General features: G+C 37.4%; 1 protein-coding gene and 1 long non-coding RNA gene across 8 annotated transcripts; both read left to right on the top strand.

Annotated features, from left to right (window-relative positions):
* Positions 1–42,795: 42,795 nt before the first annotated feature.
* On the top strand, positions 42,796–81,397 carry IL33 (interleukin 33). 7 transcript variants are annotated; one of them, XM_058695423.1, is made up of 9 exons: positions 63,520–63,988; positions 66,254–66,306; positions 66,512–66,586; positions 73,490–73,612; positions 74,160–74,291; positions 75,888–75,995; positions 76,772–76,822; positions 77,762–77,859; positions 79,244–81,397. In XM_058695423.1, exons 3-9 carry the CDS (start codon positions 66,523–66,525, stop codon positions 79,439–79,441), a joined length of 774 nt encoding a protein of 257 aa, XP_058551406.1. In that variant the 5' UTR covers positions 63,520–63,988; positions 66,254–66,306; positions 66,512–66,522; the 3' UTR covers positions 79,442–81,397. The 7 variants fall into 7 exon arrangements, with proteins under 7 accessions (XP_058551408.1, XP_058551403.1, XP_058551405.1 ...); XM_058695419.1 differs by having other exon boundaries at positions 63,526–63,988; positions 66,512–66,619; XM_058695425.1 differs by lacking the exons at positions 63,520–63,988; positions 66,254–66,306 and adding an exon at positions 42,796–42,852.
* A 9,831-nt stretch (positions 81,398–91,228) lies between these two features.
* Positions 91,229–102,119, top strand: LOC131491908 (uncharacterized). The gene is made up of 2 exons (XR_009251721.1): positions 91,229–97,798; positions 98,649–102,119. It is a non-coding gene; the product is annotated as an uncharacterized LOC131491908 (long non-coding RNA).
* The last annotated feature ends 42,060 nt before the right edge of the window (positions 102,120–144,179 follow it).

Genomic DNA, 144,179 nt, shown 5'->3' with positions numbered 1-144,179 from the left:
GGGAAGCAAAGACCAAAAATGACAAAGACTAGAAAGGAACAGAGAAAATTTCCAAGAACAATGACAAAATAAGTAATAAAATGGCACTAATTATATATCTATCAATAATTACTCTGATGTAAACAGACTAAACATTCCAGTCGAAAGACATAGGATGTCAGAATGGATTAAAAACAAAACAAAACAAACAAACAAACAAACAAACTACATCCATATGCTGCCAACAAGAAACTCATTTTAGACCTACAAGGATTGAAAGTAAGGGGATGGAGAAAAATTTATGATGCAAATGGAAGTCAGAGTAGCAACACTTATATCAGACAAACTAGATTTAAACCACTGAATATAAAAAGATGAAGAAGGGCATATGTCATAACAAAGGACACTATTCAACAAGAAGATCTAACAATTATAAATATTTATGCCCTCAACTTGAACACCCAAATATGTAAAACAATTAATAACAAACATAAAGGAACTCATTGATAATAATGCAATAATAGTAAGGGGACTTTAACACCAAACTTAATCAGTGGACAGATCATCTAAGAAGAAAATCAACAAGGAAACAATGGCTTTGAATGACACACTGGACCAGATGGACTTAACAGATATATTTAGAACATCCCATACTAAAACATCAGGATACATATTCTTTTCAAATGCACACGGGACATTCTCCAGAATAGATCACATGCCAGCTTACAAATCAAGCCTAAACAGGTACAAAAAGACTGAGATCATACCAAACCAAAAACTATGAAACTGAAGTCAACCACAAGAAAATAATTGGAAAGGCCACAAATACATGGAGGTTAAACAACATGCTACTAAAGAATGAATGGGCCACCAAAGAAATCAAAGAATAAATTAAAAAAATACATGGAAACAAATGAAAATGAAAACATGACAGTCCAAAACCTTTGGGATGCAGCAAACATAGTCATAAGACAGAAGTGTATAGCAATACAGGCATACCTCAAGAAACAAGTAAAATTTCAAATAAGCAACCTAACCTTACACCTAAAGAAGCTAGAAAAAGAACAACAAATGAAGTCTAAAGCCATCAGAAGAAAGAAAATGATAAGTATTAGGGGACAAATAAATGATACAGAAACTAAAAACAAAAAATATAAAAACAAAAACAAAAACAAAAACCCAAGCAACCCTCCCCCCCACCCCCAAATAGTAGAACAAATCAATGAAACTAGGAGCTGGTTCTTTGGAAAAATTAATAAAATTGGCACGCCTCTGGCCAGAATTATAAAAAAGAAAAGAGAAAGGACCCAAATAAATAAAATCACAAATAAGAGAGGAAAAAAATCACAACCAACACCACAGAAATGCAATTGTAAGAGAATATTATGAAAAATTATATGCCAACAAATTGGGCATTTTGGAAGAAATGGACAACAAATTCGTAGAAACTAATAAACTATCAAAACTGAAAAAGGAAGAAATAGAACTCTTGAACAGACCAATAACCAGCAAAGAAATTGAATCAGTAATCACAAATTTCCCAACAAACAAAATTCCAGAGCCAGATGGTTTCACAGGGGAATTCTACCAGGCAATTAAAGAAAAGTTAATACCTATTTTTCTCAAACTGTTCCAAAAAATAGACATGGAAGTAAAACTTCCAAATTCATTCTAGGAGACCAGAATTACCCTGATTCCAAAACTAGGCAAGACTCCACTAAAAAAAAAGAACCACAAGGCCATATCCCTGATGAACATGGATGCAAAAATCCTCAAAAAAATATTGACAAACTGAAATCAACAATACATTAAAAAAATTATTCACCACAATCAAGTGGGATTTATTCCCAGGTTACAAGCGTGGTTCAATATTTGCAAATCAATCAACATGACACATCACATCAATAAGAGAAAGGATAAAAACCATATGATCATTTAAATAGTTGCAGAAAAAGCATTTGACAAAGCACAACTTTCATTCATGATAAAAACTCTCAACAAAGTAGGGTTAAGAGAACATACCTTAAAGCTCTTATGTGAAGTAAAGCCCTTATATGAATAAAGCCCTTAAGTGAAAAATCCACAGTGAGCATCACACTCAATGGGGAAAAACTGAGGGTTTTCCCTTTAAGGTCAGGAACAAGACAAGGATGTCCACTCCCACCACTTCCATTCAACACAGTACTGGAAGTCCTAACCATAGAAATTAGACAACCAAAAGAAAAAAAAAAAAAAAAAGGAATCCAAATTGCTAAGAAAGACGTAACACATTTACTATTTACAGATAACATGATACTATATATAGAAAACCCTAAAGACTCCACCAAAAAACTACTAGAACTAATAAATTCAGTAATAATGATGCAAAGTAATGGAAAGACATTCCATGCTTATGGGTTGGAAAATCAAATCAAATTGTTGCAGGATTCTTTTACCACAATACCCAGGATTCATTGTCTCGCTGCTCTGAATAATGAAGATGTGGACACAAAATGAGGAGCAGGCAAAAATTTAATAGAATATTATTATTAGAAAAGAAGAATAGTAGGAAAGCTCTTTTTATAGAGAGGAGACATTCAAAAGTGAATGCCTGAGGACTATAGGCAAGGGTCCTTGTTTTGTAAGGTTCTAGTCAGCCCTCTCCCTTCCCTTCCCCCTTGTTCCTTCTCAGGTTCTACCCTTATCAGCTTGATAGCTTTAGGTGCTGGGTTGTCCATTCCTTGGCTCCTTTTCATTGAATGAGAGGTGGTCTATGGTCATATGTAGGTCTTTTGTCAAATTCCTGAGGGAAACCTGAGGGGGAATAGGTAGGGTCTGTTACATTTTTTTTTTAATTGTTATGTTTATTTATTTTGAGAGAAAGACAGAGAGAGAGAGAGAGAACCAGGGAGGGGCAGAGAGAGAGAGGGAGACACAGAATCTGAAGCAGGCTTCAGGCTCTGAGCTGTCAGCACAATAGCCCGACATGGGACCTGAACTCATAAGCTGTGAGATCATGACCTGAGCTGAAGTTGGACGCTCAACCCACTGAGCCACTCAGGTGCCCTGGGTCTGTTACTTTCTTAAGAGGAACTTTAGCCTGAGGAGTTTTGCTGTGGTCAGACACTCCCAGCATCATTCCAAAATATGTGTTTTCCCCACCCAGGGACCTCAGGCCCTAATCTTTCCCTCTCTGTCTATTGAATTCTGTCTTCTCCTATCATAATATGTTGTTAAAATGTCTATCCTACTGAGAGCAATCGACAGATTTAATGTAATTCCTATCAAAATACCAATAACATTTTTCACAGGAGTGGAACAAATAATCCTAAAATTTGTATGGAACCACAAAATATTCTGAATAGACAAAGCAACCTTGAAAGTGAAGAACAAAACTGGAAATATCACAATTCCAGGTTTCAAGTTATACTATAAAGCTATAGTGATCAAAACAGTATCAGGGCCCCTGGGTGGCTCAGTCGGTTAAGAATCTGACTTCGGCTCAGGTCATGATCTTGAGGTTCCTGAGTCAAGCCCTGTATCAGGCTCTGTGCTGACAGCTCAGAGCCTGGAGCCTGCTTTGGATCCTGTGTCTCCCTCTCTCTCTGCCCCTCCTCCACTCATGCTCTGTCTGTCTCTCTCAAAAATGAATGAAAATATATTTTTTAAAAAAACAGTATGGTACTGGCACAAAAATAGACTCATAGATCAATGGAACATAATAAAATACCTAGAAATAGGCCCACAATTATACGGTCAGCTAATCCTTGATGAAGCAGAAATGAATATCCAATGGGAAAAGGACAGTTTCTTCAACAAATGGTGCTGGCAAAACTGGTCAGCTACATGCAAAACAGTGAAACTGGACCACTTTCTTACACCATACACAAAAATAAATTCAAAATGGAAGAAATACCTAAATGTGAGATCTCATACCATAAAAATCCTAAAAGAGAACATAGTAATATTTCTGACATAAGCCTTAGCAACATTTTTCTAGATACATCTCCTGAGGCAAGGGAAACAAAAGCAAAAATAAACATTGGAACTACATCAAAATTAAGTTTCTGCACAGAGAGGGAAACAATCAGCAAAACTAAAAGGCAACCTTTTCGAGAAGATACTTGCAAATGAGATATCTGATAAAGGGTTGGTATGGAAAATATACTAAGAAATGATACAACTCAAAACCCCAAAAACAAATAATCCAATTTTGAAAATTTAATCCAATTAATAATCCAATTAAAAAAACAATTAAAAATTTAAAATAATCCAATTAAAAATAAAAACGTGCTGCTGAAATTAAAAATCCAATTAAAAAAAGAATTGAACAGATATATTTCCAAAGAAGACATCCAGACACATAAAAAGATGTTCAACATCACCCTGATGATCACATCAGGGAAATGCAAGTAAAAACCACAATGAGCTATCACTTCACATCAATCATAATGGCTAAAATCAACAACACAAGAAACAACAGCCATTTGTGAGGATGTGGAAAAAAAGGGAACTCTCTTGCAGCATTGGTGCAAACTGGTGCACCCACTCTGGGAAAACAGTATGGAGTTTCCTCAAAAAGCTAAAAATAGAACAACCCTACCACTCAGCCATTGCACTACTAGGTATTTACCCAAAGGATACAAAAACACTAATTAAAAGGGCTATCCACATCTTAATATTTATACCAGCATTATTTATAATAGCCAAATTATGGAAACAGCCCAAGTGTTCATCAACTGATGAAAGGATAAAGAAGAAATGATTTTATATCAATTCAGTCACAAAAAACAATGAAATATTGCCATTTGCAATGACATGGATGGAGCTAGAAAGTATTATGCTAAGTGAAATAAGTCAATCAGGAAAAGACCGATACCATATGATTTCACTCATATGTGGAATTTAAGAATAAATTCCACTCATATGTGGAATAAAGAAAAAGAGAAAGGCAAACCAAGAAGCAGACATTTAACTCTAGAAAACAGACTGATGGCTACCAGAAGGGAGGTGGGTGGAGGAATGGGTGAAATAGGTGATGAGAATTGAAGAGTACACTCACCATGATGAGCACTGAATAAGGTACAGAATTGTTGAATCACCATATTGTACACCTGAAACTAATATAACACTATATGTTAACTCTACTGGAATTAAAATAAAAATATTAAATAAAAAAAGAGATGTGAGACTTTGGGAGAGTTACTAAATTTCTTCAAGCCTAGTTTGCTCATATTCGATGGGGAATAATAGGACCTAATTCATTGGGTCATTATGACAATTAAATGGAATAAAAATATAGATATAGAAAGTTGGGATTTTTGCAATATTAATTAATGTAGGATTTTCCTCCCTATTTCTTCCTCTTCTTCATTTTCTAGGGAGGTCCTTTGTGTATCCCTTTTTTGGGAGTAATTTATAAGGAAGGAAGCAACTCTTTGAAGACAAAGGTTTTCCCTCTGTGAAATTTTAAACACATCAAGATTGTTTAGATCTGTGAGGGATGGGGACAAAGGGAGGTGGGTATCCTTACAGAGAAAGAAATAGGAACAGAGAGGAAGTGGATATTACTCTCAAGTTTATGGAAATGATGAGGGATGTTCCATGAGAATGGGGAACTATGTTTCTTCAATAGGCTGGATCCCCACAGGTATATGGTGTACAGGTGAAGTAAGACTGGATGCTAATACTGAGGCTCCCAGCCCTAGTAAATATTACTATTACCAAAAGGAAGTGGGAATACTCCATAAGTGCATACCACCATACTACCATAACTGCATATTGGCCTTGGGTAATGAATATCTCAAGCGGTGGCCCAATGTGCGGACCAAAGGCTGGTCCATTTGGTCATAAGGCTGGTCTTACTCTTTGTAAGACCCAAAGGACTTTGTGTGAATTTAATCGGATGGGAGTGTGTCTTCACCTGTATTTCCTTGAAATCACAGCTTGAGATAGGGCTTCGGTGTAGGTAATTTATTTGGAAAGTAATCCTACGGAGCAAGTGTATAGGATAGAGAATGAGGGAAAGTCAGTGCAATGTCGCATTATTGAGCTGGTTACTGGCATGAACTCAAGTCAAATTGCCTACTGAAGGGACTAGGGACAAAAGGGAGACTCATTAGTCTGCTCCTACCTCCCATTGTTTGAGACATTAATCTTTTTGGTCTGCACATGTGTGAGTACTAAAGCAGGCACGTATGGGCACTCACAGAAAGGAACCAGAGGAGCTCTGAGGCAGGAAGTGAGAGAAACAAGTCTTGAGGTGAGGTGCTATCAGTGCCAAGAGGAAGGAGGCCTGCAGGGATCTGTTTGCCACAGCCATGGCAGGAATCAGAGCTGAGGCACACAGGATGTGAAGGTGTCTATACCAGAAGGAGAGACTCAGTAATGACTGAGCAATATCGGGTGGAGAGACTTTTAGAAATTTATTTTCCTCCTGATTAAAATAATAGATATATTTTTTGAGTAGAAACTAATTTAATTTGGTTAAATACAAATATAATCTTTTTAGTATCTCCTTATTTACAGTATAAGGTTTAACCCTGGTACAGTAGCACAAAAAAGGTTACTTTCCTTCCTCTAATCACATATCAATACATATAAGCACACACACATAATATATATATATATATATACATACATATGTATATATACATATACATATATATACATATACATATGTATATATACATATACATATATATATACACATATACATATGTATATGTGTATATATATATACACACACATCCTTGTCTTAAAATAAAAGGAAGAATTTTTAGGAAGCATTTTGATTCCATTGTGAGTTTATACCTGTGTGATGCTAGCATTTGGTTCGAAAATCCAAGAAACTGACCTAGGATCTCCCTGCCTTCCCAAAAGAGCTGGCTTGGGGTCTGATGTGTACATCCACTTATTATTTTGTAAAGAATCCCTATAAAGAATAATGCTTCATTTATAGTACAGCTCCTCAAACTTTAACCTGCATACAAATAATTCAAATAGACAACTCATCTACCGTCTCTGTTTTGTGTTTCTTCTCAGCACTTATCATTTTCTAACATATTACATATATAACTTATTTATCACATTTATTGTTTGTATCACACCCTACAATGTAAGCTTCATGAAGGCAGGGATTTTTGTCTGCTTATATCTGTAATGTCTGTCTCAGAATGAGCACTCAATAAATATTTGTTAAATGAGCGAAGAAATATTTAATTCATCTATCTAAATTGCATTTTAAAGAATATTGAACACTTGCTAGGTACCAAGCATTGTGAGAGGTGTTTTGTGGAATACTAAGATAAAATACCACCAGGCAAGAAGAAAAAACAACACTGGGCCCTCCCTTCATGAACTGACAGGCTAGTGGGTAAGTAAGACATGTATAAATAAATGTAATAAAGGCAGGAGAGACCCAAGGAATCAAGGATCTATTCTGACATGAGGCAGCATGGGGAAACTAAGTGGAGGAGGTAGCACTTGAAGGATGGTAGAATTTTTACCTATGGGGAAGAGGAAGAAATTTCAGATAAAGGGAAAAAGTGAAGGAGAGGCTTGGAGACAGAAAAATATTCTTTGTTGCTTTTTTTCAAGGAATAATAATTTCTCTACTGCAACTGAAACATGGGGAGAGGGTTATGTGGGCAATAAGTTAGAAAAGGTTAAGCGGGACCTGATAGTATGGACACATGACGTCATGGTCGTTCATAATGGTCCTTAGTTGTAGCCAAATACAAAAAATACACTTGACCACGCCCCTACTGACCTATGCATATGTATTTGCAAGGCTCTACCAGTGTTCTTGATGCCTGCCTAGAGCTAAAATCCACTAAGTGGAAAGATGATTTGGGAGGCAGAATGAGAAGTGAGATGACTAGGAGGAGTCAGAGAATTGAGGCAAGGAATCCAGGTAGAAGTCTTGCAAAACCTGGGGAGGTTTTATGGGAAAAAGAAGAGGAATCCTGTTCAAATCAGTGAGGAGAGGTTAGTAGAACTCTTATCTACTAAATGTTGAGGATGACTTGGGATCTGTCTTCTAGAAAGTAGCTTCAGCACTCCTTCCTCTTGGCTTCCTGGTTCCATACATTTCTTATTTCTCTATTGAAACCACACAATGCAGGCTCTAACAGGTCTTTGGAGGTAGGATAATATAGTAATTAAAGAGACACAATACAGAGTCAAAGGACTTACCCTGCTTCATGACATTGGCAAGTCCTTAAATGCTTTAAGGCTCAGTTTCTTCATCTGAAGAATGAGGAAAAGTGAGTAAATCAATTGAAAGCCTTGCATATGAAAATACTTAAAGCACTTAGTTGAATATCTGGCTGTGATAGTTGAGATAGATTGTGTTGTGCTACAGCAATAAATAATTCCCAAATATCTGTGGTTTAAAATTTCTCAATCATGCTACATGTCTATTGTGAATCAGCAGGAGAACTTGTCCCATTATAGTTACTCAGGGAGGGAACCAGGCAGAGTAGCTACCATCTGGAAAACTTCCCTTCCCAGTGTCAAAGGGAAAGAGAATTCTGGAAGGTCTCTTGCTGACAATTAAATGCGTGACCCAGAAGAGATACATGTCACTCTCACAGACAATTCATTGACAGGTGCCAATCACATGGCCTCACTTACTACTTACAAGGGGTCCAGAAAGTGCAATCCTCCCATGTGCTCAGGAGATATGAGAGCCTGAAGTATTTGGTAAATTTTTATTATTGCTATTATAACCTAAGATTCGTGATGTTAATAGTCCTCCTTTCTGTGCCCCTAGCCTCTTCCTTGAGCCTCCGTTTCAGGGGTATGCAGTACAATAACCACCCCTCACTTCAGTGACAACAGAATCCTCACAGTGCCTGCTAGTGATATCTAAAGCTACTTCACTAGTCCTTGGTGGGAACTTAATTCTGCACCTTCCAGAGTGGAATTTACCTAGCAGAGCTAATAATAGTATTAATGGTAATAGCATTAATTTTCCAGCTTGCTCCCTGTTTGTGGGCCCAATAAAAGCATTCAGGATACAAAACCCAACATTTTTTCACTGTTCAGACTGTTTTTATTACATAGATACTCCCCTTCTGGCTCCAGTACCCTCTCCCTTATAATACTTGTATTTAAATATTCATAGAGATTAAACCAAAACCATTGTATAATTCCTTAAGACCTATCTTCAAAATATGATCCTTAATTACAAATAATAGGAGCTGCTTCTGAGGGAACTATAATTTCATGTTCCTAATATCCTATTGTGGCTTCTTAATAGAAGTTTATGGACACTTGGCTACAACAGCATTTCATGTAATTCGTTTTCTTTGTAATTTTATGTATTGTGTTTTATGCATTTAAAAAAGTTAGTCTGAGAAGGCCTTCAAAATTTCACCAGACTGCTTACTTTACTTGGCCTGTTAAGAACAGCTCTAAAAAGTTCTAGGACTAGTGTGAGGAAACATTTTAATCTTACCACTAGGTGGTGCTATTGCTTTAAGTAAGGAAGAGTAAGGCAAACTCCTGGCAGGTAATGCAGATTACCTCAGAGGAACAAGGGGGTCATGTGGTCACAGTTATAGTAGTCTTAGTCTTAAGAGGAAGTTTCAAGTCCTTAGCAGATAAAACACAAACCCATTAAACTAACACTTCATGATCTAATATATAAAATGTGATTGGTAATGGGTTTTACTAAAGAAGTATAAAACACAAAAATGCTAGGTTTGGGGAACCTGTTAACCTGTACCTTAAAGATTTCTTCTGCACAATATAGATTTTCTCCAATACACAGATGGCTCATTGTGGTATTATTTTTCTTGCCAATGTTGTCTGGATTTTATTTCTCCCACTGGCTCCATTCTAAGTTTTTGTAGGTAGATATCATACTTAAAATGCAATGAATTCCAGCTAGATTCAATCCATTTATTAGATCCACATGGCAAGTTCAAAGTAGAAGATACAACTCCTGAATAGAAAGTGAAAATAGAAAGTTATATAATTGAAATTGCAGGAAGAACCAAAGGAAGAAACATAAAACTGAGATGGTTATGATGACAAAAGCAACATATACTTGAAATATTTGCTTTAAAAACAATGAAACAATTTGCTTCAAAAGAATCTGAGGGAAAAGGTGCTTGTGGGAAGTGGCTGGTGGTATAGATGGAAAAAGATGACCGTGTGATAATTATTAAAACAAGGTGATAGGTAAATGGGAGTCCCTATACAATACCTTTATTTTTGTATAGTTTGATTTTTTCATAAAAATTAATATACATATAACAAAATGCTAAAAAGATGCATACATGAATTTTTGGTGATAAGAGTTAGGTATGTGAAAATACATACCAAGTCACAGAATAAATGGGAAGGAAGGATGAATACTGATGTAAAAAATGTTGTGAGGTACGGGAAATGAATAAACTGGAGGGAAGTGTTTTACTGAGTTTCTATTACTCAATTCTCATTTAATTCTTTTGGCAAGAAAAAGATTTTACAACATTTTTCTATCAGATCTAAAAATCAATTTTTATGAGACTTTAATTCTCCTGGCCTTTTGTTTGGGGGTAAGAGGATTGGTGAGAGGGTCAGCAAAGAACTAAGTGTTAGGAAACACAAAAGACTCTTTTCAGCATTTTTAGGCAAAGGGGGCTGAAAGAAAGTTGATTTTTCCAATTAGCTTTGTAAATTCTTCATGGCTTTAAGAAGAGAATACTTAGTTTATTTTTATTATCTATGGTCCACTCAAAGATATTTGTTTTAAGAAATCAATTTCATCTCCACTGACAAAAGGGGATCTTCCCAGGTTGTTACAAATGTATGTCTATGGGATTTAATATTTTTGAAAAGTTAAATGAAAATGGTTTTTAATCCATGAACACCTCAATTTCTGATCTAACCACAAGAGGAAAAAATGCCTTTAGTGTAATTTTTCTTAGCAGTCAGAAACCCCCTCAATTTTTGCTTTTTGCAGGATAACATAAAGAAGCCATTTATATTCTTAGTTTTATAAGGAGAAGTAGGAGTCAGAACTTACTTTCTGTCAATACAAGAGTAGTACTTTATCCTCCTGAATAACAGAACCAATTTATTAACAATAATGTATTATGTTTTTATTTAAAACAAAATAATTTATAATCCAATTACAACTGCAATCAGTTCAAATGTTGAGGGAGACAATATTTTGGATTACTTCCAATTTAAGTAATCTCATCGGTAAACTAACTTTTTTGCTCCCATACCCTGTCCACCATAGCCGTGAATTTGGAGTCTGGAAGGAGTATCTGACTTACAGGAAGTATCAAGTCCGAATGTTGTTCCTTTTGGCCTGTTTTGGTCAGTGTTCTTCAAAGAAACAGAACAAACAGGATAGATAGATAGATGATAGGTAAGTAGATAGATGATAGATGGATAGGTAGATAGATGATAGATACATACATACATACATACATACATACATAAGACTTATTATAACAAGTGGCTCACATGATTACAGAGGCTGAGAAGTTCCATAATCTGTCATCTGCAAATTACAGGCCAGGAAAGTCAGTAGTATAATTCAGTTCTCAGCTTGAGAACCAGAGAAGCCAATGATATAAACTCCAGTCCAATTCCAAAGCCCCAAGAACTATGAGCACCCATTCTGACGTCAAAGGGCAGAAGAAGATGGATGTCACAGGCTCAAAGATAGCAAATTTACTGTTCTTCCCTCTACTTTTTTTTTTCTATTTAGAATAGTAGTGAATTGGATGAGGCCTTCCTTCATCAGTGAGGATGATCTTCTTTACTCAGTTTACCAATTCAAATGTTAATCTCTTTCCGAAAAACCCTCACTGACATACCCAGAAACAATGTTTTACCAGCTATCGGGGTAGGCGTCCTTTACCCCAATAAAGTTGACACATAAAATAATTAACTATCACATAGCCCCTGGGAATTATGATGTAGAAGAAGGGAGACAGATTGAGGAGAGATAAGGGGTAAGGGTCAGATGGCCTAGTCTCTCCTCTCTGAGCTTTGGCCAGAATGGGATCATCCCTGGCACAGGGCTTTGCCTCATTACACATTTGGGTCTCCAGAGGAGGCCCATACACTAGCCTGGGACAGCAACAGCAAAGATCTCTGTGGCACTGATTGCAGAGGGTGGGTTTGAGTTTAGTTTCCTGAGCTGCCTGTGGTTTCCAGGCAGCAAAGGTGGAAATCTCCTACATATCCAAAAAGGGCACACAGAAGGTGGGCCTGCCATGAGGTCTGCTGTAGCAAATGGCACAGCCTAGGTGGGCATCACAGGTCAGGGCTGAAAAGGGAAAAGGAGCGGTCTTAGAGGGATCTTTAGCATTAGTTGAGAGCAAAGGCCAGGCTGAACTATTTAGCAAGCACCACCAAGTTCTGACCAAACAGAGATATCACCATGAGCTATCTCATTGCAGACTTCAGAAGCAGCAGCCAGGAGAATCCATAGGCATGGGACCAGTCACTCTTCAGCGCACCAGGGAGCACCCCAAAACAATCACTCATTGATAGAGACAAGCAGTGATACAGAAATCATCACTAGGATTTGAGAACTTTACCTCATCTCTGCTGTCACGAGTATACCTGGGCTACTGTCCTTGCTTTACTGTCTGACAAGTGGGGCATATGAAGGGAATCAGATTAATTACATGCTTTTCTACACATTTGAGTGTAGTGTGAATTCTTTTGAACCTTATTTATACAACTACAAATAAGTATGGACATTTTCTTTACAGAGGAGAAAAACTTTTAAAAAAATGAAGACTGTATATGATGAAAAAATTAGTGAATAGTTCCTTTCGTACTCCATTCATAGTTTATTGTTTATACTGCCTCTACTACACAAAAGGAGTTGAAATAGTTTGTAGTAAAATAATGATAGCTAATATTTATTGAATGATTCTTCTTTCTATTTTAAATGTTCTAAATTATGTTATTGAATCTATAAGGTAAATTCTTTGGATTATATCTATTTAACAGATGAGAGAGAGAGAGAATGCTCAGAGTGGGAGAGCAATAAGCCTAAGTTACCCCAGCTAAGAAGTGGAAGAGCTAGGCTTCAAACTACTTAGCCTCCCTGTGTTTGTAACCATTATGCTATTAGAATAAAAGCTTAAATACCTCAGGGAAAGAGCAATTATATCCAAAGATAGCTAATATAGTCTTTATAATGAAATTAAACTTAGCTTGCTGTACCATAAGGTCAATTAAAATAGATCCTTTTTTTTATCAGGTGGCCAGGAACTGAACTAAGAAGAATTTATGGAAAGTAACAGTGGACATTATGCTCATTAATGTTTACAAGAATTTTTCATAAGAGCCCAAATAATTAAAATTGCTGCTACATAGGATAAAAGAAGCTTGAGCTTTTTGCAATGTGTCAGATATCATGTCAAATGTTCCACATGAATTATCTTCTCTAATGTTCCTAATAAATGCTCTGAAGGTGGGACTTTATTATCCTTATTTTATAGATAAAGAAACTGAGGAAAAGTTTCTAGAGGTGCCAGAATTAGTAAAAAGCAGAGTAGAGATTCAATCCTGCATGCTTGCCTGTCACATGATACTCCTTCCTGCAACTAACAAGCACCACAATGTTCATCTGGTCACTACCAGGACAACTACAAAGGTTACCTATGATTGGCATCCATTCTGACTGGTCAGTGCCCATGCTGTTACTTATTGTTATACATTGTCATCTTCTGGTAAAAAGAGCAGTGCATAATGATATCCTTTATTATGGAGTCAAGATACATTTTCAACCAGTGGGAGAAACTACTGTTTTGAAACTTCATTTACACAAATAGAAAATAAAAATAAATAAATTCTAAAAATAAAAACCCATTATTCCAAATAATTTTAAGTGGCTAAAGTAGATGTATATTTGCTAATGAATACACAGTTTGGTTAAAGGTCACACCATTTTCTTGAATCAATGATTCTGCCCACCATACAAGGATCAGAAAAGAGCAAATTATAACTTATGTTGCTGTAGGTCATGTTTTGTTACTGATGTGTCATATCATGGTCTGTTGATGGTGAGTTTAAGTACTTGGTATAATTCTGGGGTCAGAAGTGAATGGTGGGTAAGTGTAGGAAGCAGGAATTTGGCCCAGAATGAATGAATGGATACTGAAAAGAGCCATCCTAGTAAGCATGAGTCCAAAGAAGAGGTCTGTAGTCAAAGCATGTTCAAACATGACATGATTATCGCAGGGCCAAGAAAACTAAAACCATGGCAGACATAGTAAATGCCTGAAGTTTTAACAGGAACATTAGTTTTATTCCTTGAATCCCCCAACTCACAGGATGGTATTTAAGAGGGTACAAGTGTGTTTTTTGTTTCCTCTTTGTCCCTTCCTCCATCTTGTTTAGCACATATGCACTGCCATCTTGGACCATGATGTCAAATCTATTCAGAGCAGAGCAAGAAGATATAGAGAATATTGTCTCTGCACCATTCCATGATGCACCATATCACATTTAGATCTCCGATACAGTCTTGGACTTGGGAGGAATAAGTGTAGATACTATTTAAGCCATTATTATTGTTGGTTGTTGATAGCCTGAAGCTGAACCTAATGCTAACTAATAAAGAGACCATTTATCATAGGTGGGGTTCCTCAGAAAGCAGACTGAAATGGAAATTGGCATGTAGGAAGGGTAGTATATGGGAGTGTCCTTGGAAACTACAGTTGTGGAAGAAAGGGAGTAGAATTGCATAGAGGGAGAAAATGAGCTGTAATGTAGTTACTGCAAAGGCTTCAGCTGACCCCATGAAAAGCTCTGACACTAGCATGGTCATTGAGAGTTGTCCTCTGTTGGGGATAGGTGGCCTAGCCCTTATGTTTTCATGTTGACCAGGCACTGGTATAGCCAGCCCATACTGGGCTGCTCCCAAGGAAGGGAGTGATCAAACTTGATTGAGGCAGACAGATCTCTATAGTGAAGGTGCTGCCCAGTTATGACAGAGGAGATCTGTTAGCCAACACTTACAGCATATTGGTGATTATATCCTCTAGTCCTGAAAGTGGATCTGGAGAGCATAGCTCAGCATTGATTTTACCACTCAACTCTTTATTTTGAGATGATGTAATTTTAACTGAGTTATTGATGGTTTAAGAGTGCTACTCTATCAACTCTATCAATAATTATCAATAATTATATCAATTATATATAGAGAGAATTATCAATAATTATATCAATTATAATGCTTTCAGTTGTAAGTAACAGAATATCCAACTTAAAGGAAAGGGGTGTGCTTCTAGGAAAGAATCTCAGAGTCATCCACATTTGGGTGTAAATGGCAAATAGCCACAAAATACCCTTTTTGGAAATAATTTTATTTTATCATGAGGCCAAAGCTTAAGCCAAAGACATGAGTCTCAATCTATGGAGTAGTAATTTTATAGAGACAAAAGAATTAATTTCATAGAAACTAATGCCTTCTCAAAGACAGGCTGCAACTGTGGACCCTTGTAACATCTGTGAGTCCTGAGGAGTGGTCAGCTCTTTTGACAAGGAGACAGAGATTCAGGAGACTTACTGAGACCAACTAGAATCCTTCACCATCACATCTTCCAGACCTCTAGCACCCTATGTTGCAGACCTGATAAGTTATTGGTTTATCTTCACCTGCTGATTCCTGATGTGGAACATTGGTTATTTTTTCTTCTCCTTGATATTCTTTCTTCCTGTAGTGAATATTCTGTATTAGTGGCCACACAATGATACCAAATATTCTCTTTCATTTTAGTAATTTTCCACATTATGAGTACAACCATCTCAGAAAGTGTTCATGGTCAGATTCCCTTAAAGTTAGGCTGCAAACATGTAACCTAATTTCTATTAATCATTTAAGTCCACATGGGTCAGAGGTCTCCAAGTGCAATGTAAAGAAATAGTGCACATACCAGGACTGATCTGGCACAGGTGGCAACAGAAGTGTTAGGCTCTGTTAGGAACAGGACTCTGGCACTCTCTCCTGAGCAGTACAGGTACTAAATGGCAGAGGTAGTGATGTACTAAGAAAAGCCTCCCCCCACAATGTGTGTCTGGACACTGTATTTGACTACATGGCCTCAGAGTCTGGCCTCGGATCCTCCAAGTGAGTCTGTGAACTATTATCATATAATGAATTCCTTCTTTTCTTTCCTTCCTTCCCTCCTCTCTCTCTCTTCTCTTTCTTTCTTTCTTTCTTTCTTTCTTTCTTTCTTTCTTTCTTTCTTCTTTCTTTCTTCTTTCTGGGTCTTTCTTCCTGTCTTTTCTTTCTTTCTTCCTTAAACTATCTAGAGACAATTCCATTGTTGATTGCTAAGACCACTATACCTATGAAAGGCAAATGTAGTCAGCAAAAACCCATATCACCTTACAGATACTAATACTACTCTGGAATTTTCACTTGTTAATATCCTGACTTTTACTTTAAATTTCCATCTCATGTCTTACATTCACTTTCCATTTTCCATAGACATTGTTTAATGGCTTACATCATAGTGAAAATGATATCTCAAGATGTGATATCTGAAGCTGTGATGCCTCAGCTTCACAATACTATGAAAAGGCATATTTCAAAGTCAAAACTTCAGCCATGGTCATACCATATTAAAATTTGACAAATAGAAACGTCATGTATGATAAAAACCAGATTTCAGTACTTGAATACCCATCACCCTAGGTGAGTTTTTCCCTGAAATGTTTTTTTTTTTTTTTTAATTTTTTTTTTTTTCAACTTTTTTTTATTTGTTTTTGGGACAGAGAGAGACATAGCATGAACGGGGGAGGGGCAGAGAGAGAGGGAGACACAGAACCGGAAACAGGCTCCAGGCTCCGAGCCATCAGCCCAGAGCCTGACGCGGGGCTCGAACTCACGGACCGCGAGATCGTGACCTGGCTGAAGTCGGACGCTTAACCGACTGCGCCACCCAGGCACCCCTCCCTGAAATGTTTTTAACTTTAATAGCAACAACAACTTCTAGCCTGACTGCCCAGTGTTCAGGGGGACCTCACTCTCCAACTTTCCATGATTTAATTGATACTGGTTTTGATATTGGGCAATGTTGTTAGGATTTGCCTTTTGAGAATATTTTCCGAAGTTTTTTTTTCATTTTTAGATAGAACTTCTCTAGAAGTGATATTGTGAACATTCTCCAATGACATATATTTTTGCTGCTGTGATTACATAACTACTCAAAATTTTGGAGCCCAGGTTAATACATGTTTTGTAAATTTAGGGCAAAAAGTTCCATATCTCCTTAATCTTTAGGTGATAATTCATTACAATATTTTCAAAGAAGAATTCTAATAAGGGTATTCACATTTATGATCTTTAGTAGATTGAATTAGTGATTTAAATTCTTGATTTTTTTCTGTATCCATGCCTTTGCCACTTAACTTTGCAATTCTTCCCTCTAAAACAGGATTTCTCAACTAAAACACTATTGATATTTTGGGATGAGTAATTCTTTGCTGTGGGGTGATCTTGTGCATTGGAAGATGTTTAGCAGCATCCCTGGCCTCTACCTACAAGATGCCAGTATCACTTCCCACTCCCTGCCATTGTGAAAAACAAATATGCCTCCAGACACTGTCAATATCCTCCCCTAGAGGCAAAATTTCCCCAGTTGAAAGGCATCCCTCTAAAGGTGAATAGCTCTCCCACTGACTTTGGGAGTCAATGTGATTTTATTTGGTTAAGGAGGAGATTGAAATATATAGGAAGTTTGATCTTTTGTTCATTTTCCATTGCCACAAGAAAAATGCCTCCAGGTTAACTGCTCACTCTCTAACCTAGGCTCTAGAATGAGACACACAAAGAACAACCACCTCAGCTGATCTGAAGAAGTATGAGAGATGCCCCATCTACCACAGACTCATCCAGCTTCAGCTATTTGGGAAATAAATGCCATGCATATTATATGTCACTGAGATTTTGTGGTTGTCAAACAGCAAAAGATGACTGATACAGACTCGTTGGCTGAAGTAAAGTGTGTCCAACTCAGTTATAATGACCTAGATTTTCCAGTTGCTTACTATGTCTTGAGATGATCCCTCACTCCTTGTTTCCTTTCCTTTTTTTTTTTAATGTTTATTTATTTTTAGGAGAGAGAGAGAGACAGAGTGTGAACAGGGGAGGGGCAGAGAGAGAGGGACACACAGAATCTGAAGCAGACTCCAGGTTCTGAGCTGTCAGCACAGAGCCTGATGCGGGGCTTGAACTCATGAACTGTGAGATGATGACCTGAGTTGAAGTCAGATGCTCAACCAACTGAGCCACTCAGGCGCCCCATCCTTTCCTTGATTGTACATCTTCTAGGGAAATAATGTTTGTGCTTCATACCAAACAAATCCATTCAGCTCTCTTGTAAGAGCTACCTGTAACCACCTGGCCACCTATTTAAAATGAACTTAAGCGATGAAGCTGTTTTGTCTTTTTCATGTTAAATTTTATGAGGGGTTCTTTATAAATTTAGGATACAAACCCTTTTTCAGACATATGAATTGCAAATATTTTCTCCAAATTTATGGTTTGTTTTTCATTTTCTTAACAGCGTCTCTTGATGAGCAAAAAATTTTAATTTTGTAAAATAAACCCCTTATTTTGTTCTCTGTATTTGAGTCTTTTATGGTTTGCCCCCCTATCTGTTTTTATGTTATTTTTACTTCTCTTCCCCTATGTTCATCTGTTTGATTTTTTAAATTCCACATGTGAGTGAAATAATATGATATTTATCTTTTTCTGACTGACTTATTTCACTTAGCATAATACACTCTAGTTCTATCCACGTTGTTGCAAATGGTAAGATTTCATTCTTTTTGATCACTGAGTAATATTCCAGTGTGTGTGTGTGTGTGTGTGTGTGTGTGTGTGTGTGTGTATGAAGTGATATATATATATCCATTCATCAATCGATGCACATGTGGGCTCTTTCCATACTTTGCCTATTGTCGATAGTGTTACTATAAACACTGGCGTGCATGTGCCCCTTTGAATCAGCATTTTTGTATCCTTTGGATAAATAGCTAGCAGTGCAATTGCTGGGTGAAGGGTAGTTCTAGTTTTAATTTTTTGAGGAACCTCCATAGATTTTTCCAGAGTGGCTGCACCAGTTTGCATTCCCACCAGTCGTGCAGAAGGGTTCCTTTTTCTCTGCATCCTTGCCAACATCTGTTGTTGCTTGAGTCGTTAATTTTAGCCATTCTGACAGGTGTGAGGTGGTATCTCATGTGGTTTTGATTTGTATTTCCCTGATGATGAGTGATGTTGAGCATCTTTGCATGTGTCTGTTAGCCATCTGGATGTCTTCTTTGGAAAAGTGTCTATTCATGTCTTTTGCCCATTTCTTCACTGGATCATTTATTTTTGGGGTTTGATAAGTTCTTTGCAGATTTTGGATACTAACCTTTTACCCAATAAGTCATTTGCAAATATCTTCTCCCATTCCATCGGTTGTCTTTTAGTTTTGCTGATTGTTTTCTTTGCTGTGCAGAAGCTTTTTATCTTGATGAGGTCCCAATACTTTATTTTTGTTTCTGTTTCCCTTGCCTCCAGAGAAATGTCAAGTAAGAAATTTCTATGGCTGAGGTTGAAGATTGTTGCCCATTTTCTCCTCTAGGATTTTGATGGCTTCACATCTTATGTTTAGGTCTTTCTCTTTGATTTTATTTTTGTGTATGTGTAAGAAAGTGATCTAGGTTCCTTCTCCTGCATGTTGCTGTCCAGTTTTCCCAGCACTACTTGCTGAAGAGAATGTATTTTTTTCCATTGGGTATTCTTTCATGCTTTATCAAAGATTAGTTGGCCATACATTTGTGAGTCTATTTCTGGATCCTCTATTTTGTTTCATAGATCTATGTGTCTGTTTTTGTGGCAGTGCCATACTGTCTTGATGATTACAGCTTTGTCATACAGCTTGACATCCAGAAATGTGATGCCTCCAGCTTTGGTTTTCTTTTTCAAGATTACTTTGGGTTTCGGGGGTCTTTTCTAGTTCCATACAAATTTTAGAATTGTTGGTTCTAGCTCTGTAAAGAATGTTGGTACTGTTTTGATAGGGATTGCTTTAAATACATAGATTGCTTTGGGTAGTATCAACATTTTAACAATATTTGTTCTTCCTATTGATGAGCGTGGAATGTTTTTCCATTTCTTTGTGTCTTCTTCAGTTTCTTTTATAAGCTTTCTATAGTTTTCAGTGATAGATTTTTCACCTCTTTAGTTAGTTTTTTCCTAGGTATTTTATGGTTTTTGGTGCAATTATAAATGGTATCGATTCCTTGATTTCTCTTTTTGCTGATTCATTATTGGTGTATAGAAATGCAACCAATTTCTGTACATTGATTTTATATCCTACAACTTTGCTGAATTAATGGATCAGTTCTAACAGTTTTTTGGTGGAGTTTTTTGGGTTTTCCACATAGAGAATCATGTCTGTAAAGAGTGAAAGTTTGACTTCCTCCTTACCAATTTGGAAACATTTTATTTCTTTTTGTTATCTGATTGCTGAGGCTAGGACTTCCAACACTATGTTGAGTAACAGTGGTAATAATGGACATATGACTTAAGGGTAAAACTCTCAGCTTTTCCCTATTGAGGATGATATTAGCTGTGGGTCTTTTGTATATGACCTTTATGATCTTGAGGTATGTTCCTTCTATCCCTACTTTCTTGAGGGTTTTTATCAAGAAACAATGCTGTATTTTGTCAAATGCTTTCTCTGCATCTATTGAGAAGATCACGTGGTTCTTATCCTTTCTTTTATTAATGTGATATATCACATTGATTGATTTGCAGATATTGAACCAACCTTGCTTCCAAGGAATAAATCCCATGTGATCATGATGAATAATACTTTTAATATATTTTTGGACCTGGTTGGCTAGTATCTTATTGAGAACTTTTGCATCTATGTTCATCAGGAAAATTGGTCTGTGGTTCTCCTTTTTAGTGGGGTCTTTTTTTTTGGTATGGAATCAAGGTAATACTGACCTCATAGAGTGAGTTTGGAAGTTTTCCTTCCCTTTCTATTTTTTGGAACAATTTCAAAAGGATAGGCATTAACTCTTCTTTAAATGTTTGGTAGAATTCCCCTGGAAAGCCACCCAGCCCTGGAATCTTGTTTGTTGGGAGATGTTTTTTTATGATTCAGTTTCTTTACTGGTTATGGGTCTGTTCAAATTTTCTATTTCTTCCTGTTTTAGTCTTGGTAGTTTTTACATTTCTAAGAATTTGTCAATTACTTCCAGATTGCCCAATTTATTGGCATATAATTGTTCATAGTATTCTCTTATTGTCTCATAATATTTCTGCAGTGATGGTTGTGATCTCTTCCCTTTCATTTGTAATTTTATTTATTTGGGTCCATTCTTTTTTCTTTTGAATCAGTCTTGAATCAGTCTGGTTAAGGGTTTATCAATTTTGTTAATTCTTTGAAAGAAACAACTCTTGGGTTTCATTGGTCTGTTCTACTGTTTGTTTTGTTTGTTCTGTTTTTTGTATCACTGATTTCTGCTCTTATCTTTATTATAGCTCTTCAGCTTGTTCTGGGCTTTATTTGCTGTTCTTTTCCCAGCTATTTTAGCTTTAGGTTAGGTTGTGTGTTTGAGACCTTTCTTCCTTCTTTAGGATTGCTATTTATTTCCCTCTTATGACCGCCTTTGCTGCATCTCAGAGGTTTTGGACTGTCGTGTTTCATTTTCATTGGCTTCCACGTACTTTTTAATTTCCTCTTTAATGTTTTGATTAACCCATTCATTCTTGAGTAGGATGTTTTTTAATCTTCAAGTGTTCATGGTCTCTTGAAAAAAAATTTTTTTATGGTTGATTTTGAGTTTCATAGCCTTGTGATCTGAAACGTGCAAGGTACGATCTTGATCTTTTTGCACTTGAGGAATGTTTTGTGTCCCAGTGTGTAGTCTATTCTAGAGAATGTTCCATGTGCACTTGAGAAGAATGTGTATTCTGCTGCTTTAGGATGAAATGTTCTGAATGTATCTGTTAAGTCTATCTAGTCCAGTGTGTCATTCAAAGCCACTGTTTCCTTGTTGATTTTCTGCTTACACAATCACATTGCTGTAAGTGGGGTGTTGAAGTACCCTACTATTACAGTATTTTTGTCAATGATTTTCTTTATGTTTGTGATTAATTGATTTATATATTTGGGTGTTCTACTTTGGGGGCATAAATATTTACAATTGTTTGATCTTCTTGGTGGAAAGACCCCTGAATTATGATATAATGTCCTTCTTCATCTCTTCTTATAGTCTTTATTTTGAAATCTAGTTTGTCTGATATAAGAATGGCTGCACCAGCTTTCTTTTGACGACCATTAGTATGATATATGGTTCTCCAACTCCTTACTTTCAATCTGCTGGTGTCATTAGGTCTAAAATGAATCTCTTCCAAACAGCATATAGATTGGTTGTGTTTTCGTATCCATTCTGATACCCTATGTCTTTTGACTGGAGCATTTAGCCCATTTACATTTAGAGTGAATACTGAATGATATGAATTTATTGCAATTATGTTGCCTGCAGAGTTGGTGTTTCTGGTGATGTCCTCTGGTCCTTTTTAGTCTTTATTGATTTGGGTCTTTTTTGTTTGCTTTTGTCTTTCCTCCACTCAAAGAGTCTCCCTTAAAATTTTTTGCCAGATGGTTTAGTGGTCATGAACTCCTTTAGTTTTTGTTTTTCTGGGAAACTCTTTATCTCTCCTTCTATCCTGAATGACAGCTTTGCTGGATAAAGGATTCATGGCTACAGATTTTTCTGATTTAGCATATTGAATATATCCTGCCACTCCTTCCTGGCCTGCCAAGTTTCTGTGATTAGGTATACTGTGAACCTGATATGTCTTCCCTTATAGGTTAAGGACTTTCATAATTCTTTCCTTGTCTGCGTATTTTTTGAATTTGACTATGATATGCCTTGGTGATGGTTGGGTTTTTTTAATCTCATGGGAGGTCTCTGTGCTTCTTGGATATTGATGTGTATTTCCTTCCCCAGTTCAGGAAAGTTTTTCACTATAATCTGCTCACATAAGCCTTCTGCCCCCTTTTCTCTCTCTTCATCTTCTAGGACTCTCATGATTCAGATGTTATTCCTTTTTAATAAGTCACTGAGTTCTCTAAATCTTGTATCATGATCTTTTGCCTTTGTTTCCCTCTTTTTTTCTGCTTCATTATTTTCCATAATTTTATCTTCTATATCACTGATTCCCTGCTCTGTTTCATCCATCCTTGCTGTCATGGCATCCATTCGAAATTGCAACTCAGTTATAGCATTTTTAATTTCAGCCTGCCTAGATTTTCTTTTATCTCTGCAAAAAGAGGATTCTCTGGTGTCTTTTATGCTTTTTTCAACCCCAACTAGTATTCTTATTATCATGATTTTAAATTTTAGGTCAGACATCTTACTTATTTCTATGTTAAGTCCTTGGCTGTTATTTCTTCCTATTTTTTCTTTTGGGATGAATTCCTTCATTTTGCCATTTTGGAAGAAGATAAAAATTAATAGAGTAAAAACTGGAAAACAAAACAAAAAATCAAATAAAGGAAGCTAGATCTTAGATGTGTTTCCATTTTTTTGTTGAAAGAAGCTTTATAGAATAGAGGGGGGAAAAAGGAAGAAAAAGGGGGAAAAAGTAAAAATTTTAAAAATTAAAAAATTATATAATAAAATAGAATAAAATAAAGAAAATGAAATCGAATAAAAATAAAAATATAACTAAAGTAAAAAAAAATAAAATTAACTTCCTTCTTTCTTTATCCAAGAAATAGAAAGAAAAGAAAGAAAAACAAAAACAATTTAAGCAAAAGCAGAAGGTAAGAAAATTAACAAATGAATGATCCAGTAAAAAGAATGAAACACAAATGAAATTACATCCAGTTTCCCCTAGAACTCAAACTATGAAGCACTTAGTCCGTACACTAAGCAGGTGGAGTGACTTTTGATGGTCTTCTGGGGTATGTTCTTGGAGGTCGCAGTTGGGTGGGGCTTATTATAATGACTTGTTCTCCATCAGGTGGTGCTGCTTAGCTCACTGGGGTGGATCAGTAGGTGCACTTGCCTGTGCCTACATGCTATTGTGTAGGAGAGGTGGAAATGACTTCACCCAGCTCCCTAGTGTTGGCACAGGAACTTCAGGCTTTCACTGACCTGTGATCTAACACCCCTCCCTTGTCTCGGTCCTCCATCCATTCCCTATCTCTACTCTGTGTCCAAGCTGTCTGCCTACCAAGCAACACTCCCCCCAGAGTTTTATCTAAATGGGGTTGTGTTTCAAAACCCCACACTTCAGAAACCCCCATGGCTTGGATCTGTGCTGACTCTCTGGGAGAGGGTCTCACTGAGCAATGGCTGGGTGCCAGCTTGCCCCAGAAAACATTCATGCAATTGCATAGTGGCAGAGGCTCAGAGGTTATGGTAAATCACAACACACAGCCAGCACCAGGTTTCACTGCACTCTGGCATCTTTGTCCCAATACCATCAAACATGGCTGTTCTCCAAGGTCCACTGGGACCTTTGCCTGTGAGGAAGCCATATGACCTCTACCAAATTTACTACAAGCAGGAGATCCACTTCTCTCCATGTGGTACTCGAACCCTTCAGACCACACTGCCTGCTCCTGGGGATTTAACCTACTTCATCACCAGAGCACCGCCAGGTACTGAGCTCCAGAACTTCAGATTCTGTGCTCTACTCTTTATAGAATCCTTTTCTATGCTATTGAAACCCTTTCCTTTCTCATCATCAATGGTTTTGGGGAACAGATTTCTTGTTCAGTCCCCTACGAGTATTTTCTCTCTTTCTCTCCAACTATTTTTGGGGGGAATGCTTTTCCTTCACAATCCCCATGTGCTGCACTCTCCCCATTTCTCTTTCTCTCTCTGTCCTCACTCAGTGAAGATGGCTCCCTACCCTCTGAAGTTTTTCTCTCCCCCAGTTCACCTTTATGCACCATTCTGTGCTCAGTTTGTGGCTCAAGTTATGCAGATTGTTTCGTTAATTCTCAGATCAATTTCCTGGGTGTTCAAAATGGTTTGGTGCTGATCTAGCTGTGTTTCAGGGATGAGACAAGCTCAGGGGCTCCATGCTGCTCCACAATCTTGACACCTCTAGGATAGAAAGTGAATATATTTCTGTCTTATAATTTTTGTAACTGTGGTTGCTCTTAGAAATGTCTGACACATGATAGGTTTTTACTAAATATTTATTGAATGAATGAGAGGTATTTTACCCAAGGTTACAACTCAACATTTTTTTGGCCAAATGCTTGGTTAGTATTGCCAAATGCTTGGTTTTGAATCATGCAGGTTTATAATTTTCTTTCTTTTATTCCTATTTGTGTTTATTTTCTCTTTCCCCTTGCTAGAATGTAAAATCCATGATGGCAGGGATCTTCACCTGTTTTAATCACTGATGATATAAAACTTACAGAAAAGAACCAGACATAGGAGGCACTCAATAAATATTTGTTGAATGAATAAACTCCTTTCTCTAGAAATAATATGCAGTAATGTTTTCTTCTCGACTTTATTGAGGTGTTTTACATACAGTGAAACGTATCTATTCTAAGTACAGTTCCATGAGTTTTGACAAATCATTATTCCCCATGTAACTACCACTATAACCAAAATATAGAACAATTTCATCATTCCAAAAGGTTCCCTGTACTCTTTCTCAGTGAAACCCAAGCCCAGGAAACCACTAATGTACTATTAGTATAGATTAGATTTGCCTTTTCTAAAGTTTCATATAAATGAGATCGTACAATATGTACTTAATTTTGAGTCTGAGTTTTTTTGTTTGTTTTTGCTCTGCTAATGTTTTAGAGATAATGATTTATAGTAAGTTTCTTGTTTTATGTAAGTTTTTTTGTCTTTATGTCATGGTGTGACTTGTGAGCATTCTCCCCACACTTTAGGCCTGTATTGGGTGTTCCTATGCTCAGTGTTCTGGTTCACAATATTCCTGTAGTGTTATTGTAGGAACTGAATGGTGGCACCAGCCCACTGCACAGAACCCACTTCAGAATTCTGAGTTCACATCTCACCATCTTAGGTGGTGTATTGCTGATAGAGGGGCTGAATATGTTTTTTTCACTAAATGGTTAATTGTGGCAGTGTTGTTCCTTGGCAAGTTTTCTTTATTCTTATAACTTTTTCTTTAAGAAAAGGCATTTGATAACTTTAGATTTAGTACCACACTTTTGAGAAATAAAATGTATGGGTCCTGGAACTAAACTTAAGAATTCAAATTCTGCTATATCACTAACTGTGTGACCCTGGGCAACTTAATTAGTCTATACAATAGAGATGCTTTCTAGGGTCACCATGAGGATCAGATGTGTTAAGTTGTGTTATGTACTTAGAAAAGTCCCCAGCATATGGTGACCTCTCAGTAAGTTTTTATTGATGTTGTTATGTTGTTGAAGGTATATTTTGCAATATATAAATACAAATATATTTATTCCCCCAAACCTGACTATGTACACTGAAGTCCTCAAAACTTTCTCACAGAATCATTTCCTTTTGAAACTTCACTTTGATATGTTCTGAGTGCTTTGATTTGTCTATTTTTGAGAAACCTCCATATTTTTATTATGCAATTCAAATCCTGCTCACGTCCCTCTGGGAAAAAAATATCTCTTCCAAACCTTATGATGAAGGAACAACCCCTTAGACATTATATTTACTTTCCTTGAGGAAACATTTCCTAATAAGTGAATATATGTTCTCAATAAATGAAGGTTTAATTTCCACATGGAAAGATGATAACTGACAAACTGAATTCTTATATCAGTCAGAAGTAACTTTTAAAAAGTATAATTACAAAATATAACAAAATTATAAATTATTTATTTAAAAGAAAAGGTATTTCTGGAAAACAAAAGTGGAAAACCCTAACATTTAAGATAATTGTGTGGATTATTAAGCTAATATCACTTAGCATTAAACCCATCCTTCTCTTTCGCCTTTATAATGTTGGGTCTGGGATTCTACAAACCCCATTACTCCTTTGCCAGCCTGTCCCCTGTTAAACCCAGTCAATAGCGAGTGCTGGAGGGAGATTGGAGAACTGGAGGAGCAGAAAAGCCTGGCTCCTTCTTGTCTGCTTCCCATTCCTCTCTCACACTAGCAAAGACTCTTCGCTTTGAGTGTAGCAACTTCCATGAGCCACAGTTGATTCTAGTTTGTAATTATCCCCAAACTCCTTGAACCAGCTCTGTTACATCCTTCCAGGGACATCAGCCCCAGCTAGCTCATGTGCCTTCCTCAGAGGTCTCAGTCTTTCTCTCTGGTTCCTTCTCAAAACACCTAGAGCTCCACTAACTGCTGAGCAGCAGCCACTACTCAGAGGTCTGAGTCTTATCCTGAAAAATCTCCTTTAAGCTTCTTAGATTTAATTTACAAACTTTTCTCTTTTTTCTACAGCCTTAGCAATAGAATAGCTGCTTATGTCAATATCCATTTCCACAATAGCTTCATTGTTCCCTGTTTGCCTTTTCAGTTTTCCAATACCTGTTAATACTTTATATTAACTATCTGACCAGATGTCATGTAAGTCATCATCAGTAAACTTCCCATATCATCTGTTCACTTATTATCCATCTGTATTTCTGTTTATTTAAATATCTTTCTATTTAGCTCATCAATAGATTTTTATCAAGAACTTCACATGTTTTGTGGAGACCACTTCTCAGTCTGACTTGGAGTAAACAATTTTCTTCATGGTGTGGTTTGAAATACATCTTCTGGCCCCAGCATATCTCCCTCGTTAGCTTGTTGCCTACTAAAATTTCCAGCATCAGGGAATAATCCCTTTGGTGAGTGATGAGTTTTGCATCTCAGAAGATCTTCTTAAAATGTGGATACTGCTTAAAGGGTAGGGTATGGTGTCATTTATATTACAACATATATTAGTGGATCATATTGGAACACTGGCTTATGAGACCTGTCCTCTGTGTCCTCTTGTATGCTCTGGACCCTTTTGGTGGCAATGCCCTCAATTAGTATGTGTCACATGTATGGAGAAATTGAGGTGGGGAAGACTTTGTATGGGACAGAAAGCAATGTTTAATTGTGGTGACCTCATAGTAGGGAGGCAGCCTGAGAGCAATGGGTGCCTGAAAAAGAAGAAGCAGAGAAATAGCAGGAATGAATGTTGAGGATAAACTTGTTTATTTCAAAAATCTTGTCTTGTGCTAGATTCCTCAGGCAGAGATTGTGCTTAGGAAAAAATAAATTGGCAATAAAATAATCTTTTATGGGAAAAGTAATAAATTATTAATTGCATCATGGTATTACTCTATTCTATCCTATCTATATTAGTGTAAAATTAGTCATAAAATCAAGCTTACAAAGAATCACTGACCTAGGCAAACTGAAGAGGTAGAATAAACAACAGATCAAAAAATTGCATTTCTTCTACAATCCATTTTCTCCCCTCAGGCAAGAACAGTTTTCCTTATGCAGCTGTGGTGGTGGGGAACTGGCAGACTTATTCACTTAGCCTCTGTTATTTCCATCTCATTTCATTCTCATTTACAAGGTTTCTAGCATTGACAATTTTCACCAGCTTTTTTCTCCAAAAATGGTCAGAGAAATGTTTATTTTAATCAATATCTATATCCAAGTCTATATTTCTTCTTTTTTCTTAATAGAGTTACGCTTACAGAGGGCAACTTTGTATGTTAAGCTGCACTGTAGAAGTGTTACAAGACCAAATGAGAAGATGGCTGAGAGTAACATCAGCATTATGGTAGAATAATAATACTTCCCTTGTTTTTGTCCCCCCACTCAATGACAATAATTTTGGCATTTATCCACAGACAAAAGTGCCTTTATTAAAACTGTGGGATCAAGCACCATATAACAAGAGACCCAGGAGGAGTCTCACCCACATGTGTATTGAGCAATAGGTATACAAACTTAAATCCTGGCTGTGGACTCTGCAGTGACCCATGGACCTGCTCCAGTCCTTCTTGGCCACAGTCTGGGACTCCATGAAAAACATTGTCTTAGACAATCACCCACAGATGAGAGAGACTTTGTGGAAGTCCAGGTTTCCAGAGGAGAAGTTCCAGCACACTGCTGAAGAAAAAAAAATGAATTTGGACATACTGAAATGGGTAAGAGAAACAGCTTGACTTTACCAACATCACTTCACCCCAGGCAGCACAGTAAAGGGCCAGGAAAGATCTTCTTCAACCTTTGATGTATCCTGTGGGGGAAAGGAGAGCATGTGAGTGAGCACTGGCTTCCCCAGCTGTGCAGGACACTTAAAAAGGGACTCATTTCTCTCTGGCCCAGCCAGAGTACTGAATCATGAGATACAAAACTTAGGCATGGAAGAGGCAGATATGACTCTAAGAGTGCAGTAAAGGGGCACAGATCTTATTAACTGCATCATTCACCCCATCAAAAAGCCTACTATGGACCACTGGGAATGCCACACCTGTGGATGCCCCCAGCTGGCCCAGAGGCATCCTCAGCATTTCATGAGCCTTGCCCACTCCAGCCCATGACCAGAACCCCATGGTCACTCCTGATAGCAGTGGTGGGAGTGAGCTTTGGCAGAAGCATGTGAGCATGTGGGGAAAGGTGGCCTGAATCTGAGGGCCAGGCAGAGACCATAAATTTAAGCTTTAGTGACATCTTTGGGAAAACAAGGGTGGCTATTAGCACTCAGCCTACTGGAGAGAAGGCTTATAAACTCAAAAATTCTGTCACAAGAGAGCAAGAAGCATGGAGAAGGTGTATCTATAGAAGGTTTGAGAAAGCTCCAGAAACACTAGCAGGGTTAAAGGAATGTATTTCTCACTTCAAGGCAGTTAGTAAAGATGGAGAAGGTGACTGCTACTTCAAATGCAAAGACAACAATGCAACACTTCAAGTAACATGAAAAATCAAAGAAACATGACGTCACCAAAGGATCACAATATTTTTCCAGGGACATTTCCAAAGACATGAAGGTCTATAATTTAAAGAATTCAAAATATCTATTTTAAGGAAATTCAAAGAGCTATGAGAAAACACAGAAAGACAATACAATGAAATAAAAAAATACACAAACAAGATGAAAAGTTTAATAAAGAGACAGAAACCCTAAAAATCTGATACTGGGAGGGGCCAACATGGCAGAGAATAGGGGGATCCATACTTCCCGTGTCTCTCAAACAAAGAAGTGTAAAAGCCAAAGGACTTTGAATACCAGAGCCTGGGAGGAAAAGAGACTGAATCTACTAGGAAGAAAATGGGAAAGCTGGAAAAAAGATAGGTGGGTAACTGTGAACTGGGGGAGATAAAAAAAAAAAAGTCTGCGTGGGCATGGAGGGGAGGGACCCCCTGCTATGGAGAGACAAAGTGGAGAGAAAGAGTGTCTAGGGAAGTGTAGGATCACATCTGGACAGGAGGAAGACCTCGAACTGACACTGAAAGGGATCCAATCTCTGCAGGGCTTTCTTCAGACTGGAGCCAGCTCCCTTGCACACCAGGGGAAGAGAGGAGCCAGGGGTCTGGGTGTGGTGGTAGGTCAGGGGCTGTCTGTAGTTGGAAAAAGTGGTTCCCTCCCTGGAGGGCTGTGTGAGAGTACAAACCTGCCTGCGTCCACCATCCCCGGGCTCAGTGGCTGGGCTGAGGGCACAGTCTACAGAAGGAAAAGGTGGCCGTCTCCCTGGAGTGCTGTGGGAAAAGACAAAGCCTGCCTGCGTCTGCCACCCCTGGGGCTCGTGGCGAGGGCAGCGGCTCTCAGTCCACAGTAGGAGAAGGCTGTCCTCCCTGAAGTGTGGCAGCACAGACAAAGCCAGCCAGGACCACATATTGGGCCACACTGAGAGGCGCTTCCCCAGTGCCAGAGCGCAGGGAGTAGGACTTTGAATCCTAGCCAAGCACAGGGTCAGGGGAGTTGGCGAGGAGAGAAGGACCGCACCCTCTGTGCCTGCAGCACAGTGAGGACGACTGAAACGGAGTCCACCGGTCCAGCTCCACTCAGTGGAGGAGACTAGGGGACCACCATCACCCCCCCCCCCCACACACACACACCACCACCACCAAGGTGGGGCCTCAGGGATCACTCCTGGGGCCCAGAGTGGAGGTGGGTCCAGATTACACCAAACCACGCCCCTTTGCACTGGTTAAACTGCATATCCACCTAAGCGGCACAGACCCTGCAGACAGCTACTCCCGACAAGTGACGCAGCATTGCCTGGATTAACTCTAGGTCAATTCTGGATATATAGATATATTCCCCCCCCCCGCACCCCCCCCCCCTTGCCATTTCTCCTCCTTATCTCTTCCATGCCCTAGACTGGTTACTCTGGTTACTGGTCTGTCTAAACAGACATATTTAATCCATTGTCTTGATACATGTTCTACACGCCTTCTTTACATTCTTTTCTCTCTCTCTGGAATAATCAAGCCATATAGTTTCTCTGTCTGGGTAACTTTATCTTCGTTTCATTTTCCCCACCTCCTACTTTATTTTCCTTTCTCTCTCTCTGGATTAAGCCTTTTAGTCTCTCTAACCAATGTTTGTTTTTCCTCCCCACCCCCCAGCCCTCCACTCCTGTCATTTCTTTGTATGTGCTCTTCCATCAGCACTTCCTCCAACCTCTTCTTTACTTGTAGTCAGTGTCTTTGGGTGTTTTGTTTTTAGTCTTTAGTTTTCTGTTTTTATTTGTTTGTGTTATTTGTTTGTTTGTGTGTTTTTGTCTCCTGTTTGTCTATCTGTTTTCCTTTCCAGGGCTATGCCAAGGAACAAGTCAAAGCACACCTGGTGGAGGGTCCAAAATGTCACTACAAGTAGGATAATAAAATAACCAAAGTCACAACAACAGAGAGCAAGTAACAATCTCTGAAGAAACACCTCCTGAAGGGCCAGGCCCTGGACAGTGTACGACCCTCCTTTAGTAGAGCCGTGCCCGCAGGTGCAGAACACACAACAAACTTGCAGAACACATAGCAAGCTTTTAAAACACACAAGGTACGGAAAACTAACCAAAATGATGAAACGGAAGAATTCTCCTCAGAAGAAATTCCAGTAAGTAGTGACAGCTAACGAATTGATCAAAACTTATTTAAGCAATATAACTGAAAAAGAATTTAGAATAATAGTCATAAAATTAATTGCTGGGCTTGAAAAAAAGCATAGAGGACGGCAGAGAATCTATTGCTACAGAGATCAAGGGACTAAAAAATAGTCATGATGAATTTAAAAATGCTATAAATGAGGTGCATAATAAAATGGAGGCAGCCACAGCGCAGATTGAAGAGGCAGAGGGGAGAATAGGTGAATTAAAAGATAAAATTGTGGAAAAAAGAGGAAGCTGAGAAAAAGAGAGATAAAAAATCCAGGAGTAGGAGAGGAGAATTAGAGAACTAAGTGATGCAATCAAATGGAACAATATCCGTATCATAGGAATTCCAGAAGAAGAATTGAGAGAAAGGGGCCGAAGGTGTACTTGAACAAATCATAGCTGAGAACTTCCCTGATCTGGGGAAGGAAAAAGGCATTGAAATCCAAGAGGCACTTGGAAGAGACTCCCATCAGACGTAACTTGAATCTATCTTCTGTATGACATATCATAGTGAAACTGGCAAAATATAAGGATAAAGAGAGAATTCTGAAAGCAGCTGGGGAGAAACGGGCCCTAACATACAAAGGTAGACACATAAGGCTAGTGGCAGACCTATCTACTGAAACTTGGCAGGTCAGAAAGGAATGGAAAGAAATTGTCAATATGATGAACAGAAAAAATATGCCAAGAATCCTTTATCCAGCAAGTCTGTCATTCAGAATAGAAGGAGAGATGAAGATTTTCCCAAACAAACAAAAACTGAAGGAATTCATCACCACTAAACCATCCCTACAAGAGATCCTAAGAGGGACTATGTGAGTGAAATGTTGCAAGGACCACAAAGCACCAGAGAAACCACTACAAGCATGAAACCTACAGACATCACAATGACTCTAAACCCATATCTTTCAATAATAACACTGAATGTAAATGGACTAAATGCTCCAATCAAAATACATAGGGTATCAGCATGGATAAAAAATGACCCATCTACTTGCTGACTACAAGAGACTCATCTATTGAGTCATCTGAGGACACCTTCAGATTGAAAGTGAGGGGATGGAGAACTATCTATCATGCTACTGGAAGTCAAAAGAAAGCTGGAGTAGCCATACTTATATCAAACAAACTAGACTTTAAATTAAAGGCTGTAACAGAGATGAAGAAGGGCATTATATAATAATTACAGGGTCTATCCATCAGGAAGAGCTAACAAATACAAATGTTTATGCACCGAATTTGGAAGCACCCAAATATATATAACAATTAATCACAGACATAAGCAACCTTATTGATAAGAATGTGGTAATTGCAGGGGACTTTAATACTCCACTTACAGCAATAGATAGATCATCTAGACACAGGATCAATAAAGAAACAAGGGCCCTGAATGATACATTGGATCAGATGGACGTGACAGATATATCCATAACTATGCATCCTGAAACAACAGAATATACTTTCTTCTCGAGTGCACATGGAACATTCTCCAAGATAGATCACATACTGGGTCACAAAACAGCCCTTTATAAGTATACAAGAATGGAGATCATACCATGCACACTTTCAGACCACAATGCTATGAAACTTGAAATCAACCACAGGAAAAAGTCTGGAAAATCTCCAAAAGCATGGAGGTTAAATAACACCCTACTAAAGAATGAGTGGGTCAACCAGGCAATTAGAGAAGAAATTTAAAAATGTATGGAAACAAATGAAAATGAAAAGACAACAATCCAAACGCTTTGGGATGCGGCGAAGGCAGTCCTAAGAGGAAAACACATTGCAGTCCAGGCCTATCTCAAGAAACAAGAAAAATCCCAAATACAAAATCTAACAGCACACCTAAAGGAAATAGAAGCGGAACAGCAAAGACTCCCCAAGCCCAGCAGAAGAAGATAAATAATAAAGATCAGGGCAGAAATAAACACTATAGAATCTAAAAAAACAGTACAGCAGATCAATGGAACCAAGGGTTGGTTTTTTAAAAAAACGAACAAAATTGATAGACATCTAGCCAGGCTTCTCAAAAAGAAAAGGGAGATGACCCAAATAGATAAAATCAAGAATGAGAATGGAATTATTACAACCAATCCCTCAGAAATGCAAGCAATTATCAGGGAATACTATGAAAACTTATATGCCAACAAACTGGACAACCTGGAAGAAATGCACAAATTCCTAAACACCCACACCTTTCCAAAACTCAATCAGGAGGAAATCGAAAGCTTGAACAGACCCATAACCAGCGAATAAATTAAATCAGTTATCAAAAATCTCCCAACAATAAGAGTCCAGGACCAGATGGCTTCCCTGGGGAATTCTACCAGACATTTAAAGCAGAGATAATACCTATCTTTCTCAAGCTGTTCCAAAAAACAGAAAGGAAAGAAAAACTTCCAGACTCATTCTATGAAGCCAGTATTACTTTGATTCCTAAACCAGATAGACCCAGACTTTAGCCTCTACTACAAAGCTGTAATCATCAAGACAGCATGGTATTGGCACAAAAACAGACACATAGACCAATGGAATAGAATAGAAATCCCAGAACTAGACCCACAAAAGTATAGCCAACTAATTTTTGACAAACCAGGAAAGAATATCCAATGAAAAAAAAGACAGTCTCTTTAACAAATGGTGCTGGTAGAACTGGACAGCAACATGCAGAAGAATGAAACTAGACCACTTTCTTACACCATTCACAAAAATTAACTCAAAATGGATAAAGGACTTGAATGTGAGATAGGAAACCATCAAAACACTAGAGGAGAAAGCAGAAAAAGACTTCTCTGACCTCAGCCACAGCAATTTCTTACTTGACACATCTCCAAAGGCAAAGGAATTAAAAGCAAAAATGAACTATTGGGACCTCATGAAGATAAAAAGCTTCTGCACTGCAAAGGAAACAATCAACAAAACTAAAAGGCAACCAATGGAATGGAAAAAGATATTTGCAAATGACATATTGGACAAAGGACTAGTATCCAAAATCTATAAAGAGCTCACCAAACTCCACACTTGAAAAACAAATAATCCAGTGAAGAAATGGGAAGAAGACATGAATAGACACTTCTCTAAAGAAGACATCTGGATGATCAACAGACACATGGAAAGATGCTCAACGTCGCTCCTCATCAGGGAAATACAAATCAACACCACACTCAGATACCACCTCATGCCAGTGAGAGTCACTAAAATGAAGAAATCAGGAGAGTATAGATGCTGGAGAGGATGTGGAGAAACGGGAACCCTCTTGTACTGTTGGTGGGAATGCAAACTGGTGCAGCTGCTCTGGAAAACAGTGTGGAGGTTCCTCAAAAAATTAAAAATAGATCTATCCTATGATCCAGCAATAGCACTGCTAGGAATTTACCAAAGGGATATAGGAGTGCTGATGCATAGGGGCACTTGTACCTCAATGTTTACAGCAGCACTCTCAACAATAGCCAAATTATGGAAAGAGCCTAAATGTCCATCAACTGATGAATGGATAAATAAATTGTGGTTATATACAATGGAGTACTACATGGCCATGAGAAAGAATGAAATATGGCCTTTTGTAGCAATGTGGATGGAACTGGAGAGTGTTAAGTTATATTTCACTTAAGTGAAATAAGTCATACAAAGACAGATACCATATGTTTTAACTCTTTAGTGGATTTTGAGAAATATAACAGAAGATTCCATGGGGGAGGGAAAGGGAAAAAAAAAGTTAGAGAGGGTGGGAGCCAAACCATGAGAAACTCTTAAAAAACTGAGAACAATCTGAGGGTTGATGGGGGTGTGGGAGGGAGGGAAGGGTGGGTGATGGCTATTGAGGAGGGCACCTGTTGGAATAAGCACTGGGTGTTATATGGAAACCAATTTGACAATAAATTTCTATTAAAATTAAAAAAAAGAATGAATGGGCTAAAGAAGAAATTAAACTAAAAGTACATGGAAGCCAATGTAAATAATAACAGCACAGCCCAAAACCTCTGGGAAACAGCAAAGGTGGTCATAAGAGGGAAGTATATAGCAATCCTGGCCTTCCTAAACAAGGAAGAAAGTTCTCAGATACACAACCTACTTTACACCTTAAAGAGCTGGGAAAAGTACAGTAAATAAAACCCAAAACCAGCAGAAGACAGGAAATAATAAAGATTAGAGTAGAAATCAATGCTATCGAAATGAAAACAAAAACAAAGCAACAACAACAAAAAACAGTAGAACAGATTAATGAAACCGGGAGCTGGTTCTTCAAAAGAATTAACAAAATTGATAAACCCCTAGCCAGTTAGGCACAAAATAAAAAGGACCCAAATAAATAAAATCACGAATTAAAGAGGAGAGATCACAACCAACAGTGCAGAAATACAAACAATATAAGATAATATTATGAGCAATTATATGCCAATAAATTGGGCAATCTGGGAGATATGAACAAATTCCTAGAAACGTAGAAAACTACGAAAACTGAAATAAGAAGAAACAGAAAATTTGAACAGGCACAAAACCTGTAAAGAAATAGAATTAGTAATTTAAAAATCTCTCAAAAAACAAGAGTCCAGGGCCAGATGGCTTTCCAGGAGCATCCTATGAAACATTTAATGAAGAATTAACACCTATTCTTTTGAAGCTGTCCCAAAAAATAGAAATGGAAAGAAAATTTCCAAACTCATTCCATGAAGCCAACCGGATTCAACAATACATTAAAAGAATTATTCACCATGATCAAATGAGATTTATACCTAAGATACAGGACCTGATACCTGCAAAACAATCAATGCGATACATCACACCAATAAAAAAAAAAAAGGACGAGAACCACATGACCCTCTCAATAGATGCAGAGAAAGCATTTGATGACATAGCTTGACAACAAGCATCCTTTCTTGATAAAAACCCTCAAGAAAGTAGGGATAGAAGGATCATACCTCAAGATCATAAAGGCTGTATATGAAAGACCCATTGCTAATATACATCCTGAATGGGGAAAACTGAGAGCTTTCCCCCTAAGGTCAGGAACATGACAGGATGTTCACTCTCACCACTGTTTTTCAACACAGGATTGGAAGTCTTAGCCTTGGCAATCAGACAACACAAAGGAATAAAAGCATCCAAATTGGCAAAGAGGAAGTCAAACTTTCACTCTTTGCAGATGACATGATATTCTATATGGAAAACCCAAAAGATTCCACCAAAGAACTGCTAGAAATGATCCATGAATTCAGTAAAGTCACAGGATATAAAATAAATAACAGAAATTGGTTGCAATTCTATACACAAATAATGAAGCAACAGAAAGAGAAATCAAGGAATCGATCCCATTTACAATTGCACCAAAAACCATAAAATACCTAGGAATAAACCTAGCCAAAGAGGTGAAAAATCTATACACCGAAAATTATAGAAAGCTTATGGCTTCCAGTAGCATGATAAATAATTCTCCATCCCCTCACTCTCAATCTAAAGGTGTCCTCAGATCTAAACTGAGTCTCTTGTAGACAGCAAATAGATGGGTCTTGTTTCTTTATCCATTCTGATAGCCTATGTCTTTTGGTTGGCGCATTTAATCCATTTACATTCAGTGTTATTATAGAAAGATACGGGTTTAGAGTCATTGTGATGTCTGTATGTTTTATGCTTGTAGTGATGTCTCTGGTACTTTGTCTCACAGGATCCCCCTTAGGATCTCTTGTAGGGCTGGTTTAGTGGTGACAAAGTCCTTCAGTTTTTCTTTGTTTGGGAAGACCTTTATCTCTCCTTCTATTCTAAATGACAGACTTGCTGGATAAAGGATTCTCGGCTGCATATTTTTTCTGTTTAGCACACTGAATCCTTTCTGGCCTGCCAAGTTTCAAAAGAGAGATCAGTCACGAGTCTTATAGGTCTCCCTTTATATGTGAGGGCACGTTTATCCCTTGCTGCTTTCAGAATTTTCTCTTTATCCTTGTATTTTGCCAGTTTCACTATGCTATGTCGTGCAGAAGATCGATTCAAGTTACGTCTGAAGGGAGTTCTCTGTGCCTCTTGGATTTCAATGCCTTTTTCCTTCCCCAGTTCAGGGAAGTTCTCAGCTATAATTTCTTCAAGTACCCCTTCAGCACCTTTCCCTCTCTTTTTCTCCTCTGGGATACCAATTATGCATATATTATTTCTTTTTAGTGTATCACTTAGTTCTCTAATTTTCCCCTCATACTCCTGGATTTTTTTATCTTTCTCTCAGCTTCCTCTTTTTCCATAACTTTATCTTCTAGTTCACCTATTCTCTCCTCTGCCTCTTCAATCCGAGCTGTCGTCGTTTCCATTTTGTTTTGCATTTCGTTTAAAGCGCTTTTCAGCTCCTCGTGACTGTTCCTTAGCCCCTTGATCTCTGTAGCAAGAGATTCTCTGCTGTCCTGTATACTGTTTTCAAGCCCAGCGATTAATTTTATGACTATTATTCTAAATTCACTTTCTGTTATATTATTTAAATCCTTTTTGATCAGTTCATTAGCTGTTGTTATTTCCTGGAGATTCTTCTGAGGGGAATTCTTCCGTTTGGTCATTTTGGATAGTCCCTGGAGTGGTGAGGACCTGCAGGGCACTTCCCCTGTGCTGTGGTGTATAACTGGAGTTGGTGGGCGGGGCCGCAGTCAGACCTGTCGTCTGCCCCCAGCCCACCATTGGGGCCACAGTCAGACTGGTGTGTGCCTTCTCTTCCCCTCTTCTAGGGGGGGGGATTCACTGTGGGGTGGCATAGCCCGTCTGGGCTACTTGCATACTGCCAGGCTTGTGGTGCTGGGATCTGGCGTGTTAGCTGGGGTGGGTAGGCAAGGTGCATGGGGGCAGGAGGGGCAGGCTTAGCTCGCTTCTCCTTAGGTGATCCACTTCAGGAGGGGCCCTGTGGCAGCAGGAGGGAGTCAGATCCGCTGCCAGAGGTTTGGCTCCGCAGGAGCACAGAGTTGGGTGTTTGTGCAGAGAGAGCAAGTTCCCTGGCAGGAACTGGTTCCCTTTGGGATTTTGGCTGTGGGATGGGCGAGGGAGATGGCGCTGGCGAGCGCCTTTCTTCCCCATCAAACTGAGCTCTGTCATCCGGGGGCTCAGCAGCTCTCTCTCCCTTTGCCCTCCAGCCTTCCCGCTTTCTGAGCAGAGCTGTTAACTTATGACCTCCCAGACGCTAAGTCGCGCTTGCTGTCGAAACACAGTCCATCAGGCCCCTCCACTTTTGCCAGCCAGACTCGGGGGCTCTGCTTGGCCAGCGAGCCGCCCCTCCGCCCCAGCTCCCTCCCGCCAGTCCATGGAGCGCACACCGCCTCGCCGCCCTTCCTACCCTCTTCCGTGGGCCTCTCGTCTGCGCTTGGCTCTGGAGACTCCGTTCTGCTAATCCTCTGGCGGTTTTCTGGGTTCTTTAGGCAGGTGTAGGTGGAATCTAAGTGATCAGCAGGACGCGCGGTGAGCCCAGCGTCCTCCTACGCCACCATCTTCCCTCTCAGTCCCTGAAAATTATAGAAAGCTTATGAAAGAAATTGAAGAAGATACAAAAAAATGGAAAAACATTCCATGCTCCTGGATTGGAAAACAAAAATTGTTAAAATGTTGATACTACCCAAAGCAATCTACATATTCAAAGCAATCCGTATCAAAATAATATCAGAATTCTTCACAGAACTAGAACAAACAATCATAAAATTTGTATGGAACCTGAAAATACCCCAATAGCCAAAGCAATCCTGAAAAAGAAGACAAAGCTGGAGGTATCACAGTCCTGGACTTCAAGATGTATTACAAAGCTGTAATCAAGATTGTATGGTACTGGCCCCAAAACAGACACTTCGATCAATGAAACAGAGTAGAGAACCCAGAAGTGGACCCACAAATTTATGGCCATCTAATATTTGACAAAGCAGGAAAGAATATCCAATGGAATAAAACAAGACTCTTCAGCAAATGGTTAAGGGAAAACTGGACAGAGACATGCAGAAAATGACCTTTCTTATACCATAATAAAATATTTTTATTATAAAATAAATAAAATATTTAATATTTTAATATTATATTAAAAATATTTTAATATAAAAAATAAAATATTTTATTTATAATAAAATAAACTCAAAATGGATGAAAGAACTAAGCGTAAGACAGGAAGCCATAAAAATTCTAGAGGAGAAAGCAGGCAAAACTTCTTTGACCTCTGCTGCAGCAACTTCTTACTTAACGCGTCTCCAGAGGCAAGGGAAACAAAAGCAAAAATGAACTATTGGGATTTCATCAAAATAAGAAGCTGTGCAGTGAAGGAAACAATCAGCAAACTTAAAAGCAACTGATAGAATGAGAGAAGATATTTGCAAATGACATATCAGATAAAGGATTATTAGTATCCAAATCTATAAAGAACTTATAAAACTCAACACCCAAAAAACAAATAATCCAGTGAAGAAAAGAGTATCTCTTTTGCACTGTTGGTGGGAATGCAAACTGGTACAGCCACTCTGGAAAACAGTATGGAGGTTCCTCAAAAAGTTAAAAATAGAAGTACCCTATGACCCAGAAATTGCACTACTAGGTATATACAGAAGTGATACATGTGTGCTGTTTCAAAGGGGCACATGCACCCCAATGTTTTTAGCAGTGCTATGAATACCAAAGTATGGAAACAGCCCAAATACCCATCAACAGATGAATGGATAAAGATGTGGTATATATACACAATATATATGTGGAATATTACTCACAATCAAAAAGAATGAAATCTTGCCATTTGCAACTATGTGGATGGAACTAAAGAGTATTATGCTAAGCGAAATTGGTCAGTCAAAGACAAATATCATGTAACTTCACTCATGAGGAATTTAAGATACAAAACAGATGAATGTAGGGGAAGGAAAACAAAAAGAATATAAAAACAAGGAGGGGGGCAAAACAGAAGAGACTTAAATGCAGAGAACAAACTGAGGGTTGCTGGAGGGCCTGTGGGTGGGTGATGGGCAAATTGGGTAAGGAGCATTAAGGAAGACACTTGTTGGGATGAGCACTGAGCATTATAAATAGGGAATGAATCACTGGAATCTACTCCTGAAAACATTGCACTGTATGCTAACTAACTTGAATGTAAATTAAAAACAAACAAACACATAAATAAATAAACAAATATATTTTTTTAAAAAGTGTATAAGCTTCTGGGAAGTCTCACCAACCTCTAGCAAGGCCAAGGGGGTTTGCAAGGGTTTTGTATCCCTGCTTATATTCCCTGAAAGCACTCCTACCCTCTAGATGTGTGGGATACTAAAGCTTGTCCCTCAGGCTGAAGCTCTAGGCTAAGTAAGCCTTTTTCATAGGAAGATTGGGGTTTTTCTGTCTGTGCAGTGCCTAAGGCTAATGGCCTGCCAAGAACTGTCTTTCCAATTGTTACAGTCTTGGCCACCAGGGCCAGGCAATTAAAGTGTGTCCCCTGTGTGGATTGCACATGCCCATTGGTTTGGGTAAGGCAGCTAGAGATTATAGGGGGTAGGCCACATTCACCAGCTTCAGAAATGCAGCGGGCAAATGTCTTCACTGCATGCCCCTACATACTTTAGGAATGTAGTGCAAGAGTGCCTTGTCTGTGCACACACACCAGCTTTAAGCTGAAAGGTGGAATGTGGTAACTACTTGCTCTTGCTCACTCCAGCCAGGAAGTGGGGAATCACTACAACTGCCTGCGCTCTCTGGCCTAAGCAAGTGCTATAACCATTTTCCTCCTCCCTCCCACACAAGTTGGTGAGAGGGTGCTGTATCTGAGCTCACCTGCCTGTGCTTGCAGGCTATGTGGAGAATGCAACAACTGTATCCACCAGCGTCTCCATTTCCAGGAGGCACCTCAATTATCCCATCCCTCCAGCCAATACTTCCAGATCAGCAAATGGATGTCCTCTCATAGAGTCTAGGTGCTTTTCAAACTGCTGTGTTTTGTTTTGTTTTGTTTTGTTTTGTTTTGTTTTGTTTTGTTTTGTTTTTACTGAGTCTTGGGGCAAGTAAGGCCACATGTGAGTTCTCCAAGAAGAGAATCTCAGTTTCTTTTTGCATTTTGGGACTTGTAGATTTCCTGGGGCCTTGTATTTCCCATGTAGATCTCACAGGCTGGAGCACCCAATATTGTATTCTAACCCTTCACTCCTCTGATAACTCCACATTAATCTGGTGATACCTCTTCCTGTTCTGTGTTGCCATGCCAGGGGATGGGGTTTTTGTGAGACTGTGTCTTTGCCTCTCCTACCCATCTTTATGTGGTCTTTTTATCTTTGTTGTATCCTTTTGTTGCTATTCTTTGTTTTGAAGAGCAGTTCATCTACTTTTCATATCTATTTCAGAAGAAAATGATCCATATATAGCTGTAGATTTGGTGTGTTCATGGGAGAAGAAGGTAAGTTCAGGAACTTATCATCATCACCTAAAACTTCTTCCAAAAATTTCAGTATGAACAGTGCTGGGGGTGAAGTTCAACTTTGAAGAGAGCCAAGTTGTAATGTGTGGGGGCAGAGGATTGTGAGTTGCAGATGGGAGTGGGGATTGCATGTGAGATAATTCTGATGTGAGTTGGAAATACAAAACCACAAAACATAAAATCCATAATTGTTTAATTAAATTTTAAGATGGAGATGAAGAGAAGGCAGAAAGTAGGGAATCTTGAATGTTGACAGGATTGTAATTCTATTGGCTCTTTACATGCAATTAAAACCTGCCAAAATCTCACCCACTCAGATCTCCCTCCTTTGGAGATTTGATTCTCTGCCAAACTTTGAGTAATAAATAGAATCTGCAAGCCCTCTGAACACAGAGCTGCTGCTTTTCAGAGGAGAAATCAAAACAAGATTACACGGTAAGAATAAGACTAACATTCTGGTAGATTCTTTTCTCAGGTTTGGCAAAATATGATCTTGGGAACCATGGAGAACTATTTTTTATTTCTATAAAGGATTAGGCTGAATTGTTGCTATTTATTGCCAATACTAGTAAAAGTTGATAATAATGATAGTTGCTACTAACTTATAATTCCACTTTGATTTCCTTTGGGTGATTTGGAAAATCATTAATAAATTGCTAAAATTGATTATTAACAGTCTTTATAGTAAGTTTTTCTCCCCCACCACAAAACTTCATAAAACAAGTTGATAACTGTACTTCCAAGACAAACCTACTCGCAATTGTTTACCAGTGGTTTCAGAAAAGGAGGACAAATAGAAGAACCGAGAGGGGTCATCCCTTCAAAATCATCTACTCAAAAATAAACAAGTTTTTGAAAAAATAAGTAATTTACATCCTAAATGACTAAATGGGTAAATTCAAAAGCTTATTAGTTTTGCTACTATTCTTCATTTAGACAATTTCATTTAAAGATTTTTTTCTCTTTATTTGTTACTGTCTGCCTTGTGGCAATTTTTTTCTCCTTGCACTTTTCTCTGCCTTATCTTTCCACACATGAATACATACCTCCAGACTATTTTAATAAAGAAAATGGCACAAATCCAAAAGTACTGTTGCTTCACAAAGTTGATTCTAGAAGGTCTTTGGAAATTTGAGAGTTTAGGACTAAGTGTGGTTGGATCTTCCTGACTCTCACTTCCTCCTCAGCACTGTGCTTCTTCAGCTTGAATCATCCCTGTATACTGTGGTCCTATGCTGTTCCCAATATCCCTATCTATTGCTTCTCACATTTGTCTTTAGAATACTTGATGCCCCTCTTTAAATTTTGCCCCAAAAGGTCATGGCTCTGTGTTCAGAAAACTTCAGAGTCCTCTATTTCCCAAAGTTTAGGGTGCTTGAGAAGAATCACATAATTGAGTAATATGCTTAAATAGTTAACTCTCTGAACAAGCATAACTCTGCAGCTCAAATTTCACCTTTTCTCCATTCTTCTCTGAAAGGATCCTAGATTTCCCATCAAACCTTGGCTGGTAGCTACATAAAGCATTTTCTCAGCAATGACCTAGATATTTTTCGATTTCCCATCACTGTTTAGCTTACAATATATACAGCCAGAATGTACCTCTTTCTTTTTCCCATTTATAGAGAGGGAAGAATTCTTAGGAGAATTTTTACTTAGGGTTTGAAACAGGGCTAAAAGTAAGGCAAGAGACTGAGAAATGGAAACTGCCACTCCTGGTTAGGGTCTGCAGAGGGTTAAAGAAACAGAACTTACAACTAACTTCTGGGAATGTGTGTGAGATTCAGTTGTAAAAGGTTCACTCATGGGGGAATTAAATCATTACAAGCAAATACTGTTGGGTGTGTGTATGTGAAGCACAGAAGGGAGAAAAAAATAAACACCAAGGAATATTTATGTGAGTATTTGACAGAACAAGGCCTTTTTTGGAGATACTCATGCAGAATTCAATCTTTACAGGGAAGGGGCGCCTGGGTGGCTCAGTCGGTCAAACGTCCAACTTCAGCTCAGGTCACGATCTTGTGGTCAGTGAGCTCGAGCCCCGTGTGGGGCTCTGGGCTGATGGCTCAGAGCCTGGAGCCTGCTTTGGATCCTGTGTCTCCCTCCCTCTCTGCCCCTCCCCCGTTCATGCTCTGTCTCTCTCTGTCTCAAAAATAAATAAACGTTAAAAAAAAATTTTTTTAAAAAATCTTTACAGGGAAGAACTGCAGAAGGGACAGCATTGGGAGGAAGAAAATTCAGGGAATTTTTATGCCAGTAAATCTGATAGCATGAGGTCATTTTTGGAGATGTGAGTGTGACTGTGCCAAAATCTATGTATCTTTCATTCAACAAGTTGAAATTTTGGCAGACATGGTAAGAATCAAGAACGTCTGTCAGAATCTTTCTTATTTATATCACAGCTTATAGCAGGGACATTTAGAAACAAGACCAAAAATAATCTCCTTGAAGAGCAGAAAAAAATCTTAATTCCTTCAAAAAAAAATGGTGCTTGGTTCAAGAACTTCAGGAAATCATTGTAAAAACCTCTAATCTTTTTTTCAGTTTCCCTCTGGGTTCTCTGGTGTTGACATCTGCATGCAAAAGAAAGCTTTAAGAGGAAACAGCCTCACAGGGCAGGCAAAGTTCATTATTGTAGGATAGTAATGGGCAAATAAGGAGTTTGGAGCACTTCCTCCCTGTAACAGACTCCTGGCAGATACTCGCATGCTAGCCTTGTTACTATTGGTAGATCATGCTATATCTGTGAACACTTTTGTTTTTGTTTTTGCTTTAAGAGTGCAATATAGCATAATAGTAAAAATACACATATTTTTTGAGCCAGACAGGCCTTAAATCCATCATCTATCATTGACTACCTGCGTGATTTTGGATCTTACTTAACTTTCCTGACCCTGAATTTTTTTCGTCTGGTGCAAGATATAAAAATAAACAAACCAATAATAATAACAACAAAAAATCCTACCTTAGAGAGGTGTTCTGATACCTATAAAGATAAAGCAAGCCAGAAGTAGTCATTAAAGGTAACTTTATTAATCACTGAACATGTACTAAATGAGTTATTTTCCCCCCATTATCCCATTTAATCCTCAGCACTTCTGTAAGATAATAACATTCTCCATTTATAAAGTTAAACAAGTAAGATTTGGAAAGATTGTACTAACCCAAGATAACGCAGTCAGCAAATTTCAAACCAGAGGTTAAAATCCAGAGTTAAGTCCCATGAAGGAAAAGGACCAAGAAGGAAGATGGATTCCAAACAACTTCATTTAGTATGACCTTAATCTTTTTGTAAAGCGATTTTCAATTCAGTTTCCATGATTTCCAAATACAGAAACATGAGTGAGATGACATTAAAACTTTCCACCTATTTTTTTAGGTCTACATTCATTGCCATCTGAAGAAGTTTCCCTGCCAGCCACCATTTTCTTATGTAACTTTCTTTTGCCATTCCTGTTGGTATTGCCAGAACCCACAAACTTGGCTGATTGCTTTCACTTTTAATTAGCACAACAGTCTACATCTAATTCCTCTTCACTCTGAACACCTCAAAAATTAGATGATTACCACAATTTTCCCTCACAATACTAGTGCATCTGAGACATTTAGCAATCATGTTTTGCTCATTACTTCTCTTGAATTTCCTAGCAAAGATTCAATGCTTTCTTAAAGAGTTTGACAGAGGTTCATTGTTTTGCATCTCTGCTGTGTTCAATATCAACCATTCTAACTTCTTAGTCTGTTGCTCTATCAGTGGCAGTAAGAAATGCTATCAAGCAGTTTATATATTTTTTTTCTTAAAGAGAGTAAGTGATTTTTAAAAGTTTCAAATGTAATGTAATTTGAAAGAAAGAAAGAAAGAAAGACAGGAAGGCAGAAAGAAAGGAAGAAGGAAGGAAGAAAGGAAGGAAGGAAGGAAGGGAAAGAAAGGAAAGAAAGCTACCATACTGTTAATTTTTAAATTTCTCTTAATAATCAAATTTAATATCATCTAATATATGATACAGTTTATTACTAGGTGGCTATTTGGTTGTGAAAAATATCTCTTGGTTTATCCACGGGTGATGATGTTCATGTATGTTCTGATGTTCTGGTATGGCATAAGCAGAAATAAATAAAAGAACCAGCCACATGGAGCATATTCAGCATGCCCGCTGAATATCAGCATTAGAAGGGACTCTCGTTCTGATTTTGGACTATACCAGCTAATCTGGGATAATGTGTCAGTGAGGGTGGTGTGGAATATCTAAAGTTTTACATAAGTATTAATAATTTGGCCAGTATTTCTGTAACTATTTGATAGACATATCCCAAACATAGGAGAAAATTCCTATAAAAGTTATGCAAGCAGTAATTTCAGTCTTTGTACAAGGAAAAACTTTCACATATTATGAGAAAATATTTACAATTAACTTATGAATATAGGTATTCTGAAATGATATTTTGAACAGAAAACAGTTTTTAGTGCTTTTCTCTTTTGAGCATCATTATGGACTCATGATTTTTGTTGACATTGTTATAAATAAATCATTTTCAAACTTAACTTGTTTTGATTAGCTATAATTTTGTTATTGTTTTGACTCAAATTGCCACTATTTGGCACATAGAAGCCTTTTTATGCTGGTTCATTTGCTCTTTTATTAATCACCTTAGAACTCTACAAAATGCATCACTGCTTTCAGGCAACAAGTTATTCAGGCTCATCTTGCATTTCTTCTACCTGTAACAGAAACCAGCTATTCTCCAAAGAACTTTGATTTCTTTAGTGGAGAACATTATTAGATTACAAAATATAGGCCCTGGGATATATAGTAGATTATTTCATCTTACTACTGACATTAAATTAGTTCAGTTACAGAGATAGGGGAGAAAATCTGTATATATAAAATCACGAATTCATTTTGGCAATTTCAATGGAGTTCCAACATCACTTTATTATATACCTACTTGAGTTTTTACCTATTTTACTATGTGATGAGCATGGGATGTTGAATATAAGGGATAAATCACGAAATTCTACACTTGAAAAAAATAATAAAATTCAAATATTTTAATTAAAAATATATTTTTTATTTATAATTTGGCCCAATTGTTTCAGTTTTTTTTAATTTGAAAATGTTAATACCTTATTGACAGTTGTTGTTTTTGCCCCTTTGTTAGCTACATTAGTTACTGGAGGATATGAAAACCTGTTTAAAAGTTCACTTTATAAATAGAATGTTAACTTTGTTCAAAGTGTTTACAAGTCATTTCATTTTGTCACTATTTGTCCAAGCACAATGACCAATATGTATATGTATATGTAATTTTCATAATCAATTTTACACACAAATTTAGACAAATTTATACATGTAAAAGTTTTTGGTAAACAAATCCAATTGATGTTTTGCAAAAATAATAATATAATAGTATATTGGCAATCTATAGAATTAATTGTAAAAATAGTAATAACAGTACTGCTATTGGCCATCTGAATTTATTTTTTAAAAAGCATCTCAGTTACTTATATGTTTTCAAAATCTTGTCCTGATACAAAATATTTTCAGTTTATCTTTTCTATTTCTGACATACCATGCTTTTTCTCTCATATACAATATGTTATTGTTTATAACATATCGATTTATATATCCATATTATTATGCCATAATTTTTTAAATATAACATTATTTAAATATTAAACTGTTTAGCTGATATGGAAAACAGTATGAAGGTTCCTCATAAAATTAAAGATAGAACTACTATATTATCCTGCAATCCCACTTTTGCGTATATATCCAAAAGAATTGAAAGCAAAATCTTGAAGAGATATTTGTACACCCATGTTCAATGCCATATTATTCAAAATAGCCAACAGGTAAAATCAACCCAAATGTCCATTTACCAATAAATGGATAAAGAAAATGTGGTATATACATACAATAGAATATTATTCAATGTTAAAAGAAAGAATCTTGTCAGATGCTACAACATGGATGAACCTTAAGGACATCATTCTAAGTGAAATAAGCCAGACACAAATACTGTATACTATATCAGTCCACTTATGTGAGGAATCTACAGTAGCCAAACATACAGAAACAGAGAGTAGGACAGTTTTGACAGGGGCCTGGGGAAGAAGGAAATGGGGAATTGTTGTGCAATGAATATAGTTTCAGTTTTGCAAGATGAAAAACTTCTAGATACCTGCTGCAGAACAGACCTAGTAACACTACTGAAATGCACACTGAAAAATGGTTAGATGATAGGTTTTATGTTATATATTTTTTACTACATTAAAAACTAAAGGAAAAAAAGAACTTTGAGCATGGCAGGGGAGGGCAGGGGAAATGTTTAAATAATCCAGCTGTATTTAAAGATATGATTAAGACAATGTCCAGAATACATTAGTTGTTTGCCATTTCATTTTAGGATTTAGAAAAAGCCGATGTAGATTACATTTAGGCAAAAAAAAAAAAAAAAGCCAAAGAGAATTTGTATCACTTGATATGCTTTAGCTGCAAAAATATAATAATGAATTAGATATGGCTTAAAATATAAGGACACTTGGTGCTTACTTAACAAGAAGTTCTGAAGTGGGCAATACCAGAGTTGGTGCAAAGAATCAAGGACATCACCAAGACCCAGGCTCTTCTCATCCTTCTGCTCTACCATCTTCAGACTGTCCATGATCTCTTCCTTTATGGGATATTGTTGGCCCAGCTCTGAGAATTACATCTTCACAGAGGCAAAGTCAAAAAGTCAAAAAGTTCTTACTCCTAAGGAGAAAAATTGTCCCACAAGTCCCAGATATGCCACCCCTTTGTCTCATTGGCAAGATCTGGGTTACATGCCTAGTCCTAGACACAGTTGGCAGATAGACAGGATTGCTATGAATGGTTTATGTTTCTGCATATCTAAATTTTGTCTTTGGTGAAAGAAAAGAGATTTGTCAGCTAAGAAACAACATTCATCCTAGGTAACAAATAACTTCCCAGGTTGTTGACATCCTCTGATTTCTGCAGAACTCAAACCATTTTTCGTTTTTAAGAACTTCTGCAAAGGGCAGCCAAACTCTTTTCAAAGTTACCCTGAGGATTCTGCCTTACTCTGAAAAACACCTGAAAAATCTCTTTTAATCTGATTAATTTTCAATTTTTTCAGGTCAGAAAACTAAGTCTTTTTTTTTTTTTCAAGATATGAAGTTTATTGTCAAATTGGTTTCCATACAACACCCAGTGCTCATCCCAAAAGGTGCCCTCCCCAATACCAATCGCCCACCCTCCCCTCCCTCCCACCCCCCATCAACCCTCAGTTCTCAGTTTTTAAGAGTCTCTTATGCTTTGGCTCTCTTCCACTCTAACCTCTTTTTTTTTTTTTTTCCTTCCCCTCCCCCATGGGTTTCTGTTAAGTTTCTCAGGATCCACCTAAGAGTGAAAACATGTGGTATCTGTCTTTCTCTGTATGAAAACTAAGTCTTTAATCAGGCATATCAGAACCACTTATTTTGTACAAAAGGAAGAAGAGAATGTGTTCATTTCCTGTCCATTTTCCAGTCAGCTCAATGCATTCTTAAACACAGACACTGACACTTCTTTAATTCTTTTTAACCACAATATAGAGGGCTTATTTAATTCTGTCAGTGTCTCTTTGACCACCACATTTAAGAATATAGAATGTGTACATTTTAGAATTCACTGATAGTCTTCTCTTTCCTTTAACTTAAAAAAAAATTCATTAACATATAACACACACACACAAAAACTGCCCAAATCTGACTGTATAGCTTAATGGTTTGTTACAAGGTAAACCAACCTCAGTAATTATTTAAAGAAATAGGAGTATAGAACTCAGAGTCTCCTTATGCCCTCTTCTAGTCACTACTCTCTACCTCAAGAATAGTATTTTACTTTCTAACATCAAACACCACATATTCAATTTGTGGGGTTTTTGAACTATTTACAAATGAATTCATACAGTATATGTTTTGTGTCCAGCTTTTCACTCAACATTATGTTTATGAGATCCCTCTGTGTAGTTGCACATATGTTTATTCTCATTACTGGTTAGAATTCCTCTAAATAAATGTGTTACAATTTATCTGTTATAATGTAGATGAACATTTTCCATGTTTCCAGTTTAGAGTTATATGACTAAGACTGCTATGAACATTCCCTTACTATGTCTTTTGGCATTTTTATGCCTTTCATATATACCTTCAAGTAGAATTGCTTGGTCAAAAGTATGCACATGCTTAGCTTTAGTGAATGCTACCAAATTATTTCCCAAAGTGGTTGTAGCAATTTATACTCTAATCAGCCATGTATAATTCCATTTGTCCCAAATCCTTGCAAATACTTGATATTTTCTATCTTCTTCATTTTAGCCATTTTGATAAGTGGGCATTATGCCAGTCTGGGGCAGCTAGTAATTTTTCCCCAGACTTGAGTTAGCTAGTAGACACACTTTAGAAAAATATATATCTTCCCTAAGATTGTAATTTTGGGGTTGAGGCATTTGCTTTTTGTGTCCCAGTTGCAAAGCAACATTAATGGGTGGGGGGAGGAAGAACCATTATATTGTATTTGGGATTCAGTGGGGAAAAAAGTCAGGAACCACTTTTTTTAAGTGTCCTACCTTGGTAGGAAAAAAAAAAAAAGGACTATTCTCTTAACCCCATGGTCACAAATTTAGTTTCGATAGACTGTGTGGTTGTTTTGTTTTGTTTTATTTTTAACAAACCTACACTTTTATTTATTTGCTTTTCAGTAAGTTTAAATCCTTAAGGAGTACAACATCACAGGGATTCTGTGACTTTAGCAGAAAGGTGACTTTGGAATTTGGCATGACTGTACCACTGTTTCCATGAGCGTGAGTTATTTTTACCAGATTACTAGGATTTTTTAGATTACTAAGTTTGTCACCAGGAGTCACTGGGTTGTTCTTTGATTTGTACACATAGATGCATCTCTTGCTTGGTAGAATTCATTTTCATCTCGAGCATAAACACCTTCAATTTTAAGAAGAGCTGTGTGCTCCCTCTGGTTCCAGAGACCCTGCTGATAGCCAGCAAAAATGGCCTTGTTCTACAGCCTTCTGTCATTTTAGGAGTACAGTTCCCAGCAGGTCTCCTCAGGCTCCAAGATGGCAGAAAGAGGTAGTTTTTTTATAGACTTTGAATACAACATACTTTAAGAAAGTTTGAAGTATTGTTAAATCATTATGAGCTAACAATAATCCACCCTGATTATTTTTCTTGATTTAAACATTGTTCAAATGATGTATAATTTAACAAAGTATCTCCTTTGTGTAATTTATCGCATTTGATAAACCAGATCATCTTGAGATTCTGCATGTGACATCAAAATAGTAAAGGCTCATTGGCTGACCGGTTTCTTAGCACAAGGACAATTCTTAATCTTCTGGCTGGGTGTCAGGAGTCCGAAACTTATCTTTTGCAACTTATCTTTTATATCTATTTTTGAAACTTATCTTTAGTCTTCATAATGTAGCTAGCAAGCACTTGACTGAAAAGTAGTTGATTTCCATTCTTAAAGAGAAAACTTTTTTTAATGTTTTTCTTATTTTTTTAAAGGAGATCTGCTACATTTATCTTCCACCAATGCAAAGTTTTGTTATCTCAGCTGCTGCTTCAGGCTGCCTTCTCTTGCTTCTAAATTTTAGAGACTTGAGTTCCACTTTCCACATGTCCATAAATATCTGGCTCATCCTTTTAGAAATTCCTCTTGTTATTCCTTAGTTTTCCAAAGCTGCCTTCATATGAAGCCTATTAGTTCCCAGAATCGATTCCAGAAGTATCTAAGTGGCATCCCTGTGCACTGGAAATTGAAGTTAAGTGTACTTTCATTGGCTTTACATATATATCTGTGGTATCTGGAATAAATGTCTCCTCATCAATGTTTTATGTGTTTTATGTGCCAAGTCGACCTTTTTAGAGCCAAGTTAAAGATACATTACATTTTACTCAGAAGATATGCTGCAAAATGTAAATCTTTGCCTGTCTAAAACTCATGTATGTTTCTCTTGAATAACAAATGGTAAGTCACTTGATAGAATTTAGGATACTTCCCAAAGACTTGTATCCTTGTTAGGATTTCAAATTTTGAAAATATTAAATTACTTTAGGCTTTGGAATCTGGGGACTATCCCCAGAGTCAAAGCTAACATTAATGGGCAAGTTTTCATCCTTGGTTAAGCAATCTGTTTTGCTTATATTGTTGCCAATTCAGAGATGTTCTTAACACTTGTTGGTATATATTTGCAAAGACTTAGGCAAGACTCAGAAATAAATCTCCCATACGTACATATACATAGATGCAATTACTATCTTTTCATGAACAGAGATGACATATTTTAAAATATATACAAATGTTATACACATTTGTCTTGGGACACTACCTTTGCAAGTTGTCTTCCTTTGTGGATCTAGGTACAAATAAAAATTTAAAAAGTAAAACAAGCCAGGTCTAAAGCAGTGAACTGAAGCAAGACAGATTGTATTTCATCTCCAGTTTTGAGAACTAATTCACAACTTAGTAACTCAAGTCAATACACATTCTGTGGCTTGGCATCTGCTTTTTCCATGTGCGTGACTCTGAAAAGCATTTGTCCAGGTTGAGATTTTAGATCTATCTGCTCCCACCTTGTTTTTCTGCCACCTTATACGGAATGCTCTGCCAGAACTATTTTCTGTGACTCAGCTTTAATTACATCTTCTAAAACCTTCCTCATTATTTAATGGATTTCTTTAATTTTTTAAACTTGCTTGGGATTCTTAGATCTGAGGATTGGAGTCTTTCAATAATTCTGGAAAGTTCTTAATTTTTATTTACCTTCAAATATTTTCCCTTCCCTATTTTATCATCTTCTTCTAAAATTCCAAATAGATACACATTAGACTGTCCAATTCCGTCCTTCAAGTTTCTCACCCTCTTTTTCATATTTTCCATCTCTATGTGTCTTTAAATTGTTTTCCAATGAATATTTTCAGATATATTTTCTAATTCATGATTCTTCATCTAATTCACTATGTGTAATCTGCCATTTAATCTGCTATTTGATGAAGCTTTAATTTCAACATTGTATTTTTTATTTCTAGATATTCTATTTGGATCTTTTTCAACTCTAAATTTTCCTTATTCATTTTTTCAATATTTTTAAAACTCTACCTAAAGATATTAAAACCAGTTGTTCAATATGTCATTTCTGATTGTTCTAATACATGAATCAACTTTCAGGTTGGCTTCTGTTGTCTGTTCCTTCTGTGGCTTTCATCACGTTGCCAAGTATTTTTATTTGTTTTATAAATCTTGACTGCAAACTATTCATTTGCCCTGGAAATTTTTCTGTGTGGATGAATACTTTATGGCTTGGGCTGCAGCTGAGTTCATCAAGATAGGACTTGTGTTTGCCTTTCCCATTTGTCTTGGGATACTACCAACCTAAAAGCATTTGATATTTAATTCTCTATTTCAGGCTTTTGGAAACACACAGGTACTGTGATTTCAAAATACAAACCCGTGTGGGGGCTGACTTTTCATGAGGAATCATCCTCAGAAGAATGATTTTCCCTCCATCTAGTGCCAGAGCTTCCTAGCAGTCCCCTTCTGCAGGTGAGGTTTATTTATCTCAACACCACCCTTACACTTCAAGTGTAGCCCTTTTGGTGTTCAGATTTAGGCCATGCAGTTTCCTATTAGGATCCCCATTTTAGGCATATCCTGGACTTTATCTCCTGGGCCCTGAACTTCATGTAGTTGTCTAACCTGTCTCTAGAATATAGTAGATGACTTTAGGAAAAAGCCAAGGTTTCTTGTCTCCCAGTATTTTGAACACTATACATTCTTTACTTTCATTCCAGTTCAACAAATGAGTTTGAAAGATTTTTTTAATATTTCTTTCAACATTTTAGTAGTTTTAGTAAGGAGGATTGGTCATAATAACTAATACACCATCATGCTGAAAAGAGAAGTCTCTGGTTAGTTAACATTATAATGAGCAAATATTAAAAATTTAAACATATGAACAACATTTATATTAGTAAATTACTGATTTGTCAAATCCTTTTGGGGTTTCTAAGCAATATTTCTTTTTCAGACAAGGTTTCTACTCATGAAAAAGTTTTGAAAATTCCCTCTTCCAGCCTTAAAGTATAATGGTTTCTTCTTATGATGTTACTAAATCTCCTCACCAACAAGACCACCAATGATGGTATACGAATTGGAGAGTCTCACTCTCCCTTTACAGGGTTAAATAATCCAGGTGTTATGGATTTATGCCATATTCTCACCCCCTTAATTTGTTTTCTTGTATCAAAATATTCTTGACCAAGTATACTTTAAGCACAACTATGGGTAAGGAGTTTCTGCTCTGGTGTGAGGGATCGGGGGGAAGATGTGAAATCCAAAAGAAACGCCTTTCTAGAGCACCTCATGAATTCTGAAAACATTTGCTTCAGGTTTTAGCCAAGGGACCTTGGGCAACTTACTTGACCCTTCTGTGCCCCAGTTTCATCACAGGTAAAATAGGGAAAATAACAGTACACTTTTGACAAGATTGCTATGATAATTGAATTAGTTAACTATATAAAGCATGTAGTACAATACTTAGCACATAGTAAACACTATACAAGGGTAAATTTCTAAAAACACAGAACTTTTAACTCTGCGTACTCCTATTGCATTTTTTATGCTCCACTAAATTTTTACAAAATTCATAATTTGTATATTATTTGTCCAGCTTTACTTAAGATTTTTTTTAAGTAAACAAAAAAAGATCTCAACTTTAAACCTCAGAATTAACTAAAACCAAAGACGTATTTGTTCCATGTTGTTTCTTTCCCATACATTGCTTTCCTCTACACTTAAAAGCTTCCTGAATCCATAAAAAAGAAAATATATACTACAGACTCTATAGACTTCCTCTTTCCCTATAATTTTGCCCTAAGACACAATGTACCCAAATCAATGGCTTAACTGGATTTCAGATCTGCCTTTGCCAGGACATGACCCCAGGTTAGTTAATTACCCCCTTGTCTAACCCCATTATGCTATTTGCTGTAAGGTAGTGGAAGGAGAAGAGAAGGGTACAGGGCTGAAGCAGAACTTGTGCAGTTTTCTGAGGCTGACATCTTTTGGGTGGGCAATGGGCTGGTACAGCTGCTGGTATTGAAGAAGCAGGCCCAGGGAAAGGAGAAGGAAGAGGCTGAAGTGGAATCCTGTATAGGAGCACAGGAAGGAGTCAAAGGGATAGGAAGACACTGGCTTTCATGCACCCTCTTCATTTTTGAGAAGAGGAAACTAAGACCGAGAGAGCTGAAGAGCCCTGCAGAGAGGGAGCAAATCTTGAATGTAAGCTTAGGAATGGAGGTCATTCTTCTTCTGTTTCTTCAAAAATTGTTAAAGATTTGGTTCAACACGTAGCTAGATCTCCAAAGTATGTGAGACATGGGGAGGGTCACTGGAGGGGAATAAAAACAATACATTGAACTGAACAATTCGAAATGTTTGGCCACACTAAAACCACAGGGCCATAGACCAAACAGAAAGTCAGCTTCTTTGAATGCTTTAGAAAGGGCATTGACCCAAGAACAAGAAGACCTGGGTTTCATTAGACTGAGTCATATAAAACTGTCATCTTTGTAGGTCAAAATGTAGTAGTGCCAATTCTATCTGTTCAACTCACAGTTCCAACTCTACCACTCAGTAGATGTTTGGGATTTGGACAAGATCTCCACATCTCTTCAGTGGTTAATACCTGCCTTACCTATTTTTTCAGGGTTTTGCAAGGACAGATCCAAAGTACACAACATTTACTGAGTGCCTGCTTTCAATAACTGCTTGGGAAACAAAGATGACTAAGGTACAACCCTTATTTCTAAGGAGTTAGCATTCCAGCAGAGGATATAGGAAAACTAATTTAGTTGGATATGATAAGCAAGTAAGAAAAGGAAGCAATAAATTCTGTTTAATTGTGGGTGGTTAGGGAAATGAAGGCATTTGAACTGGGCTCTAAGGGTTAAATAGAAGCTTCCCAGGCAAAGAGGAAGAGGCATCTCTAGCAAGAGGAACAGCTTGTACAAAGGCATGGAGGTATACAAGTGTGTGGTGAATTGAAGAATAGTAAGCAGTCCAATGGGTATAAAATGTAAAGTCTGTGTGGGAGTAGGGGGGTTACTGTTGTGTGAGGCTACAAAGGTTGAAGGGGTAGGTAGTGTCAGTGAATAAAAATGACTGGGTAAGAATGCATCCAGGAATACTGTGGGAAAGCATAGAAGTGCTTTACAAATGCTAAGTAAAGAACAAAAGAAATTTTTCCTAAAATCTCAACATCCTTCCCCTCCTGTCACAAGGAGTTCTGCTTGAATCATATACTGATTTGCCAAATTTCTTTGTAGTGTTTCCTCTCCTTGGGAGAAATGTTCTCTCCTGGGTCCAGGTAAGAGGCATGTAGAAACTTTCAGAGTGCCAGGGAGTCAGGAACAGGAAGTGATTCAGTTTGAACAAGGACAATGCTATCTCATTGTTCCCCAAATTTCAACCTCCCCTTCTGCGACATCACTTTTTCTGACCTCCCCCAAGAAAGAAGTGAAACCACTATACCCAAGGGAACAGAGGATAATGTGATCACCCTCCCATCTCACCCTCTCCCTCCTGCTCCCCTGTGAAATCTCCCAGAATGAAATCATATAGCGTTGTCAAACTTAATCATTCTCCCCATTTCCTGTCCCTCCTACCAGCCAAGACAAGTTGTGGGGGCACTGTCTTCAGTAATTTTCTAGTACCCAACAAGAGTTTTGATGACCCCTCTATACCTTCATAGATCTGCTCATGCAAAAGTATGTAAGCTTTACAAAGTGGTGAATGGAATTTAAAACCCAAAAATTTAATTTCACCTCATTTTACCAACAGTTCCCATGGAATAAGAGAAAGAACCAGATGGACTTAAGTTCAGATCCTAGCTTTGCTACTTACTAGCTATGGGGTCTTTTGCAGCACACTTAATCTCTTTGAGTCTCTATTTCCTAAATTTTAAAATGGTACTCAAATACCAGGGTCATGGTAACAATTAGAGATAACATATGTAAAGCATCTGGCCCACAGAAGATGCCCAAGACACTGTAAGTGCCATCACCATTATCATCACCACCACCATTATTAAGAGCTTGAACTAATGCAGACTCCTTGCTGATTTCATTTCTTTCCTCTTCCTACCCTCCATCTATTCCTTATATGACAGCCAAAGCAGTCTTTAAAAAATGAAACCCAAGTCACATCCCATATTACTTAAAAACCCTTCATTGGCTTCCCACTGAATTTTGAATAAAATCCAAGCTCCTCCTTCTGGTATCCAGGGCCCAGCCCTACCTGGCTTCTGTCCTCTTCTACTGCCAACACCATTACATTATACTCTCCTCATTGTCCACTGTGCTCCAACCATACTAGCCGTCTCATTTCCAAATACAACAAATTCTGTAAGACCCTTTGACCCTGGGGTTTTTTCTGCCCAGAAAGCACTCTCTGTCCCCTCCCTTCCATATATTCTTCACACCCTTGGAGTGCAACATAAATGCCACTTTCTGTGACCACACTACTTTAATACTACTGTTTATCTTCTTTACCAGCCTAGTTCTTATTTATTTATCACTGTTTATAAATGATTTATTTGTGGGGTCATGATACCACCATTCATGAGTTTGAGCCCCACTGACAGTACAGAGCCTGCTTGGAATTCTATATCTCCTTCTATCTACCCCTCCCCCACTTGTCCACACACTCTCTTTTTCTCTCTCTTTCTCTCTCTCGGTCTCTCAAAATAAAAATAAACTTTAAAAAATAAAATAAAATAAATGATTTATTTGCATGATTATTTGTTCAACATCTATTTCTCCAAAAGAGAGTGAACTGCAGGAGGCAGGAAAAACTTTGTTTTGTTCACTGCTATACCCCAGCACCTAATGCAGCACTAGACAAGTGTTTGAGCTATTACTGTTGTTATGATTACTCAGCAGCACTCTGTGGTATAGTATAGACATGTACAAATCCAACATCATTTGGGACTTTTCTTGGGATATTAGGAGGGCAGAATTTCTTTACAATGATTACTAGGCATGTTTCTTTTCTTTCTTTCTTTAAAAAAATTTAATATTTATTTTTGAGAGAAAGAGACAGTGAGAGCAGGGGAGGGGCAGAGAGAATAGGAGACACAGAATCCAAAGCAGGCTCCAGGCTCTGAGCTGTTAGCACAGAGCCTGATGTGGGGCTCAAACTCAAGAACCAAGAGATCATGACCTGAGCTTAAGTTGGACACTTAACCCACTGAGCCACCCAGATGTCCCAAGACTTTTTTTTTTTTCCCCCAAAGCATTTAGCTACTTTCTAGGGCATCAAATGTTGAACTTTATATTTTGTATTCCAAATTTTCCATAATTAACATGTATTTTTAATAAAAATTTCTTATAAACTCTACATGTTAATGATAAGCCTCTTCACAACAAATCAATCTAATCAAATGAATTTATTTTACAAGTAAAATTCACAATCAGGAAAGAAAAGTCAACAGCCAACTTAACATTATAAAGGGTATTGGTATTTTAAAAAAAGGAAATTGCTTATCAAAGGGCATTGCCTGACATATGAGAGGTGGTTGGTAATTCAATAAATGATTTTCCAGTTGATCAGATGTAGATAAGAAGACACAGTGAAATGAAAATTTTCATGCAGTGTCCCATGGGTTAATGGGGTTGGAATACATAGTCCTTGGCAAGTAATGGGCACTTGATATTTGTTGAATGCATAAGTTTCTGGAAGACTTTGCCAGGCAAAGAGACAAACATAACACTGCAGTTTGGGAAATGACTACACTTCATACATTTTTGTTTTTGTTGCTCAGATGTGAATCACCAACTAATGAATTTCCATGCAAGATATTATTTCTTGATAGATTAAAATCTTCTTTCAGGTTGTTTGGGGGTTTTTTTTTTCTTTCATAATTTAAATGTGTGTCATTTCCTCTGGAATGTCATCTCCCTCCTTTTTTTTCCTTAAAAAGGTCCTTCTATTTTCCTTTATTAACTAAAATGCAGCTTCCCTTGGTGACACCACTATTCTCAAAACCCACACCCTTTCTTTGTGTGCCCATCTCCCAGGGACAATAGAGAAGTGACACATTTCTTATTTTTTACTGCTCTTGCTAACCCTCACCATGGGTCCAACTACCTACTTAATTCCTTTCCATTCAGGTTGATAGAGACCCTAAAGTCCTTTCCTGTTTGATGGTGCCTCTATTGAGGTCACCTTTGGTGACTCCAGTGCCTGTTTTGATGAGTCTTTAATATTCTTCTACAGTTCACCTGCAAAAGCTAATCTTGACTACCACTATCATCAGAACTTTGCAATCTCCAAGATAGAGAACATTCCTCAGAATTCCCCCAAATTCCTCAGTTTACAAACAACCTCCAGTCTTTCTACTTCTCCCACGCCAATTTTTAAATTCTTTGTAAAATCACTTTTTAAATTGTGGTAAACTTTACCATTTTAACCATCCTATGTATACAGTGCAGTAGCATGAAGTACATTCATATTGCTGAGTAACCATTACCACAATCCATCTCCAAAACATTTTTCATCTTCCAAAACTGAAACTCGATATCCATGAACAGTGGTTCCCCATTTCTTAGTAAATTCTTTTTTACATTCTCTAAGGAACTGTTTCAGACTTTTCCTACTCATCCTCAGAAATTAAAACACATGCTTACTTCTCTTAATTTCTGTAACTCTCCTCACAACTTACTTTCTGAAGATGCAAGCCATTTTTACAAGACTGTCAAGTTCTTGTCCCTTAAAACTTTACATCTCTACCATTCTTTTGCTTTTCCTCCTCTACTACAGAAAGAAGGATGCCTCCTCCTTTTCAAAGCCAACCCCTCCACTACTGCTCTTTCCTTTCACTCTGTTTCTTCTGGGACTTTATTATATCAGTTTTCTCCTTTTCGTTTCTCTCTTTCATTTTCATTTTCTCTTTGCATTGTAACATGCCCGAGAGTCCCATATTCCAATAAAAAACATCAATAATAATATTAATAACAAGTATTAAGTTCCCACTATGTGCCAGGTACTGTCCCAACTGCTTAAAATATATCATCTCATATAATTCTCACAATGACCCACTGAGTTCAAATTATTATGAAGAAAATTATTATGATGAAGAAATTGAGAGTTTAGAAATATTGAGCAACTTGCCCAAGATTGTCTAACTAGTAAGCAGTATTTTCCCTTCTCCATGCTATTCTAGCAAGATTCCATTGTCTCTTTGTTTCCCTTTCATTACTGTATTTCTTGAAAAAGTCTCAGTTCCTCCTCTACACTATGCAATCCACTGCAGTTTCTTGGAGAGTCCCACGCTTAATGGTCTCTCTAAAAGGTCTCTAATCCCCAGCTGGGTCACTGTAGTGCTCATCACCAAATGTTGCTTTTTGAGATGGTCTTCTCTCTTAGTCTTCATAATATATGACCTCTTTTTTTCTGGTTCTCTTCCTAGTCTTTTCTAACTCCTTATCTTCTCTTACTCTTTAAATGTAAGATTTCTTATGGTTCCATCTAGACATAGCCTGCTTCCTGTTCCACATTCAGCTGAGACATTCTCATTTGCTCCTACATCATCAACTCTCATGCTGTAATGAAGAACAAATCCACACAGCTAATTCTGGCCTCCCCTACCCACCCACAACCTAATTCCAGCTCAGTGCTAAAATTTCCATGTAAGTGCTCCTCAAGTATCTCAAACTCCATCTGCCCCACATTATACTCATTACCTGTGCTTGACAATGGACTCCCCACCTGAGTTTCCTACCATGAACCACAGGCACCCCCTTCAATTCCCTTTGCCTCCCCGCTATCCCAGTCCAGAGCTGATACAAACACATCCAAAAAGAGCTATGAGGGCTCTGTAGTGGACACAACCCTGAACTGAGAGTGAAACTTGGGTTTTAATCCTGACTCAGTCACTAAGAAGCTAAGTGACTTAGTGGAGCTAGAACAGGGATCTCTGGGGCCTTTTATCACTCTAATATTTAAGGACTTATGACCTTCATCCCCTCCTTACTGGCCTCACTAACATTGCCCTGACCCTGCCCTCACTGCTTTTTGCCTGGGCTATTTTTTTTTTTTTTAATTTTTTTTTTTCAACGTTTTTTATTTTTATTTTTGGGACAGAGAGAGACAGAGCATGAACGGGGGAGGGGCAGAGAGAGAGGGAGACACAGAATCGGAAACAGGCTCCAGGCTCCGAGCCATCGGCCCAGAGCCTGACGCGGGGCTCGAACTCACGGACCGCGAGATCGTGACCTGGCTGAAGTCGGACGCTTAACCGACTGCACCACCCAGGCGCCCCTGCCTGGGCTATTTTAATTGGCCTCCTGACTGACCTTGTTTCCTGTCTTTTCTTCTTTCATTCCTCCAGACACAACCATAAAATTACAGTTTTTATAATATAATCATAAAACACAGTTTTTATATACTTCTCACTTATTTAAAAAACTTTTAGAAGATTCCTGTTGGCTATGGGATAAAATTCAAACTCCTTATTTCTGCATTCATAGCCTTTTGCATGTTAGATCCAACATAACACATGAAACATCACTTTGTCTAAATTGGATTACATGTGAGGTTGGAGATAAGCACTGTAGGAAAAAAAATACCTTATTCTTCATAGTAAAAGTAATAGTGTATCAAAGATTTAGGTGTTAAGTAGTAAACGATATAATTTTAGGAAATGGTATAATAAATTTATTTATAAGTTTAGAAGACGGGAGGTATTTTGAAGCAGGATGCAAAATCCAGGAATTCTAAAACAGTGATTAAATTTGACCACATAAGATTTGAAAATTTATTTACAGCAAAAAATGGAAAAAATTTCAACTCAGACAGAGATAAGGCTTTCATTTCTTGATTTACAAAGGATTCATATAAATCAATAATTGACAGAAATTGAGGACAAATAGATTTTTAAATATTTATTTTTGAGAGAAAGAGAGAGAGAGAGTACACATGGGTGTGAGTGGGGGAGGAGCAGAGTGAGAGGCAGACAGAGGATCTAAAGTGGGCTCTGTGCTGACAGCAGACTCAGACTCACAGGGTTCAAATTCACTAACCATGAGATCATGACCTGAGTTAAAGTCTATGCTTAAATGACTGAGCCACCCAGGCACCCCAATAACAAATACATTTTGTTAAGTTGCTTCATTTCACTAAATAAAATTCAAAACCATGAAATATTTTCCTTTCTTTAGAAAAGCAAATATTTTTTAAAGTTTTTATTTAAAGTCCAGTTAGTTAACATGCAGTGTAATATTAGTTTCAGGTGTACAATATAGTGATTCAACACTTCCATATAGCACTGGAAATGATCTCAAGTGCACTCCTTAATCCCTATCACATATTTCACCCATTCCCTCTCCCACCTCCCCTCTGGTAACCATTGGCTTGTTTTCTATAGTTAAGGGTCTATTTCTTGGTTTGCCTCTCTCTTTTTTTCCCCTTTGCTCGTTTGTTTTGTTTCTTAAATTCCACTAGAAAGGCAAATATCTTACAGGTGATGACACCATTGCTGCTAAGACAATGATGAAAAGGCATTTACTTGGATTGTTGAAAAAATTTGGAATTCAATGGGAAAATATCTGTCAACATGTAAGATGCAAGAACCCTTTGATTCAGCAATCCCAGTACGAGGAATTTGTGCTACCAATGAACGTACAAAGGTTTACCAAGAATCACAACACACACACACACACAAACACACACACACATGTCAGCTGCAACATTGGTGATATTAGAAAAGAAGAAAAGAAAGGGGAAAAAATAGAAACAACCAAAGTGTCAATAAAAGATTGGTATGGGATATTTATATAATTGAATGCTAATTATAATGCTTCCTGTAAAAGAATGTTTCTGACATGTATTCATGATGTAGTATTATTGAAAAATCAAAAAAGCAGCTTATAAAATAAAATTTGTGGAAGATTCTATTTTTTTGGAAGATTCTATTTTTATGAAAAAATAGATATGCATAGTATTTCTACATTGGAGAAAGAATGTCAGGAAATACAGCATATATGCTTTCCTATCATTTACCTATCTTCTGAGAGCATGTACATCATTTTTATAATCAGAAAAAAAATTACCTAAAGTTTTCAACTTCCCAAAAGAAAAGAGAAAGGCAATGAAACAATCTGTGCCCTTGTATGATCTACATTGAGCAATAAACAGTACCTAGAGTCCATGTCATAGAGTTTTTATAAAAATTAATGATTAACTGAGTATAACTCATTGAAATTGCTGCAGTTAAAATAATCTAAAAGTTCTGTTTAGGATTTGACTGTGGGAATAAAATATACTCCCACTCATTCTAACTAGCACTATTTACACTGCCTCATTCATCAAAAGCTGTCACCCAATGTTGCTTAATCCAAGTGTGTATATATAAGTGGAGTTGAAATATAACTGCAACTACTACCAAACGTTGATGACAAGAAACTTCATCATTTGAGAGCAGCCCTTCACGTTTATAACGAAGGTGAGTTATAACCGGTGTATAAGAATATTTGCCTATGTTTTTGGGAAAGGCAGCATGAAGGAACCAATGATGCTATTGCTATATTTTCTGAAATATTTCTGATTTTAAAATAGGAAGGTAAAGAGTAAATTTTAAGTCTGAAAAAAAGGTGAAAAGAATGCTTGTATTTTTTAAAGATATGTAGGTTGTTTAAAGAAATGCTTTTTTTCTTTTTGAATAGGATTTGAAAATATTTCTTGACTATGCTTTTGACTTACCATTTGATTCTTAAAAAGCAGCTAACTTTCTCAGTGTCAATGACTGCATTGTAAATGTGGTATTTCAGTTGCTTATCTATGTTGCTTAAATCAGAAAGCTAATTTTGGTTTAGAGCTGAGTTCCTCCAAGTATGCTATCTCAAATTAGCCCATGCTAATAGATAGTCCATGTTAACAGGGTTGTTAATAGAGGTGGTGGGGGAAGTTACAAGATCAAATAATAACCCAAAATAATTAAACTAAAGTACCTATGAATCTTCAATGAAAGACTGCTTACCTCTTCACTCTGGTAATGTGGTTCTGACTTCACAAGAGGTGGAATATAAATAGGGACATTTCCTACATTTATTTGAAACTGTTTGTTTTGGGTTTTATTTTTTTTATGTCCATCCAGGAGTAGTTTTTTTCCTGGAATGTAAGGATGCTTGGATAAAAAAGGAAACAAACTTAAAAACAAGTGTTATAATTTTCATTTTATCAGTATTGTCTGCACACCTACTGTGTGCAAGGTATTATTTGAACTATTTTCTATAAATTTAAAATTTAACTACAATAATACCAAACTATTCCACATGTTATGATTACAAATTACCATATTTAGAAATTTATTATTTTCAAAGAAGTTGGACAACTGGCCAAACATTTGAAACTAAATTCCAAGTTTTGATTATTTTCTTCTTACATTTGGAGGAGGAAGAGAGGAGATAGGGTGGGAAACTCTGGCATAAAGAAGGAAATCAGGAAACCAGATTCTGGTCTCAGTTTTGCTTTTGTGATCCTGGGCAAGCCACTTAATCTTTCAGTCTTAGCCTACTCATCCATTGTTTTAGGGGTTCAGGAAAATGATATCAAAGATTCTCTGCTTCTAAGTGTTCTTACCATTGAAGAATTTTGCTCATGAAACCCAGTGTAAATAAGATGGTTGCATGTAATATTATCCATCTAAACAATAACAACAACAACAACAACAAAAACAATGGAATTTCAACCTATGTGAAGTCCAGAGACAAAAACAAAGTTGTATAATACAAGTAGAAATAACTATTAGCAGAGTTTCAGGCAATATAAGGGAGAATTTAAAGCTGGAGAAATGCTGCTCTCTCCACAAATCACAGCACCACTGCCTTACCTTGATAATGAAGCCAGTCTGTGGTACCTTACTGAAAGAATTTGAGTTTTTCTGCAATTTATAATAGAGAACGCAACATTCTTTCAGTAAGATATTGCCACCCAGTTTGATAGTCAAGGTGCAGCAACCATTGATGATCCTTGCCTGAATCAAGTATTAAATTGGGGGCTACAAGACTGTTGTTTTTCTAATTTTACCATTCTTTCTATAATGAATAAATCCCTCATTCATTCATTCTTGAGAAATTCAAGACTGGTGGGTTTCTTTTTGCATTAAATGCTTTATAGTAAATTGCCTTCATTTTTCTTTTTGATGCTCAGATTATGCCAAATTTGGCCAGTGGGAAACCCTTTAAAGGGACTCCTGTGTCCTTTTGACACAGCCTCACAAATTTTTGAATGACACATGGCTTTTTGGCATTACTGAATGCCAAATTTAGGGGTTCAGGAAAGTGATATCAAAGATTCTCTGCTTCTAAGTGTTCTTACCATTGAAGAATTTTGCTCATGAAACCCAGTGTAAATAAGATGGTTGCATGTAATATTATCCATCTAAACAATAACAACAACAACAACAACAACAAAAACAATGGAATTTCAACCTATGTGAAGTCCAGAGACAAAAACAAAGTTGTATAATACAAGTAGAAATAACTATTCCATATTCACTTCTGCATTCCCAACCCATATCTAGAGTTCTGGTTCCTTTTAGTGTAAAAACTGTTTAGAAACTAAGATGGGCATACTGATATTGCTGATTCAGATTTAACACAACAGAGATTTTCCTTTGGCTTCTTATATTTTATATTTGTATCTCCTTTCCCCTGTGGTAAAAATCCTGTAACATTAACATATCTACTTATTTGTTCTATACTCTAGTATAGAAAAAAACTGTTTCAGAATTCCAAAATCAGTAATGCCACCAACAAAAAGCCCAGTAAGTAAAGGTTAAGATTTCTTTGCAGTTCTTTTTGTCCTCTGACTATATTCCAATATAGATATATTTTCAGAAAACTATGTTCAAATATTATTGAAATAATTACTTTCCTTATGTGGCTGTTATTAATATTGAGTTTGCCACAGTTGTTTCTGTTTATTTTCGAGTTGAGACAATTGAACTAATATTGCATTTTAACCTACAGAAGCCTGAAAAATGAAGACTAAAATGGAGTATTCAACCACCAAAATCTCCCCAGCAAAGATGAACAGCTCAGCAGGCAAGGCTTTGGTAAAATCTCCCAAGTTGGGAAGTAAGAACTTAAGCATTTCTGATTGTTTTACACACTATATTCATCTGTTATCAAATTTTTATGATTCTGATGTTCATACATGATATCTTGCCAAAAGCTACTAAGAATACAAGAGCTGAAATTAGGAAAGATGGCTCATAAGTTTGTAATACAGCAGTCTTTGGTTTTAGACAAACTATATATAGCCAACTTTTGCTTATTTGATACATACCAGGACAAGAATGGTTTAGGTAATTTAAACCTGCTAATAGTGCTAAACATGAATAACCCTTAATATCAATCCCTTCTTTCTACCCACACCTCTTTCTACCTAACCCAAAATCTTTTTCCCAGATCAATAAAATTTTAAACTGATTTTATTTCATTCAACAAACATTTATTATGTATAAAACACCTTTGGTGTACTGTGGTCTTGACTTGCAACTTCTGATAAGGGAAAGAATAATAAGTGAAGATATTTGAATAATACATGCCCCAAATAAAGTGGAGTTGATCAAATGATGCTCAAGTCTATCCAATTGAAAACTCAAAGGAATTGGCATAAATTGAAGGGTAAATAAAGGCAGGTAGTAGCCATAGTTTTAAGATGAAAGAGCTAATATCTTTGATCCTGAAAATCATCCTAGAAAAGAATTATGCAAATTTACACTCATGTTTTTCATACAAAAGAGGTAACACCAAAGAAAGTTAATAGAAGTCTGGCAAGACTGGAGAGAAAATAGAGGATGAGGAATGATAATGGGGACTGGCATGTCTTTGTTCTTTGTTCTCTTCATCTCTTTGAACATCATTAAGGCTAGAAGAGAGCAGTGGTAAAGAATATCATTTTCTGTCTTCCCTAAGGCTGTGGCCCACCCATGCTGTTTTTAGTAACCAAGGAAAACATTAATTTAATTGTAGTTTCTGAATGGCCAGAAAATCACAGTTAAGTTAATCCTTTTATTTGTGTCTGAATCAAAACTCTGTGTAGAAACAGTGACTCAGTGGAACTAACTCTATGTCCTCTTAATAAAGAATGTGTTTTCTTTGTACACCAGGAGATGTGGCCACTTTATAGATACTGGAGTGGAGGAGAAGGCTGGAGTTTATGCCAGAGTTGCTGGCATTGATGCAAAAATTAAAATGTAGCCCCTCCTTTAAGGGTGCAGTGGCCCTAACAGCTTACTTATACCATTTAGAGAAACATGATAAAGATAATCCCCAAATCATGCATATGGCTTTGGAATACAGCACATTATTCTTATTGTCCCTTAACAGATCTTCTTTTCCAATATTTCTCAGTTTAACACTAAGATTTTCATTATTTAGACACTGTTGGATAAAATTTCAACAGATGTCTATAAAGTGTGTGGCAGGTGCACTTCTCAAAACTCAAGGTGCAAGTAATATTGTATCTTATTTTTCTAAATTAACTGCTGTGAGCCTCCAGGCAACAAAGCAAGAAAGCTCATTTTTGTTCCTTCTCCTTTGGACTGGCAGGATCTGATACAATCACAAAGCCAGAAAACTCAATATCGGCTAGAGGTATACATACAATCAGGTTCCATATGAGTTTGGTCACCACTAAGGTACTTCATCCCTAGTACCAATAAGATACAGGACTTAATGAGCTAGAGAAAAGCCCCTCCCCAAACTCATTTCCTTCTTAGTTTCAAGGAAACTACTTGTAGAGTCAGGCCATTTTCCTCTGCTACTTCTTCTCCCCTACATTCATCAACACTTTCTCTGTCCTGACAATCCAGCTTCCTAGTGAATCTAGCCACCAGTCACAGTATGAGAGCCATGGGACAGATCCATCCAGCAGAAGTATTTTATCTGGCCTGAACAGTATATTGTTGTTTTTTAATTGAGGAAACATTTAAAAATTAGAAGATTGTGCATAAAAATCTCCATATCTTGAAAAATCTGAAAATCTAGCAACACTGGGTCCATATCCCTACATGGCAATAATTGGCAATAGAAATGAGTAGAGGTCACACCCTTTAATTTGAGTTATGTCCATGGAATATCTTCTGTTACAGTGATGGAGCTCAACTTTATCCTATGGACAGTAAGAAACCATTGAAAACATTTAATTGGGGAATAGCAAGATTTTTTTTTAAGATAGAGAGAGTGCATGAGCAGAGGAGGGAGGCAGAAGGAGGGTGCATGAGCAGAGGAGGGAGGCAGAGAGACAGAGAGAGAGAGAGAGAGAGAGAGATTGAAAATCTCAAGCAGGCTCCATGCTCAATGTGGAGCATGATGCTCCCACAACCCTGGGATCATAACCTGAGCTGAAATCAAGAGTCAGATGCTCAACCAACTGAGCCACCCAGGCACTGGATATTTTTATTTTAGAAAGATCAATCACATTGATGGTGGCATATAGAGTGAAGGGGCAAGAATAGAAACAAAAATGGGATAGAAGTCCACTGCATTCATCTAGGGGACTGATGATGAGGGCCTAACCTAAAACAACAGAATAGGAAAGAAGAACTAAATTTCAGATACATTCAGAAAGTGAAATCAATAAGATTTAATGACACACCACATAAATTGAGGCATGGACAGAGATGGAAAAATAGATGATTCTCAGCTTTCAGGATGATTTAAGAATGGGCAGACAATGGTAGAAAGTGGTACTGTTTTTCAAGATAGGATTTCAGGAGGAATATATTTTGGGTAGAAAAAGATAACGAAGGGTTGATTTTTTTATGAGTATATTTGAATTTGGAGTAGGTGTTGGTCATCCAGGTAGAGATGTCTAGAATTCTGGTGGCTCTACATAGATAGATACAGAGATGCTGTAGGATAACTTAAGTCAAAATACCCTGTGAAGAAAGAGCAACAGATAGGAAACTCAGGAGACAGAACTAAGGGACAGTTACAGTTTGGGGAGTCATCAGTGTATAAGAAGATGTCATTGGAGCAGGCTTGCCCAGAAAGAAAGTCTAGAGTGAGAGGAAAGGCAAAGGACAAATTTTGAGGAACACCAATATTTTAGAAGCAGCCAGACAAGGAGAAAACCAACAAAGAAGCAGAGATGGATTATCAGAGAGAAAAAAGGAGAACATAAGAAGACTGGTGACATGACAATAAGAAAAGAAAGAGTTTCAGAGAAGGATGTGGTTGCCAAAGTCAAATGCCACAGATAAATCAAGGGTAGTAAGCAGTGAGGAGAGACTGGTGAAATAGGTGTTTCGGAAAGAAATGAAAGATGAGTGATTCACTTACGTAGTTCCTGTCAGCCATAGTCTGGCTCTCTTAGTGACAGAAGTACAGAAAGATTTCCAAGCCCCTTCCCATTTACTCACCAGAAATGCATGAAGGATTTCATCATGTTGTTGCTATGATGAAATTACTTATGAGAATTTCCTTAAAAAACCATCTGAGACACTGCCCTCATACATGAGGCAGGATAGAGACATAGGAAGTGGCAACAGCCCTTACATAAGCTTGAGTTGGCCTTTTGACCCCAGCAGAGAACAATCTCTCACAGAGTCCCCAAGGCCATGCCAGCTTTGTGCTTCCCGTCTGAGAACACAACCCTCACAACCATACTTTCAGCTGCCCTGAACATGAAAGTATACCTTCTTACAAATTCTCCCAATGTAAATTATCTTCAATACTTCAAAGAATTTTTTAAGTTTATTTATTTATTTTGAGAGAGAGAGAGGGAGAGGGGGAGAGAGAGAGAGAGAGACAGCATGAGCAGGGGAGGGGCAGAGAGAGAAGGAAACAGAATCTGAAGCAGGCTCTGAGCTCTCAGCACAGAGCCGGATGCGGGGCTCAAACCCACGAATGGTGAGATCATGACCTGAGCTGAAGTCAGATGCTTAACAGACTGAGCCACCCAGGTGCTCCGTCTTCAATATTTCAAATGTAGTCATCCCTCAATAAATTATACTAGTGTTCGTCCCACTAGATGATAGCCTCTACATCAATATCTTTAGCTCCTCTCTTCTACACCCATAATACTTCCTCAATATCATGACTGTTACTTCTAACTACCCAAGACCCACATCCTGCTCCCTACAGGATCCACTCTCAATGTTAGACATGCCTGTCAGTTATGTCCAATGGGATTCTGAATATAACATAAAGATAAGCATGTAAAGAATGAGCATACTTTCAGTATCATCTTATGCCTTTTAGTTCTGGAGAGACAATGTGAAACATTTAATAAAGTATTTTATTAAATTAGTCGTCAGGAAACTAAGTTCAATGCTGGCACTGGCATAGGTTTATAAATTATCCTTGCAATTGTAAAAGCATTACATAAATGTGATACTACAGTTGATATTTATAAATTTGATGCAATGTTAGGGAGTTCCAAGGTAGATGTTAGTATAATTAAGTGGTCTTGCCCCATTCAGAGTGTTGAAGATACCTAAAGGCAGATGCCCATCTGAATTGGAGGTAAGATATAGATAATTCAAAATAGTAAGTTACAAAAGTTTACTTAACTTTCAAAAGTATATCAGGAAGACAAATCTTCTAGAGAATTAAAAGGAGGAGGGGTGCCTGGGTGACTCAGTCTGTTAAGTGTCTGACTCTTGATTTTAGCTCAGTAATGATCTCGTGTTTCATGAGATCAAGCCCCACATTGGGCACCAAGCTGAGTATGGAGACTACTTGGGATTCTCCCTCTCCCTCTCTCTTTCTGCCCCTCTCCCACTCACTCACTCTCTCTCAAAATAAATAAGCAAACATTAAAAAATGTATATCATAGAATGGATCCTAAAATCATAATTTTCATTTTCTGAATCACTGAATAATTGAAATTTGGCTGTATTGATACAAATTGCTTGATAATTCATTTACCAAAACACTAAAAGTTGAGATGCCATGACTCAAGTGTTACAACTTTCTTTTCCATTTGACTCTGAAAAACCTTTTATGAATTTACAAGTAGAAAATTTAATTTTTTATTTGAGACTTTTTCTTTGACTAAATGAAAGAATTACTAAATAGGTGATTAAATTTTTTACTTTAACTGATTTAATTTGGATTTGTATTATGTTAGTTCCTAAAATTGCAGTGTAGCATTTTCTTAGATGGAAGTGGATGGAAAGAGTAGCTTTGATGCTAGACATACTTGAGTTACAACTTCTCACCAGATCTGTAACCTTGGGCAAGTGTGTTTGAAAATCCATGATGGGCCAGGAACTGGGCTTTACTTAGTCATTTCACCTAAACCTCTTAGCAATTTTCTGAGACAGATTTGGCACATGACCCAAGGACCAATGAGGTTAAGACGCTTGGCCAAGATCACACTAATCTAGTGTTGAGATGTGGATATAAATAGAAGCTGAGTTGCTCTTTGGTTTTGTTTTCATTTGGAATGGGTGAATGAAACCAACAACTGTCTTCTAATCCAAATAGAGTATCTCCTTAGAGAGACCCAGAGTCCACCAGCTTGTCTTTCCCAGACTCCTCATAAAGGTAACGATGCCCTCCAAAGGTTCACAACATGCACTCTTGGAAACACAGTTTGGCCTCTGGGAAGACCAATAGCTATTCTTTCATTGCAACAAATCAGACAAGAATCTGCCCCTAATTCTAAGATAAAATAAAAGAAAGAGAAATACCAGGAAAGTGAAGAGCTGTGCCCTGGAGCTGTGTGTGTGTGTGTGTGTGTGTGTGTATGTGTTGTGGGGGGATTCCCTTTACTGCTTAAAAAATAACCAGCAAAAGCCAAATTTGTCATTCATATTTTTTCATGACTCACTAATTCCTCCTGCTGATAAGTATCAGAGTCCTCTTAAGAGTTTTCAGAGACTCTGATCATCACTTGGAAAATGAGGAGAATAACTTCCTTGTAATATTATTGTAAAGGATTAAATGAAACAGTAAGTAAAATTACTAGCACAGTGCTTGGCGCACTGTAGACATGCTAACATTTGAGAAGGGAGCAAAAAAATACTCAAAGGAGAAAAGATGGTCTCTTCAATAAATGGTGTTGGGAAAACTGGGTATCCGTATGTAAAAGAACTCACAAAAACTGACCTGAAATGGATTAAAGACTTAAATGTTAGACATGAAACTCTTAGAAGAAAATAAAGGAAAAAAGCTTGAAGACATGGGTCACTTATTTTTAATATCAATAACCTCTAGAGACTATAGCCATTCTTCTAAAATTATTAAAAGTGTATTCTAGATAAGTAAAAGAAGATTATAGATTTCATGTGATCACAAAAGTTAGGCAAAGATTGATACATGCTTGATGTAGATCCACACTCCCTTATATGGAATTCTGAAAACCAAAATTTTTTTCTAAGGACCTAAAATTTTTCATAACTCATTTGGAAATAAAATACAATCTGAACTCATGTGACAATTAAATCCTGATCTGAACCAACATGAAGTCTTTATTTATTTCACTTTATATGAATTTTCCTATATTTCACTTTAAATCATGAATTATTTGGTTATGAGTGCTGCCCTAGTCCCTGCTGGGAGTACTACATATATACAGCATATAGTCTACCTGACAACTCTAAAATCTAAAAAATCTCTGAATTTGGGGGCACCTAGGTGGTTCAGTCGGTTAAGCGTCCGACTTCGACTCAGGTCATGATCTCATGGTTTGTGAGTTTGAGCCCCATGTCAGGTCCTGGGCTGACAGCTCAGAGCCTGGAGCCTGCTTCAGAATCTGTGTCTCCTCTCTCTGCTCTTCCCCTGCTCATGCTCTGCCTCTCTATCCTTCAAAAATAAACATTAAAATTTTTTTTAAATAAAAAACTCTGAATTTTGAAACACAACTGGCCCCAAGCTTTCTGATAAGATACTGTGGATCTTTAGTTGCTTTTGTGGACTGCTATGCTCAGGGTTTGTAAAAAGATAAATATGGATGGAATGAAACAGTATCAAAATTTTTCAATTGTTTAGAATCCCAGCAGAAGGCTGAAGAAGTTTGCCAAATGTACTTTATGCAGCTACGTTCTGGCCTTATAAAAAAGACAGCCTGTTATTTTAAGAAAGAAACCACCAAAAGACATTCAACAAGAAGAGGTAAGGGGAAACTACATTTCCTGGTAATTTTTCAATATAGTAATGAGCATCTATTAGCCTTCATTTACCACATCTTAGATATATAATTTTTTCCCTCGACCAAATTTTCCTTCTGAAAAATAGTAAGGATGCTGAACTATTTTCTAGCCATTTTCAAAAGGACATATAAAGAGTTTTATAGCATGGTAGAAAAAGTCATGTCATAATAAGTGAAAACAGAGTATATTAAATTGTAAATATATTTACAGTATTTTACATTTTTTTCATTTAAAGGTATTAAACTAAAATGTTAATAGCAGTTGTTTTTTTTGGGTGTTGAGACCATGGGTCACTAGTTTTCTCCCATCTGGACTCCAGTGAGTGTACCCTACTGTGGTATAAGTGTGCCAGGAAATATTGATCCCTTCAGACTGTGGGGTGGCTGAAGCCCTGGGGTCAGTCATCACTGTCAGCAAGCAGCTTTGACTCAGAATCCTCAAAGTGGGGGTAAAGGGTTTGGGCAGAGTGGGTACTGACAATCCACTCCTACTCCACCCTTATCCTACAGCTGGAAAGTATAAAGAACATCTAGTATTCACTGCCCGTCATCAGCAGCTGGAACGACCTGTGGAGGGCTTAGCCTTTGGTGTGCCTATGGTCCAGAAATGCTTTGGAACAACTGATGTTCCAAGTATCCAAGGTATGCCTGGTGATGGGCATGGTGTGGTGTGAGGAGGGAGGTAAGACACAGGACCATGACAAGTGCCACTTCAGGAAACAGCTTCAAGTCCATGCCTACTTGTGTAACAGAAACTTCTGTCCATTTGCTGTCATTGTACCCATTTAGTGGTATCCAAACTAGTCATAGTGTAGCTGCTCTAACAATATATGTGCATTCTATAGTTAGCCCTCCATCATTATTTTGAAATGCTTGTCCTGGGTTGGAATCCCATATACATTACTCCTGGGGAAAATACATAATCCTTCAGGGAAAAAAAAACACATTTCCTCCCCAAATTTCAACATTTCGACAATGAAAGAAAATGAAGAACTATTATATTTTTAAAATATAATTTCAGCTCATAAACATTTTAAATAGTTGTTAAATTGGTTTTAGATTGTATCACCTACTTGTGCAAGTAAACCCCAAGTTGATGGTAATTATCAAGAAATGAGGAGATCATTAAGAAAACTTGACCAGGAATGGCATATTGCCATTTCAAGCATAACTCCTGATATAAATATCTTAAGTTTCCAGAAACATACTGAGGTTTCTCATTAAGAATTTATGCTAAGCAAAATAAGTCAATAAAAGAAAGACAAAAACCATATGACTTTACTCATATGTGGAATTTAAGAAATAAAACAGATGAACATAGGGGGTAAGAGAAGAAAGGGAAACAAACCACAAGAAACTCTTAATAATAGACAACAAACTGTGGGTTGATGGAGAGAGGTGGGTGTGAAATGGTCTAGATGAGTGATGGGTACTACGGAGGGCAATTGTTGTGAAGAGCATTGGGTATTGTATGTAAGTGATGAATCACTGAATTCTACTCCTGAACCCAATATTGCATTGTGTGTTAACTAACTAAAATTTAAATAAAGACTTTTAAATAATTTTACTTCAGAAATTCATATACACATTCAATATTTAACATTCTTCTATTTTGTATATTATTTCTCTTAGCACAATTCTATAATATAAAGAAAATGTAAAGATTTTTTTTCTTCAAGGACCAACATAGGTCCTAATTCTACACCAGTTTACCCCAGCGTGCCATAGAAATATTATCATTTTCTATGTGTGCTGGGACATTGTTTTAAAAGTTGAGAGTGCTGCTGTAAATGTCTCTGTTATTTAGCCAGAAGACAGAATGGGTCTCCACACTTTACAGATGGGTATTCATTTAACCATGTCTCTCAAAATACAGTCCCTTCTTGTCCACAGTCCCCTTGACCATAAGAAACAAGGAAGCTGGCAAAGTCTGTCACTTTTCCAGCTTACTTCTCTCCATCAAATCCTCCCATAAGGACACTAGCATGACCTCCTATAGTCTTCATGAAGGAGACCAGCATCTTTAATCCCATTCAAGTGACATACCTCCGCCTTTGAGCTATGTTAAGCTTGCACCAAAGGCTTTTATTTATCCAACAATGGTGGACAAAGTACAGCTCAAATTGGAAAAACAAAAACAAAAACCTTAAACAAAGTGGTTTTTTTTTAATTGCTGAGGATTGTTCATGGGAACAAGATATTTTGAATTTTTAATGGCAAGCTTTTCACTTGTTACAGAATATTCTGCTTCCCTGAGCACATACAATGATCAATCTATTACTTTCGTTTTTGAGGATGGAAGTTATGAGATCTATGTAGAAGACTTGGGAAAAGACCAAGAGAAAGGTAGAATATTTCCTTTTGTCTATAACGATATAATTATGACTAGTAAAGTAAAAAATAAATTTACCAAGCCATGAATAATGTATTACTTCAGACATGACACATAGATTTCATACTGTGTGCTAACTCCAATACATTGGTGGACATGCCTAAATATCACTAAGTTGAAGAGAATTCAGAAGCTTAGTGAGGATTTAATAGGAAAGGATGCTGATATTGAGAAGCGGTATCTGTTGTGAAAGATGGAAGAGGGATTCCTGGGTGGCTCAGTCAGTTAAGCATCCAACTCTTGGTTTTGGCTCAGGTCATGATCATGGGATTGAGCCCCATGTCAGGCTCTACACTGACAGCACAGGTCAGCTTGGGGTTCTCTCTCTCTCTTTCTCTCTCTCTCTCTCTCTTTCTGCCCCTCCCCAACTTGTGCTCTCTCTCTCTCAAAATAAATAAACTTAAAAAAAATGGATGAACAGACCACATATATTTGCTACTGCTAATTACCTGCTATGTCTTTCCAGTCCTATCAATATCACCAAAGTACAATCTCAAATAAGAGAATATACCAGTGTTATGGACAATTTGTTAAATATTTTAATAATAACTGTGTTAGAGAATTCATCAGAGCATATTCATACATTTTTGAGACCTTCCTTAAAATCACAAAATTTCTTTAATTGATGTATAATAAAAGAGGATATTGTCTGACGTTATGTATTTGTTAAAACTGAAACATTTTGATAAAATTGTATCTTACTGAAGGGATTTTATGCATTCTCTTTCAGATAAGGTGTTATTCCGTTATTATGATTTCCAACCTCCCTCACGTGAAACAGGTAATTTGGAAGACTAGGTAGCTGTAGTACTTGAATTCTTGAATTTGGGGCAAGGACAAATCCAAAAATGCTCCATAAAAAAGGAAGGCAGTCTCAGAAGGCTCTCTCCAGCCCACATTCATGGTTAAATCTTAGATTCTTAGAGGATTTATTCCATCCCATCCATTTGCAGTTTAATAACTAGGATGAAGGTTTACATTTAAAAAAGATCCAGGATAATAGTGGTTTAAGCTACATAAAACTTCATTTCTATCTTAGCCAGGACGAGAATGGCAGTGCTGCTCAACAAGTTGTCCGGGGACCAGGATCCTTCTCTCTGTCACTCTGCCAACATCTACATGGTTCAAGATTACTTGCTACCTCAGCAATGCCCAATCAGCAGGACAGTGGAAGACAGATGCATGAATTATCTTTCCCTTTAAGGACAAAACCTTGAAGTTGCATGTGACACTACCATTCACCTCACATTGGTCAAAACTTAGTCACATTTCTACACTTAGTTACAAGAAAACAGACTGGGAAATGTTCTATTACACAAGGAAAGTAGTTGGGATATTGAAGGAAAACTATCAGTGGCTTTACATGGAGACAGGGAAGCTGACACCCAGACAAATAACCAATAGAGTCATAATTCTACAATTAGAAACCAAATAAGAAAACTAAGGAGCTTAAAAATACCCCCAAATTGTCCAATGACTCTTTAGGAGCTTAACATTACCCCCAAATTATCCGGTGACTTTTTAGTTTCATTTGGGTACAAATACTTCTATAAGACATGTTGGTTAATGAAGCAATTATTTTACATCACATCTTGGATTCTTTTCCTAGGTGTTAAATTCATTTCATTAAATTGAACTTACTTGTTCAATTCTTAGCTTTATAATTTAGATTTTTAAATTAATTTATTATTTTTAATTTACATATTTTTTTAATTGCAAGGTGATGCTGATGATGGCCATACGTTATTGGTAAATCTGAGTCCTACAAAAGACAAAGACTTCCTGCTGCATGCCAATAACAAAGAACACTCTGTGGAGGTAATAGAAATATTCACTTAACTGTCATAATTGACTCCACTCTGTTGTGCAGATTTGGGTGTTTGGCACAGTTCAAGGAAAAAGTTTTGTTTCTGCTATTGTACATAAAACACAGTTACTACTAATAACTTGCTTCTGGAATAGGGAAGGGAGGGAAATGGCATGTATAGCCTTGCTACTTAAAGTCTGGGCTCTGCCAGTAGTGCAGAATCAGCTGCGAATTTGTTAGAAATGCAGAATTTCAGGCTTCCTCAGAACTGAATGCGAATCAGTGTTTTAACAAATCTCCAGGAGACTCATATGTGCATTAAAGTTTGAAAAGTGCTAGTATGTAGAATGATCTGAAATTCTATCTACTCAGCTTTAGGAACTACTTTGTTTTTCCAGGAAGCGTTTCTTAATAAAATAGTTTTCTTAGGCAAATGCAAAAGTAATTTTACACTCCAAGCCTGCTAAAGGGAAAGTCATAAATATTTCCATCTGCCAAGATTTACAATTATCATTATAAATAATAATCTACATTCTAATCATAATCATGTAGATTATTGTAGATAATCTACAATCTAATCACTACACAGCCTTTTTCAGTTAGTAAATGTTAGTATAATATTGGTCATAATGAAGAGTTATAAACATTTTGAGGAACAAGCCAAAGATAGAGACCAGGAAGAAAACATAAGAGTATAATATAGATGACAAATTACATAAATACAAAATTATAAATCTAACTAATACAACCATGTAAGGTATTAACATAAACACTGGATGGTACCCCACATCTTCCTTAACAAATGCTCCTCAATGTATATAACAGTGTTTGGCATATATAATTACTCAGTAGTAAGAGCTAACCCATACAGAACTCTCTTATATGCCAAATACCATGCTAAATGTTTTACAAGCAGTCTCCTTTAATTCTTGTAGTAATTCTATGATGGAATTATTGTTTTTGTCAGATATTACTGTATAACAAACCATTCCCAACACTTACTGGCCTGAAATAATAATCATTCATATCACTCACATGTAGAAAACAGATTAGGCTAAAAAATTGAGGCTTGAGAAGTAAAGCAATGTGCACAGGACTCAGAGATAGTACATGGCAAAAGTGGGGCACAAATCCTGAGCTGCTGTATCCAAATCCAGTCATTCTAAGCTACAAAGCATCTCAAAGTATGTAGACCATCAGTAAATTAAATTAAATCCACCCCACTTCAGCCCTCTACTAGCTTCTTCCTACCCCATTCCCATCCCCTACTTAGTAAGTAGCCTTGCTAGAAATACCAAGTTATAATTATTTCTCTTTAGTTTCTAACACAGGGAGGTGAGGTTGACTATGGATTTCCCACTCACGTACTGATTGCTTTCTTTCTTGTTTCCTCAGCTACAAAAATGTGAAAAACCATTGCCAGACCAGGCCTTCTTCCGCCTTCATAGGAAGTCTTCCAAATGTGTTTCATTTGAATGTAAGAATGACCCTGGAGTGTTTATAGGAGTAAAGGATAACCACCTTGCTCTAATTAAGGTAGAGGATCAAACTGAGTATTTTAGTACAGAGAATATCATATTTAAACTCTCTTAAACTTAATGTTATGGAAAGCTGTGGATCTTGTGTTGGATAACTCAAATAGCTACCACTGGAGAAATGATCGAGAAATAAAGAGGTAACATTCAAGGGAAATGGAGGGTACTTAGTATGCTATGGAATGTTTTTCTCATTATGTGTAAATACTTTTTTATGGTCTTTCATTTCTGCATTTTATTTCCTTCTGTATCATTACATATTCAATAGGGTATTGCTAAAGAGACCTCAGAAGAGGTACAACCTGAACTTTAATTTTTTCTACTTTCAGTACAGAAAGAACTTCATATTAGAGCTGAAACCTCTGGGGAGAAGCAAGGGCCTTAATCCAAGTCTCATTTTAGACAGGGATCCATTTTAAAGAGCTACATAAAGACAAAATTTTCCCTGGTTCCAAACAATGAGTTCAAACACTAAAGCTATTGGTGAAAAGACAACCAAATCTATTTGGACTGACCATTTCACAACTGGAATAAAACACCAAATTTGTTTGAAGATGCCCAAAACTTCAGATACCTACCTACATAGGTAGGCAGATAATATAAATATATGAAATGACAAAGACAGTCAAAACATTAAGAAAAATAAATCCAGTATTTGTAAAGTAAATAGTTTTGCCTCTAATTGTTTGTAAACTGCTGATTTTTTATAGACTTAGTTAAGTTTAAGCAAAGCATTCTTATATTAGGAAATGAAATAAATTTTAGTTCAGACATATAATTGAAATCATTAGGAATATCCAACAAATTAAAACGTTTTTTTTTTAAAGCACTGAGACACAACTTATTTTAGGACATCCAAGTACCATGGGATCCAAGTACCACAGTGAATTCAGAAATCCTCTAATCTACTAGAGCCTAGATAGGACACAGGATTATCATCACAATTTCAATAACTGACTCTTCCTGATGTTTGTAGTATACTATGTCCTTCTGACCCTATTCTCCAGGGATCTATGACTTTTGATATACATATCACCCTGGACAAAAATTCTTCTAATACTTTCTTCCCATGTATACAAATGTTTTTCTTGTCCAGCTTTCCAATTACCCTACTTATTATGGCATATTTGTTTGACTTTTATTACTTCTTTATTCTTTTGACCAAATGTGTTCTTGATATACCTTTTGTGACTCCTGAGCTTCATTACAAATCACCTGATATCTGGATGCCATCTTTATTCTACTTCATCTATCTGATGTTGTAGAATTTCATATAAGCCTATTAAAGAGCAATATTTTTTAATTAAACATCTTTGCATTTTACATTACTAAAATAATAAAATTCATACTTAACCATATAATAAGATTTTTCAACTACTAAAGGAATAGTTTTGCTTATTTTAAGGCCTTAATTCTACTATAATTTTTCCTAGGCTTAGCACTGACAATAAATGATAAAACTAATGACAATACTTATAAAACGCAACTTTTTCTGAAAGTGTAGGCTTTTTAATTTTTAATTGTTGAGATCTATTAGATTATAATGCTGGTGGAACATAAGATTAAAAAGGCTGAGAATTACTGTGTGAGGGTAAGCAATTATAAACAATAATAAATCTTTCATTACATTGCCAATTTTATTATTTTTTTTGTATATTGTTTCAAGTTTCTTTTTTTTTTCAATGTGTGAAGTTTATTGTCAAATTGGTTTCCATACAACATCCAGTGCTCATCCCAAAAGGTGCCCTCCTCAATACCCATCGCCCACCCTCCCTCCCTCCCACCCCCCATCAACCCTCAGTTTGTTCTCAGTTTTTAAGAGTCTCTTATGCTTTCATTGCCAATTTTATTATGGAGACAAAAATAAACGCAGAATCTATAATATCCGCTCTGAAAAACACTAAATGTTAATCATATGCATCTCTATGATATACTTAAAATTATTGTTTTTAAGTAACCAGATATATCTATTACATTGTTGAAGTTCTTGAATAAATTGTATTTTTCAAAAGTCTGTGAGGCCACGTTTTTATCATAAAATGACTCAATATTCTGAAGTTTTTAAGTGAAAGTAAGTACACTTTACTCCACCAATGTTGATATATGGAGTAGGTCATTTGTCTGATATTTTTGGTCATTCAAAATTAAGTAAGATATTTCAGAAAAGGGATTGTGTCTTTTACACCTTTATATTCCCAGTGCCCATCATACTGGCCAGCACAGATGAGCTATTTGGTGACTTTTACCCCAAATCAAACAGCCAACATACACCTGCCAAAGGAAATTTAACCTGACCTCTGATCATTTAGGTATCTTTCAACCTGGTTATCTTATTTTTCATGTTCAATTCTCCTTTTCTAAAAAACACTTTGTACCATCACTATACTGAGTATTATTTGATTAAAATATTTAAATGTGTGATGGTCTTTTGTCACTTACTTTCATGTGTTTTGATGGTCGATAACACAGACATAACTGGAAGGAATTTTTCCATTTCATTGTATCAGAATAACAATTATGCCAAAACTTACTTTTCCCTCATTTTATTTATATTCATTAGATTTTTATGTATTTATTGGATACCTTGAAATACTGTCAAGAAAACTTTATTTGAATAAGTAATATGACTTAGAATTGGGAAAAAAATGAAGAGTTAAGATTCAGCGAATTTGGAAAAATAATTGCTAATTTAATTAGAATGCAACAGCTTGACGGGGTGCCTGGGTGGCTCAGTCAGTTAAGCATCCAGCTTCAGTTCAGGTCATGATCTCGCTGTCATGGGTTCAAGTCCTATATTGGACTATGTGCTGACAGCTCAGATCCTGGAGCCTACTTCAGATTCTGTGTCTCCCTCTCTGCCCCTTAACCACTTGTGGCATCTCTTTCTCTCTCTCTCTCTTTCTTACAAAAATGAATAAACATTTTTTTAAAAAAAGAATGCAACAGCTTGATTAAAATCTTAAAAAATTGAATTATAACCACCACATCTGCAAAAAAAAAAAAAAAGCCAAAAAATAAAAACAATTTCAACCTTTATGCCTCATGCTGAGAAATTGCATGATGGATGGAAAAATCTTAAACAAGGGTACTCAAAATTCCTCCCCCATCCCCATCATACAATGACCTATACAGCCCAGAAGTCTTGTCCTCTAGCAGTTGCTCCCTTAATACATGTCATGCATATTGGACTTTGCTAGGTAGTATGAAAGCACCTCCCCCCCCCCAAAAAAAACTAAACTATGCCCTTGTCCACATGGAACTTAAAACATGTACAATTTATGTATTAACTCCCAACTCTGCAGTACACATTTGCACAAAGGTAAGATAGATCAGTGTAAGTTTCACATTAGAGAAAGAAATAAGAGTGAATTCTCTACCCTACTACCCACCCTGATCTATTCATGTATCCATCCTCAAGGTTATGTTATATAGGTTCCTTCTACAGGTCCCAGTCAGGGTTGGGATTAGGGGGTTTAGGACTCTGAGAAATGGATGCAAGAGATAAAAGTTAAAGCCAAATTGGTAGAGATAGAATCAATGAGGTACTTCCTGTTGAGGTGCCAAGATGATGAAACTCTTGTCCAAGTCCAATTATAGTCCCTAGCCCATATGGTATTCCCATAAAAAGAATGCATGAATCACTACCCAGCATAGTATGAACATAGATTTGGGGGCACTTGGTTGGCTCAGTTGGAAGAGTCTGCAACTCTTGATCTCAGGGTCATGAGTTCAATCCTCGCATTGGGTGTAGATGTTACATATATACATACATACAGAAACAAGGAAACAAAACAATTTTTTTTAAAAAAAGAACATAGGTTTGGTTTACTGCTTACAGGCTGTGCAACTTCAGCGAATTATGTGAACTCTCTCAATCTCTGTTTATTCTCTGTAAGGTGAGAAGTTACCAAATATTGTAGTTGTTTACCTAATATCCAACACCACTATCCCCACTTTCTTAACAGGATTAAGCCTTCCCAGACTCCCATGTAGTAGATATGGTAACCACTTGACACCGTTCTGAACAATAAAATATAGGCAGGATAAAGGTTTGAGAAAAACATTTATTTATTTATTTATTTATTTATTTATTCGAGAGAGAGAGAGAGCCAGCTCGAGTGGGGGAAAGTGACAGAGGGAGAGAGAGAATCTTAAGCAGACTCCATGCTTAGCACAGAACTTGACATGGGGCTCGATCTCACAACCTTGGGATCATGACCTGAGCCAGAAATAAAGTCAGACACTTAACCGACTGAGCCACCTGGAGCCCCAAGAAAAACTTTTTTAAAGGGACATATTCAACTAAAATGCACTTTTTGTCTTTCACCCTCTCTGCCTTCCTCTTACCTAGACCTAGACTTAGACCTCTTACCTATATGAGGCTGAATGTAGAACAGCCAACTTCTGACCATGGGGCAATGAACATGGGGATAAAGGTCAATACATTAAAAATGGTAGGAAGGAAATATGGACGAACTCTGGTGTTGTGAACAATGATGGTGTTCTACCCAAATCCCCTTGGATCCCTTTATACTGAATTCTTTTATTACATTTCTGTGTGTACCATACACCCATATAAACACCACCACCACCACCATCTTCTGTGCACTTTCAATATCCATCACTTACAGTTTTTCTTACAAGAATTGTTTTTATGGTACTGATGTTGCTTTGCCCTCTTGCACAGAGAGTTGAAAATTTCTGCTAGTTTGCATTCCTCCCATCAGCCTCACGAGACTTTTGGAAGTTTTTGCTTGGGTCAAAGAACTCTATCTTAAATTTCACTCAAAAATTCTCTTAGAGGCTTCATGCTGAAGCTACCCTCTGCTGGACTTAAGCATGAGATCACATTCTTACTTAGATTCCTGCCCATCCCTGTTCTGCCCAACTCCCTTAGCAATCTTTCTTGGGAACATTTCCTTAGTAAATTGCATGCTCATGAATCCCTAACTCAGGTCCACATCTAGGGAGCATAATGTAAGACAGCGGGACATGTGTGCCATTGTTTTCTGCTGTGCTAGTCTTGTAGTATCAACTGCAAACTTTCTTTTTTTTCTGTTTATATATATTTTTAATATGAAATTTATTGTCAAATTGGTTTCCATACAACACCCAGTGCTCATCTCAACAGGTGCCCTCCTCAATAGTCTTCACTCACCCTATCCTCCCTCCCACCCCCCATCAACCCTCAGTTCGCAGTTTTTAAGAGTCTCTTATGTTTTGGCTCCCTCCCTCTCAAACTTTCTTATTGAGAGAGAAAAATAAATCCATGTGTGCTTAAGCTAGAGATCGGTTTTCTTTTTAATGTGGCTTCAAGCAAACTTCAACCACTAGGAGATGATGGGAACACCTGCTTCTTAGGACACTCATAAGAATTGCCTTGCACATTGCAAGCTCTCAGTGAATGTTAGCTTTAAAAGGCAGGAAAACCTGACTGATATTAACTGAGAACAATGTTTCTTAGGTACAATTAGCACATAGAGAAACATGCTCAAATTTCTCTACAACTTTAATAGAAGTTACCCTGTAAGAGATAAAGTGTGTGTGTTGGGGGAGGATAGGAATCAGAATTAAAGAGATCTGACAGGTATAGAAGTAATCCACCAACTTCATAGGTGTTTATTTTATTATACTTCTTTACCTACAAGTTACATATAGTCTTTTATAAGTATAAAATATTACATTATAAGTAAAAAAGTTTAATAGTAAAAATGAAAAGACCCATATTTCTTCAAAAGATAATTTGATAGGGGCACCTGGGTGGTTCAGTCGGTTATAAGTGTCCAACTTCAGCTCAGGTCATGATCTCACAGCTTGTGAGTTCAAGCCCCGCATCAGGCTCTGTGCTGACAGCTCAGAGCCTGGAGCCTGCTTTGAATTCTGTGTCTCCCTGTCTCTCTCTGCCCCTCCCCCCCTTGTGCTCGCTCTCTCTCTCTCTCTCTCTCTCAAAAATAAACATTAAAAAGTATTTTAAGATAATTTGATAAAAGCACAGATGTTTCAAGATATAGGAAAGATATAACTATAAAATTATGTAGTAATCTATTAAGTAGATTGGAAAAATGATAGAGGAATCAATGAAACCAAACGCTAGATATTAGAGAAAAATTAATAAAATTGATAAGCCTTTAGCCAGACTGATCAGAAAAACAAAAAGAAATAATACAAATTACCAATATTAATAAGAGAATTGGCACTACTATAGACTCTAAAGATATTAAAAGGATGAAAGGGAGAATACTATGGACAACATTTTGGTAATTTCAGTGAAAATAGACAAAATCCTTGAAAGGCACAAAATACTAAGACTCGCTCAAGAAGAAACAGACAATATGAATAGCCCTATATTCATTTTTTAAAGTGAATTTATAGTTTAAAATGTTTTAACAAAAAAACTTCAGTTCAGTGGTAAATTCTTTCAAACATTTAATGAAGAAATAATATCAATTCTAAGCAAACTCTGTCAAAAAATTAAAAAGGAGAGAATTCTATTGAACTTATTTTATGAGGCAACCATTACACTGATATCAAAACCAAAGATATTACAAGAAAAGAAAAATACAGATCAATATTTTCATGAACATAGATACAAAAATTCAAAAATTTACATGCTAAAATTTTAATCAACCCACAAATATAAAAAGTAGATGTATAATATATATAAGGATATGTATTATATGTATTAAAGGGATATAAGGTATATAATGATCAAGTGGGGTTCATCCCAGGAATACAATGTTAGTTTAATATTCAAAAATTAATTAATGTAATTTACTATTTTAACAAGCTATAAGAGAAAACCATATGATCATCTCACTAGATGCAGAAAAAGCAGCTGACAAAATCTAACATCCATTCCTGATAAAAACAGTCTATAAGGGAACTTCCTTAGCCTGATAAAGGGCATAGACCAAATGCAGCTATGCAGCTAGCTACAGCTAGCATCATAATAGTCTAAGACTGAATAGAAGACTGGTTAAGATCAAGAACAATAAAAGGAAGTCAGTCTCACTACTTCTGTCCAGAATTTTTCTGGAGGTTCGAGTAATTGCAATAAGGCAAGACAAAGAAATAAATAATCCAAATTGGAAAAGAAAATGTAAAACTGCCTTTATTTAAAAATAAGATGATCATCCATGCAAAAAATCCAATGGAATCTACAAAGAAGCTAATAGAACTAATGAATTTAGCAAGGATGCAGAATGATACAATATCCATACACAGAAATCAACTGTATTTCTGTATAATAAAAGAAAACTGGAAATTGAAATTTTTAAAATACTATTTATAATACAATTAAACATTTTTAAATACTTAGGGAGAAATATGACAAAGATGTGCAAGACCTATAAACTGAAAACAACCAAACACAACTGAAAGAAATTAAGGAAGACCTAAATAAGTGGAGGGATATACTTCGTTTATGGGTCAGAAGATCTAATATGGTTGGGGTGCCTGGGTGGCTCAGTCTTTTGAGCATCCGGCTTTTGATTTTGACTAGGGTCATGATCTCACAGTTTGTGGGATTGAGCCCCACATCGGGCTCTGTGCTGTCAGCAGAGCCTGCTTGGGATTCTCTCTCTCCCTCCTTCTTCCACTCCCCAACTCATGTGCTCACTCTTTCTCTCTCTTTCTCTCTCTCTGTCAAAACAAATAGTAAACTTAAAAAAAAGAAGACATAATATGGTTAAGATGTCCATTTTTCCCAAGTTGGTATATAGGTTTAGTGCAATCCCAATCAAAACCCCAAGCTGATTTTTAAATTTATATGGAAATTCAGAGGGCCTAGAATTGCCAAAACAATTTTGAAAAAAAAAATTTTTTTGTCTACTACTTACTTGCAAGGCTTGCTATAAAGCTACATTTATGTGGACAATGTGGTATGTCCATAAAGATAGAGCATAGACAGCTCAGAAATAGACTTAATCATATATACACAACTGATTATTTACAAAACTGCAAAGACAATTCAATGGAAAAAAGAAGTCTTATCAACAAATAGTGTTCATACAATTGGATATCCATATACCAAAAAAAAAAAAAAAATGAATTGGTCCAAGATGGTGGCATAGGAAGACCCTGAAGTCCTCTCCACCCACAGAAACACAAAATCTAAATGCGTACATATACAACAATCCCTCCTTAAGAGAACTGAGGGCTGATTGAACAGTTTCTGTATAACAAATGATAGAGGGACCACAGAGAGAAGGGTAAGACAAATGGTGACACAATAATTATGGGAACACCACCCCCCAGGCAGCAATCTGAAGTAGGTAGGGACATCAACAAGTCAATAAGCCTTCCCCATCTTGGCACAGCAAAACTTTCAAGGAACACCTAGTTTAAAGGGACAACGAGACTATAAGTTAAAGAAACCTATTTACTAACTCTAGAGCATCTGCAAAACAAGGAACTGCTGGAAATCTCTCTCTCCTGGGTTGGAGGTGCTGGCAACTGCCATTTTTTACATTCCCTTTCCACCTTGATAGCATGGAGTAAGCATGATCTAGGAGCTCTAGAGGGACTAGTAGGGCCACCCCAGCTTGCCCTGGGCCCTGGCCCATACCAAATCCAGCTGTCCCCCCAAGGTAGCTCTGTTGCAGCATGCCCTAGTCCTTCCACACACACACTTTTGCCAGCCCACTCCATCTCCAGCCCTCAAGCTCAAAACAGAAAATCTATAGAAATGAAAAGTAGATTAGTGTTTGCCTGGAGCTTAGGGTAGAAGCAGAGAGTGACTGCTAATGGACCAACGGTCTTTTTAAGGTGATGGAAATTACCAAAAGTTGGATTGTGATTATACAACTCTGTAATATTAAAATTCATTGAACTGTACACTTATAATGAATGAATGTTAAAGTACATAATTTATACCTCAATAAATCAATTTTAAAAAAGATGTTTAAAGTAAGTAAACATACATCTATCATATGATCTAGTCATTCCACTCTTAGGTATTTACCCAAAAGCAATAAAAGCATATTTCTATACAAAACATGAATGCTATTGTTTGCAATAGTAAAAAACTGGAACCCAAATATCCATTCACTGGTGAATGGATAAACAAACTATAGTGTATCTATACAATAAAATTACTCCTCACCACCAACAAGGAATAAACTATCGAGATTCACTACAACATGGATGATTCTCAAAATAACTAAGCTGAGTGAAAAAGCTGGATTAAAAAGAAAGAGTACATACAAAATGATTCTATTTATAAAAACTTTAGAACACGCAAACTATAGTAACAGAAAGCACGTTAGTGGTTGGTTGAGGATGGAAGTGCACAGGAGTGGGGAAGAAAGGAGCAATTACCATAAATCAAGAGGAAACTCTGGACATGATTGATATGCTCACTAACTTGACTGTGCTGTGAAGGTGTCTCAGGAGCATTCATATATCAAAACTTACCAAATTGTCCATCTTAAATTATGTTTATTAGTTATCTATTAAGCTTCAATGAAACTATCAGAATGCTTAAAGATATTTAATAGGCTACACTATCAATAATTAATAACTGTATTGTTGACATATTTTCTCTTATTCAGTTTCTTATTGTATTGTCCTTAAAGTTATTCACCACTAACTGCTTAAAATACGTGATTAACTGAATTAATAAAAACTGCAATAGAATAAAGAAGTAACCCACCAAATGATGTTGCATGTTGAACTGAACAACAACACAACAACACGAAAACTAGTTTTTTGGTTCTCAGATCCAGGTTGGAAAATCATGGCCTTAGATTTATCAGTAAGTTACTTTTAACATCATTCAGCATCTGTTTCAGTCTGTGAAGGGGAATGACAATAAGATCTGTCGCACAAAGCAGAAATTGCATTTCTGAATATTAAATAAGGTAATACAATGAAAGTGCCTTAATGCCATGCCTGTTGTCTCACAAAAATTCAATACATGGTTATTCTTCTTCTCACTTTTCAGACATAATCTGGATGGGAGAAGCATTTGACTAAATAAAACTGTTTCTAAGCAATTATCTCAAGATTGTGTAAACAGGAGGTAGGGGTGGAAATGGATAATTTCCAAAAATTGGGTAGTATTTATTTAGAACTCTGGCAAACAAGAACTTCAGTTCATACAGAGATATATTCCACAGTGTAGGTATTTCCAAGACCTAGATGAGATAGCACTTCAAACTATTGCCCTCCTCCAAAAGCTAACAGTTGCTATCATTGGATTGATGGAGTTGTGGACAATTTTTATTTTTATCTTGATATTAGCTTATCTTGATAGCTAACTGCATTACCTGAATTCATTACAATGAGCAAAGATAGTGAGAAAAATAGTTTTTTCCATTTTGAAAATGAAATTGATTGAAAAGAAAATTAATAAAAAAACACTTTATACCTATCAAGGCGGGGGGGGGGTGTTTAAAAAAGGAAAATAACAAGTGTTGGCAAGAATATGGAAAAATTAAGACCTTCATACAATATTTGTGAAGAAGTGAAATGGTACAACCAGTATAGAAAATTTTGTTTATTCCTCAAAAAGTTAAACATAGTTACTATTTGACCCAAATTCTACTCCTAGGTGTATACCATAGAGAAATGGAAACATATTCACACAAAAAACTTGTACACAAATGCTCATAACAGCACTGTTTATAGTAGCCCAAAAATAGAAATGTCCATCAACAGATAACCATACAATGGAATATTATTCAGCCTCAAAAAGGAATAAAGTACCAATAGATGCTACAACATAGATAAACTTTGAAAGCATTATGCTAAGGGAAAGAAGCCAAACACAAAAGGCCACATAGTATGTGGTTTCATTTATATGAAATACCCAGAATAGTCAAATCCACAGAGACAGAAAATTAGTGGTTTGCATGAAAGGGGATGTGGGCCAAGGCCAGTGGAGAAGAGAATGAGAAGTGGTTGCTAACAGGTATGAAATTTCTTTCTGGAATGATAAAAATGTTCTGGAGTGAGACAGGGATGGCTCCACAATATTGTGAATACAATAAAAACATCTGAAATGTACAGCTTAAAATTGTGAATTTTATAGTGTGAATTACACATAGTTTTTAAAAATGACCCTGTTTGGTATTTGTCTTTCTCTGCTTGACTTATTTCACTTAGCTTAATACTCTCTGGCTCCATCCGTGTCATTGCAAATGGCAAGATTTCATTCTTTTTTATAGCTAAGTAATATTCCAGTTTGTGTGCTTGTGTGTGTGTGTGTGACATCTTCTTTATCCAGTCACCCATCAATGGACACACTTGGCTGTTTCCATAATTTGGCTATTGTAGATAACACTGCTATAAACATCAGGGTGCACGTATCCCTTTGAATTAGTTATTTTTGTATTCTTTGGGTAAATACCTAGTAGTGCAATTGCTGGATTGTAACAATTTTTTAAACTTTTTTGAGGAACCTCTATACTGTTTTCCAGGCTACCTGCACCAATTTGCATTCCCACCAACAATACAAGAGGGTTCCCTATTCCCACATCCTCACCAACACCTGTTCTTTCTGGTGTTGTTGAGTTTAGCCATTCTAACAGGTGTGAGATGGTATCTCATTGTAGTTTTGATTTGCATTTCCCTGATGATAAGTGATGTTGAACATCTTTTCATGTGTGTGTTGGACATCTGGATGTCTTCTTTGGAAAAATGTCTTCTGCTCATTTTTTAACTGGATTATTCAATTTCAAGGTGTTGAGTTTGCTAAGTTCTTTATAGATTTTTATTACTAACCCTTTATCAGATATGTCATTTGCATATATCTTCTCCCATTCTATAGGTTGCTTTTTAGTTTTGCTGATTGTTTCCTTTGCTGAACTTGTGATGCACACTGGGTGTTGTATGGAAGTGCTGAATCACTATATTGTACACCTGAAACTAGTATTACTGTATGTTAACTAACTGGAATTTAAATTAAAGCATTAAAAATTTTTAAATTAAAATGACCTTGTTTAGAAGTAGTAAGCTACTTAGTTTGCCACTACTAGTATAAATAATAGAGCAGGGATTAAATGTTATAAATATGAAGATTAAGGCTCAGAGGGATTAAATGTTGACTCTCTTCCTTTCAGACCTAGTTTGGCCATTAGGAATAAAAACCTTCTCAAAGTTGTTCAACAACAACAACAACAACAACAAAAACTGGTATTGGTTCACATTCTTGAAAGAGAATCATATTGCCCCAGTATATCTACCTATCAAGCTGTACTTGATTGCTGGTCCATCCAGTCACTATGGCCATGGGGTCGCATTCTCATAATATAGATATGAACACCTTCATCAGGGACTACCAATTGAAATGGCTGAGTTGTAGGCATCCTAGAACACATCTCCTAGTTTATGCCAGGCCCACAGTCAGTGAGTGGTGGAGTCAGAGAACCTAATGAGAAAGAAAAATCAATACACCTGATGGCTGAAGAATCAAAATGAATTCCTAGATATTGAGCCTGAGAGACTGGGAAAAATGAAGTCGCCAGAAACAGAAATGAGGAGGTGGGAAACAGGAATTAGTGGTAAGGAAGAGAATGGGTTTGTTGGAATAGTTTGAGTGTGAGCTGAAATGATCATGATAAGGAAATAAAACCAGAAATAAAAATGGTGTAGTCCACAACCTTAAGTATAATTGGTGATCAAAACATTAGTTGTCTTCCACCATCCCTTAATTCAATCCTGCCTCTTACACTTTTCCACTTATTCTTGATAGACAGTCCTATTGTCATATTACATTGCAAACAGCCTCAATACAATAATTAGAATGTCCAGTTCAGTGCAATACTCAAATTTCTGAACTTAATTTAGCATCACATCTTTTCCCCACCCCTACCCTTCCTACCCCCCACCCCAAAATCCTGCTTCAAGTTGGGGTGAGGAAAGGGACTTGGCCTTCTGGTTACATTCTCCTTCACTTGCTACCTGAAGACTTGCTTTCCCTAGGGATTAAAGTTGGGTGGGGAGCGGGGAACAGACAGAATGAAGAAGAGAGGAGAGGTGAAGAGATAAAACAGTTCTTTATTTACTTGTATGGCTTCAAGTTTGCCAGTCTTAGTAGACAATTAAAGCTGATATATCCCTGAATCAGACTGGCAGATGATTAAAGTTGATACTTTCTTTCAAAGTGCCCTTTAAAGATCTCCTGCTGGGCTCCTCTCTACTGCTGCTCTCCTAAAAAGGTTGTAGGGTTAGAAGTGTTGGAATATATTACAGTTTCTTCCTCAGCCCCTTGTCATTAGCTGATACACCTTTATCTTTTTTCCACTGGGGTCTCCTTGCCTCTCACAAATGTCCCCTTGATGGCTTTCTCTCCTGCATGGCCCCTTCTGGTCCTCAAGAAACACTCAGATATTTATTATTGACCATTTCAAACACATCATAAGCTTAAAAAGTAGTCTCATAATAGAATAATGAGGACCCATCAGATAGCTCTAATGGAGAATAATCAATAATCCTCCATTCTTATTTAGTTAATCCCCATTCCAATCCCACTAAATTTTTGATGTTGTTGCTGGAGTATTTGAAGGATGTAATTTCTCCCATAAATACCTTAGTATCCATTCTCTCTGAATTCACTGTTCTACGGTTTCATCTTTCTTTCTCCTACCCCTCCCCTTACTCTTCCCCACACATATCTTTACACACATATTCTATCAAAACTGTTCTAACAAGGTAGCATGAATACATCTGAAATGAAAAATCCAATATTCACTTTTCAGTCCATTTCTTCCACTGCTCCCAGCAGCATGTGTTCTTCTCAACCACCCCATTCTTATTGGGTAGTCTCTTTTAGTTTGATTTCTCTGATATACCTCCCCAGCTTCTCTTCCAACTTCTCTTACCACTCTTCTTCGCTTCCTTAAACATGCTCTTTTTCTCTTTGCCATCTTGAGTATTTGTGTTTCTATATAAGAATACGAGACCCACTTTCTCAGATAAGCAAGAGCTTACTTAGATCCTAGACCCAGGCTGGGAATACCACGTCTGAGTATATGGATCATTTAAGAAACACAAGACACTTTCTTCTACAGTCTGGGGTGGTAACCTGACTGCCAGCTGAATTTACAGCCATGAGTGATATGGTTTGAAGTGTTGGTGTTCAGACCCAGGGACCAAGAAAGAATTCTTGAGATGTCTTTGCTGCAAAAAGGTGATTTTATTAAAGCACAGGGACAGGACCTGTGGGCAGAAAGAGCTGCATGAGGTTGTGAGGAATAACTGATTATACATTTGGGAGTTGGAGGAGGTAAAGGCAAAGGGAAGTTTCAAAAGGGGCTTTCATATGTTAAATAAGACTCACAGGATCCCGGAGGCCTAGATATTGTCAAGCTAAGGTTGTTTTTCCCTCTAGCAAAGCATTAACATTAAGACAGCTGGAGTTCCTGGAAGAATGTCATACTCTGCCTGTCTCAAGTTATACGCCAATGGGCTGTGGGTTAAATGGAAATTTAATTTTATCTACAGTTCCTTTTGCCTTTGTTTCCCACTTCAAGGAGGACTATCCAAACCTATTGTCAATATAAAAGTGTGTGTGTGTGTGAGAGAGAGAGAGAGAGAGAGAGAGAGAGAGAGAGAGAAGGCCGGTGGTGTTGTTGGAGAAGTGGATAAAGTACACTAAAGATGGCTGATTGGATTAAAACAAACTCTGGTCTCTAGCTTAGAGACCCCTCCTCTGGGCTCTTCTTCCTTTGCTGCGTGCATGGGAAAACCATCCCCCCCCACACACACACAAATATGGAGGCTGATAACTATAAATTACCCTTCCCGCTCGCATTCGGAGCTCAGATCTTTGGAGAAACGGTCTCCTCTGAGCCCACTGGTGTTAAATAAATCTCCAATCCACCAAGGTCTCTGAGAGCCACTTGGTTTTTCTGCCAGAGTTTCAGCCTGATTCCATAACAAATTTGGTTCCCTGACTGGGAAACCCAACAGCGCTGGCCCATTGTTGCCACCAGTTTGGGAGAAGAGCGAGGCAGTTACAGAATGAGGGATCACAAGGGAGAGTGTGCACCCTGCCTAAATTTCAGCAGTCTCCTTCTCTGTCCCCTTCAGGCCGGCCCACTCCACCGTTCCCACCAGACTTGAGGATACTTGGCAGGTGAGGACCTGGACCCCACGTCGAACCGTAAGGCTGGGGCCCAATCTAGTCAGGCCTACTTGCAAGAGTGGAAGGGGGACCTGATCACTACCTGAGACTTCAGAAGTCTCACAGGTAGGGATTTTATGGTAGGGAATATAATAACCTCTGGTGTGTATGTGAATGTGAATGTGTGACTCGGTCTAGCTTGCCTGCTGAGTTAGATTCTGTGGCTCCACAGGCAGGTGTCCTTGGGGTCCCCAGGGGGGCACGGAGTCTGAGTGGGCCCATCTGTGATTCCATGATGGATGGCACTCGGTGTGGCAATATCAGAATGGTTTCTGATTGTGGGTGGCAGGGCTGGGACCTATGGGCTGAGCGTCGCCTAGGTTCCTTCAAGACACAGCCAGGAGGGCATCTGGCTGGTCTCCTCACTGGAGGGGATGCCCCTGTCCCTCTGTCTTTGTGACTCTGCCTCACAGGAACATTGTGGGGTTGGGACAGAACAAGGAGAGCCAGGTAAAGGTTTTAGCTGCTTTATCCGGAGACTCACCCAGGGAGCCAAAGGAGCGACCCACCGCTCCCTTAATGTTACCCTCTTCATGACTCTTTAGGCTCCCTCCCCCCTCCCGAGCTTGAAACTCCTCCCCTGGTGGACTGCTGCCACTGCTGCCCCAGCCAGAGCGCTGCTGCTGCTGCAGCAGCCGCCCATTTCTCCTCCCCTTCCAGGCCAGAGAACCCTCCCCCACAAGGCTCATGGCCAGATTGCACCCTAGGCCAAGCACAGGCGCCCTCCATCAGGGGCAGGCGCTCTCCAGATGCCAGTCCACATCCACTGATATCAAGAGGCTGTCAGGAAGATCAGAGCAGGGGTCTGACAAAGCCATAAATATGCCCAGTAGCAAGGGGGATGCCCAGAACATCCTTAGCAAGGGGTCAATGAACCTACTGCAAGGGGAAAGGACATTAAAAAGAATAAGTGTCCCAACCAGGGAAAGTCCCCAAAACCCAGCGGAAATCAGGAGGAACCTCCAGAAGGGGACCTTGTTGGTCTAGCTGAGACAGAACCAGACTAAAAGGGGACACTGATTCGCTCTCCCTGTTCCTCTGCTTAATAGATGTGAGGGATTCTCCCTCATTTCCCAGGTTAAAAGCTATAGTTGGAGCCAACTGTGGTTAGTCTACCTCAGGACAGGGACTTTAAGGAATATTCCCAAGAAGTTGCTGCTTCTGCCTTCCCCTTCCCCTCATGTTTCTGCACCAACTTGGGTGTGGTCCTATACCATCCTCAGTGTCTCAGGCACCATTGGTTCCTCCTCCCACCCTCCAAGTCAAGGAGCAAAGTGCACCCTCCTTGGACCACCCATTTCAGATATCTCCACTGGTGCCCCAAATGAAAATTGACAATGGGGAAAAGTTGATTGACTTTTAGGTGGATGCAGTTAAACATATTCGATGTTTAAACTAATCTAAGTTTATTGGACCTGTCTTTAAAGTTATCAGCAAAGGTCAAATAAGCTCATGTTATTTCTGTTGCAGTTTGTTAATGATAGTTAATTTTGTTTGTCTCAAAGTTTTCATGGGTAATTGTTAAGATAACTTTCAAAGTCCTTGGCAACCTGAAACTTTCCAAATAGTATGGAATGCTAAAGCTTTGATTATTGAACATAGGTTTGTGTTTTTAACTTCTTATTGCTGAGAAATTAAGGCTATTCAGACCTATTGGAAAGCATGCTTTGTACTTAATTGATTCATGAATTTACCATCTAAAAAAATTCTGATTAAACACCTCTTAATTGGTTACCAAGTCCTCATTTGGAGACTAAAGTTTCCTAAGAGTTTAAATTTTTCTAAATATACTTAAGACTGATGAAAATAAAGAAAGCAACTCTGTATGTAGGAAAATAGGAGGTATATAAGAAAGATATAAGGAATGGAAATACAGTTTCTTCGAGGGTAGAAGAAAATAATTTTGTCCTGAATGAAACTAGTTATTTGGAAAGAAATGTCTTTGGGACAAAATTTAGAAGCAAAAGAAAGTTATAGAAGGTTGAGATGAATGGAAGTTTAAAAGTACACTAGTATAATGTTGAAATCCTGCTTTTCTCTCTGCTCAAATGACAAAGTTTTCTTAAACTGTTGATCTGCTTTTGATAAGACAATGCAAACAAAGGTTTATCCTCCAGGAAAATCAAAGTTTTAGGTCTCATCTCTATCAGGTCTTTGATTACTTAGTTAAAACTTCTGAATGTTAAAGGAGCTAGGTTTTGATAACAACTGTATAATGCTGTACATTCACCTTTGGGATCTTTTATTGCCACTTTGGTTGAATATATAAAATTGTAAGATTTGTAATGATCTGTAATCCTATTTAGGATGCACTTATGACTTTTGGGGTTTTAACAAACTTCTCAGGATTTAAATGGTAAACGAAGTCTTCTTGACCAATTAGGCTCTTTTATTTGGGATGTCAAGTTACTTGGAAAAGCTCTGTCATACAATAGTAAACCTTAGATTGTATTGCACAGGTAAATGCTGTAACTGCCTGAATATATGCAATTCCTAAAATTTTAATGTTTTGATATAAGGTCATCACTTAATATTCTGATTACTTGAGATGTTATGTGTCACAGAAATAACCGAATTTCTTTGTCAATTGCATCATAATGAACTCTCATCAGATCTTTAATGATGTCTATTTCTGAGATTTTGCCATTTATAATTGTTCTTATTCTCTCACAAAACATGTCTCTTCTTCAGGAAGATTTATAAAAAGGAATTTGGGGACAAATACAGGTATTCAACATCCTTAAGATTAATACTAAAATGAGTAAAAATTTCCATAACTAAAAAGCTGCATTCAAATTGAATAAGAATTAGGAACATGAGATTAAATGAACTGAGGAAGATTATAGTTTTGTGATTCTTGTTAAAAATATTGTTGGTTCCCTAATGTTTCCTCTTCCAGATTAAGGAAACTTTCTCTTAAGATAACTATGATATATAAAAATGTCATAAAGTATGCATTTGTAAACTGAAGCATTTATCTTTTCTCTCTACATAATTCCCCTGAAATTCAAAACTCTCAATGAGTATTCTTTCTTTCATGGCAATTACAATTGTTTGCAAAAGTTCAATAAGAATCTGTTCATCTTATAACAGGTCACCATTTGGAAATACTGGTTATTTTACCAAGGCTTTGACTGGAATGTCATATTTGAGGATGACATTCATAGACTCAGATATGACCAGACAGCTTTAAGGAATTAGGGTTGGCTTTATAAAACATGGAGCCATAAAGCCCCTTGGAAGTGTTGGCCTGGTCCCTGCTTACAGAGTTCCCAGCAGCCTCACCGGGTAAGTAAAGAAGGTCACTTCCTGGCAGGTGCAGGAACCTCAGGATATCTTGGGGACCTCATGAAGAGGAATTCGCCCAATTCTACAGGTATTGCAGGCCTGTCTGATGGCATGTATTTGGCTTGACTTCTGGCCTGGAGAGGCTACTAAAAGTTCAACCTGGAGATTCCTTTTTTTTTTTTTTTAATTTTTTTTTTCAACTTTTTAAATTTATTTTTGGGACAGAGAGAGACAGAGCATGAACGGGGGAGGGGCAGAGAGAGAGGGAGACACAGAATCGGAAACAGACTCCAAGCTCCGAGCCATCAGCCCAGAGCCTGACGCGGGGCTCGAACTCACAGACCGCGAGATCGTGACGTGGCTGAAGTCGGACGCTTAACCGACTGCGCCACCCAGGCACCCCTGGAGATTCCTTATAAAAGGTTCCAACAAAGCAAACTTTAAAAGATCCTCACGATCAATCGCTATTCTTGCTGAGCTTATGTAAATAATTAGGCCAGATTTGTTAAGACTGGATTTGTTCTACAAATGCATTGGTCTCAATTTGGCTATCTCTGGAAAGGTGGGGGGGGGGGGTTTAGAGAGAACAACTATGTTTCAACAATGCATCGTTATGGATGTTAAATTCTAGTTATGATTGCCTTTAAATGTTTGTTGTTTGCCTAAACTAGACAACTTGAGATAAACTTCAGAAAATTGTCACAGTATTTCATATATAGGCAATCTTCTGTGCTTGTTATACTATGGGGATAATAATAAGACCCTATGGACATATGATTATTTAAACAACTGAAAAACACTCTGGATTTCTAAATATGCAAACCATATCTTCCTTAACCTGATCTGACAGTTACCAGAAACCTATCCCTTTGGAAGACTTGGAGGTGGACTTTACAGACATACAACCAAATAGAGGATTCAGTTTCAGGTATCACCCCATGGGTTCATCACTCCAGAGCTAAGAAGGCCAACTCAGAGGAACCTTCAACCTGGCAAAGTGATCCAGATCCAGGCAACCCACTTAAACTGACCCTCAAAAAGACACTGGCCCCTGAGATCTCCAGCCCTGCTCCAACCACACCCTGGAAGTTGGCTGGCCTGTGCATGGCAGAAGCTTGAGGAATCAATATATGCACTGAACCCAGGGATTTGGATACAACTCTGCCAGCCCTTGCCTTTCACTGGTGTCATAGCCCTGATCTTCTTACTGTTGGGCTGATAGAGACTGCACCAACAAGCTGGACATGGGACAAAAGATGTATGCTGGATCTCATATACCTCCTCTAGATGGGAGGATTATTAAATATTGTCTGTATATTATGATAACCTCTCTCACTTTCACAACTGCCACTTACCCACTTTGCCCCCAGGATTGTTATATGACAATAAGGGGGTCAAGGTCGTTCAGCACCTTCACCTCCCTCCACAAAGATTGCTACAAGGGAAAAACACCCACTATCTGTCAGGCCCCCCGGGGCCCCAAGGACTAAGGTTTGGACCATGGGGATAACCCAAAATGTCAGAAATCCATGTCACAACAAGGGCCTCTAGAGAGGGAAGCTTGTTACACTTAGCTTCCTCAATGGGGGATCTCAGACAGGGGAGGAATGCAAGACAGGGCCCTTCAAAAGTTTATAAAATATACCCAGGATAGGGTAATATAAACCATAAAGGCGACCACTCCCCCAGCAGCCTACCAGTGTTTGAGGCTTTCAGCCCTCAGTCAGATGCTTACCAATTCCCCACTCCAGCTTTGGACTAACACTACTCTAAAGTCCTCCATCAAATAGATGATCACACCCATACCTGCTGGATGTGTTTGCCCCTCAGCTGGAGGGCTTACTTAGTCACTCCTATCCCTTTGACCTGGGAAGCTCCTGAAAATCTCAAATCCAACACTTCTGTCTTAATTGGACCCTGACCACTGGGCTCTGTTTCACAAATGCCAACAATCTAATCTGTACAGTCCCTGAGGGTATGAATGGTACCTCTCTATAATGAAGAAATATAACCTTAAAGAGGAATACAACCCTATGTTCAAACCCTAGGGTGTTCTATCTATGTTCTAATTCAGCCTACCAATGCTTAGAAGCCAACTGGACTCAGATATGTTATTCTGTCTTCCTAACCCCAGAGATATCTGTATACACTGAAGATCAGCTCCTAACTGCCTTTAGCCCCAAGTCCCAGACTAAACAGGCAGTCCTGCTACCTGTTCTGATACGAGCAGAAATTGAGACAGGAATAGGAACTGGAATAGGGGGCATAGGTTCATCCGTGGGACTATACCATAGACATTCTCAAGAGCTAAATGAAGACATGGAACAGGTGGCAGATTCTCTGGTAACCTTACAAAGCCAAATAAACTCTTTGGCGGTGGTGACCCTCCAAAATAGGTGAGCCCTCGACCTCCTCACTTCAGAAAAAGGAGGGACTTGCATCTTTCTGGGGGAGGAATGTTGCTATCTCCTAAACCAGTCAAGAATAGTTACAACAAAGGTTAAGAAATTCAAGGAAAGAATTCAACATAAACAATAGGAAAATATCAATCAATGGAAAGGATGGAATCTCACAGATTGGGCATCCTGCTTCCTGCCCTGGCGGGGCCCCTCCTCTCCATAATTTTACTTGTATCCATCGGCCCCTGTATACTGAATGCCATGGTATGTTTTATTGAAAACACTGTTTCTTGCCAAACTACTGCACATATCTTAGCCTTCTGAGAGTACCAACCTGTAAAACTGAAAGGTGATGCCTATTAAAAGTTTTTTTTTTTTTTTAAGGCATCAAAGGGGGGAATGTTGGAGAAGTGGATAATGTACACCAAAGATGGCTGATTGGACTAAAACAAACTCTGGTCTCTAGCTTAGAGATCCCTTCCTCCGAGCTCTTCTTCCTTTGCTGCCCACGTGAAACCCCCCCCACACACACACACACGCACACACAAATATGAAGGCTGATAATTATAAATTACCCTTCCCGTTCGCATTCAGGGCTCAGATCTTTGGAGAAACGATCTCCTCTGAGCCCGCCGGTGTTAAGTAAATCTCCAGTCCACCAGGGTCTCCAAGTGCTGCTTGGTTTTTCTGCCAGCATTCCAGCCTGATTCCATAACAGTGTGAGAAGGGAGATGATTCATTTTCAGAAATACCAAATAAAAGCTGTGCTGTCTAGTTAACAGTAGGTTTACAACCTATTGGAAATATGTACAACTTCTCCCCACCACAGTGGAGTCCCAAACACTTAGACCCTTCACTTCCTGGTTCTTCTTCCCCTCTCTGTTTCGTGGACTTATTTTCCCGGGTTTATTTTCATGGGCTTTGCAATGAGCATGCACCAAAGAACAAAGGGAGGAAGGACTGAAAATCTCTGTGTCACCTTAGTGAATGTACATTTGTTCCAATCAGACTACTTTTTGTCTTACTTTGGCATGGGTGACATCCAGGTGATAAGGGAGCATGGGGTGGGCTGACAAAGTGCAAGCTAGCACACCCAACCCCCTCCCCCCCCCCAGGTGGGATGTGTGATATTTTTCAGGCACTCCTGTCTGCCCCAGGACAAAGGAAAGGAAAGAAAACAAATGGCCAACTGATAGAGATCACAGTCATACAGGACATTTGTCTCCATGATTTTATCTTAATAAATTACAAGAAAAAGGCAATCTTATTAGGCAAGAAAAAGCCTAATCTCCAGAAACCTATGGACTCAGTTTCCTGGAGCCCCAACATCACCCCTCCATAGTGATATGGAGAACAAAGGCAAGAAGGAAATGGCAGGTAAAATTAAATTTTCTGGTGACCTGCAGCCCATTGACAAATACTTGAGGCAAATAGAGTATAAAATTTCTCCAGGAACTCCCTACCGTCCTAATGTTAATGCCTTACCAGAAGGAAAACAACCTTAGCTTAACAATAGCAAGGCCTCAGGTATCTTAAGAGTCCTCTTTAGCATATCAAAGTCCCTCTGGAAGCCTCCCTTTTGACTTTACCTCCCCAACTCCATAGTATAAAACCATTCTTCACAACCCCAGCGCAACTCTTTCTGCCCATGGGTCCTGATCCTGTGCTTTAATAAAATCACCTTTTTGCACCAAAGACATCTTCAAGAATTATTTCTTGGTCATTGGCTCTGGACCCCCCACCATCACCCCAAAACCTCATCATGGGTAAGGCTGTAACCTCTGTAGTACTCAGCCAAAGAGGAACCAGGGGAGGGACTTGCATGCTAGGAGATAAATTGTCTGCTGTAACTGCCCTAAGTGTGCCTGTTCATCAGACACCTGCTCTTGCAAGAACGTTGATTAAAGCCTCCCTTCACTGTGCTCCCTCTGTGTTCCTTCTTTGGTTGTGTCGATGGGCTTATTTCTAACAGGTGGCAGAGAGATATCAGGCTGTGCAATGAAAACCAAAAGAGAACAAGAAGGCTTTAGCCCAGATAAACTCCCTTAAAAGAAGACGGTTGTTGAAGTGCACTTCCCATGTATGCTGGTGAATTGTAAAATCCGAAATTCCATGTGCTGCCTTGACAGCTTTAAGCCTCACAGAATCCCAAAGGCCTACCATGAGTTCCCTTGCTCCCCACCCAGCTAGCTCACCTGTCAGCCCAGCTAGCTACACACTACCCGGCTCTTCAACCTAACAGGTTTCATCTCTTTGACAGCTCAAGTTACTATTCAAATAAACCACACCCTCCAACAGGGATCAAAGGTCACCTCACTGTCTTGTCATTATAAACCTTGCCTCCCATAGCCCCTGCTGGTTCACTCTGTTCCCAAAAGAAAACCCTGTGGGCCCTGGCATATGGTGTCCTCCTCTCCCCAGGCTGTGAGTATATGTGACTAATAAACTATTGCTGATCTCATCTGATCATGTCAGGCATTGCGTGTTTGGGCATCTCATACTACTTAGGGCAAGGAATAATCTCCCCCTTTCACTAATAGAGTAAATAGAAGGTAGTCAGAACATCTGGCAGGGAATCTGGTTGGGAATGGAGTGGTTAACAAGGTCTCAAGGAATCTCAAACATTTGACCCTCTCATTCCTCACTCCACATTGCCAGCCCCCAACTAGACCCCACCCCACACAAGGCCATTAGCTCCCAAAAGTTTAGCTCTTCTTTTAAGGACTGGTAACTTTTTAGACAAGATATCTTTTCTGATTAAAGGCCAACTGTGCTTCCTATTGCCTATGGGACACTACCATTTAGATGTACTTTAGATTGTTCAAACTTAACACAACTCTGACTAAATGCATTCTTTTCCTCTATCTCATCAACAAAGTCATTCTTATGCCTTCATCTCTGTATAACCAGTACCTAACACAGTGCCTGGCACTTTTAATAATTTTTTTTATTAAGTATATGAAGGAGTGAGTCAAGGCTCCATGACTAGTTCATTCCTTCCTGCTACTTGATGCTCTGCACCTCTAGTTCAGAGGTTCCTAAATATTAACATGAATAAGGATAATCTGAAAAGTTTGTTAAAGCACAGTTTTCTGAGTTCCAGTCATGGAAATCCTGATTCAGTAGATCAAAGTGGAACCCATGAATTTGTATTTATGAGAAGTTAGTATGTGATGGCAATACTGCTGGTCAGAGGATCATATCTGAAAATCAATGTTCCAGTTCACACAAGTGCATGGCCACTGGTTAATGGGGGAAACAAAGGCAGAAGAACTGTAGATAAAATTAAATTTCCATATAACCCACAGCCCATTGGCGTATAACTTGAGATAGGCAGAGTATGACATTCTTCCAGGAATTCCCAACTGTCTTAATGTTAATGCTTTGCTAGAGGGAAAAATAACTTTAGCTTGACAATATCTAGGCCTCCAGGATCCTGTGAGTCTTATTTAACATAGGAAGGTCCTTTTGGAAACTTCCCCTTGCCTTTATCTTCCCCCACTCCCAAGTGTATGATCAGTTACTCCTCACAACCCCAGTGCAGCTCTTTCTGTCCACAGGTCCTGTCCCTGTGCTTTAATAAAACCACCTTCCTGCACCAAAAACATTTCAAGAATTCTTACCCATCGGCTCCAAACTTCAACACTTCAAACCACATCACTGATGACCTTTGCTTGGAATCATTTCTCTGCATGATTATTCTTTCTTGTAACAAGTTCTTTTGGGTCTCTGATATCTGTTTTGCCTTGAATTCTGATACCTGTACTTGCCTCCATGCCAGTTTTCTCATTTCTACTGACCAATCTTGCTACACTCTTTGAATTTTCCTAGTTGTCCCTCCTTGCCTAGACCAAAGGCCCTAAACTGCCCTCTGCTCAGTCCTCACATTAAGCCTAACATTTGCAAAGACTAAAGTCTAAAGAGATGTCTATATTGTATAGTGTCAAATTAATCAAAGACCAAAATATCAAGTTCTGTTTAAAGTACATGGTATGATCAAAGCTTTCCTAATACAATGAATATAAAGAGAAAGATCTCATTCTATGCCAACTACAATTAGATAAAACCATTTCAGAAACCACAGAACTAATCAGTAAAAACAGTAATGGGTTACTTTTGTGTCAGGCCTCCATATTAATGAAAGCATTATGGACAGCAAAGAGTATGAATTTTGGTACTAGAGAGATCTTGGTTCTAATCTTAATTTCTGCCATCTATGTGACCTCACACTGCTCTGTACCTCAGTGTCATTGCATGTTAAATAGAGCTAATATATCTCCCAGATAGGCATCTTGAGAAGATGGAATAAGGAAATGGTTGTAAGCACCTAGCACATTGTCTGGACTATATTGGGGTCAACAAAAGTTAATCCTATTTCCTCCTTTCGACATACATTTGCAATTTAATATCCAATAGAACTTTTTTTTTTCCTCAAGGGAGGCCTACTTTTCAAAGAACTACACTCGAAGAAAACAAAAAAACTTGTTAAATCAGGTCAGAATTTTGCAGTTGAATGGGATCCTCATTATTAGTTTGCCTCATTATTAGAGGCATTTTGTAAAATTAAACAAAGACAAGAAGAAAAATAAATATATTTCTGCTTTTTGCTGCTGATAACATACTACCATTGCACCATACTGGCTTTTTCTTCTATTAAAAGAATGATTACTCTACATTCTCTAAGGAAACACTTGGGAATTTTGGAATGAGTTTCAGCTGACACACCACTTCTTTGACATAAACAGTCCTTCCTCAGTGAGAAGTCTTTTTTTTAAATGTTTATTTTTGAGAGAGAGAGAGACAGAGCATGAGCAGGGGAGGGCATAGAGAGAGGAAGACACAGAATCCTAAGTAGGCCCCAGGCTCTGAGCTGTCTGTATAGAGCCTGACGTGGGGCTTGAACTCACGAACCAGGAGATCATGACCTGAGCCAAAGTTGGATGCTCAACCAACTGAGCCACCCAGGTGCCCTGAGGAGTCTTATTAATTGTAACATAGGATTTTAAGCAGAATAGTATGAACTGATTTGGTATTCAGTTCCATGCAAGTGTAACTTATTTAACAGAACTTTTCCTATTTTTCCTTGAATTGTCATCAAGACCCCATGGATGGAAAGAAAACCAGTAGTTACCCAATATTTGAAATTCAGTTATTTGAACAAACCATTTCATCCTTCTATTTCAATGCAAAAGAGGACTGATAAGGGATGGAAAAGTCAAGTGTTTGAGGAATGCTAAACTCGTGAAGAAAAACAATTCCTTCCCTTCATCTCTTAGAAACCAAAAGTAAACATTTCCCATAAAATCGCTGATAAATTTTGGGAGCCAGCCAGAGGAGACTGACATTTAATGGCCTGGCTGATGCCTGCTCTACTACAGGCCCTGCCTTTGTACTGCTGAGCCAAAAAAGGCACACTTGGGAAAGAATGTAGGATGATCACAGAGTTGAAAACATGACTTCTCTCTCAGTATACGACAGAGCAAGCAGACCAAAAGAAAAAGAATAAAACAGTAAGGAAATAGAAAATATGTAACACTTTCAACTAAATTGGCCTAATTTATTTGGGTGCTGTGTTTTGTTTTGTTGTTGTGTTTTGTTATAGAGAGAGAGCAAATGCTAGTAGGGAAGAAGGGCAGAGAAAAAGAGAGAATCCTAAATAGGCTTCTTGCCAAGAGTGGAGCCTGATGTGGGGTTTGATCCCATGACCCTGGGATCATGACCCAAGCCCAAATCAAAAGTCAGACACTCAACTGATTGAGCCACCCAGGCACCCCTCTGTTTTCTGTTTAATAAGTCTAGTTAGGGGGTTATCAATTTTATTAATTCTTTCAAAGAACCAGCTCTTAATTTTGTTGATCTATTCTACTGGGGTTTTGTTTGTTTGTTTCTATATTACTTATTTTTGCTCTAATCTTTGCTATTTCCCATCATCTGCTGGCTCTAAGCTTTATTTGCTGTTCCTTTTCTAGCTCCTTTAGGTGCAAAGTTAGGTTGTGAATTTGAGACTTTTCTTGCTTCTTAAGACCTGTATTGCAATATACCTCCCTCTTAACTGCCTTTGTTATATCCCAAAGTGTTTGGACTGTTTTCATTTGCATTTGCATCCATGTACTTTTTAAAAATTTCTCCTTTAATGTCTTGGCTGACCCATTCATTCTTTAGTAGGATGTTCTTTAACCTCCATGTATTTGTGGTCTTTCCAAATTTTTTTCTTGTGGTTGACTTCAAGTTTCATAGTGTTGTGGTCTGAAAATATGCATTAAACCTTTCAGGATTAAAAATAAAGTTAAATCTGTTTGTGTAGATATTTTTTTTTATCAGGTTGAGGAAGTTTCCTTCTATTTCTAGTTTGCTGAGAGTTTTAAAATCTTGAATAAATACTCAATTTTGCTAATGCTTTTCTGTACATATTGAGATTATGATATAATTTTCTTTTTTATTCTGTTCATATAATAACTTACAATAATTGATTTTAAAATGTGGAACCAACGTTGTATAACTGAGATAAGTCCCACTTCATGATATATGATCTTTTTGTATATTACTGTTTTTTTTTAATCTGGGTGTTTTCCTTTTGCTGAAGTATTTTCTTTTTTTATATGAAATTTATTGTCAAATTGGTTTCCATGCAACACCCAGTGCTCATCCCAACAGGTGCCCTCCTCAATGCCCATCACTCACTTTCCCCTTCCCCCCACCCCCATCAGCCCTCAGTTTGTTCTCAATATTTAAGAATCTCTTATGGTTTGCCTCCTTCCCTCTCTGTAACTTTCTTTTTCCCCCTTTCCCTCCCCCCTGGTCTTCTGATGAGTTTCTCAGGTTTTTATTACTCATTTTAATTTACCAATACTTTATTCAGATTTTTGAAAAAAAATTTTTTTAAAAAGGGGGGGGCCTGGGTGGCTCAGTTGGTTAAGTGTCCAACTTTGGCTCAGGTCATGATCTCACGGTTCACGGGTCCAAGCCCCATGTTGGGCTATGTGCCAACAGGTCAGAGCCTGGCCTGCTTCAGATTGTGTCTCCGTCTCTCTCTGCCCCTCCCCTACTCAGGCTCTGTCTCTCTGTGTCTCTCAAAAATAAATAAAACGTTAAAAATTTTTTTTTAAGTTTTTTGAGTTAGGTTTGGGAGGGATATTGGTTAGTATATTTTCTTTATACCTTTATTTGACTTTGCTACTGGGAATAGTGCTGTCATCATTAAATGAGTGGCTGTTACCTCTTCTTTTATTTCCTGGAAGATTTTGTATAAATTATTATTATTTTTTCCTTAATTCCATGGTAGAATTCACTAGTGATGCAATCTGGGCCTGGAGATGTTTTGTGGCAGCACTTTGGACTATGAATTCAATTCTTTAATAGATATGCTGTTATTCATGTTATCTTTAGTAATTAACTTATTTCAAGAAATGTGTTCCTTTTATCTAAGCTATCAAATGTATCAGCAATAAGATGTTCAAAATATTCTCTTATCTTATAAGATCTATAGTGATGTCCCTTCTTTCATTTCCAATATTGATAATGTGGGTTTCCTTTTTGTTGTTTGATTAGTTTTGTGACATGTTTATCAGTTTTACTGAGCTATTCAAAGAACCAGTTTTTAGTATCTTTGATTTTTCCTTTTTTTTTTGTTTTCTCTTTCACCGATTTCTCCCTTTTATCTTTTTTAATGTTTATTTATTTTGAGAGAGAGAGCATCCATGCAAGTGAGACAGGGATATATAGAGAGAATCCCAAGCAAACCATGCTCTGTCAGTGCAGAGCCCAACTCGGGGCTTGATCTTACAAACATGAGATCATAACCTGTGCCAAAATCAATCAGATGCTTAATTGGTTGAGCCACCCAGGCACCCAGGCATCTTGTCAATTTTAGAACCAGCTTCTCAAAACTCTGCCATGATTGTGGTAGAGATTTTAATCAACATATATGTAACCTATATATAATAACCGAGATCAGTTGCCTTCAACAAAGATTTAAATCAGCAGAAAAAGGATGGTTTTTTTCCATAAATAGTGTTTGAACAATTGAATGTCCATATGTAGAAGGAAGGAAGGAAGAGGGGATAATATTCTGATTCTATTTCACACCAGACACAAAAATTAATTTGCAAAGATCATAGACCTAAATATAAGAGCTAAAAATACAAAACTCTAAGAAATCACACACACACACACACACACACACAATATGTGACAATAAGTCAATCAAAGATTGGTTAGATAAAACCCACAAAAAGCACAAACCATAAAGAAAAAATGTTATTGTAGGTAACAAATATTAAGAACCTCTGTTCCTCAAAAGACATTAAGAAAATAAAAAGATAAGCTTCAGACTGGAAAATATATTTATAAAACATTCATCTGATAAAAGACTCATATTCAGAATTAAATATAAAGAATTCTTGCAACACAGCAACAGTACAAATAACCCATTGAAAATGGACAAAAGATGGGAATGCAAGCTGGTGCAGCCACTCTGGAAAACAGTATGCAGGTTCCTCAAAAAACTAAAAATAAAACTACTCTATAACCCAGCAATTGCACTACTAGGCATTTATCCAAGGGATACAGGTATGCTGTTTCAAAGGGACACATGTACCCTCATGTTTATAGGAACACTATCAACAATAACCAAAGCAAGGAAAGAGCCCAAATGTCCATTGATGGATGAATGGATAAAGAAGATGTGGTATATCTATACAATGAATCAAAAAGAATGAAATCTTGCCATTTGCAACTATGTGGATGGAACTGGAGGGTATTATGATAAGTGAAATTAGTCAGAGAAAGACAAATATCATATGACTACACTCATATGAGGACTTTCAGAGACAAAACAGATGAACATAAGGAAAGGGAAACAGATAATATAAAAATAGGGAGGGGGACAAAACAAGAGATTCATAAATATGGAGAACAAACTGAGGGTTACTAGAGGGGTTGTGGGAGGGGGATGGGCTAAATGATGAAGGGCACTAAGGAATCTACTCCTGAAATCATTGCTGCACTATATGTTAACTAATTTGGATGTAAATTTAAAAAAATAAAAAATTAAAATTAAAAACGAAAAATAAATAAACATGGACACAAGATTTGAACAGACACTGAAGAAGACATACGGATGACAAATAGGCACATGAAAAAAATGCCCAATATCATTAGTCATCAGGGAAATGCAAATTAAAACCACACTAACATACCAACTACTACTATATAACACTATGCAACTATTAAAATAGATAAAATCTAAAAGACTAAGAATATCAAGTGCTGTCAAGGATGAAGAGTAACTAGAACTCTATCACATGGCTAGAAGAAATGCAAAATTGTTCAGCCATTTTGGAAAATAATTTGTCAGTTTCTTACAAAATACTCCACTCCTGAGTATTTACCTAAGAGAAATGAAAACATATTTCCACATAAAGATCAGTTTGTAAATGCTTATAGCAACTTTATTCATAATAGCCAAAAACTGGAAATAACCAAAAAGTCTACCAATTGGTGAATGGATAAACAAAATGTAATATATCCATTCAGTAGAATACAAACTACTAACACATGCAACAACATGGGTGAATCTCGATAGTATTTGTTAGGTGAAAAAAGCCATCAATAAAAGGGCATATAGTGTATGATATTTGTTATATGACATTCTGTAAAGTCAAATACTATATAGACAAAAATTAGATTTGTGGTTGCCTAAGATGAGGATAGATTACAAAAGGCAATAAGGGAACTTCTTTCAGTGATGAAAATGTTCATATCTTGACTGAGGTGGTGATTATACCTCTATATGCTTTATCAAAACTCATCAAACTGTACAATTAATAAGTGAATTTTGCTGTATGAAAATTATCCCTCAATAAATGTGACTAAAATAATAAAGTCAAACAGCAATTGGCCTGATACCATGCAGTGTAAACTCAGTCTGTCAGCCTATAAGTGAAACCATTTAACATTTTTTAGAGAGAGATGAAAATACAATGGTGTTTTGGTTGTTTTATTTTGTTTTTTTTTTTTTTCATTAAAAGCTGATTTAATCTTGTCAGAATGCTAAATTCCTCAGTAAAATTGGAATTTGTTCTTGCTTAGAATAACAGGAGGATAAACTGTTTCCAGTGAGAGGTAGTAGAAGAGAGTGGCTAAAGGAAAGACATGATTACAATGAGATATCACTATATACTCACTAGAATGGCTAAAATCCAAAATACTGACAATACCAATTGAGACAATACCAATGAGAATGTGAGGCAGCAGGAACTCTCATTCATTGCTAGTAGAAATACAAAATGGTATAGCAGCTTTGGAAGACAGTTTGGCCACTTTTTAAGAAGCTAAATGTAGTCTTGCCATATGATCCAGCAATCTTGGTCTTTGGTATTTACTCAAATGAGTTGGAAAACTTAAGTCTACACAAAAACTGGCATATGAATGGGTATAGCAGTTTCACTCATAATTGCTCCAAAGTAGGAAGCAACAAATATGTCCTTCAACTGGTGAAAGGATAAAAAAAAACATAGTATATCCATAAAATGAAATATTATCCAGCAATTTAAAAAATGAGCTATCAAGCCACAACGGGGCATGTAGAAACTCTAAATGCATATTGTTAAGTGAAACAAGCCAGTCTAAAATGCTACATATTGTAAAATTCCAATTATATGACATTCTGGAAAAGACAAAACTATGGAGACAGTGAAAAGATCAATGATAGCAGAGGCTCAGGAAGGAAATGGAACAGTAAGGGATATGAGATGGTACACAGGGGACTTTTAGAGCAATGAATCTATTATGTAGGATACTATAGTTGTTGATACATGACATTATGCAGTTGTAAAACCCCATAGTACTGTGCAACAGAGTAAATTCTAATGTCAACTATGGATTTTAATTAATAATAATTTTCAATACAGGCATATCTTGTTTTATTGTGCTTACCAGATATTTTATTTTTCACAAATTGAAATGTAGCAACCCTGCATCAAACAGGCCCATCAGCAACATTTTTCTAAAGGTATGTCATCATTTTGTGTCTGTGTCACATTTTAGAAATTCTCACAATATCTCAAACTTTTCCTTATTATTATATTTTTATAGTGATCAGTGATCTTTGATGTTATTATTGTAATTGTTTTGGGGCACCACAAACCACACTTATATAAGATAATGAACTTAATAGATAAATGTGTGTGCTCTGACCTCTCTACCAACTGGCCATTTCCTCATCTCTCTCCCTCTTCTCAGGTTTCTCTATTCCCTAAGGCACAATATTCAAATTAGACCAGTTAATAACCCTACAAAAGCCTCTAAATGTTCATGTGAAAGAGTCACACATCTCACTTTAAATCAAAAGCTAGAAATGATTAAGCTTAGTGAGCAAGATATGTCAAAAGCTGAGAAAGACTGAAAACTGGGCCTCTGTAATATTTAACCAAGTAATGAACACAAAGGACTACTTCTTGAAGGAAATTAAAAGTGCTACTCCACTGAACACATGAATGATTTTTTAAAAATTAAAAACAAAACAAAACAGAACAGCCTTACTGCTGAGATGGAGAAAGTTTTAGTGGTCTTGATAGATAAAACCAGCCACGATATTACCTTAAACTAAAGCCAGAGCAAGGCCCTAACTTTCTTTAATTTTATTAAGGCTGAGAGAAGTGAGGAAGCTACAGAAGATAAGTTTGAAGCTAACAGAGGTTAATCCATAGGTATAAGGAAGAAGTTATTTCTAAAACAACAGATTTTCCTATATAGATGAGACACTCTGATGTTAGAAATAGATGTCATCTAAGACTTTCATAGCTACAGAAGTCAGTGCCATGCTTCAAAGGACAGTTTGATTATCTTATTAGGAGCTAATGCAGCTAGTGACTTTAAGTTGAAGCCAATGCTCATTTACCATTCTAAAATTCTTACAGAGTAGGTTATGCTAAATCTACTCTGCCTGTGTTCAATAAATGGAAGAACAAAACCTGGATAACAGCATATCTGCTTATGATATAATTTACTGAATATTTAATCCCACTTCTCAGAGAAAAAAATCATTCAAAATACTACTGTTCATTGACAATGCACATGGCTACCCAAGAGCTCTGATGGAAATGGGCAACAAGAGTAATGTTGTTTTCATGCCTGCTGACACAACACCCATTCTGCAGTCTATGGATTAAGGAGTAATTTCGACTTTTGAATCTTATTATGTAATAAATACATTTCATGAAGCTAGTGCTGCCATAGACAGAGATTCCTCTGATGCATCTGGCAGTCAATTGAAAACCTCCTGGAAAAGATTCACCATCCTAGGTGTCATGAAGAACATTTGTAATTTATGGGAAGAGGTCAAAATATCAACAGGAGAAGGAGTTTGGAATAAGTTGATTCCAACCCTCAAGACTTAAGTAGAGAAGATATCTTCAGTTGTAGTGGAAATAGGAAGAAAACTAGAATTAAAAGTGGAGCATTAAAAAGGCTTCTGGGTGGCTCAGTTGGTTAAGCGTCCAACTTAGGTTCAGGCCATGATCTCACAGTTCGTGGGTTTGAGCCCTTTGTCAGGCTCTGTGCTGACATTGCAGAGCCTGGAGCTTGCTTGCTTCAGATTCTATGTCTTCTTCTGTCTCAGCCCCTCCCCCACTCGTGCTTGCTCTCTCTGTGTCTCTCAAAAACAAATAAACATTAAAAAATATTTTTTAAAAAAAAGTGGAGAGAAGATGGCGGCGTAGGAGGATGCTGGGCTCACCGTGTCCGGCTGATCACTTAGATTCCACCTACACCTGCCTAAATAAACCAGAAAAATGCCAGAAGACTAGCAGAATGGATTCTCCGGAGCCAAGCACAGATGAGAGACCCATGGAAGAGGGTAGAAAGGGCGGAGAGGTGGTGCACGTTACGTGGACTGGTGGGAGGGAGCCAGGGCAGAGGGGCATCCCGCCAGCCAAGCAGAGACCCCCCCCCCCCCAGTCTGCCTTGCAAAAGCTGAGGGGCCAGATGGAGTGAGTTTGGACAGCAAGCGGGACTTAACATCTGTAAGGTTATAAGTTAACAACTCTGCTCAGAGAGCGGGAAGGCTGGAGGACAACGGGAAGGAGAGTTGCTGAGCCCCGGACAACAGAGCTCAGTTTGGCGGAGAACAAAGGTGCTCGCCAGCACCATCTCCCTCGCCCACCCCCCAGCCAAAATCCCAAAAGGAACCAGTCCCTGCCAGGAAACTTACTTGCACTGCCCAAACACCCAAAACACCCAACGCTGTGCTACTGTGGATCCATCCCTCCGGGGGTGAGTGTGACTTCCTCCTGCTGCCGCAGGGCCCCTCCTGAAGTGGATCATCAAAGTAGAAGGGAGCTGAGCCTGCACCTCCCGCCCCTGTGCACCTTGCCTATCCACCCCAGCTAATACGCCAGATCCCCAGCACCACAAGTTTGGCAGTGTGCGAGTAGCCCAGACGGGCCACGCCACCCCACAGTGAATCCCGGCCCTAGGAGAGGGGAAGAGAAGGTAAACACCAGTCTAACTGTGGCCTCAGCGGTGGGCTGGGGGCAGAAATCAGGTCTGACTGCAGCCCCGCCCACCAACGCAAGGTATTCAAGACAGCACAGGGGAAGTGCCCTGCAGTTCCGCACCACTCCAGGGACTATCCAAAATGTCCAAACAGAAGAATTCCCCTCAAAAGAATCTCCAGGAAATAACAACAGCTAATGAACTGATCAAAAAGGTTTTAAACAATATAACAGAAAGTGAATTTAGAATAATAGTCATAAAATTAATTGCTGGGCTTGAAACAGTATAGAGGACAGCAGAGAATCAATTGCTACAGAGATCAAGGGACTAAGGAATAGTCAGGAGGAGCTAAAAAGTGCCATAAACAAGCTGCAAAATAAAATGGAAACGACCATGGCTCAGATTGAAGAGGCAGAGGAGAGAATAGGTGAACTAGAAGATAAAGTTATGGAAAAAGAGGAAGCTGAGAAAAAGAGAGATAAAAAAAAATCCAGGAGTATGAGGGGAAAATTAGAGAACTAAGTGATGGACTAAATAGAAATAATCTATGCATAATTAGTATTCCAGAGGAGGAAGAGAGAGGGAAAGGTGCTGAAGGGGTACTTGAAGAAATCATAGCTGAGAACTTCCCTGATCTGGGGAAGGAAAAAGGCATTGAAATTCAAGAGGCACAGAGAACTCCCTTCAGACATAACTTGAACCGATCTTCTGCATGACATATCATAGTGAAACTGGCAAAATACAAGGATAAAGAGAAAATTTTGAAAGCAGCGAGGGATAAACGTGCTCTAACATATAAAGGAAGACCTATAAGACTCGTGACCGATCTCTCTTCTGAAACTTGGCAGGCCAGAAAGGAATGGCAGGAGATCTTCAATGTGATGCACAGAAAAAAAAATATGCAGTCGAGAATCCTTTATTCAGCAAGTCTGTCATTTAGAATGGAAGGAGAGATAAAGGTTTCCCAAACAAACAAAAACTGAAGGAATTCATCACCACTGAACCAGCCCTACAAGAGATCCTAAGGGGGATCTTGTGAGACAAAGTCCCAGAGACATCGCTACAAGCATAAAACATACAGACATCACAATGACTCTAAACCCATATCTTTCTATAATAACACTGAACGTAAATGGACTAAATGCACCAACCAAAAGACATGGGGTATCAGAATGGATAAAAAAACAAGACCCACCTATTTGCTGTCTACAAGAGACTCATTTTAGACCTGAGGACACCTTCAGATTGAGAGTGAGGGGATGGAGAACTATTTATCATGCTACTGGAAGTAAAAAGAAAGCTGGAGTAGCCATACTTATATCAGACAAACTAGATTTTATTTTTTTATTTTTTATTTTTATTTTTTCAAACTAGACTTTAAATTAAAGGACATAACAAGAGATGAAGAACGGCATTATATAATAATTACAGGGTCTATCCATCAGGAAGAGCTAACAATTATAAATGTCTATGCGCCAAATATGGGAGCCCCCAAATATATAAAAACAATTACTCACAAACATAAGCAACCTTATTGATAAGAATGTGGTAATTGCAGGGGACTTTAACACTCTACTTACAGAAATCGATAGATCATCTAGACACACGGTCAATAAAGAAACAAGGGCCGTGAATGATACATTGGATCAGATGGACTTGACAGATATGTTTAGAACTCTGCATCCCAAAGCAACAGAATATACTTTCTTCTTGAATGCTCATGGAACATTCCCCAAGATAGATCACATACTGGGTCACAAAACAGCCCTTCATAAGTATACAAGAATGGAGATCATACCTTGCATACTTTCAGACCACAATGCTATGAAAGTTGAAATCAACCACAGGAAAAAGTCTGGAAAACCTCCAAAAGCATGGAGGTTAAAGAACACCCTACTAAAGAATGAGCGAGTCAACCAGACAATTAGAGAAGAAATTTAAAAATGTATGGAAACAAATGAAAATGAAAAGACAACAATCCAAACGCTTTGGGATGCAGCAAAGGCAGTCCTGAGAGGAAAATACATTGCAATCCAGGCCTATCTCAAGAAACAAGAAAAATCCCAAATACAAAATCTAACAGCACACCTAAAGGAAATAGAAGCAGAACAGCAAAGACAGCCTAAACCCAACAGAAGAAGAGAAATAATAAAGACCAGAGCAGAAATAAACAATATAGAATCTAAAAAAACTGTAGAGCAGATCAACGAAATGAAGGGTTGGTATTTTGAAAAAATAAACAAAATTGATAAACCTCTAGCCAGGCTTCTCAAAAAGAAAAGGGAGATGACCCAAATAGATAAAATCATGAATGAAAATGGAATTATTACAACCAATCCCTCAGAGATACAAACAACTATCAGGGAATACTATGAAAACTTATATGCCAACAAACTGGACAACCTGGAAGAAATGGACAAATTCCTAAACACCCACACACTTCCAAAACTCAATCAGGAAGAAACAGAAAGCTTGAACAGACCCATAACCGGCAAAGAAATTCAATCAGTCATCTAAAATCTCCCAACAAATAAGAGTCCAGGACCAGATGGCTTCCCAAGGGAGTTCTACCAGACGTTTAAAGCAGAGATAATACCTATCCTTCTCAAGCTATTCCAAAAAATAGAAAGGGAAGGAAAACTTCCAGACTCATTCTATGAAGCCAGTATTACTTTGATTCCTAAACCAGACAGAGACCCAGTAAAAAAGAGAACTACAGGCCAATATCCCTGATGAATATGGATGCAAAAATTCTCAATAAGATACTCGCAAATCAAATTCAACAGCATATAAAAAGAATTATTCACCATGATCAAGTGGGATTCATTCCTGGGATGCAGGGCTGGCTCAACATTCGCAAATCAATCAACGTGACACATCACATTAATAAAAGAAAAGAGAAGAACCATATGATCCTGTCAATCGATGCAGAAAGGCATTTGACAAAATTCAGCAACTTTTCTTAATAAAAACCCTCGAGAAAGTCGGGATAGAAGGAACATACTTAAACATCATAACAGCCACTTATGAAAAGCCCATAGCTGATAACATCCTCAATGGGGAAAAACTGAGAGCTTTCCCCTTGAGATCAGGAACATGACAGGGATGCCCACTCTCACGACTGTTATTCAACATAGTGTTGGAAATCCTAACCTCAGTAATCAGACAACAAAAAGAAATAAAAGGCATACAAATCAGCAAGAAGGAATTCAAACTTTCACTCTTTGCAGATGACATGATACTCAATTTGGAAAATCCAAACGACTCCATAAAAAAACTGCTAGAACTGATCCATGAATTCAGCAAAGTTGCAGGATATAAGATCAATGTACAGAAATCAGCTGCATTTCTATACACCAATAATGAAGCAGCAGAAAGAAAAATTAAATAATCGATCCCATTTACAATTGCATCAAAAACTGTAAAATACCTAGGAATAAACTCAACCAAAGAGGTGAAAAATCTATCACTGAAAACTACAGAAAGCTTATGAAAGAAAATGAATAACACACACAAAAAAATGGAAAAACATTCCATACTCATGGATTGGAAGAACAAATATTGTTAAAATGTTGCTACTACCCAAAGTAATCTATGTATTCAATGCAATCCCTATCAAAATAACACCAGCAATCTTCACAGAGCTAGAACAACTATTCTAAGATTTATATGGAATCAGAAAAGACCCTGAATAGCCAAAGTAAGGTTGAAAAAGAAAACAAAGCTGGAGGCATCACAATTCCAGACTTTAAGCTGTATTACAAAGCTGTAATCATCAAGACAGTATGGTACTGGCACAAAAACAGACACTCAGATCAATGGAACAGAATAGAGAACCCAGAAATGGACCCACAAATGTATGGCCAACTAATCTTTGACAAAGCAGGAAAAAATATCCAGTGGAGTAAAGTCAGTCTCTTCAGTAAATGGTGCTGAGAAAACTGGACAGCAACATGCAGAAAAAATGAATCTGGGACACTGTCTCACACCATACACAAAAATAAACTCAACATGGATGAAAGACCTAAATATAAGACAGTAAGCCATAAAAATCCTAGAGGAGAAAGCAGGCAACAACCTCTTCGACCTCAGCCTCAACAACTTCTTACACAATACATCTCTGGAGGCAAGGGAAACAAAAGCAAAAATGAACTATTAGGACCTCATCAAGATAAAAAGCTTCTGCACAGTGAAGGAAACAATAAGCAAAACTAAAAGGCAACTGACGGAATGGGAGAAGATATTTGCAAATGACATATCAGATAAAAGGTTAGTATCCAAAATCTATAAAGAACTTATCAAACTCAATACCCAAAAAACAAATAATCCAGTGAAGAAATGGGCAAAAGACATGAATAGACACTTCTCCAAAGAAAACATCAAGATGACTAAAAAGACATTCAGATGTCTAACAGACACATGAAAAAATGCTCAACATCACTCATCATCAGGGAAATACAAATTAAAACCACAATGAGATACCGCCTCACACCAATCAAAATGGCTAAAATTAACAACTCAGGCAACAACAGATGTTGGCAAGGATGTGGGGAAGAGGATCTCTTTTGCACTGTTGGTGGGAATGCAAACTGGTTCAGCCACTCTGGAAAACATTATGAAGGTTCCTCAAAAAGTTAAAAATAGAAGTACCTTATGACCCAGCAATTGTACTGTTAGGTATATATCCAAGGGATACAGGTGTGCTGTTTCAAAGGAGCACATCCACCCCAATGTTCAAAGCAGCACAATTGACAATAGCCATAGTATAGAAAGAGCCCAAACATCCATTGACAGATGAATGGATAAAGATGTGGTATACAATGGAGTATTACTCTGCAATCAATAAGAACGAATCTTGCCATTTGCAACAGCATGGATGGAGCTAGAAGGTATTATGCTAAGTGAAATAAGTCAGTCAGAGAAAGACAAGTATCATTTGATTTCACACATATGTGGGATTTAAGAAACCAAATGGATGAACATAGGGAAAGGGAAGCAAAAATAAGATAAAAACTGAGAGGGAAGCAAACCATAAGAGACTCTTAAATACAGAAAATAAACTGAGGGTTGCTGGTGGGGTGTTGGATAGGGGGATGGATTATATGGGCGATGGACATTAAAGAGGACACTTGATGGGAGGAGCACTGGGTATTGTATGTAAGTGATGAATCATTAAATTCTATTTCTGAAATCATTATTACACTATAGTTAACTAACTTGGATTTGAATATAAATAAATAAATAAATAAATAAATAAATAAATATAAAAATAAAAAAAGAAATTGTCACAGTTACCCCAATCTTTAGCAACCACCACCCTGATCATTCAGCAGCCCTCACCATCAAAACAAGATCCTCTATGAGGAGGCTGGGAAGATGGCAGAGTAAGAGGACCTTACTCACTTGTCCAGTTGATACAACTAGATAACATTCACATCAGTGTAAATAACCCAGAAAATGATCTAAAGATTTGGAGAACAAATTACACAACTAAAGGTAGAGAAGAGGCCACATCAAAGAAAGTAGGAAGTACACAGATAGGGTTTGGGAGTAAAATGGACTATGGCAGTCCTCAGTGGGCAGGAAGCCAGTGACACAGAGAAGGTGAAAAACAGATTTTCACACCCAGAAGCCCACACGGAGAAAACAAATCCTCATAACATTTGGCTTTGAAAGCAAAAGGTGCCAAATTTCATGAGTTCTTACAACCAGTGGGACTTAAAACCTAGAATTTAAAAATCATCAGGCCTGGCCCCAGAAGAGCACAGAGAGCATTAAAGAGACAGTAGGACAGCTAGCCTGAGCAGATACAGCATAGAACCATGAGTTTCTACCATGAGTAGAACCATGAGTAGAACCATGAGTAGAACCATGAGAAAAATGTCAGGGGCAGACCAGAAAGAGAGTGATTTACACATCTCAGAGTATAGCCCAGAGAGGTAAGAATCACAGGAAGACCTCTCTAGAAACAAAGGAGTAGGTGTATAACATTACCACACACACCCTCCATCCCCCAGCATAAACACAGCCACCTTGGGAACCAGCAAGGGACCAATAGTCACTACCTAATTTGTTTTCCCAAAGTCCCACCCCTCTACACTTCATCAGATCTGCTCTTTCCAGTCACCCTTGCCTCAGTCTTCAAATTGCAGGTGTGCTTCCTTGAAGAATGACACAAATCCCAATAGCACCTGGTTTCCCGACCCACGCATTTTACAGGATGTCAGTTCCAGTTGTGGTGGTAGGTCTCATTTAGAAAAAAAAAAAAGCGCACACTTTGTTAAAATGGACTGCACATCTGCTGGAGAACAAATACTTCCCATATCAGGCAAAGAGCCTCTGCAAGCAATGGGACTAAGGGAAAAATTGGCCAGGACTCAACAGCAGAGCACACACAACACACATAAGAGACACTCCCTAAAGCACCATGCCCTGGGTAACAGGGACATTACACTGCAGGGCACAATAAGACCTCTTCTTCATAATGCCATTACCATCAAGAGCAAAACATGTAGCTGACTTTCCCAACACAGAGAAACAGACACAGAGAGTTAGACAAAATGATGAGAGAGAGAAATATGTCCCCAAAGAAAGAACAGGATCAAACCAGGTCTTAGGAAGAGACCTGAGTGAAATGGATATAAGTAATATGTCTGATAAACAATTTAAATTATGCAACTATGTGGACGGAACTAGAGGGTATTATGCTAAGCAAAATTAGTCAGTCAGAGAAAGACAAATATCATATGACTTCACTCATATGAGGACTTTAAGATACAAAACAGATAAACATAAGGGAAGGGAAAAAATAATATAAAAACAGGGAGGGGGACAAAACATGAGACTCAAATATGGAGAACAAACAGAGGGTTACCAGAGGGGTTGTGGGAGGGGGGATGGTCTAAATGGTAAGAGGCATTAAGGAATCTACCCCTGAAATCATTGTTGCACTATATGCTAACTAACTTGGATGTAAATTTAAAAAAATAATAATAAATTAAATAAAAATACCAAAAAAAAAAAAAAGAATTTAAAGTAGCGATCATAGTCACTGGACTTGAGAAAAGAGTTGAAGACATTAATAAGGCCCTTAATAAAGTGATAAGAAAAAGAACCAATCAAAGATGAAAAACATAATAAATAAAATTAAAAATACACTTGAATGAAAAAATACCACGCTAGAGGAAGCAGAGAAACAAGTTAATGACCAGAAGACAGGGTAATTGAAAGTAACCAAGCTGAGAAGATGAGAGGAAAAACAAATTATGCAAATTGAGAATAGTCTTAGGAAACTCCGTGACTCCACCAAACATAATAACATTTACATTATAAGGATCCCAGCAGAAGACAGAGAAAAAAAGAGCAGAAAATTTATTTGAAGAGAAGATGGCTGAAAACTTCCCTAATCTGGGGAAGGAAACAGATACCCATATCCAGAAGGCAGAGATGCCCCCCAAAAGTCAACCCAAGAAGGTCCACAACAAAACAAATAATAATTAAAATGGCAAAAAGTAGTAAAAAAAAAAAAAATTAAAGCAGCAAAGAAGACAGTTACATATATGGGAACTCCCATAAAGCTATCAGTGGATTTTTCAGAAGAAACTTTATAGGCTAGAAGGAAGTGGCATGATATACACAAAGGGCTGAAAGGGGAAAATCTGCAGGCAAGAATACGGTATCAAACAAGGCTATCATTGAGATTAGAAGAATAAGGAGTTTGTCAGGCAAACAAAAACCAAAGAAGTTCATAACCACTACAAGAAATCTCAAAGCAGACCCTTTGAGTGGAAAGAAAAAACTGTAAGTGAGAGTATGAAAAGGAAAAAACACAAAAGCAGAAAAAAATACGTGTTTTTGTAAAAATTAGTCAAGGGATTCATAAAATAAAAGAACGTAAAATATAACACCATATACCTAAAACATGGTGGGGGGGATTCAAATGTAAGATTCAAACTTAAGCAGCCATCAAATTTATATAGACTGCTAAACAGAAGAGGTTATATACAAACTGGTAGCCACAAATCAAAAACCACTAATCGATATACAAAGAATAAAGAGAAAGGAATCCAAGTATATCACTAAAGAAAGCCAACAAAACATGAAAGAGAATAAAGGATCAGAGGAAAACTATAAAAACAACCACAAAACAAATGTCAAAATGACAATAAATACATATTTATCAATAATTAATTTGAAATGGACTAAAAGCTCTAATCAAAAAACAGACAGACTGCATGTAAAAACATAGACTCACCTATATGTTGCCTACAGGAGATTCATATGAGACCTAAAGACACCTGCAGATCGAAAGTGAGGGGATGGAGAAATATTTATTATGCAAATGGATGACAAAAGAAAGCCAGGATAGCAATGCTTAAATCAAAAACAAACAAACAAACAAACAAACAAACAAAACTAGACTTTAAAACAAAGACTGCGGGGCACCTGGGTGGCTCAGTCAGTTAAGCGTCCAACTTTGGCTCAGGTCATGATCTCGCTGTTTGCGAGTTTGAGCCCCATGTCAGGTTCTGTTCTGACAGCTCAGAGCCTGGAGCCTGCTTCAGATTCCGCGTTTCTTCCTCTCTTTGCCCCTCCGATTCTCATGCTCTGTCTCTCTCTCTCAATAATAAATAAACTTAAAAAAAATTTTGGAAACAAAGACTGCAACAAGAGAAAAAGAATGACACTCTATGATAATAAATGGGGGGAACCAATAAAAAGGTACAAGAATTGTAATATTTATGCATCAAATATGAAAGCATACAAATACATAAAACAGTTCAAGACAAACATAAAGAAACCAATTGATAGAAATACAAAAACAGTAAGGGACATTAATACCACACTTATATCGATGAACAGATCATCCAAATAGAAAATCAACAAGGAAACAGTGACTTTGAATGACATAGTGGATATTCACAACATTCCATACTAAAATAGCAGAATACACATTCTTTTCAAGTGTACATGGAACAGTCTCCAGAATAGATCACAATAATAGGCCACAAATCAAGCTTCAAAAATTTCAAAAAGATAAGGTCATATCATGCATCTTTTCTATGAAACTAGAAATCAACCACAAGAAAATCTGGAAAGAACACAAATACATAGTGGTTAAATAACATATTACTAAACAATGAATGGTTCAACCAAGAAATCAAAGAAGAAATCAAAAAGTACATGAAAACAAATGCAAATAAAAACATTACAATTCAAACCTTCAGAATATAGCAGAATTGTTCTAGAAGTGAAGTTTATAGCAATAAGGTCTACTTCAAGAAGCAAGAGAAATCTCAAATAAGCAACCTAACCTTACACCTAAAGAAGCTAGAAAAAGGGGCGTCTGGGTGGCGCAGTCGGTTAAGCGTCCGACTTCAGCCAGGTCACGATCTCGCGGTCCGTGAGTTTGAGCCCCGCGTCAGGCTCTGGGCTGATGGCTCGGAACCTGGAGCCTGTTTCCGATTCTGTGTCTCCCTCTCTCTCTGCCCCTCCCCTGTTCATGCTCTGTCTCTCTCTGTCCCAAAAATAAATAAAAAAAAAAACAAAAAAACAAAAAAACAAAAAAAAAAAACGTTGAAAAAAAAAAGAAGCTAGAAAAAGAACAAACAAAACCCAAAGCCAGCAGAAGGAAGGAAATCATAAATATTAGACCAGAAATAAACAATATAAAAAAACAACAACAAAATAAAGCAGAGAAAAGAAACCAGGAGTTGATTCTTTGAAAAGATGAACAAAAATCATAAACCTATAGTCAGACTCATCAAAAAACAAAAAGAAAAGACTCAAATAAACAAAACCACAAATAAAAGAGAAGAAATAACTGACATCACAGAAATACAAACTGCACTTAAGAGAATATTATGAAAAATTATATGCCAAGAGTTGGACAATCTAGAAGCAGTGGATAAATTCCTAGAAACATATAACCTAACAAAACTCAAGCAGGAAGAAATAGAAAATGTGAACAGATCAATTACCAGCAATGAAATTGAATCAGTAATCAAAACATTCCCAATAAACAAAAGTCCAGGACCAGATGGTTTTATAGGTGAATTCTATCAAACATTTAAAGAAGAGATAATGCCTATGTTTCTCAAATGATTCCAAAAAGAAAGAAAGAAAAAAAATAAAGGAAAACTTCAAAATTCATTTTATGAGGCTACCATTATCCTGATATCAAAACCAGAATAACACAGGGGTGCCTGTGTGGCTCAGTTGGTTAAGCATCTGACTTCAGTGCAGATCATGATCTCACCATCATGAGTTCAAGCCCTGTGTCAGGCTCTGTGCTGATAGCTCAGAGCCTGAAGCCTGCTTCAGCTTCTGTGTCTCCCTATCTTTCTGCCCTTCTCCTTCTCACACCCTGTCTCTCTCTCTCTCTCTCTCTCTCTCCCTCTCTCACACACACACACACAAAAATAAACAGTAAAAAAAAAAAGTTTAATTAAAAAACAGAATAAAACAGAAAAATAAAGAGAACTAAAGCCAGTAACTCTGATGAACATAGATGCAAAAATCTTCCTCAAAATACAAGCAAACTGAATCCAACAATACACTCAGAAAAATAACGTACACCGCCATTACATGGGATTTATCACTGAAATGAAAGGATCATTCAATATTCACAAATAAACCAATGTGATACATCAAACCAATAAGAGAATAAAAATCATATAATCATTTCAGCAGAACATAAAGAAGCATTTGACAACATAGTCCAACATCCATTCAAACCCATAGGTAACATCATATTCAGTGGGAAAAAACTGAGAACTTTCTCCCTAAGGTCAAGAACAAGACAAAGATGTCTACACTCACCACTGTTATTTAAGATAGTACTGGAAGTCTTAGCCACAGCAATTAGATGACAAAAAGAAATAAAAGTCAACCAAATTGGCAATGAAGAAGTCAAACATTCACTATTTGCAGATGACATGATACTGTATATAAAAAAAAAACTTGACTCTGCCAAAAAAATTGCTAGAACTGATACAAGAATTAATTAAATTCAAAGGACACAAAATCAATGCACATAAATCTGTTGCATTTCTATATACAAATAATGAAGCAGCAGAAAAAGAAATTAAGGAATAAATCCCATTTAGAATTACACAATAAGCAATAAGATATGTAGGAATAAATCTAATCAAAGAGGGGAAAGACATGTACTCTAAAAATTATAAAACACTGATGAAAAGAATTGAAGATAACACAAAGAAATGGAAAAATACTCCATGCTCATGGACTGGAAGAACAAATATTGTTTAAATATCTATATTCCCCAAAGCAATGTACACATTTAATGCAAATCTATCAAAATACCAACAGCATTTTTCACAGAACTACAAACCCTAACATTTGTATGGAACCACAAAATACCCTGAATAGCCAAAGCAACCTTGTAAAAAGAAGGCTAAGAGTTACATTACATAGCTATAGTGATCAAAAGAGTATGGTACTGGTGCAAAAATAAACACATAGGTTAACAGAATAGAATAGAAAACCTAGAAATGAACCCACAACTATGGTCAATTAATCTTCCACAAAGCAGGAAAGAACATCCAATGGGAAAAAGGCAGTCTCTTCAACAAATGCTATTGGGAAAAGTGGATAGCAATCTGCAAGAGAATGAGACTGGAGTACTTCCTTACACCATACACAAAAGTAAGTTTTAAATAGATTAAATATCTAAATGTAAGACTTGATGATGGACCAAGATGGTGGAACAGCATGGAAGTTTTTTTTTTTTTTTTTGCATCTCTCATCCCTGAAATGCAGCCAGATAAACACTAAACCATCTTGCACACTTAGAAAACTTATTTGAGGATTAACACAACAATCTTCACAACTGAACAGAACTCAGCAGGTACTCAGCGTGGAGAGGTAAATTGGGGGAGAGAGAAGCCAAGGAGGGCAGAGAGCTGTTTTTGCTTGTGGAGAGAGGATGGGAGGATGGGGGAGAGTATGGGAAAAGCACCCCACCCCAAAAACAGCTGGAGAGAAAAAGGAAAAGTGGAAACAGCCCCAAGGGTCTCAACATAAAAGGGAGAAAGGAGAAAGGAGAGGGTTTAAATTCCCTTAAGACTCTATAAACAGGGGAAGCACAGAGTCTGAAACTCTGTAGCTCGATACCTGGTGGTCCTCTGGTGGGAAGGGTGAATCCCCAGGTGCAGAGAGGAGCTCTGAGGGGTCCCCAGGGCCACACAGGAAGTAGCAGTTTCCTTTTGGGGAGGACATTTGATAAAGGCTGTGTGGCCTCCCCACAGGCAAAGGTCCCAGTGAACCCTGGAGAACAACCACATTCACTGGTATTGGAACAAAGATGTTAAGAGTGAAGCCTGGTGCCAGATGTGTGTTGTGATTTACCATAAACTCTGATACACCACTGGTACATGATCGTGTGAAGTTTTTCTGGGGCATGCTGGCACCCAGCAGCAGTCTTTGGTCATTGGCAGCAGTGTGGTCTTGCGAATGCTCCTGAGGGTGGGCTGGCACCTGGCCATTGCTCAGTGATACTCTCCTCCAGAGGATCTGAGCATGTCAAAGTCACATCCCTAAGAAGTGACAGGTTGGGAAACACAGCCCCATCTGAGATAAAACTCAGGAGGGAGGTGCTGCCTGGCAGCCTGATGGGTTGGTCACCAACAATGTAGAAGCAGGGAGTGGATGGAAGCTGGAGACAAAGGAGGGGTGCTTCATTGCTGGTCAGGGAGAGCACAGAGTTCCAATACTAGAGACTGGGTAGCCCAGTGATGCCATTTTCATCCCCCAACACATGCACATAAACACCTGCACGTGCCACAACAATCCACCCCAGTAAGCTAAGCAGCGCCATCTAGTGTAAAACAAGCCCCACCCAACTGGGCCAACTGCATTCTTGATGAACACAAGTTTCTCCATCTGCTTGGTTTATGGACTATAAAGTGCTTCATTGTTTGACTTCTATGGGAAACCAACTGTAATTTAGTCGTATTTCATTCTGTTTGCTGGTCCATTTATTCAATTTTTTTCTTTTTCTTTTCTTATTCTTGAATACGGGAGAAAATTTTTTTATTTTCCATTTTTATTAAAAAGATTTTAATTTTTTTCTACTATATTTTTTACTTTTTTGTAAATTTTTTAAATTATATTTTACTTTTATCATTTCATTTTATTCTATTTTATTGTGTTCATTTTTTCAGATTTTCAAATGTTTTCCTTTTTTTCCCTATTTTTTCTTCTTTTCTTATCTTTTGCCTTTTTCTCTAATCTATCAAACTTCTTTCAACAACTATACCAAAACACATCTAGGATCTAGCATCCTTTCTTTGATTTTTTTGTGTTGTTTTTAATATTTAATTTTTATTTCTTTTTTACATTATTAATTCCTTTTCTTCTTTCAAAATGATGAAACGAAGGAATTCACCCCAAAAGAAAGAACAGGAAGAAATGACATCTAGGGACTTAATGCAGATACAAGCAAGATGTCTTAACTTGAATTTAGAATCATAATTAAAATACTATCTGGGGTTGAAAATAGATTAGAATTTCTTTCTGTGAAGATAAAAGAAGTAAAAGCTAGTCAGTCAGGATGATAATGAAAATGCTACAATTGAGCTGTGATCTGGAATGAATGCCACAGTGGCAAAAATGGTTGAAGCAGAGCAGCGAATCAGTGATAAAAGAGATAAAAACTCTGATAAAAACATAAAAACTTATGGAGAATAATAAAGCAGAAAAAAAAAGAGGGAGACCAAGGCAAAAGAGCACAATATAAGAATTAGAGAACTCAGTGACTCATTAAAAAGCAACATCAGAATTATAGGGGTCCCAGAAGATACAGAGAGAGAAAAGGGGGTAGAAAATTATGTGAGCAAATCATAGCAGAAAACTTTCCTAACCTGGAGAAAGACACAGACATCAAAATCCAGGAAGTACAGAGAACTCCCACTAGATTCAACAAAAACTGACTATCTACAAGGCATATCATAATCAAATTTACAAAGTACTCAGGCAAGGAAAGAATCCTGAAAGGAGCAAGGGAAAAAAAGTCCTTAACCTACAAGGGAAGACAGATTAGGTTCTCAGCAGACCTATTCACAGAAATGTGGCAGGCCAGAAAGGAGTGGCAAGATACATTCAAAGTGCTGAATCAGAAAGATATGAAGCCAAGAATTCTTTATCCAGCAAGGCTGTCTTTCAAAATAGAAGGGTATATAAAAAGATTCCCAGACAAACAAAAATAGGAGTTCATGACCATTAAACCAACCCTGCAAGAAATTTTAAGGGGGACTCTCTGAGGAGAGAAAAGGTAAAAAAAAAAAAAACAAAAAAAACTCCAAAAGCAACAAAAACTAAAAAGGACCAGAGAATACCACCAGAAACTCTGATTCTACAGGCAACATAATAGCAATAAATTCATATCTTTCAATACTCATTCTAAACGTCAAAGACATAGGGTAACAGAATGGATAAGAAAACAAGATCCATCTATATGCTGTTTACAAGAGACACATTTTAGTCCTAAAGACCCCTTAAGATTGAAAATAAGGGGATGGAGAACCATCTATCATGCTAATGGTCACCAAAAGAAAGCTGGAGTAGCCATACTTATATCAGACAAACTAGATTTTAAAATAGACTGTAACAAAAGATGAAGGGCATTATATCATAATTAAAGGATCTATCCACCAAGAAGACCTAACAATTGTAAACGTTTATGCTCCAAACATGAAAGAAACCAAATATATAAATCAATTAATCACAAACATAAAGAAACTCATTGATGATAATATCAAAAATCATAGGGGACTTCAACATCCCACTTACAACAATGGACAGATCATCTAATCAGAAAATCAACAAGGAAACAGTGGCTTTAAATGACACACTGGACCAGATGGACTTAACAGATACATTCAGAACATTTCATCCTAAAGAAGCAGAATACACATTCTTCTCGAGTGCACATGGAACATTCTCCAGAATAGATCACATACTGGGACACAAATCAGCCCTCAACAAGTACAAAAAGACTGAGACCATACTGTGCATTTTATCAGACCTCAGCCCTGTGAAACTTGAAATCAATCACAAGAAAAAATTTGGAAAGATAACAAATACTTTGGAGACTAAAGAACATTCTACTAAAGAATGAATGGGCTAACCAAGAAGTTAAAGACAAAATTAAAAAGTACATGGAAGCCAATTAAAATGATAACACCACAGCCCAAAACCTCTGGGATGCAGCAAAGGTGGTCATAAGAGGGAAGTATATAGCAATCCAGGCGTTCTTAAAGAAGGAAGAAAGGTCTCAGATACACAACCTAACCTTACACCTTAAAGAGCTGGAAAAGAACAGCAAATAAAACCCCAAAACAGCAGAAGACAGGAAATAATAAGGATTAGAGCAGAAATCAATGCTATCAAAACCAAAACAAACAAACAAACAAACAAACAAAACAAAACCCATAGAATAGATCAATAAAACCAGGAGCTGGTTCTTGAAATAATTAACAAAATTGATAAACGCCTAGCTAGATTGATCCAAAAGAAAAAGGAAAGGACCCAAATAAATAAAATTACAAATGAAAGAGGAGAGATCACAACCAACACTACAGAAATACAAACAATAGTAAGAGAATATTATGGGCAATTATATGCCAATAAAATGGGTAATCTGGAAGAAATGGACAAATTCCTAGAAACATATAAACAAAAACAGAGACTGAAATCAATGGGACAGAATAGAGAACCCAGAAATGGACCCACAAACGTATGGCCAACTAATCTTTGACAAAGCAGGAAAAAATATCCAGTGGAGTAAAGAGAGTCTCTTCAGCAAATGGTGTTGAGAAAAATGAAGAGGGACATACAGAAAAATGAACCTGGACCACTTTCTTACACCATACACAAAAATAAACTCAAAATGGATGAAAGACCTAAAGGTAAGACAGTAAGACATAAAAATCCTAGAGGAGAAAGCAGGCAAAAGCCTCTTTGACCTTGGCCTCAGCAACTTCTTACTCAACATGTCTCTGGAGGCAAGGGAAACAAAAGCAAAAATGAACTATTGGGACCTCATCAAAATAAAAAACCTCTGCACAGTGAGGGAAACAATCAACAAAACTAAAAGGCAACTGAGGAATGGGAGAAGATATTTGCAAACAACATATTGGATAAAGGGTTAGTATCCAAATCTATAAATAAATAATCTAACTCAACATCCCCAAAATAAATAATCCAGTGAAGAAATGGGCAAAAGACATGAATAGACACAAAGAAGACATCCAGATGGTCAACTGACACATGAAAAAATGCTCAACATCACTCATCACCAGGGAAATAAAATTGAAACCACAATGAGATACTACTGCACACCTGTCAGAATGGCTAACATTAACAACTCAAGCAACAACAGATGTTGGCAAGGATGCGGATAAAGAGGATCTCTTTTGCACTGCTGGTGGGAATGCAAACTGGTGCAGCTACTCTGGAAAACAGTATGGAGGTTCCTCAAAAAATTAAAAATAGAACTACCCTATGACCAAGCAATTGCACTACTAGGTATTTTTCCTACAGGTGTGCTGTTTCAAAGGGGCACATGCACCCCGATGTTTATAGCAGTGCTATCAACAATAGCCAAAGTATGGAAAGAGCCCAAATGTCCATCAACAGATGAATGGATAAAGAAAATGTGGTATATATATACAATGGATTATTACTCGGCAATCAAAAAGAATGAAATCTTTCCATTTGCAACTATGTGGATGGAACTAGAGGATATTATACTAAGTGAAATTAGTCAGTCAGAAAAAGGTAAATATCATGTGCCTTCACTCATATATGGAATTTAAGATACAAAACAGATGAACATAAGAGAAGGGAAGCAAAAATAATATAAAAACAGGGAGGGGGACAAAACGTAAGAGACTCTTAAAATACAGAGAACAAACTGAAGGTTGCTGAAGGGGTTGTGGGTGGGGGGATGGGATAAGTGGGTATGGGGCATTAAGGAATCTATTCCTGAAATCATCATTGCAGTGTATGCTAACTAACTTGAATGCAAAATTAAAAATTAATTAATTAAAAATTAATTAATCATTTAAAAAATAAATAAATGTGAGACTTGAAACCATAAAAATCCTAGAGGAAAGCACAGGCAATAACTTCTTTGACATCAGATGCAGCAACTTCTTTCTAGATATATCTCCAGAAAAAAGGGAAACAAAAAAAAACTATCAGGACTTCATAAAAATAAAAAACTTCCTCACAGCAAAGGAAACAACCAACAAACTAAGACAGCCTACTGAATTGTAGAATATATTTGCAAATGACATATCTGAAAAAGAGTTAGTATCCAAAATATGTTAATAACTTATAAAAGTCAACACCCAAGGGAGAGAAGATAAGATGGCAGAGTAGTAGGGGCACCCTGAGCTTGCCTCATTCCTTGAATACAGCTAGATCAACATCAAATCATTTTGAACAACTAGGAAATCTATCTGAGGATAAAGAAAACAATATGCACTCGGAGGGAGAGAATATGGCAGATGAAAGGTTTGGAGCTGTGCTTTGAGGGACAGGAAAGCCATGGTTTTGCAGAAGGAAGAGAACCCTTTTCACAGAGAGAGGTCAGGAAGAGAAGGAGAGTGGTGGGGAGCATGTAGGTGGAGCAACATGTAGGATTCATGTAAAACTCCATGGTGTGGGAATCCCATAGGTCACACTGGGAGAGATCGTTCCCCTTCCTGGTGTACATTTAGAAGAGGGTTTTTTGCCTCTTCAAGGACAAAATTCCTGCCTGGATCTATTGAGAAGTCATTCAACAGCAGCAAATAGAGGCACACATAGATTGCAGATATCTCTGTGGTAGCTTTTTGCTGTGCACAATAGACTCCACCCTTGTGTGACTGTTTTTCTGGGACAGAAGGGAGCAGGAGAAAGAGGCATGCACAGACTGCAGTTAACCTGGTCACAGTTTTTCAGTGTGCTCCACAGTAGACTCCAGCCACAGTGCTCTTGCCCTGATACTACTTTTCTGGAGAAGAATGGTAGAGGGAATGCAGAGAGTCTCTCCTCTGGAGGAGAGGAGTGAGTTTTGCCAGGCCCTTTAAAATTTGGAGTTTTGGATCCCAGCCAGCAGCCAGAGATAAAACACAGAACTGTGGTTTGGGGCATGTCGATTATCAGGACAAAGACAGGTTAAGGAAAAGACTCTGACTAAACATGGGACACTTTTTTTGTGAGGGCCTCCTAACAGAGACAGCCACAAGTTGCCTTCCGAGGAGACAAGAGGGCGAGGTGACATTATATTTCACCTACCCCCACCCACCAAAACACTCAGAATTCAGAAAAAAACACTGAGCCACCTAATGGAGGCCAGAGTCACTTACACCAGGCCCTGCCCCCCTGCACCCTGGAGACCCATTTCCACTGAAACAAGTCAGCCTAAGAATAAGCACAGCAGGAGAAGACCTGCAGAAGACCAGCACAAAAAACTCCCTTGCACCAAGTCTATAGATCATAGTGCTGCAAAGCTTCAGCTCTAGGAGAAATAGGTTCTAACTTCCATTTTACTTTTATTCTTTATTCTTTTCTTATTATTACCTCATCATTTATTCTCTTATATTTTAATTCCTTTATTTACTTATTATTATTATATTTTGTTTTCATATATATTCTTTTAATTTTTTAATTTTTATTTTATTATTTATTTTCATTATGTTTTATTTGTTTTTGGATCTGGATTCATCTACAAGCAGACTAAAACACACTTAGGATCTAAGGGTTTTTTGTGGGTTTTGTTGTTGTTGTTGCTTGTTTTTCTTTTTCTTTTTCTTTGTTTTTTGCTTGTTTGTTTTTCTTTATTTTCTTCTTTTCTGGACAAAATGGTGATACTGAGAAATTTACCCCAAAAGAAAGAAACAGGCAGTAGAACTCATGACCCGGGATTGAATCAATACAGATATAAGTAAGATGTCTGAACTATGATTTAAAACCATAATTATATGGATATTAGCTAGGCTTGGGAAAAGCATTGAAGACACTAGGGAATCCCTTTCTGTAGAGATAAAAGAACTAAAATCTAGTCAGGCTGAAATTAAAAATGCTATAAGTGAGATGCAGTCTCAGATGGATGCCATGACATTGAGAATAGATGAAGCAGAGCAGCGAATCAGTGAGATAGAAGATAAAATTATGGAAAATAATGAAGCTGAAAAAAAGAGAGAAAAGGCAAAAGATCATAATACGAGTCTTAAGAGAACTCAGAGACTTATTAAATGGGAATAACATTTGTATCACAGGAGTCCCAGAAGATGAAGAGAGAAAAAAGGGGGAATAAGGTTTATGTGAGCAAATTATAGTTAGAAACTTCCCTAATCTGGAGAAAGACACAAACGTCAAAATCCAAGAAGCATAGAGACTTCTCATTAAATTCAACAAAGGCTGACCATCACCAAAATATATCATAATCAAATTCCCAAAATACACAAACGAGGAAGGAATCCAGAAAGCAGCAATGGGGAAAAAGACATTAACTTACAAAGGAAGGCAGATCAGGTTTACAGCAGATCTATCCCCAGAAACTTGGCAGGCCAGAAAGGAGTGGCAGCATATATTCAACGTACAGAATGGGAAAAACATGCAACCAAGAATTCTTTATCTGGCAAGGCTGCCCTTCAGAATAAAGGAGAGATAGAGTATCTCAGATAAACAAAAACTAAAGGAGTTCATGACCACTAAACCAGCCCTTCAAGAAAAATTAAAGGGGACTCGTTGAGTGGAGAGGAAAAAAAATACTGAAGCAACAAAGACAAGAAACAACCAGAGATCATCACCAGAAACACCAACTCTACAGGCAGCACAATGGCACTAAATTTATATCTTTCAATAATCACTGTGAATGTAAATGGACTAAATGCTCCAATCAAAAGACATAGGTATCAGAATGGATTTAAAAAAAAAAAAAAACAAGATCCAGGCACATGTGGGTGGATCAGTCAGACTTCAGCTCAGGTCATGATCTCATGGTTTGTAAGTCTGAGACCCATATTGGGCTTACTGCCAACAGCCTGTCAGCACAGAGCCCATTTCAGATCCTCTGTACCCCTCTCTTCTTCTCTCCCCTGCTTGTGCTCTCTCAAAAAAATAAATAAATATTTAAAAAAAAAAAAACAAGAGCTATCTATATGGTGTGAAAAGAGACTCATTTTAGACCTAAAAACACTTGCAGATTGAAAATGAGGGAATGGAGAATGGTCTATCATGCTAATGGATATCAAAAGAGAGCCAGCGTAGCTCTACTTGTGTCAGACAAACTAAATTTTAAAAACAAAGACTATAACAAGAGATAAAGAAGGGCATTATATCATAATTAACCGGTCTAACCATCAAGAAGATCTAACAATCATAAATATTTATGCCCCAACTTGGAACACCCAAAATATATAAATCAATTAATCACAAATATGAAGAAACTCACTGATAGCAAATACTGTAGGAGACTTTAACACCCCACTTACTGCAATGAACAAAGCATCTAAGCAGAAAATCAACAAGGAAACGATGGCTTTGAATGACACACTGGACCTGATGAATTTAACAGGTATATTCAGAGCATTTCATCCTAAAGCAACAGAATACACATTCTTCTTGAATGCACACGGAACATTCTCCAGAATACATCACATTCTGGGTCACAAATCAGCCCTCAACAAGTACAAAAAGATTGAGATCATACCATGCATTTTCAGATCACAACACTATGAAACTTGAAATCCACCACAGGAAAAAATTTGGAAAGCTCTCAAACACACAGAGGTTAACAAACATCCTATTAAAGAATGAATGAGTTAGCCAGGAAACTAAAGAGGAAATTTAAAAAATACATGGAAGCCAATAAAAATGAAAAAACTATAGTCCAAAACCCTTTGGGATTCAAAGACAGTCCTGAGGGGAAAGTATATTTCAATGTAGGCTTATCTCAAGAAGCAAGAAAAGTCCTAAATACACAACCTGACCTTTCACCTAAAGGATCTAGAGAAGGAACAGCAAATAAAGCCTAAAGCTGGCAGATGAAGGGAAATAATAAAGATTAGAGCTGAAATAAGTGATATAGAAACAAAAAAAAAAAAACCCAGTAGAACATAGCAAGAAAACAAAGAGCTGGTTCTTTGAAAGAATAAACAAAATTGATAAACCTCTAGCCAGATTTATCAAAAAGAAAAGGACCCAAATAGATAAAATCATGAGTGAAAGAGGAGAAATCACAACCAACACAACAGAAATAGAAATAAATATAAGAGAATACTATGAAAAATTATATGCCAACAAACTGTACAATCTGGAAGAAATAGACAAATTCCTAGACACTCACATGCTACCAAAACTCAAACAGGAAGAAATAGAAAATTTGAACAGACTGATTACCAGAAATGAAATTGAATCAGTGATCAAATATCTCCCAACAAACAAAAGTCTAGGGCCAGACAGCTTACCAGGAGAATTCTACCAGACATTCAAAAAAGAATTAATACCTATTCTTTTCAACTGTTCTAAAGAATAGAAATGGAAGGAAAGCTTCAAACTCATTCTACAAAGCCAGCATTACATTGATTAAAAAACCAGAAAAAGACCCCACTAAAAAATATACAAAATTTTGTATAAAAAAAATATACTATATTAGTATAAAAAAAATATACTACCCCACTCCTTTATTCCCCAATAAAGGAGAATTACAGGCCAATATCCCTGATGAACATGGATGCAAAAATTCTCAACAAAATACTAGCAATATATAAATATTAATATAAATATAAAAATATATATAATAATATTATATAATAAAAATATAATAATATATATAAAAATATAATAAATATAAAAATAAAATACTAGCAAATATAATTCAACATTACATTAAAGGAATTATTCACCATGATCATGTGGGATTTATTCCTGGGCTGCAGGATTGGTTTAATATTTGCAAATCAATTGAGATATACCATGTTAATAAAAGAAAGGATAAAAACCACATGATCCTCTGTCATAGACTCTAAGTCTAAAGTTCTCTTTTGGCCAGCAAAAGAGCGGGACACAGGATGAAAAGCGATAGATGGCTAATGTCCAGGGAAAGACAAGAGCCCTGAATAAGGGTCCTTGCCCTGTATTTATTCATATCAGAAGGCTTACAAATGTGATGGGCATGTACAAAGAGACAAACTGTGAACATTAACTTGGGGATGTGAAGGAAAAAGGGGGTTTGAAGATATACAGTGTTTGGGGTTTGGGTCAATATAAAACAAAATCCTGGCGCCAGGCAGATGGGTAGATGGTTGTTAATAGCAGACATGAGACAGCACCTCTGTTTATCTTAGCTAGCCTAGGGGATAAGGCAGATAGGGGAAATAACCTCAGGGTTAACAAGGCACTTTTTCTTTTGTTAACCATTTCCACTCTGGGCTGCTTCACCTGCAGCACAGTGGTCTATAGTCCAATTTACCTGTTTACCTAACTTGGTCCTTTCCACCTGTGAAATAAGCTTTTTGCTATATTAGTAAACTGGGGGATGCTTCTGCCCTGAACACCTAATCTTGCTTACCTCATATACCTTTGTATTGTGTGCCTTTGCCCCTCTCTGCACCCTGTCTCTATTCTGGGGTGCCTTTGAACCCCCATATTTTTGGTGCCCTTGCACCTCCCTATTCTTGCGGTGCTAATCTTGTTTACCCAAACTCGGGTGTGAGCATCCTATGGCTTTGTATTTCTTTATGCCTTGTTAACCCATTGGTGTAAGTCTGGGGATTCCTAAGCTTATTCCCCACAGTCCTCTCAATAGATGCAGAAAAAGCATTTGTCAAAATACAGCTTCCTTTCTTGATAAAAACGCTCAACAAAATAGGGATAGATAAAACATACTTCAAAATCATAAAGGCCATATGCAAAAGACCCACAGCTAATATCCCTAATGGGGAAAAAATGAGAACCTTTCCCCTACAGTCAGGAACAAAACAAGGATGTCCACTCTCACCACTACTATTTAACATAGTACTGGAAGTCTTAGCCTCAGGAATCAGACAACAAAAAGAAATAAAGGGCATACAAGTCATCCAGGAAGAAATTCAAAATTTCACTATTTGCAGATGACATGATACTCTCCATGGAAAATCCAAAGGACTCCACCAAAAAATCGCTAGAACGGATACATGAATTCAGCAAAGTCACAGTGTATAAAATCATTGTGCAGAAATCTGTTGCATTTCTATACACCAATAATGAAGCAAGAGAAAAAAGAATTCAAGGAATCGATCCCACTTGCAATTGCACCAAAACACAGGGTGCTGTTTGCTCAATCGGTTAAGCATCAAACTCCAGATTTCAGCTCAGGTCATGATTTCACAGTTCGTGAATTCGAGTCCCCCATCAGGCTCTGCACTGACAGTGTGGGCCTGCTTGGGATTTTCTCTCTCTCTTTCCTTCTCTCTCCCATGCCCCCAAAGCAATTAAATAAACTTAGAAAAAATGCACCATAACTCATAAAATACCTAGGAATAAACCTAACCAAGGAGGTAAAAGATCTGCACACTGAAAATGATAGAATGCTTATGAAAGAAATTGAAGAGGACACAAAGAAATGAAGAGACATTCCATACTTGTGGATTGGAAGAACAAATACTGTAAAATGTCTATACTACCTAAAGCAATCTACACATTTAATGCAATCCCTATAAAAATACAAAGAGCATTCTTCACAGAGCTAGATAGAACAAACAATCCTTAAATTTGTATGGAACAACAGGAGACCCAGAATAGCTGAAGCAATCCTGAAAAAGAAAAACAAAACTGGAGGCATCATTATTTTGGACTTCAAACTGTAGTGATCAAGACAATATGGTACTGGTAAAAAACAGACAGGTAAACAGAACAGAATAGAAAACCCAGAAATAGAACTACAACTATATGGTCAACCAATATTAAACAAAGCAGGAAAAAACATCCAATGGAATAAAGACAGTCTCTTCAACAGATGGTGTTGGGAAATCTGGATTGTGACATGCAGATGAATGAAACTTGGCCATTTTCTTACACTACACACAAAAATAAATTCAAAATGGAGGAAAGACCTAAATGTGAGATAGGAAACCATCATAATCCTAAAGAATGACACAGGCAGCAACCTCTTTGACCTCGGCCAGAGCAACTTCTTACTACACACATCACCAAAGGCCAGGAAACAAGAGAAAACATAAACTACTGGGACTTCATCAAGATAAAAAGCTTCTGCACAGCAAAGGAAACAACAAAACTAAAAGGCAGCCTATGGAATGGGAGAAGACACTTGCAAAGGACATATTGGATAAAGGGTTAGTATCCAAAATCTGTAAAGAACTTATCAAACCCAACACCCACAAAACAAACAACCCAGTTAAGAGATGGACAGAAGACATGAATAGACACTTTCCCAAAGAAGACATCCAGATGGCTAACAGACACATGAAAAGATGCTCAACATCACTCATCATCAAAACCACCATGAGATACCACCTCTCACCTGTCAGAATGGCTAAAATTAACAACACAAGAAACGTGTTGGTGAGGATGTGGAGAAAGGTGAACCCTCTTACACTGTTGGTGAAAATGCAAACCAGAGCAGCCACTCTGGAGAACAGTGTGGAGGTCCCTAGAAAGTTAAAAATAGAACTACCTTTAGAGAAAAAAATAGAACTACCCTAAGATTCAGCGATTGCACTATTAGGTATTTACCCAAATGATAGAAAAATACAGATTCAAAAGGGTACCCGCACCCTGATGCTTATCCCAGCATTATCAACAATAGCCAAACTATGGAGAGAGCTAAAATATCCATCGGCTAATGATAAAGAAGATGTGGTATACATACACAATGGAATATTACTAATCTATCAAAAAGAATGAGATGTTGCCATTTGCAACAACGTGAATGGAGCTAGAAAGTATTATGCTAAGCAAAATCAAACAATCAGAGAAAGACAAACACCATATGATTTCACTCATATGTGGAATTTAAGAAACAAAACAGATGAACAAATGGGAGGTAGGGGGAAGAGAAGACAGGGAAATAAAACACAAGAAACCATTAAAGATTGAGAACAAACTAAGGGTTGATGGATAGAGGTGGATGGGAGATGGGATAGATTGGTAATGGGTATTAAGGAGGGCACTCGTGATGAGCACTGGTGTTGTATGTAAGTGATGAAACACTAAATTACTTCTGAAATAAACAAAACAAAAACAAACCTTAACACACACACACATGCAAAACGAATAATCTAATTTAAAAATAGGCAGATGACATACACAGACATTTCTCCAAAGAAAACATCCAAATGGCCAACACACACATGAAAAGATGTTCAATGTCAGTCATCATCAGGGAAATGCATATCAAAACCATGATGAGTTATCACCTTACACTTGTCAGAACTGCTAAAATCAAAAGCTCAAGAAACAAGTGTTGGCAAGGATGTGGAGAAAAAGGAATCGTGTTACACTGTTGGTGGAAATGAAAACTGGTGCAACTACTGTGGAACACAGTATGATGGTTCCTCAAAAAAAAAATAGTACTACCCTATTTTTCAGTAATCACACTACTGGGTATTTACCCAAAAAATACAAAAGTACTAGTATAAAGGGATATATACACCCCTATGTTTATTACAGCACGATTTACAATACCTAAGCCATGGAAGAAGCCCAAGTGTCCATTGACAGATGAATGAATAAAGAAGTGAGACAGATGATATAGATAGATAGATAGATAGATAGATAGATGATAGAGAGATAGATAGATATTATTCAGCTATGAAAGATATGAAATCCTGCCATTTGCAACAACATGAATGGAGCTACAGAGTACAATGCTAAGCAAGATAAACCAGTATGAGAAAGACAAATATCACATTATTTCACTCATATGTATTTTAAAAAACAAAACAGTGAACAAAGGAATGGAAAAAAAGAGACAAAATAAAGAACAGACCTTTAACTACAGAGAACAAACAGATGGTTACCAGAGGGGAGGTGAGTGGGGGTATGTGTGAAATAGATGATGGGAATTAAGAGTACACTTACCTTGATGAGTTTGAATGATATATGGAATTGTTGAATCATTATGTTTTACACCTTAAACTAATATAACTTTATGTTAACTACACTGGAATTAAAATAAATAAAAAATAATTCTAAATAAATAAATAAATAGCCATGTCAACATCCCTTTTATTATGTAATGAGAAGGGGAAAAAAGCACTTCTATAACATTCTTGCCAAAACTCAAAACTTTCATATAACTATGGGGATACATCAAGCAATCTCAAATTGAGGAACATTATACAAAATAAACCAGTACTACTATTCAGAAGTGTCAAGGTCAGGAAAGATAAGGAAGGACCTAGGAATTGTCACAGATCGTTGGAGACTTAAGAAACATGGTAACTAAATGCAATACTGGATTAGATACTAGATCAGGAAAAGGACATTAGTGGGAAAGTTGGTGAAATTTCAGTAAGGTCTGTAGATTAGTTAATAGTAGTGTATTAATGTTAGTTTTTTTATTTCAATAATTTACCTGGTTATGTAAGATGTTAACATTAAAGTAAGGTGGATACAAAATATACAGGGATACTTGCACTCTCTTTGCAACATTTATATGAGGCTAAAATGTATTCAAAATAAAGAGCTAAAAAAAGAAACTGTGTTAACAGAAAGAAATATGTGTCTATTGTTATTGCAGTCCCTGCAAAACTTACCCTTGGTTTTAATCTTATAAACTAAGCTGCTTTTCCAATTGTTTGATATATAAATGTGCAGACCAAGAAAGAATAAGACCCAGCCTTAATTTGCCCCCATCCCTAATAAAGACTTGTATCAAGGCCTCCCATTTCCTATGTGGTGGGTGTACAAATCTGGGAAAGAAGTTTGGTCTTCAGGAAGCTTTCAGTTTTCACCAAGGAATAATGGATAATAGACCCGGCCCTTAAGATAAGGTTTTCTAATTAGCTTACCTGTGGTTCTGCAGAATCTACAATCTGTTGTTCAAATCTTCTTCTACTTATGGAGAAAATAGCCAAGGCACCTTACCCAAACCACAGATAGCAAAACCCAACTTTGAGAAACAAGTGTGTGTGTGTTTGTGTGTGTGTCTGTGTGTGTCTGTGTGTGCCATTTCTTCTTTAAGGAGAGTTACCAAAGAAGGCCAAGAATTCTGATCTCCTTCACCACTCTCTAGGCTAGTTTAGTTACCTCCTCTCATGCTGCCATGACAATATTCTTCCTTCACTCTTATTAGATGGTATTATTATAGTTATCTGTTTATTTCTCTGTGTGAGCAGGCACCGTGGCAACCTTGTTTACCACTTTTTCCCTAAGCACCCAGCAGAATGCAAGAATATAATATATACTCAAAAGTATTTGTTGGCAGCCACATGGGGTTCAGGGAAGCCCCAACAACAAAGTGAAGAAACTGAGGCACAGAAAGCTGCTGGTAGCAACAAGTGAATGACAGAAAGGCATCCATTCTAGTCTGTAATTGAGCATCTATAATTATGTGAGGAATATGACTATCTGAAAAAAAAATGAGTGACATACTCCAGCATGTGATGATGCAGAGGTGTAACTAGAAGTCCAGGTAGGTGACTGCCAAAAGATCTCAGAAAGCACCCAAAACGTGACATGGAGATTGACTTCATTAAGATGGGAAAAAAAAAAGACATCCCTCACTCATATCCCATCCTAAAAATAATAATTTGGCATTCTTTGGTGAAGAAAAATGCCTTAGTAGGAGCTTTGGGATCCAAGTAGGAGACTGAATCTGCAATTCAGTCCAGATTGAAAACAGCCATTTTGAGAAAACAGGTCCACACCCAAGCAGCTAACTCACCAGGTGTTATCTTAGCTGCAGACATGGAAACCGCTTTGTACCCACGAGAACCTATCTACAGCACCATTTGGCTTTGGTTCTGCCACCAGTACTGTAGGCCAAAGATACCTGGAAGGACCTGCACACCCACTTTTGCAGAGTTAGACCACAGAATCTTGGCTGTGGAACCTGAAACAGCGGTGGGGCTCAGTTTCAGCCCTCTCAGCCACAGTCCAGGGTAAGTCTTACCTATCCAGGAACCCATTTAATGACTTGGCATCAACCCTCTCAGGGACCTAGTGGAAACAACACTTGTCTACATCCCTGGTAATAGACTCATTGTCTGAGGACCCAACTGTGGACCCTGAAGCAGACCCTTATCCCAGTACCACCCTCCTGAACAAGGCACTAGAAGTTATCTCATACACCCATGGACCAGACAAGATGCCAGACAAGATACCCCCAAGTCCCTGGTAACAAGCCCACCAACCACAGTCACCACTGCAGACCTAGTAACAGCCTCATCATCAGCTCTAACTCAGCACAACTCTAATTCCAGAGGTAATCCCATCAGCCTGGGGAACTGACAAGAAAATATCTTTACCTGCTGAAACTAGTTATTTTTCACAGAAATAAAAAAGGAAATGCTAAAATTTTTTGTTAAACTACAAAAGAGTTGGAATAAAAGCAATCTTGAGGACAAAGCTAGGCTTTGAACCCCATCTTACACCACTCACAAAAATTAACTCTAAATGGATAAAGGACTTAATGTAAGACCTGAAACAATACAACTCCCAGAAAAAAAAAAACATATGGGAAAAGCTCCTTGACATTGGTCTTGACAATATTTTGGATATGACATCAAATGCATAAGCCACAAAAGCAAAAATAAACAAATGAGACGATATCAAACTAAGAAATTTCTGCACAGCAAAAGAAACAATCAACAAATGAAAAGACAACCTATGGAATAGGAGAAAATATTTGCAATCTATGTATTATATTAGCAATTAATATCCAAAATATATAGAGAACCCACAACTCAATAGCATACAAACACATAATCCAATTAAAACACGGGCAGAGGAACTGAGTAAACATTTTTCCCGTGAAAACTTACAAAAAAGTCACAGGTACATGAAAAGGTGTTCATTATCACTAATTATCAGGGAAATGCAAATCAAAACCACAATGGGATATTATCTCACACCTGTTAGAATCGCTGTCTTTGAAAAGACAAGAGATAAATGTTACAAGGATGTGGGAAAAGGGTACCCTTGTGCACTGTTAGTGGTAACATAAATTGGTGCAGCCACTATGGAAAACAGTATGGATGTCCCTCAAAATATTAAAAATGGAGCTACAGTATGATTCAACAATCCTATTTCTTGGTATATATATTTTAAAGAAACACAATCACTATCTTGAAAAGATATCTACACTCCCATATCCACTGCAACATAGTTCATTAGAGCCAAGATGTGGATACAGTTTAAGTGTCCATTAACAGATGGATGAATAAAAAGGATATTGGTCAAAGGGTACAAACTTCCACTTGTAAGATGAATAAGTTCTGGGGATCTAATACATATCATGATAATTTGTTAACAATACTCTAATATACCCTTGAAAGCTGCTGGAGAGATGTCTTGAAAGCTACTAGAGAGATGCTAGAGATGTCCTTAGCACAAAAAGGAAACAAATTATAATTACATGAGGTGAAAGATGTGTTAACTAACCTTATTGTGGTAATTATTTCACAAAATCAAATTATCCCATTGTATACCTTAAACTTACATATTATATGTCAATTATATATCAATAACCTGGGGGGGGAGGACATTTGTTGACTGAGTATAGTAATATATGAAGAAAATATATCTATTCTCACTATAACTGGTGACTATATATAGCAACAATTCCTAGAATCATTATTTTCTGTAAGAATCAGATTTAAGTCTGTGTTCAAAAACCACAGCCAAGTTCCAATTAGAAAAGTTCCCCTGAAGGTTAGATTGTCCCCAGAGTACACAGCCAATTTTCTAGTAGCCTTAGGGGTAAACTACACTTTTATTACTTTGCAAAGCATACTGGAAAAACATTAATAATTTGGTTGAGTTTCATCTGTGAGAATGGTCCAGCTCTGGTCCAAGCAATAAAGCATATCAGAGCCTTAGTTTAGCATTCAGATCACTACTGATACTTTCTTTACCTTAGGGTTTCTTAGTCCTACATACCTTGAACAGGGACCTTTGTACTCAAGCTCTAGTTGCATTCTAGACATTCCTTTGAGTGTCTCAGTAGGTATCTCTCCTGGAGAGGAATCCATTTGGGACATCTTCAAAGCAGCCTCCCATTCAGATAGAAAAAATGTAACTATTTTTCAATATTTTCATTAAAAGAAAGCAGTGCTCCATAACAAATTCCACTGAAAGAAGATAAATGCTTACTTCATCTTTTGGACTCTCTTTTTTCAGCATGTGACACTTTAACATCATTTAAATCATTTCATGATTTTTTATAACTGTGAAGGGCTCTTACCTTGCAGGGATACTGTCAGACAGGTCTATGGGCACTAATGAGGCCAAGATTCCAGATGCAAGGCCCA

Source organism: Neofelis nebulosa, chromosome 12 (assembly GCF_028018385.1).
Source record: "Neofelis nebulosa isolate mNeoNeb1 chromosome 12, mNeoNeb1.pri, whole genome shotgun sequence".
Lineage (NCBI taxonomy): Eukaryota > Metazoa > Chordata > Mammalia > Carnivora > Felidae > Neofelis > Neofelis nebulosa.
Note: the sequence above shows the minus strand (reverse complement) of the source record. Positions and strands in the feature narration are given on the sequence as shown.

What these genes read in the sequence shown, in the direction of transcription:
- IL33 (XM_058695420.1), top strand. Translation starts at nt 66,523, where the DNA reads ATGAAGACTAAAATGGAGTATTCAACCACCAAAATCTCCCCAGCAAAG. An exon ending in AAAATCTCCCAAGTTGGGAA is followed by an intron (nt 66,620 to 73,489) that starts GTAAGAACTTAA and finishes TCAATTGTTTAG; the next exon opens with AATCCCAGCAGAAGGCTGAA. An exon ending in GGGAAAAGACCAAGAGAAAG is followed by an intron (nt 75,996 to 76,771) that starts GTAGAATATTTC and finishes ATTCTCTTTCAG; the next exon opens with ATAAGGTGTTATTCCGTTAT.